The sequence below is a fragment of the Sciurus carolinensis genome, chromosome 4 (assembly GCF_902686445.1).
Source record: "Sciurus carolinensis chromosome 4, mSciCar1.2, whole genome shotgun sequence".
Lineage (NCBI taxonomy): Eukaryota > Metazoa > Chordata > Mammalia > Rodentia > Sciuridae > Sciurus > Sciurus carolinensis.
The window spans coordinates 152,656,348-152,778,243 of record NC_062216.1 but is presented as its reverse complement, the minus strand read 5'-3'; the positions used below and the strand labels follow the sequence as shown (position 1 = coordinate 152,778,243).

At 45.3% G+C, this 121,896-nt stretch overlaps 2 protein-coding genes and 1 pseudogene across 3 annotated transcripts; 1 reads left to right on the top strand and 2 right to left on the bottom strand.

Moving 5' to 3' along the window:
- Positions 1-660: 660 nt before the first annotated feature.
- On the bottom strand, positions 661-61,305 carry Elk3 (ETS transcription factor ELK3). Of its 2 annotated transcripts, XM_047550085.1 has the most exons (5): positions 60,910-61,305; positions 35,496-35,704; positions 16,873-17,667; positions 7,396-7,518; positions 661-1,193 (listed from the first exon to the last, which is right to left on the bottom strand). In XM_047550085.1, exons 2-5 carry the CDS (start codon positions 35,700-35,702, stop codon positions 1,095-1,097), a joined length of 1,224 nt encoding a protein of 407 aa, XP_047406041.1. In that variant the 5' UTR covers positions 35,703-35,704; positions 60,910-61,305; the 3' UTR covers positions 661-1,094. The 2 variants fall into 2 exon arrangements, with proteins under 2 accessions (XP_047406041.1, XP_047406042.1); XM_047550086.1 differs by lacking the exons at positions 661-1,193; positions 7,396-7,518 and adding an exon at positions 7,523-7,657.
- Positions 61,306-64,048: 2,743 nt separating this feature from the next.
- LOC124983344 (NADH dehydrogenase [ubiquinone] 1 beta subcomplex subunit 5, mitochondrial-like) lies at positions 64,049-64,727 on the top strand. The gene has a single exon (XM_047550556.1). The coding sequence runs from the start codon at positions 64,051-64,053 to the stop codon at positions 64,618-64,620; it is 570 nt and encodes a 189-aa protein (XP_047406512.1). The 5' UTR covers positions 64,049-64,050; the 3' UTR covers positions 64,621-64,727.
- Positions 64,728-111,710: 46,983 nt separating this feature from the next.
- LOC124982961 (RNA-binding protein EWS-like) lies at positions 111,711-113,610 on the bottom strand (annotated as a pseudogene).
- Positions 113,611-121,896: the final 8,286 nt, after the last annotated feature.

Here is a 121,896-nt window from a genome sequence, read left to right as displayed (position 1 = left end):
CAGTTTATCCTATGTCTCATTTCCTTAAGCAATGCCTTCAATACCTACAGTTCTATATTTGCATTACAGTACATTTTTTGATCCATCAAAAATTGTGACTATCCTCACAAAAGTGCTACAAAATTGCTTCTTTGCTGTTTGAGTTCATCACCAGTGAGCTTTCAAAACATTAGATTTTTAAATGTTAAATATGGTTCCAGGTATTTAGAGAAACCCAATTCCTATTAATACAGTAAATATGTCAGGTGGGTGTGATTTTTTTTCCATAGAAAGAACCAGGACTGATCTTTTGAAATAAGAATATACTCATCTAGAAAGTATAGCAGTTTGGATGGTATGGACTGGTAACTTTCCATTTCATATTTTTGTTAGGGAGGAGAAAAGATGAACATCTAAGGCTTCAGTTTAAAAAATGCGCTTTAGAACATTTTCTTTTATGAATGTTTATTGTCTAAATATGGCTTAGTTTATTCTTATAAAAATGTTACTTGGACATTACATTTACTGGATTTCAATTCAAAAGAGATTCTAAGGCAGTTCTTATACAATTGAAAGCAAAAGGAAAAAGTGATATGAATATGCTTTCATATTTTGCCTACTTGTGAAAAATAATGAAATTCTATTAGAGAACTGTTTGATACTAATTTTTGTCTTTCAAACATTTTCTCTTAATACTAAAAATATATAAATCATTTACATAAAACTAAATGCAAAGGAAGGCACAGCTGGTTATAGTGTGTATACAAGCACAGTTCAGCATATGCAGAATTAAAGAGAAAAAAGGTTCACATCCTTATTAGTTATATTGAAAACATTAAGAAAAGTTCTTCACTGTCAACAGTGTTCAACACTTAAGAGCTAAGAGGATATAAAAACAAAACATTAAAAGTCACTTAATGCAAACGGATTTTCATATATACTTGAATATATAAAAAAAGTTTTTAAAATGCTAACATAAATGTAGACTGTCCATGTTATGAAAAGTGCAAACCAAATTGACAGGGTTTCACAATGTCCTTCTCATGACACAGGTAAACTAGCCCATGGGGACAAATTTGATCAGTTAATGAGTCCTTAATTGCAGCCAGACGTCATCAGGATTTCTGAGAGCTTGAAGAAAGCAGTACTGGAGAAGCAGCTCTGTCCAGACTGGGGATTGGCACTGGCATATGGCTGTTAAGCAGTGTGGGGAACTGCAGGGGACAAAAACATTTTAAATAATTATTACAAATCCACTGGGAAAAACTTGGGTTCCTTACATTCCTAAACAGACCACAGTAGTTTGGTTCTCTCACCACCCCTGAGATAGAACAATTGCCAATCTATTTTATAGAGTAATTTAAAGATGACAATTGCAAAATTACCTAGAGCCAAAGAAGAATAAGACCCATAAAATGTCCTTAATTGTTCTATATGATAGGCTACTAGAAAAAAATACATAATTTAGATGTTCCAAAAGCATATTCAAATAATTTTTAAAAGATTCTAAGCTATCTAGGAATATTGATCTGCTTTAAATATTGAGAAAAAAATTTTTTTCAACCAGACTCTATAAATCAGTAATTTCTAATACTATATTTTGGAATTTGTCATCATTTTTCATGAGTACTTCAAAGATGTTTCTCAGTAACCAAAAAATGAAGATTATTTATCTTGAAAGAGTTAGAAGTATCTCTTAGAGTTGAAAAAGTATTTTCTTTTTTTAAATACTTTTTATTTTTTTCTATCTAGTTATACATGACAGCAGAATGCATTTCAGTTCATCGGACACAAATGGAGTTTATTTTTTTGTTTTAGTTGTCAGTGGACCTTTTTATGTGGTGCTGAGAATCAAACCCAGTGCCCCACACGTGCTAGGCAAGCCCTTTACCACTGAGCTCTAACCCCAGCCCCTGAAAAAGTATTTTCCCTGATAAATAATGTCAAACTTATTAGAAAGATGACTCATAAGTTAAAAAAAAAAAGTGTAAAGTTAATTTCTGTATTGCTAGCAACTAAGATGATAAATAGCAGAGTAAAAGAGTATATGTTTTAGTGACAAGTGTCAGGTCTGAAGCAAATGCATCATCTGCTCCCAAGTGAACGAGCAGAAGTAAAGGTCTCCTGTTAATACTTGACTGTCTGCACCTAGATATTTTATTGCCTAGGATGATTTGTGTCAAAATGATCTCCTATACTGTTTGTAGCTTAATTCCTGTTTAGTCCAGAGTAAGTTTAAATATTAAGCTTCAGCACTAAATATCAAATACAGAGCCTGGCACCTGTTAGAGTACAATAAATATTTGTAGAACAAGTAAGTATATTTTTGCAATTTTCAGACTATTTCAGTAACTTATTTATGTCTGTGCCTTCTTGTTTATCAAGTGCTGTCCTTTGATTTAATATCTAGGGGATACAAAGTAAGTTTTATTATCGCCATTTTACAAATGAGAACAACAGTTAAAGTTCTCATTAAAGGTCACAGCTAATAAGGAGCAACACCTAATTTTAAGCTGATTGGAATTTGTACTAAATTGCCCAACTTCTTATTGGATAGGGGTTAGGAGGTGTCTCATTACTGTTTCAGTTTCTTCAATGGATATTGGTATATTCAAGGTTCTGTTTCTTTCCTGGTGCTTTGAATTTTTAATTTTTTCCTAAAATGTTGTCCACTTCAACTGTTTTTTCAAACTCTTCACATATACTTTATACTTTTTTATTTATGCTCCTAACCACTATTCTCATTGACTTGGAGTGAACACTGGAAGAAGAGCAGGTCTTGAATTTTCATTGTTGGTATTTTTTTAATCTTGTGTTTTGGGTTTTTTGTCCATCTTGTTGATATTTTCAAAAGAATCCCCTTTGGTTTTATTAGTCTTGTCTGTTATTTTAAAAAGAGATCACTGATTTCTGCCCCTCTTTATTTCTGTACACTCAATTGTCACAGTTCTCAATTAGCCTGGCTTTACTGACATGTTTCTTAGTTCTTTTTATTGGCTCTTTATTACAGCCCCCCTTTTCCTTCACAGAATGAGTATTTAATAGAAATGGGAGTAATAAAAGCACAAATTATATTGAATATAAGAGATCCTACAGATGGTCCAGAAAGTAGCTAATGTTGGGGACACGTTTGGCAGAAGCTGACAGCAAAGCTGGAGCCCAGTACTCCATGTATGGACCCCATTTGTCCCTCTACTTTTATTCCCTTCCATTTCCTGTCCTTCAGCATCTAATCTATAGAGTAGGAATGGACAGATCAACCCTGTAGCGTCAGAAGGATGTTTGGGATGGCTGACCTGAGATAACCTGGGGCAGCTTTAAAGAACCAAAAGGAAAAGGTGCTTGATAGAAAGGCAGATCAGTTCCTGCCTGAGGACAGTGTGTTGGGGAGAGGGGCTGGGGGCGGATCACAGTCCTTCTTAAGTTGCAGCATATGCCAAACTTTTATCCTCAGCCTACTTTTCTCCATAGCCCTATCTGAACTTGACAACCATTTCCATTTTAGACGTCCCCAGCCAATGCTGCTTTTCCGAGAAAGCTGCTCTGCTCTGGTGCTCTAAGTCAGTGAGAGTAGTGGCTAGGAATACAAACTAAATTTGAATCAGGGTTCTGCCACTTAATAGTGTATGATTGGTAAACAGGGCAATGTCTCTGTGCCTTAGTTTCCTCATCTTTAAAATAGAACTACTGGTAGCATTAAATGAGAAGCCATGAAGAATGGCCCAGACTGGCACACAGGAAACCTTCAATACGTTTTAGCTATTGTTACTAAAACATTGCCAGTCTTCTTGTCACTTAGTCCTTTTGCCTCTTCCTCATTATTACTACCTACTTATTCCTCAAATCAAACTCAAGGTCTTTTCAATCTTGCCTCTGAAATGTCTTCCAAATTGATTACTATGTCCACTGTTCTACCCTAAAAGATGACTGCCCCTACAGTATTTGAAGTAGTGTAATAATTTTCTCCTATCTTCCTGTTCCTTCCACTTCCTACTGAATTCTTCCTTCACATGGATATCACGCCTGAAGGTATAACAACAGATTAAGGTGGAACTGTTCAAGACCCATGCCTCCTTTCAGACTTCATCTATCACCGAGTCTCTTCCTGAATAAACTGTCTATATCCAAACCAGGCAGATCTATTAGGTGCTAAACTATGCTTTGCCTCTCTATCAAAATCCTGTCCCTTCTCCCAGCTCAGTCAGACAGCACTGTTTCTTCCTCAGAGTTTCTCTGGTCCTTGGAAGCAAAGAACCACTCAGTCCCTCTGTCCCTGCAACACTTTGTTTACTCTCCTGTTATTCATCTCTTACAGTCCCTGCTGCAGAGCATTGCAAATATTTGCTGGGTTAGATTTGTTGAACTAAAAATTTGCGCACAGTCTCAAATGCAAATTTAACTAGCTCCACCTGGTTTCAACATGTACCTGTACCTACTGGGTGCATTTCAAATTTGATAAAAATCTGTTTAAAAAGTTGGAGTGGAACAGACAAGTAAGCTTAAAATGCAAACTATCCAATTGAAAGAGACATTTCACTTTATTTGTAAATCCAGGTCCTTGATATTCAACACTTAGCACAGTATCTTGGGCATCTATCTCTTTACTAAAACGTTTCTCAGTTAGAAAGCATACCTCTTCCAGAATGGTTAGTGCCTTTCTCCTTCTTTGAAATTCTTTAGCTATAATGATTGTACATGAATGAACAATGAATGTGCAAGAACGATCATGTGCAGAAACTCCTCAGCTGTGTCAGCTGTCACCCTCAGGATTCCAGCCTACGTTTGCAAAGATCACAACAGGAAACCTGCCAGCATCACTTAAATTTTGTGGTAGGCTGAATATTTTGTTTTCCTTTGCCAATACATTAACAGCATATGTGAAAGAAGTTTGTTATTTTAAAAGATTATTTTCATTAGTTTAGAAGGGACATAATCATAATATGAATGCTGAATATCCATCAATTGTAATGTCTGTTTTCAGAAAATCTTCCTCTTACCATGTTTTGTTGTTTACCATTTTAAAAATTGCTATGTTCAGCTACTATTTTCATTGGAAGCGTAATAGTATTTTAAAAGGTGCAAAATTGTTTTCCCTTAGTTTCATGAATCCAACCAAAAAAGAGGGCCCAACCAGACTGGACTGTATTATTTGGGGGGCGGCCGCCTTTTCAATGGCACCAAGGGGTCTATTTGGTGAAATTAAAATTGAAACTATTATGCAAGTAGCCTTTAAATGCAGTAATAAAGCCAGGTATAGTGGACCTGGGCTGTAATCCTAGTAACTCAGGGCTGAGGCAAGAGGATCACAGGTTCAAGGCCAGCCTCAGCAATTTAACAAGACTGTCTCAAAAAGGGCTGAGGATGCAGCTCAGTGGTACAGTGCCCCTGAGCCAATCATCAGTACTACTCCTCACCACACACAATGCAATTTATTCTTCAGATTTCCAAATGTAACCTAGGAACCTCCACTGGCCTCCAGTGGTTCTCAAAATATCACCCCTGGACCAAGAGCATTATTAGGAACTTGAATGATATGTTTATGTCAGACCCTATCCAAGACTTGAGGACTCAGCAATCTTTACTTCAACACACCATCCAGGTGACTGGATGCTAATTTTGAGAACCACCATGTATATACATCCCAACTCCCAGAGGTCCTGATAATGTTTCAAATCACCATGGACATGAGCAGTACTTGTTGGGAATACTGGACTAGAAAATTAGCATAGTTCCAGTCATTCCCCAAGGCTTTCCTATGATGTCACCAAGCTGTATTCCAATCGTGGCAGAATTCCCAATAAGGAGGGAAAAGAGAGGCCATTCATTGTTTACAAATACTTGCCAAACTCCACGGAAACTCTGGGTCCTGCCCCCAGGAGCTCACTGTAGCCACATAACTCCTCTCTGCTCTATTCATTCCCAGAATACTGCTGTTCTAACTTTAAGCCTTCAGACAATGAGGACTTTTATCTCCCTATCAAAAGATTAGGATGCCCAGGCTAAAGCTTTTTTAAAGTACTAGATTTCCTCACTGCTAATTTTACTTAAAATTACTAGTTTTTGCTTCCCTAAGTTAAAATGGTTAAAAAAAAATCAATGTATTGCTGTGCATGACCGAAGCTTGATTTCATGTGATAGGAATAAAAGCCAGGGTAAAGAAGAAACCCAGTTGCTTCCAGGATGTAGTCACATCATGATACCCAACCTTAACTCCAGTAGTAAGCCAAAGAAGCAAGATAGCAATTAGAATCTCTTTAGCTCACCATTCTTCCAATGAGACCCTAAATCTCATTTTGTACATCATGCTTCTGGCACAGAGAAGGTAACTTGGCATATATTGATTTGACAAGAAAATGACCAAATCAGAAGGTAAAGAGACTTGATCTTTTTGTTAACACTTATCTTTTGTTGACTCTTTATGAATTCCTTGTCATCTTTTCATTTAGACAGTCACTGATAATGACCGACATCATTTGTATACCAAGCAACATGCTAGATGCTGGGAGACACATAGGGAACAGGACACAGTTCCAGTCTTGAGGGCCCACAGTCTACTGAAGTTTGCCAGATCAACAGGCAAAATGCTGAGTGCTAAATGGCGTGGGAGCCAAAGAACTGCAGCTGGCTTGAAAGGAACCACACTGGGGGACACGGGATGCAGGGTGGATGAGACAAGGCTAGAATTAGGTAGGGGGAGTTTGCACTGTGTCTAGCCCTGCTTCATTCCTGTCCCTAGGGGATCTGTCCTACCTATACTCACACATCCAAACAATAACAACCTGGGTGGGTGAGTAACAATCTTTTGGTATCAAAGAAAAAAATTACCAATATCCATATGATAGAAAGTGATACTACTGCAAGATTCTAGCATGTAAGTGAATAATAAATAATGCTTTCCTAATCCAGAGTGTTCTGCAAGATAAAGCAATTAATTGTTTTTTAACACAATGCCCTGGATACTCTCTTTTTTTTTTTTTTTAAATCACAGAACAAGAAGAACTTGATTATGATTCAGAAGTATGCAGGTAACTTTTCTATCCCAGTAGGGGGAAACTCTTTGATATTTTTAGTTTTTAATTTATTTCAAGTAAATCAGTACATGAAAAACTGGATTGTCATTTTTTTAAAGTTTTATACTTCCCTAAAAAAATGTCCAGTTTTTGTAGTCAAAATATACAAAACACTTCAAGAACTAATTGTTGCTCTTATGGACAGCTGACATAAGCACACCATTTCTGCCTCAATAAAAATGTCTACCTCTAAAAGGGTGTGCAGTCCAGTCCCTGTAAACACCTTTGTAAACTCAACATATTTACCAAATATGAAGCAGAAACCACCATCTTAAGCCTCTGCAGGATTGAGAGAAGGACATCCCTTAGAAGTTCTATGCTTACAAGTTCATTTCCAAACACTCACCTGGAACAGCGTGTTTGGCCCTTGCAGCCTGGCAGGACTCAATGGAGCAACTGGACTAAGGCTGCTCCAGAAGTGTATGCTGGAGAGCAGTGGACTCGGGGTCAGAAGCAGTCCATTTGGTGTCTGGGAAATAGAGCACATAGATAGTCCTTGATAGCAGTCCACCTGACTCGGGTGGTCAACAGCAGCACAGTGGTTAGGTTCACTCCCATGGACCAAGAAGCAGTCCTCACCATCTTAGGAAACCTGGGCAACTTGATTTCTGTAAGGCCGTGAACAGTTTTTCTTCAATAAATTCAACCAGGCTAATTTTATTAGCAATTTATAAAGGAAAGAGGTATTGCTATTCTGGTGGAAAACTCAAAAGTTTGTAGCAACTTCTGTCCAAAAGGTCTCTTCAATTTGCTCCCCCTCCTAAATTAAAGAAAATGTAGTGTACAGGCAAAATAGGGTCCCAGGAAGGGGCTTAATTTTTTTTCGAATTATTTTTTTACAGTGGACACTCTACCTAGGTTATAAGCACACAAGTACACACAGTCATTTTAAAATTATTTCTTCACACCTTCCATTATTGACCAGCCCTTTAATAGCTTAGAATCTGCTGTTAAAATACCCCGTGACTGCTTCTTAAAAAGCTCTGAGCTGGGTTTTCCAGATTTCACTCTGGAGGTGGAATTGGTGAGAATTCATTACCCTGGCAATGGTGAGGGGCGTGCGGGGCGATTCTTGTCAGGTTGGATGTAGAGCCAATACTCTTGAGTCTCTCAGGAGAGCTACGCTGGCATCTGCTTTCACATGGGCAGCAGGAGTCCTGGCCCACAAGCCAGAAAGAGGACAAGAAACAGCCTTCCCTGGCTGGTAAATCTGCAGGGCTTTTATTCTCAGCAGTGGCAAACTCCCCAGCCCAGGGTGGTTTTGCACCTCTGGTGACTAGAAGTCCCTCTGTGGATCTGTGGTGTCAATACAGTGCTTTGTGTAAGAACCACAGCAAAGGCGCCAGCGTTTCAGACTGCATCACACTGGACGCTAACGTGTTATTTTTCCCTAGAATTGGCCTCGGCAGCTTCATTAATTATCAAGAGCATTCGGGCTTAAACCTGAATTGAAAGGTCTGCTCTGTTCAGTGGAACAGAGACAAACATCTAAAGGTCTTCAAACCATGCAGTGCTGAAAGGTAAACAAGTTTATACCAAATTATTTGACTCTGGCATTTCCTACATATTCAATGACCTACGAGGTTACTAGGATAAATACATGTTTTGAATAAGCTCCTCATTTGTTTTAGTCAAGGCAGTTTTGCAAGTATGCCAGGACCATCTGGCCTAACTGTTGAGAATTAACAGCTCAGCGTGAGCTCTGCCAGGGTTCCAATCTCAGAACCATACCAGCTAGGAAACCTCAGGCAAGCTACCTAACCTCTCTGTGCCTCAACTTCCACATCTGTAAAAAGGGGAGGGGAGAATAAAAAATACCTACATTACAAGGTTGCTGGGAAGATTAAATAAGATGATCCATCTAAACCCCTTAGTATGTGTCCAGCACACAGCAAGGTTGAGCAAGCTGTAGTGACTATAATCACACCCAGTGCTTAGTAAATGTGTCTGAATGAATAAATGAATCAGTAATTAAAAGTGGACCTTACTAAATGTATTTCATCTATGGGTGAAATTCTCAACTGTACATTGAAAAGTACTTAATGCTCTGAAACAGATGGACAAAACTGAGTTAGCTGTGCTTTCAGGCTCAAATCCACAGGCTCAGGTGACCAGAGAACTAGTATTTGCATTTTACTCCAGAGCCAGGTGCCAACCACAGTATATTACATTAACATTTAATAACCAGAGTGTTTAGGGCCTCCTGGTTTATCCATCAATGAAGGCTTCTCAAAGCCTAAAAAGACAGTCTTCAGCCTGGCAGGGTGGTACACATGACTGTAATCTCAGTGACCTGGGAGGCTGAGACAGGAGGATCACAAGATTGAGGCCAACCTCAGAAATTTAGGAGGGCCCTAAGCAATTTAATGAGACCCTGTCTCAATACTAATAATTATGATAATAATTATTATTATAATAATGAACAAGGGATGTAGCTCTCAGTGGTAAAGTGCCCCTGGGTTCAATGCCCAGTACAAAAAAAATAAAGGGGACAGTTTTTAAAAGCAAAAAACAGCTACATTTCTCTCAAGGTCAGAAATACACACCTATTACTTTCTAATCCTTTAGGTGATACTTAAGATTTAGAATCTAGATTTCCGTAGTCTAAAATGGGTACTCATAACTGTCTGGATGTAAGATATTTGCACATTGGTTTCCAAGGGAATCCACTGCCTTGTTGGATAGGTTTGAAATGCCTTCTATAATGCATGCAAATAAACACTGTGAAATGACATCACCCACTCCTCCCACGCATCCCTGTTCTCCCTGAAGACCCCGTGGCCTTAAAGAGCTATTTGGCTATATTTTTTTTTTTAAAGGAAAGTTCCTGTAAATCCTGTCCTGAGTAATCTCTGGAGCAGCGTGAGCCTTTACCATCTCTCTGCATGCTTGCGGAGCTGGGCAGGCACAGGTGACTGAGAGAAAGAGCTAAAGAAAGAAGCCACAAGCAAAACCTATGCTTTCTCTTCCTCCACCCCGAATGCTTGTTTTAACAAGTGGCCACAGGGAGCTCCTGATCCCGTAGGCTGCCAGGGACGGAAGCGCCTGGGCATTCACTTGCAAGGGGAAGGACCCTCCTGCCAGGATCTCACTTTTCGTCTCCACTCAATTTTCTACGTAACATAACTGAGTCAACTAAAAAGCCCACACGTTCGCCAAACAAGGTGAGTTGGCCTTGTCCAGACATGCCCACCTGGGCTTGTGCCAGCTGGGCCCTTGCCCACAGCCCTTTGCCTGGATCATGCCCTCCAATGCCCTCTTTTCTACTCCCTCCCTTTGCCCATCAAAATGCCATCTCCTCAAAGGAGCCTTTCCTCATCTTCCCTGGACCGGATGGGCTCTCTCCCCGTGTATCTTTAGAACACAGCGTAGCCACATTTTCCCTTGACATTTAGCATGTGCTGCCTCATCTCATGGTAATTTGCATATCTTTCTGCTCCCTCTTTCTGTAGTCTTTAAAAGGTATTTGCTCATCTTTCTTCCTCCTGTAGTGTTCAGCCCCTCAATACTTGATGGGTTGAAGCCATCTGCAACCCTGGCCATGTCCCATCCCGTCCCCTCGCTCTTCACTGCCATCTCCGCTTGCAGTGCCCATGTTCAAACTTGAGCTCATCATCTTTCTACATCCACTGCTTCTTAAGACTCTTCGTTTTCTGTCAACTGTACCATTTATCCCCTCCTCGAACACTGACTGAGAGTACAAGTATGTTTCAGGTGCCAGAAACAAGGTTGCTCTACTCATGGCCCCGTCCACTACCCCATGTCCCACTTGCCAAGATGCATAACGCCAGGGAGTCTGGAGCTTTCCTGGAATCCACACTCCCGGGTACCCCTCTTTTCCACTCCTTCTGCGTTCAGTCCTATCACTCTACAAGAAGGTATCCTACACGACTACCTAACCCAGGCCACCTGTCTCAGGTCCCCCTTCCCCATCGGTTCTGCACACTGCCACCAAATTGTTACCTTAAAATGGCATATTCATTCAAAAGTCACAGTTTCAGGGAGAAAAAAAAGGCAGCATCCTTAGCATCATTTCTGGGTTCCCCCTTAATCTGGTTTCAGATACTCCCTAACGTCCCTGTGTGAGCATCGCTTTGCCTGATATATCCTGAGCCCACTAACATACGGAGAGCCACGGAGTTCCGACCTTCCAGTCTCTCAACACTCATCCCGCAGCTTCCTGGCCACCCAGCCCCTAGTTCCCTGGGCTGCAGACCCTCTCCAAGAGTGACCTTACCCATTTCCATGGTTTTAACCGCCCCTCACATCTTGATGACTCCCTAATTTCTCTTCAGCTCCAAACTCTCCTTTGCTCCCGCTCCAGCTGGATATTTCCACCCAAATGTCCTACAGCCTCCTCAAACTCAACATGGCCCCAAATGAACTCTTGACTCTTTACCCAGGAGCTGACTGTCCCTCACCCTCTTCATACTCAACTTCCGGCTTTCTCCCACCCCCAAGTTAGGCCCCATGTGCTGTCGATAGCATTCCCTGAGTCTCTCAACCCATCTCCTCTGACCCTGTCCCACTGTGCACAGCCTCACGTCCTCGCTGCCTCTCACCTGGAGTAAGACTCTAGCACCCTAACTGGATCCGGCCTCCCCCTTCCCAGTCGGTGCCATCAGGTGATTTCTAAAACAGTGTCGGCGTGTGCCCCTCGGGCATTGGCCACTGCCTTATCTCCCGCCACTCCCCTTCCCTTTTGATTTATCCTCTCATCTTACTGAGCTGCTGCACCTCCCCCATGCACAAAGCTAGTTCACATCCGTGTGCCTTGCCCCTAGCTGCTCCCTGCCCACATGCTCTCCTCACCCTGTCTACCAGAAAAATTCCTCCTGATCCTAGTCCGGGCGTAGTCACGCCCCTCCACAAAGTCCTTCCTCCAGCGAAGTTAATGCCTTCTTCTTAGTGTTCCTTGTGCCTCGGTATGCCTCTGTGTTGCATCTGAGATGCTATATTAAGCTACTTGAGCTAAGTTATGGGTGCCTACCAGGGACTATTGATCCATGTCTTCATATGAGCGGAACTGAGCGGAGGTGCTTCTCTGCATGGTGTATTTGATTCTTGCCATGTGCTGTCTTGCATGTACGCACCTCGTTGTTATGATAGGTCCTAAGGCCATCAAAACAGACTCTTGTACTTCTGGTGTCTTTTCTATGTCTTGCAAAAAATGGACACTCAACAATTATTTGTTGATCAATTCTGATAAGGAATTTTTGATTCACTTGAAACTGTTAATTTCCTGTCGAAACAAGTCTGAATTCCTCAGTTTTCAGGGTCCCCCATAAATTTACACCTCCCTAAATTATATATTGTCCCATATTCTTTACCTGTTGGACAGTAAGCCCCTGAGAACAGGCCTGTGTCTATCTTGCTGTCCTCCGTATCCTCAGGTAGTTACAAGTGCCTAGGGATTCAGCGATTATCTCCCAAATGAATTAAATAAAAATGGTAGGCATCTGTTAACTTGATCAACTAAAGAGGATATGGATGAGCTGCTAAGCAAGAACTGTTTGCTGATGATTGGTAATTTAGGAAACTAGTAAATCATTCAGGTTGTAGGAAAACTGAAGGAGAAAAAAATGTCTATTGAGCAGGCTGTACAAACATCTCGAATCTTATATTAACACTGATGCCAAGAGAATCCATGACTGCCACCTCGGTATTAAAAAACAAAATCTCAAAGGGGACTGTGAGTCTCTAGAAACCCCTACTTGATTCAAATTAAAACATGGTTTTAAGAACTTTATCCAAACTTCCCACAGAAGTTTGTGAGGCACTGATCTTAAGAAAAAGGGGACAAATGGAGAATCTCATATAGGTCTAGAGTAGATAATAGAAAGTGGGAGGAGAAAAACAGGATAAGGCAGTAGAACCAGGAAGGATGGACAGAAGAAGCAAGGAGAGGGGCGAGGAGGCAGAGCCCAGAGCCCAGGGTGGAAAAAAGAAATTGAGATGTCTATTGATGTCTTATTAAACATAACAGATGCCAAGAGAATCCATGACTTCCACCTCGGGATTTAAAAAATCAATCAATCAATCAATCTAAGGTTGCCCTTGCAATCCAGAGCTGGAGAAGTCAAGACCCTTCTCCTGGAGGGACACCAGCCCTGCAGAGAGCTCCTTCCTGCAGGGACCTCCTCTGCCCTCTGGCTGTGGAGAGAGCTCAGGCTGAGCTGGGGAAGTGCACCAAGAACGCGTTCCCCTGGGGAGGGGAAAACCACCTTTCCCCTTTTGATTACAGTGGCAAAAGAGACAGTAAGATGAACAGGGAAGCCCAGATCCGTAGGCTAGGGAGGGGAGGCCCCTACCCAGGGACAGACTGCCCTTTTCCCTGACTGCTCCTCACCACCCACATCCATGCTGCTCCAAATTCCCACTTGCTGACTTTGGCTCACAGTTGTTTTGCCAACCAGTAACAAAGGAAGGGGGTTTTAGCATTTTGGCCCTCAGTAGGCTGTCTCCACTCCATTAGTGCTAATCCTGGGCCACTGCTAATAAAACGTCCCGGGGCACGCATCTTCAGACTCCGATGGTGAAGGCATGCCCGCTGCCCCACATATCTGAGTTCAGCATCTTAACACAGCACAAGTGAGATTAACACAGCTCTTGGCATACATGAGGGGAAATGAAATGTGCCAGCCTTGGGTTCTGAGTTAACTTCACCTTGTTAAGATATGATGTGGGAGAAACTGAACAAAAAGGCAGACGGTAAGAAGAGGGAGGGATGATACAAAAGACTGAATCAGAAGTTCCAGCTGGCACCCCTTTGGCTACCAGGGTGCCTGGCCAGGGACCAGGAGGGCTTCACATCCTGGCTCATCCCCCGTCTCAGTTTCAGGACCTGTGCCAACAGAGACATCAGCCTTGCTTTTCACCAACTCTCAACTGTGACCTCGGCAGCTGAGCTCTGAGGTCATGGCTCCATGGTACCTAGTTGGCTTTTGTGTTTAAGTTTTTCAGCCTCTGGTAATCCCATGTTTGAGGAGGCTTTGGCTACATTAATAATCTTCATTACAAACTCAAAACCAAGAGTAATCTCGACTGCACTTTGTATAGCTCCCGGCAGATGCACCAGATATTTCTGAAGCAAGCCGTGGTTCAGGGAGCAGCGGAATGAGGCTGATTCCTTATGCACACTGTGCTGAATCCCAGTTTCACATCTGTATTTGGGCCGACATGAGGCATGTGGTTCCATAAGGTCCCTGCAGAGAACTGTACCCACATGCCACAGTGAGGCCTAGGCTCCTCCACCCTTCTTCTGGCCATGTTTCTAGCTGGACATGATCAACCCTGAATGGCATCGAGTTTCTTCTCTTCAAAAGCTAACTCTTGGGAAAAGTTTACAGGAGGTTCCCATGGATCACCAAATGCCACGTGCCCACAGACTGCACCCAGCATGAGCCCCGGAAGAAAGGAGAGTTTCTGTGATGGACAGAAGGTGCTAAGGTTGGAGGTAAGCCACTGGGGAACGGACTTCAGGCCGAGGCCCAGGGGGATGAATAGGATGCCCAGCTCTGCGACGCCCTGCTGCTTCTGACTGCCCCCCGGAGGGAGAGCTAAGGGCATCGGGGCCAGTTTCTGGGATACCCCCAAGAGCAGTGTGTCGGGAGGGCTCCTCTAAGGATCCAGGACTTACACTGACTTCAAGCTGCCCTAATTATATAAAGGACCCAAGCTCATCAGTCAAAAGAAAACCCACGAACAGCCTGTCTGATCTCAGGTAACCAGGCAGAGTTCAGCTTTGGATACCACATGGCTGGCTCCTGCCCTGTCTCCCTCCCTGTCGGCCACCCACAGCCTCACCAGATGCAGAGCCTCAGGGAACTTCAAGGTGGGGTTGGGGTCCAGAGGCTCTGCCACCCGCACCCTCCTCAAAGCGGCAGGTGGCTCCTTTAGTTCTACGTGGTTTCCAACACTACCTCATGCCTCCCCTGGGATCTGGAGGCCCAGCCTCAGCCTGGGTCCTGCTTCCACTCTCCCCACCTTTGCCTCCATCCCTTGGGAAGCCCTGGCCTAATTTCTGGACTTCCTGGCACTAACTCAACCTTCCTGGCCCAGCGCTGGCTCCCAGCTGCGGCTGCCAGGGTCCTTCATGACAGTCCACCTTTCACACACTCTCCTCCCTGCTTGGGCCACAACAGTGAGTGCTGTCCCTTCAAATTGCGCTGTGTCCATTAATGTGCCTGCACCCCTGAGATCCCCCTCTCCCTCCTCTCCACAGCCAGCCCCACCATGGGGAGCTACCCCTGTGCTCACAGCACACAAGTCCAAAACTCCAGGACGAACCTCAGCTGACCTCCTCAGATGGGGCGGGCATGGTGGTAAAGGCTAAGAGAATGAGACACTGGAATCGATGGCCCGGCCTGGCTCTAGACCCTCTCAGCCTTACAGCTGCAAACACAAGGGCCAGGGAAGGAGTGGGCTGGGTGGTCCACCTGGGCTGCTTCCCCAGTTCCTTCCCTGAGCTGCCACGGGAGCAGGTAAGCAGCAGGCCCTCCCCGCCAGGGCTCTCACTTTGTTGAAGGAGGCCTGGTTTAGGAGCACGCCCTCCAACCTACCAGTGAGGCCAGGACCCCGCCTCAGGGCAGAACCAGTATTTCCAGCTCTCGTATAAGCTTGAGTTATGAGCAAAGCTGTGGGGAGCCAGGGGGAAGTGGCCAGGAGGCGCTTTCAAGCTGCTCTGCAGACTCCCATGGATGCGGGGACAGGACAGCTGGCTTCGCCCCCAGGGTCGGAAGAGCATTTCACTTCAGGGCACACACATTCACTTCCACCTCCTGGTGGGTGATGCTGGACAAGGGCGTCACCACTTCCGCTCACCTCAGCCGGGGCGGTGGCATCTAATGCCATGGGGCTGCTAGGGAAGCCGGCAGCGTGAGACAAGTGTGCAGGAGAGCGCCTGGGGAGACACCACATCCGCTGCTGCCGCCACCAGGGACGACCTGGGGACAACTACTCAGCTCACACAGGCCCCCACCAGGGGTCACAGAGCTCCACGACAGGAGCATCCACGGGTTAGCGGGAGCTAGCTCATGAAGCAGGGCCACTACCAGCTCCTCCTCATGGTAATCCATTTCACTCAGAGAAAAATCATGTAGGGTCCCACTCCTAGGAAGCCGGGATGCCAGGAACCGAATCCATGGGGATCCCGGGTTGGTGACCCCCAAAGTAGTACTTAGACTCAGCCACCAAACTGCCAGTGTTCAAGGGGAAGCAGAAATCCAGTTGGCTGATGTTTTCTTTAAAGGAAAAGGCTGCCTTCTCCCAGGTTAACTGCAACCAGGATGTCCGTGCCCCACTGTGCGCTCCTCTCCCCAGCGCTTCCAACAATCGAGTCCTGCTCAAGGTAGGCCTTGCGTTTCTTATTAGAGACCAACACGACCAGAGAGATCAACACTCACAAATGCAATGATGGTATCCGTGAACACGGACTCTCTTGTTAACAGGAAAAATGGCTACTAAGTCCCCCAGGCCCAAGGGCTCCTGAAGTAGAAATCTGTCCCCTCAATTTTCCATGGGAAATCATTCCTTACATCTGCCTTGACAGCCAGTGTGCATGTTCCACCTGTTGGACACTTTAGACTACTAAAAGCAAGAACCCAATCAGGCATCCCTCTGTCGTCAATATACTACGCCTTTTCTAGTGTGTGAACCTCAGGCTGAGGATAGAAAAGCACCTTCCCTTCCCATTTACACAGTGGCTCCCAGACCCCGGCTCTGGGATTCTCTCTTGGAGGGAGGGAAGTGGCTTTGCTTGCTCTTTCTCCTTTTGCTAAGCCGTGAGTCTGGGTGTGGCCAGGGCCTCAGGAAGAGCTCTTACCTGTGCAGTGAAGAAGGCTGGGGTGAGGGATCCCGAGGGCAGGGCTGGGCTGTTGAGCGCGATGGAGCCGAGATCGGTGCCCGAGAGCACCAGCGGGGGCGCAGAGATTTCCAAGCCTTTGGGCTTTTTGCCCTTTGGGGGAAGAGATGGAGACTTGGTCTTGGAGCCTGACGACAGGTTCAAGGGCTCCAGGGAATCCGAGTCATGGCAGGCAGCCTCCAGGAAGAGGCTTCTGTGTTCAGACGGGAGCGGTGAGTTGGGGGACAGGGATGGGGACCGAGAGGAGGAGGGCGAGGCTGATGAGATGCTGGCGGCATTTGGCAACATTAAAGAGGAGATCTTGGCTGAGACAGAGGAGGCCAGGAAGGCGGACGCCGCCGTGGCCTCGGGCGTGGAAGGCAGGGACACCACCGGCCTGGTGATGTGCTTCTCGGTTTTATTGGTCACAAACCTGATCACAGTCCTGACTTCTTCCACTGGGGGACTGTCCTCGGGCGGCTCCTCCAGCTTCTCTGTCTTGATGGCCTTGAAGGTCTCTGGGGGGTTCTGCAGGGAGTTAATGGTGAAGGACGAGTACAGGCCTGAGTGGATGTATTCGTTGCGGCTTGTGCTTTTGAGGGCGGACAAGCCGTGCTTGTGGGCCTCGCGGCCCTCGGGAGGGACCTTACAGTCACTGTCCTGCAGCAAAAGGCTCTCCCGGCTGATCTCCACCGCGTGAGGATCCATTTTCAGGATCTCTGGGAAAGAGACGAACTTGTACACAAACTTCTGCCCAATCACCTTCTTGATGATGTTCTGCGAATACAAAAGTAGACATTTAAAACCTGAGTGCACCCGAGACACGGCACAGGGGCACACTGTCGTGGCCAATGTTGTCAACGGACACACCCAGACACCCCTGATGAGCACATGTCGGCTAAGGAGGAGGACAGGAGACGTCAGAGGCCAAAGGACTGGACCGTCTTTCCCATTCTGCCAACCTCTCCAAACCACCATGTGTGGTTTCCTCGTCTTGAGAGTGAGGATGACTACTCCCAATAATACAGTAACAGTGGCTATTTAGTAGGCACTTACTATGGGACTGTTCATACCTAATCTCATATAATACAAAGAGCGATCCCAGGGGAAGGCGTTAGTATCCCCGTTTTAAAGGCTAGGAGGGCCGGGATGTGCCCATGTGGGAGTGCTTGCCTAGCACGTGTGAGACCCCAGGTTCTACTCCAGCGCTGCAAAAAGTAAATGGATGAAAAATCAGGAGATGAGCCAGGCAAGGTGGCGCACACCTGTAATCCCAGCCGCCCGGGAGGCTGAGGCCGGAGGATCGTGAGTTCAAAGGCAGCCTCAGCAACGGCGAGGCGCTAAGCAACTCAGTGAGACTCTGCCTCTAAATAAAATACAAAACAGGGCAGGGATGTGGCTCCGTGGTCAGGTGCCCCTGAGTTCAATCCCCAGTACATGCCCCCCCAAATAATTAGGAAATAAGCTTAGCCCACTTCACTGCACAGCCACCCAGCAGGGAGGTGGCAGGCAGCCTCTGCAGAGCCATGTGGCACTGTTTTACTGGAAGTCGAGAGAACGGGGTGAGATGGTAATGGAGAAAAGAGCTGTATGGAAAGGGAAGGCATCACCAAACACTGCCATGCTTCCTTAAGTCACAGAGCCATCGTTGCCCTGGAGGAAACACCAATCGCCTACTTGGACATCTGTGACATTCCCATAGTGTTCTAAGTTTCTTGTATCTGCTTTTGGCTCTTCTGTTTATGAACCCTCTAACATTAGGATGTAAACATAAAACAACAATTGCTGCAAAGTTTAGAGCCATTAGTAGCAAAGGCTGTACTGCTTGAGATTTATTAAATTGACAGGTGAATTCCCTGCAGACTTCCCAGATTTCACATTTATCTTATCAGATGCTTGCTGTGTGCCCCACCCTGTGGTTCACTCACGGGATCCTGGTGCTGGGGGTGGGGGAGACAAAGATGGCGTCCCTCCAGCACAAAGAGCTAGTGCAATTCTATGGGGAAAGGACTCTGAATGTTTTCTTATAAACTGTTCCTCCTGAAACTTGGGTACCAGTTTGAGAAAAAATAAAATCATCTGGGGAAAAAGAGCTTTAGAAGCAGCTCCTACGGACTGCCCTGCTGTGCCGGCCATCCCGTGTGTAGGCCACTGGGGTCACAGCCTTCTTGGAGGGTGTGAGGTATCACCCTTGCACCTCCAAGACATCACAAGCTCCCAGACAGGACTCATCTGCCTCAAACCACCAAGATCTACTGGTTCTAAAGCCGGAGTCTTCACATTCCCTACGAATATGGAGGACAGCATCGAACAGCCCCAAGGAGGGGTTGGGGTTGGGGCTCAGGGGCAGAGCACTTGCCTAGCACGTGTGAGGTCCTGGGTTCAATCCTCACGCATTAAAAAAAGAATAAATAAATAAATATAAAGGTATTGTATCCATCTACAACAACAACAACAACAAAACATTAAAATAAAGAAAGAAAAAAAGAAAGAAGAAGCCCCTTAGAGAGATGAGATTGGATTAAGTTTGTTTCTTTCCCAAATATGGTTTGATATAGGTCTGCTGGGGTTTTGCCTGCCCTCTTGCTACATTGTGGCATCTGATCTGCCTTTTACTCCCTTGAGTGAAAGAGAGAAAGGCGCATTTACCACTCCGCTGAGATTTTCAAGGAAGAACTCCTTGGGGCAGGTGTCTAAGAGAGGGACAGGAAATCCCACGCCCTTGCGTCCCATGACACCTGGCCCAGCACCAGCACGCAGGAGGTTTGTCCTCACCGAGGGACACACGGGACCAAATTCGAAGCTGTGTGGTCCCTGCATCCTGGTCCTGGCCTGCTACCTACCCCACTCAATCCCACAGTTCCAGCTGACCTCGTGCTCACACTCAGACTGGGACACCATCAGAGAACCGGGGAACTGAGAAGTTCCACCTGGGCCTGGCTGGCAGCTCTGTAGAGCTCAGCAGCAGCCTGGGGAGAGAACGTGCCAGGGAACACCGGCTCTCGGCAGGAAGAGATCAGACACGGGCGTCCCAGACCCCACCTGACCCAGAGTCGCTTCCTATTATAAAGTAGGCATGCAGGCCTGGAGTGGCTTCCTCTGCAAGAATTCTGGGGTATTTTTTGTTTTACTCATAATATTTTCCTCTCTAGGGAAACACTATTTTTTCCTCAGCCAGTTTGAACCCTCATCTAAATTGAGTTTTTTGAGCCTAAATAATTATACAGAAGAAAGCAAAAGAGAAACTATACATCTGAATTCTTTCTTTTGGCAAATATAATTGTTCAAAAAAAAAAAAACACTTTCATTTTCTTACAGGCTCAGAACATGTTTGCAGAGGGATTATATTCATGAGCAAACTAAGAGATAATTAAGGGCTATGATAAGAATGATTTTAAAGTCTCTCCTTGTCAAAAAATGGTAGGAAGCTGAGCGTGGTGGTGCATGCCTATAATACCAGTGACTCTGGAGGCTGAAACAGGAGGATTTGCAAGTTTGAGGCCAGCCTCAACAACTCATTGAGACTCTCAGCAACTTAGTGAGCCCCTATCTCAAACTAAAAAATAAAAGGGCTGGGGATGTAGCTCAGTGGTAAACACCCCTGGGTTCAATCCCTAGTACGGAAAAAAGTTAGAAATCCTAGTTAAAGGATATGACAAATATCCCACATGACTGCCAACTGGATAAATAAATGTGGTATATCTACGGAATATTATTCAGCCACAAAAAGGAATAGAGTATCAATGCATGTTATATGAATGAGGATTCATTATGCTAAATAAAAGAAGATACTAAATAATTATAAAGGTCATATATTACAATTCTACTTAAATGCTCAGAATAGCAAAATCCATAGTCATAAAGTAGATCATGATTACCTAGGGCTCAGAGGAATGAAGGAATGGGGGAATATGGCTTAAAGGGCATGGGGGTTTTTGTTTGGGGTGATGAAGACGTTCTAAATTGATTACGGTGATGGATGCACAATTCACAACAGTCAAAACCACTGAACTGTATACTTGAAATGAGTGGATTGTATGGCAGATGAATTATACCTCAATAAAGTTGTTTTTAAGAAAGAACACAAAGACTTTTACACATTTAAGTGGAAGGCAGTGAGCCTTCTCCAGCTGGATGGTGACCACTGCCATGAGCTCACCCTGACTCTGCAGATAAGGAGGTGAGAAGGGAAGGGAAGGGTCCACGTCAGTAGCTACTGCTCTGCAGGGAGGGCGGGGCACCAGGCAGGTTTCCAGAGCAAGTTCCTGTGGCGACGGGCGTGGAGCCGATGTAATGAGCTGGCCAGAAGGAAGAAGCATGGCCTTTGGAAATAAGCAGGGTGGGTGTTGCTTCCCAGACACCAAGGGAAAAGGGGGGTTCGATCTGGCTCCCCAAACACTTGAAAGCCTCTGCAGGGGCTGAAGGCTGAGAGTGGACCTGGGTAGGAGGACAGGAGGCTCAGACAGACTACAGAGGTCGCGCAGCCCCAGGGATGTCTGCTCCCATGACAGCAGCTGGTAAGGAAAGTCCTGCCACAGCAGTGAGGTCGCCTGTGGCTGGAGAATGAGGAAGGAGGTGGGCGGAGGTGTGTGTCCTGGCAGCTGAAACGATAGCTTCTTTTTATTTATCTTCCTGGACAGACCCTGGGAATGTAGGGGAGGTGGGGCATGTATGTTGGAAGGCCTCTGTGGTTTCCAAAAGGAAGCGTCTTTCCAAGACAGCCTGCCGAGAAAGCTCACAGCACAAGCAATAACAACAGCTAGCAGCTGCTAAGCGCGGATGATCTGCCAGGCTCTGCTCTAAGAAGCTGATGTCCAACATTTCATTTAACTCTCTGGGAGACTGGAACCTTATTATGCCCATTTGAGAGATGAGCAAACCAAGGCTGCAGGAGTATAAATTATGCATGGTTACAAGCAGCCACTTGGGGAAGACAGAGGGCACCCAGGCATCCTGATTCCTGAGCACTTGGCCAAGATGGAGGGTGATGCAAGTTAGCCCAGGACGCCAGAGCGCTTGGGTAGGGTTCTTATTATGTCAAGTGATGGAGACATTTAGAAAAAGTCTGGTTTTCACCCCTTCCATCCCAGCCTCACAAGTATTTGTTGCTTCTGGTTGCCTAGCAACCTGACAGATCTGGTGCGTGTCCAGCTAGACCAAGGGACTCTCAGTGTGGTTTGAGAGATTGGGCTGCACATCTGCCTCCTTTACGCGTGGGACCAGCCTCTTGGGAATCTCCCATGAAGTGTGCACTGGCTACCAGGGCCAAGTCTCCCCGCCCGCCGCAGGTCAGCCAAAGGCAGCAAGGGTGGGCCGGCTCGGAAAGGGCGAAGCAGCAGTCTCCACAACAGGAGTGGAAGAAAAGCAGACGGGGAATGACTGCCACCATCCTGGCAGCCACAGTGTCAACAGGCAAAGCAGGAGCCTAGAGTGCAAAGGGGTGGGGCCCCGGCACCCCAGGGAACACTTCCCAGCTCACTTCCGGTGACAGGATCTCTGTCATCTCGCCCTACCAGGGCAGAAGACAGAGTTGGCTCCCCTCAGTGCTGCCTGCTGCCCTGACAGGTGACAGGCTCACCTGCAGGAACAGGTGTGTCCACGGGTGTGCTTAAATATGCACAGACACACAAACACACAAGCATACTCGGCCTTCTCCTCCCCTTGAAGAGGAAAAAGGAGCCCGTGTAAATAATCCCAAATAGAGTCGTCCCATTCCTCAGATGCTCAAAGTCCTGCACATACAACAGCATGGTGTTTGCATATCACCTTTGCACTGCTCCTTGTATTATGAGGCATCTCTAGACAATCCCTGATACAATGTAAGTGCTGCATACGGAGCTGTTACACTGTATGGTTTAGGGAATAATAACAAGGAATAAAAGTCTGTCTATGTTCAGTACAGATGCAATTTTTTCCTCAAATATTTTCCACAATCATAGTGGATAGATAAGGAATATTTCTATTAAGTTTTGTAATTTAAAAAAAATTATATTCCGAAGACAGTAATGAAGAGATGCTTTTGGAATTGAACTTACCTCCTTAATTATGATGTTGTTAGGATAATATTAAAATAGGTTGACTAATGTTTATTGGATACAGGGCTCCTTAACTCTGTAGGAGAAATGAAAAAAGGCTGAAGCCAGAGGCTTAAAACCCCAGAACAGACGCGGCCTCTGAGGCCCACCCCCAGGCTGGTCACCGTGCCCCACCTCTGCATGCTTTTTTACTGTGTTTTAAAGCTGGAAACTCCCAGGCGTTGAGGCCATATGCACACCTACAACCTCACACCTCCCTTGAGAGCTTAATAAACTGTAATTTCATCCATCCGTCGACTCCGCAAATACCTGCTGGAAGTGCCAGTCCATCTGTGCCGGCCTGGCTCCCTGATCTTGATCTAAGGTCATGCATCTGTCTGTCTCGTGCTCTGACTTGTCACCCAGTCTCTCATTTCCTCCCCAGGGAGATTCAGACCCATGATGGTCTTCCCCTGGACATGCTCCGACGACCCTGCTGGGCCACACTGAGAGCTTTACAAGTTTGCCACCTTGTACTCAAAAGTGAAAAAAGCCAGCAGCTCACTCAGCAAGTAGGAAAAACTGTTTAGAAAACTCTTCTGAAAGCCACCTGGGCCTGTTACTCCACACTGATAGTAGAGATGGGTAACAGGGACAGTGAAAGAGACCTTTCTAATAAACACTCAGTAGACCACATCACAAGGGCTGCTGCTAGGATTAAGTTCAAACACCACTCCTGTCTCATACTAGCCATGTGCCTCAGTTTCCTCATCTGTAAAATGGGAACAAATCTATCTACCTAAAGCTGTATCAGAATGCCTAATACATCCACACGTCCTAAGTTCAGAATGTATATTTAGCTATCACTGCTATTGCCATTATTTTTACTCTTCCATTTAAGCAAAAACAAAACACACATCACCCTCTGTCAGCCCTGATGACAATATAATAGTCAATATGAACCCTCTGAGGCGGCTGTGAACATTCTACTTGCTTTATCCACAGTTCTGGGCAACATGATCCATGGCAGGGCAGGCAGTTACATGTGCTTCACATCCCTCAACCACGCTGGGGAAACATGATGCCTTATTTATTGGGTTCAGACAAGAAATAGATGCAAGGCTTACAGTACCGCATGCCTAACATGGCCAGCACTGGATATTCACCAGGAAGAAAATGTCACACAATCCAACTAATTCCAGGATTGGGGAGGAGAGGGCAGCCCACAGGGGGCAGCCGCTTTATCCAGGTGAGTCCCACTGATGCCGATGTCATCCTATAGCAGAGATGTAATACCAGGACCTGGAAGGTGGCCCAGACACTAAGCAGACACCCAGCTGATCACAACTGTTGTCCACTGCCTCTGAGGAGCAGCCTGGCTTCACGGAGTCAGCTGCGGTCAGGGACTCTGCTATGGCTTCTGGCGGAGGCCACTGGAGACCTCTAGCCCTAAATGCTGCCACTAAGGTCCCTGCACAGAGAACCAGGAGTTTGAGCTAGCAGGCCCTGGATTCACCAGGGCAGGTCCACCTCTATCATGGTAGATCCCCTCTGGGAAGGGAGCCCGCGGGTGGGAAGGACAGAGGAAAATGGCGAGCACTCCCAAGGACCCGCCTCTGGCTGCGCACACACCTTGCAAGATGCACCCTGCCGCCCTGTTCTGAAGATGAAGCAGTCAAGGGTCACTGCTCTTTCTTGGCCAGTGAGTTTAGATCCATTTTCCACCACAGAGGGTTGGGTTAGATGCAGGGAGGAAGAGCCATATAATGGAAACTTCTCGCCGTCTCAGAGAAACACAGAGTGTTCACATTTCCTCGTGTCTTTAAATATACATTAGGTGAAAAAGGATAGCCTGTGTGGGAGGACCCTGTGATTTTAATGAAATTATTTTCTTTATAGATAAATGTTTAACTGAAAAAAGAAAGAAAAAAATTAATCTTATAAATGTATATAGGATTTAAGGGACTTTCCTATTTCTTTTGGCTTGGCTGCATTTTCACATTTAAAAAGCACTACTATGTATTATGTATCACTTGGCAAATGAAGACTCGGCCCAGGATCGTACAGCTGGTAGGCAGCGGGGCTGAAGCCTGAACCCAGCTGTTCCAGAGCAGAGCCCTGAGCCGCTGCTGTTCCATCAGCACACCCTCTTCCAGAAGGCCCACAGGCTGCAGCTGAAGTGAATCCACCCTGTGCCCGGAGCTCCGCAGCTCAGACCTGGGAGCGCCTGCAAACCAGCTCCATGCTCAGGAAGCACGTGGCTGTCCTAGGCCCTGGGCTAGGCGGGGCCTGGCTGCCCTTTGTCTAAAGCTCAAGTTTGGAACATGTACACTCACACCCACCCACCCACACCCCGCTTTGAACTTCTAAGAATACAGTGCTGCCAATAAAGGGCTCTAACTCCACCTCTGAAGTGGCCACTCTGCCGCCCCCTGGGGGAGGTTTTCTGGGGGTTTCGGTTGAGATTTCTTTCTTTCCTGGCACTGGTGAGCTGCAGTGTGAACGGTCTCACCAAATTCGGTGGGCCTGAGGGTGTGGGTGGGAGGGCTCCTTGGCCTTGCTGCCTGAGCATCTGCGGTCCCCAAGGCACCGCCAATGAGAAGAGCCATCTCGCTGGCCTGACACCGGTCCTGAAGGCTCCGACTGGACACTGGTCCACCCCTTTCCCACTTCTTGGCTAGATGCTGCTTCTCACCAGACCTGAGTCCTGACTCTGCTGGCTCCTAACACGCAAGGGTGTCTGCATCAGTAAATCGTAAAAATACTCCCGTTGTCCCCGCTGGGTGAGGGGGTTGCTGGGGTGACCTTCCTCTGTGGCTGTGCTGCCCTCCTCCGGTCCTGGCAGCCCCTGTGGGAGCTTGAGGGCCCAAAGGTGGTCTGGGAGTGTGCTCTCCTCCTGGCTCTGCCACCTGTTCACTTCAAAATCGCCTCCCAGGCTGGAGACGGCACTCAGTGGTAAAGCCCCGGATTCAATCCCCAGCAGCACACACAAAAAGTAAAGAATAAAAATAAAACAAAAGAAAAATCGCCTGCCCTCTAGGGTCCTCACTCGCTCAAGAGGAAGAGGCGATAGGGAGTGCGGAGTGGTTTCCTGGGTCCTTTCCTGCTCTTGAGATGACAGATTCCTGTGACAGAAGGACAGGCGGCTGCTGGCTCCTCACCCGTTCTATCTGGTCCAGCGAGGTAGACAGAGTGGCAGCAGGAGAAGGAAGGGGACACAGAGCAGGCAGGGTGGTCACCAAGTACAGGCAACCTGGAGAGGAGCAGGCAACCTGGAGAGGAGCAGGCAACCTGGAGAGGAGCAGGCAGGAAAGGCAGAATGGATGAAGAGGCCATGCTGGGAGGCAGCTGGGAGAGGATCTGAGGCAGTGGGACTGGGGCTGGAGGGTGAAGGGTATTTGGGGTCTATTTGGGGACCACAGGGCGCTGGGGGGTGGTGCACAAGCAGCAGTGTGCCCAGTGCCAACCTGGCTTTCTTTAGGAGGCATCTCCTGGAGGCAGGGGTGATGGGGGGCCACTTGAACCAGCACCTCCCGGGCTCAGCTGGCTCGGAATCCTGCCAGCAGTCCTTCCTCTGTCTTAGTCAAAACATGTGGGGGGGCGTCTCTCCCTTCTGTGGGTCCTGGGGTAGTAAACCAGCAATGTGAGGAGCATACGATTCCAGTCTGGGCCCAGGGACCTGTAACGTGATCCTGCAGCATCATAATCCTGAGTGTGGAATTTAGGGGTAAGACTCCTAGGCCGCTGGGCACAGTGGCACAGACCTGTAATCCCAGCGGCTTGGGAGGCTGAGGCAGGAGGTTCGCAAGTTCGAGGACAGACTCAGCAAATGAGCAAGGCCCTAAGCAACTGAGTGAGACCCTATCTCAAAATAAAGCATAAAAAGGGGTTGTGGCTCAGTGGTAAAGCGCCCCTAGGTTCAATCCCCAGTAACCCCCTTCCCCACAAAAAAAGACTCCTAGGCTGAGAGCTGTCGGTGGTCAGCTGCTTCATCACGGATTCATTATAAAACTCCTGGAGACTCAGATTCCCCACTCTCATGATCCACTACTGACCATGAGGACAGGTACGTTAGGATTGAGAAAATGAGGTAATAAATGTAAAAATACCTAGCGCAGTGCCTGACCAAAAACAGAGTGCTCAACACACGTGAGCTTTCCTTCTTATGTCACCAATTTGGGGTAGGAACTGAGCACAAGCAGGAGGTGGGAAGAGGCTGCGCAGAGGAGCCGCTGGCAGATGGCGGCTGGTGGGTGGTGGGATGGGAATGTGAGGGTTCTGTCGGTTTGTCTACACAACCCCTCAATTTTCCTGCAGCTAAAAGCCTAGAAGCAGGACCGTTGGTGCTGGCAAATGCAGACTCGGTGTGGGCTTGGGCAACAGCCTGACGCAAGTGGATTTGGCAGGCTTCGGGAGCTCTGGCAGCCGAGCGCGGAGCGCAGGAGCATCCTCATCAGTGCGGTGTTGACGGTGCTCCCAAGACTCTGGTTCATCCTTGTTCCTTAGCAACTGCCCTATTTGGGGGAATGCTTAGTGCCACAGGAAGCTGGCTTGGAAGCCTGGGCAAGACAGGAAGCACCCCCAGGTGACATACAGTGTTGGTCCCCTCCCCCTGCAGCCCGGTCCCCTTCTGCCGGCTGCTATCTCCCAGGGCAAGGTGACCAGATTGGAAGACCTCCAGGAGGCAGCTCAGCCACTCCACAGGTCTCAGGCAGCTTCTGGGGCCAAATGCTGCAGAGAGGCCCTGGCTATCCCCTGGTCCCCAGACAAAAGCCCATTTGCCATCTGTTGTTCTCTGAACCATCTGAGCAACTGAAATGGGATGAAGGGAAAAAAAAAAGATACCCAACAAAACACACAGGCTCTCAACACTCGGGGCCATGGCTAGGCAAGAAAGTTCCTTCCATGCACAGGGCACCACCAATGGAGTCAGGAGATGGGTCTTCCATGGAATTCCACAGCTAACAAAGGTGTTCTAGAAAGTTCTGTGCTATGAACATTTGCTGAACTTCTGTGCTTCCTCTGCTGTGACAATATATCTTTTTATCATCACAAAATTTATTTTGGGGATTTAAGAATTCCGCCAGGGTCAGGCTTCTTGGCAGTGGACCTCAGACGTGTTATCATTAGTACTAACGTTCTCCCGTCCTGGTCGCACACCCAATGTATAATGAATTACCCGATTACGTTAAGAAGGCGAGGCGTTCTACTTCCAGGAGGATGTTGCCAATGACTTTGTCTCCACGGCTCTCCTCTAAACCTCTTCCAATTAATAAAGGGGGCCCAGCACACTGTGAGGCTAAGCCAGTGCTGCCGCGGACACAGGATTTCTCATTCTGTCACCACTTTCCTCTGCTGATAAGAAGGGAACTGACGAGCATCTAGCACCCCCGCCCCCAGGGAGGGGCATTCACCACCGACAACCAGGACAAATGGTCTGTTGGAGAGAAAAGGATGCGGGATTGTCTAAGCTTCCAGGTCTTTCTGCAGCAACCTAGAGAGCCTGTCTCTGGCTCCTCATGAACAGAAGACAGCTGCTCACCTCATGTGATGCCAGACTCCACCGTCTTCCTCTCCCCCCTGGGGTTTCTGGAGCAGGGCCCAAGGACCCTGGCGCTGCAGGTGGGGCCAACTCACCCAGTGGGGACAAACAGATTCATGATAACTGGCCAAAAAGATCAGAACAGTGGGATCTGATGTGCAATGGCCAATGCCAAGAAGAGGAAGAGCTTTTTATTTCTAAAATGTGTAATGTGATCGTGGGGCTCTCTCTTGCTTTCATCCCTCCATTGGGTCTCGGCGGAAAGCACCAACTGTAGCAGGCGGTACCCCCTGTTCCACTCCCCACTCACATTCCAACCTCCTCTCTTCCTGGGTCCCTAAATAAATACTCCGCGCTTGGAAAAGTCACACTTGTTCACACTCCCTGCCTTGGCACAGGCTGTTCCTTTGGGTATATTCCTTCCCAACTTTTCCCAGCTGGGTAAACTCATTCTCAGACCTGGAGACAGGCCAAGTGTCCTAACCTCAGGAAGCCTTCATCTGCTTTGTCTCCTATCCCAGGAGGACTGGGTATCATATCCATAGCACTTCCCATGATTTGGGGGGGAAATTTTTTTCTTTAAATATTTTTAGTTATAGAGGGATGCAATACCTTTATTTTATTTATTTATTTTTATGTGGTGCTGAGGATGGAACCCAGTCCCTCACCAGCAAGGCAAGCACTCTAGCACTGAGCCACATCCCCAGCACCAGGGGAAATTTTTGATTTGCATGTCTGTATCCCCCATCAGCTTCTGAACAACCCCAGGGGAGGGAGAGGTTTTGTCAAAGGAATCACTGAACAAAGAGCCCTGTCAACTAACTGGAGGCAGAAGCAAGCTAAAAGCAACCCAGAACTTATTTAAGGAGTGCAGAGATGCCATGAATCCCCGCAGTCCCTCCTGCCCCTTGGATCTGGCCCACAGGTGCGTGGTGGTTGTGAGGGCCACTTACAGGCATGCTCCTATCTTACCCGGAAATGAAAGATCAAAAACTGATCCTGCCCATTGTTGTTAAGCAACAAAAAGAGTTGTTAGCCTGTTAATGAATACAATCTCTGGAAGAAATTCTTATAATTACATCAGTAAGTTTACCTTCCGGAAAACTCAGTTTAAACCTGAGGGGGGAAAGAACAACCCCACCCCAAAATGCCAACCATCATGGCTACATGAACAAACCCATCTCCCAGGACTTAAAGTCACACTGAAGAAATCAGGCTGTGTGGTAGCGGTGACCGTGAAATGCCCAGGCTCCAAATAAACACTCAGTTCACTCTCCACCAGCTCAGGCTTCTGCACCTCAATGCACAGCCACAGGTGCCTCTGTGCCTGCCTGTCCCTCCAGCTGGCCAGGGGTCCTTCAGTCCCCAGCCCCAGGGGATACAGCATGCTGATCCTGGCCCGGGCATCTCCTACTCTGCAGTGCTAGCTGGGTTTGTCCAGTGGGCTTGTCAAAAGCTGCACTTGGGGAAGGTCATCTTTGGCAGCAAAACCTGCATGTGTTAGGGAGTCCACAGAGTCATAGGTGGAGGGAGGAGCCGCAGTGGCTGAGATCTAGCGCCAGCAGGGCTGGCGTTTCTTCCCATTTCAGCCATCTCTTAAGGTCTTCTGCTGCTCCAAATCAGTCGAATTCCCAGAGACTCTGATTCCCTCCAAGGTGGGACTGGTCTCCTCCACCCTGTCCTCGCCCGGGGGAACTAGAGCAGGTGCTGGCGCAGTGTGATGCACCTGCTGTTGAACTGAGTGTCACACCTGTCACTGAGTCTACCATTACACCTGCTGTTGGGCCGAGCAGCTGTTCACACCCTGGGAAAAAGTTTTCTTTTAGAATTTCCTGAATCTGAACCCTCATCTCTAAGGCTTTCCCTTTATTAGGTAATTTTGAAAATCTGAATAAAAGTCCAGTAGTGTCTAAAAAATAGGTACATGCTATAGGAAGTGTGTTGCCCCCAAAGATCCTGACTGCTGGTACCTGTGGCTGTGGCCCTATTTAGAAACAGGATCTTTGCAGATGTGACCAAGTTAAGATGCACTCGTACTGCATTAGGATGGGTCTTCATCCATTGACTGTGTCCTTACAAGGAGAGACACGGAGACACAGAAGGAGAACACCATGTGACAATAGAGGAGGAGAGAGTAAGGAGGCTACGAGCCAAGGCATGCCCAAGTCTGACGGGCACACAGAAGCAAAGAAGAGGCAAGGAAGGAGCCTCCAGACAGTCAGAGCAGCCCAGCCTGCTGCTGACACCTTGACTTTGGACATCTAGCCTCTAGAACTGTAGGAGAATTCATTTCTGGTGTCTGAATCTACCGAGAGCTTGAGGTTGTCTGTTACAGCAGCCTGAGCTGACTAATGCAGCCCAATCATCCAAAGGCAGCAAGTTTTTTTTAAATTGATGCAACTTCTATGATGTGAGTGATCTGTATCTGAGTAGGACACATAGGCACCTTTGTTTAGCATTTACTGAGCAGTTAATATGTGCCAGAGGCTGTGTAAGGTACTGGGGCAACAAGAGAGGTTCTGCGAGAAGGACACCTGTGTAAACAAGACTGTGACATAAAGCAGCAGGCTTACAGGCATGCTCTTGTGGAGCATGGACCTACTGGGTGTCTGACGCTGTGCTGAGCACCTTGCACACATCCTCTCTCTTAACCCACAAGCCAGGCAATGAGGGGAGGCGCTGAGACTGCCCCCACTTCCCCTGGGGGAACAGAGAAGGCTGGGCTCTGACCAGGGCATCAAATTCACAGCCCACAAAGGCACTAAGGGCACAGGGAGCCTTGGACAGCTCAGGTGCACAGAGGCTTGATGCAGAGGGCAGGAAGGGTCAGCTAAATTTGAAGATGCCTCTGGAGTTTCCGCAGCAGTCCTGACATAAAAACAGAGGCGACCGATAGAGAAACCACCTGTGCCCATCAGCAGGCATCAAGCACAACGGAGCTCCTGAAAGCTCTAAAGCGAACACGGCCACTGTTCCAGGACTGGGCATCCAGCTCTGCGCGCCTGTGTAGGAAGGTGGCGGAAAGCTTTTCACTTTCTTCTCTACGCTCGTCTGAATTTCGCAAATTAGTGATAGAAAATATCATCATCCACCTTGTTACCCCGGCTAAGGCTTTGTCACCCGCCAGTCACCCGAGGGCGTCCGGGTCACAGTTCTCATCACTGCCCAGGTGTCAATGCAGCTAATCCCCTGCCACCCAGGGGGTAGACTTCACTGAGGCCCAGAGAGATGGGCAAACTACCTCCACCAGAGCTGGACTCAAGCCCGGCCCGCCAGCCCTGAGCTGGGAGCACCTCGCTATAATAACCTGGGTGCTGATGCGAGTTACTGGAACCATGATTAAAGCAGCTCGGCCCAGCGCGACTCAGGAGCGCGTGCGTTGTGTCCTCTGGTGTCCTGGCACAGTGCTGTACACACTTGCACTTTTTTCTCCTCTGCCCATTTTTAATATTCTGGAATGAGCTAAAAATATAACATATAACATATAAAAATAATGATATTCTCATGCTTGTCAACTCTGGCAGGGAAACTTCCCTATTAGGACAAATCAAGGCATTGCCATTTCAGTCAAGAGTGAAAAGATGAGAGCTAGCAAAGGACAGAAGGAGAAGACAGGGAAAGAGAACTGGCTGCAGGGCTAGGGAGTCACCCCCTGTGCCCCTTGCAGGCTCTGGGAAGTGTGAGGGAGATGGAGGAGGAGGAGGGGGAAGAGGAGAGGGAGGAGGGGGATGAGAGAGAGGAGGAAGGAGGAGGAAGGGGAAGGAGGAGGAGAAAGGAGGAGGAAGGGGAAGGAGGAGAAGGGGGAACAGAGGGGGAGGAAAAGGAGGAGGGAGAGGAGGAAGAGGGAAGGAGGAGGAGGAGGGACAGGAGAAAGGGGAGTAGGGAGGAGAAGGGAGATGAGGGAAAGGAGGAAAGAGGGGGAAGGAGGAGGAGGGGGAGGGGAGGAGAAGGAGGAGAAAGGGGAGGGGAGAGGGGATGATGGAGAGGAGGAAAGAGGGGAGGAGGAGATGGAGGAGTGGAGAGGGGGAGGGGTGGTGGGGAAGGAGGAGGTGGGAAGGGGAAGGGGAGATGGGGAGGGGAGGGAAGAAAAGGGAAGGGGGGAGGAGGAGGGAGAGGAAGGGGAGGAGGAGGGAGAGGAGGGGGAGGAGGAGGGAGAGGAGGGGGAGGAGAATGACCACAACACTGACAAGCTGACAGCGTCAGCCTGAGGACATCAAGGGCGCCCACATGGCCCTGGGCTTCACATTCACAAGGACCCTGCACCATCATGTCCCTCAGGTTGGCGGGGGAACCATTTAAGACTGCCGTTACTGCAGGTGGAAAACATCAGATACTGGCAGTTTGCTCCAGTTGAGTTCACACAGATCATCAGTCTTGCTAGCAAAATTGAAAGCGTTCACCATAAAATGTAAAATAAAGCATCACTAACGTCACCTTCTTTTTTCCTATCTCGCCCTGCCCTCTTTACTTCTCCCTCCCCCCCCTTTCACTCACCTCCTTTCTTCCCTTTCATCTTCCTCCCCCTCTCCTCCCTCTGCTTCTTCTTCTTCTTTCTAAACTGCTTTAAGAGTCTGCTATGGCTGAGGTGTCCCCCATGAGTTCGTGAGTTGGAAGCTTGGTCCTCAGTGTGGTAATGTTGGGTCAGAGGAACCTTTAAGAGCTTTGGCTCAGTGTGAGGTACCAGGTAACTGGGAAGACTGCCCTCAGGGGAGGTCAGTCTTCTTGTGGGACCTCAGTCCTGTGAGAGTGGGCTGTTACAGAAGAGTGAGACTGAACCCAAGTATTTTAGGCTTCCCGTCTCATCATGTCATCTCTTTCTCTCACACGCGCTCCCACCACAGTGTCATCCTCCATGTTGGGATGCAGTCAAGGGGCCCCTCACCAGAGCAAGTACCATGCTCTCTAAAACTATGAACTAAATAAACTTTCTCTTTACAAGGCATCAGTCTCAGGTATTTTGTTACAGCAAAATGAAATGGACTAATAAAAATCTAACTTTCAATTTTACCCATCCCTTGAAAGTACTTCCTGTGGAAGAGTCAAACTGCCATGTCAGCATGCTTGTGTGGATGCATGTGGGATGTGGAAGGAAAGACATGCTGCATCCTCTTCTGGTGGCCAAGCCCACAATGACACAGTAGGACAACAGGCTTCTCCTGCTCATACCGTGAGGTCCAGATGCTGCTCAGAGGCCGCTCCAAAGTCCCATGGCCAGACCTCTGCTCTGCCCCAGCAGGAGAGGAAATAGACAAGGCTGGCAAGCAACCCCCAGTGGCCACCTGGGCCCCAAACCTTGGGCTCAACGTTCTACACAGCATCTGCTGGGATTTTTCAATACTGGAGTTCTTGACGACAAAGCAAATGTTCTTGTTGTCATTTCTAGGTTATAATAAGCCCTGGGCAGCCTGACTCCCTACCTGGAATTCACGTGTACAAAGGAAGAGAATGTCCCAGAAGGCATCACGAGCCTGCGCCTTTGGCAAGGAACCCTCGAATACCAGCTGGGCTCAGATCTGGGCCCTGCCTCGCACAGGCTGCCTGAGCGGGGGCAGGTTTTCAATCAAAGCCGCAGGTTCTCATCTGTACAAGCAGGAGGCTTCAGCAGCACAGCACGGGTCTCACGGGGTGTCGCCCGGTTTAAAGCGACAGGGGAAGGAAGTGCTCAGCACGGAGCCTTGTACACCTAACAGAAAGTACCAAATGTACTTGAAGACCACAATAAACGCTTTCTCTCCAGATGAGAAAATCTGCCACAGGGATGGGGACAGAGGAAACCTCCAGCCAGGAAATCCCTGCCGGCTGCAGAGACGCACCTCGGCCCCACGCTCAGGAAGAGGTGAAGGGAGTCCCAGGCAGAGATCTTTTCTTTGACACCTTGATTTAAAACAAAGAAAACGCCAAGCTTCTAGGCACGCGGCCAGCAGGCAAGCTGGACTGTTTTCCTTTCGGGGTGTCCCGATTCCCAGGGTACAACTTAGAACCCGGGGAAAATGCGAAGCAACACACCATCTGCCGCCTTCAGACGGTGCAATTAGCAAGAAGTGTCTTCCCTCTTAGTGGGACTCTGCATTAAGTCAGGGTTAATTAATTGCCGCATTAAAGGAAAGCACCTTTAGCATTTCAATGACATAATCATATGCAATTACGATCACATAAAGGAACACTTTATAATTAAAGATGTCTTCACTTCCTGAAATGTGTAATCCTTATGTCTTCAATTCCAAAGAGGTTGGCAGACAGAAAGCACTAAATATAGATCAGGATCTAATATTTAAATCAGTTTTTAATTCACCTTTCAATATGAACGGTAAAACCAGAACAAAAGCCTATCGTTACTATGACTGTAAGTTTTTATGTCTATGTGACTAAATACTCAGCAACAGCACACTAGCATAGAAATGGTCAACAATTACGGGCCTGAAGTGGTTCTGCCCCAGCAGCATATCAACTCCTTGTCCAGGAATGCACTAAAACTCACCCCAAGTGTCTCGGCAATTACACTAGACTGTCACTTAACCAAGCGTCCTGTTTCATCTCGGTGACTCAGAAATGAAAATGAACTTTCTTGGAATTAGGGAAGTTTCCCACCACGTTGCAAATACCACGTACCAAGCACTGTTCAAAGGACCCGACCTGGAGTGGCTCAGTCGGTCTCCATACCTGGCCTGAGATGGGCACTCGAGGGATCCCTACTTTGTAAGGGGGGACGCTGAAACAATGGAGCCTTAAAAATCAGGTGTCCATGCCCCCACCGCTCAGGAAAGGCCCTCCTGACTCAACTGTAAACCAGAAAGGAGCGACAGACTTTCTAGACTTGAACGCTCCTGTCCCTGGAGCAAGTCAGCATTAGGAAAGCCCCGCCACCTCCTGACTTCTAATTCCCGTGGCGAGCAATGTCCGTCAGCAAACTGCAGATGAAACGGAGAAAACTAAATCCACAGTGACATCCGCGGGGTTCCAGAGGAGGAAGAACGATCCTCCCAGGAGGTTTTGCTAGGAACAGGGAAGGGGACCCTCCCCAGGCAGGCTCCCACAGGGTCAAGGCTTACCTTGTCATAGTAGTATCGCAGCGCTCTGCTCAGCTTGTCGTAGTTCATATTTGTCTTGTTTTTGCGGAGTCCCCACAGCTTGGCCACTTCTTCTGCTTTGAGGAGCTTGAATTCACCATCGTTCGAGGTCCAGCAGATCAGATGCTCGTGTTTCTGGTCCAGCAGCAACTGCAACAGGAACTGCCACAGCGTGATTGCACTCTCCATACCTGCGGGGAGAGGAGCCAGGTCAGGAGCCGCCCAGCCTGCCGGGGAGGGGGCTGCAGGGTGCCCGCTCCTCCCGCAAGGCTCCCGTCTCAGCAGGCCACTCGGAACCAGGACATTCTTTTTGTTGTTCTTTTTAGTTATACACAAGAGTAGAATCTCTTTCAATATATTTCTACAAACATGGAATATTATCTCTGCATTTTTTGTAAGCGACTTTGATCCAGAAGTACATGGAAACCCTGTGATCCTGGAATTCACTACGCACATCTCAGCAAGGGCTAGTCCGGCACTGGGAAAAGGATGAATGACATGACCACTTGTGGAATCCATCCCCAAGCCTTCCTGATTGAACATCAGTGGCTATTCCCGCCCACACTGCCCAATCCTTTGTTGGTCAGTCTCTAACCAACAAATGCGGTGCACGTGCTAAGTGCATTTATACAGGGGTCTCCGGGTCCTCTGTCACGTCCCTGGGCATGACTGTCCCTTCCCACAGCATGCTGAGCTTCAAGAGGGGGAAGGGACTCAGTCAGGCTACTCCTTGCATTGCCAGCAGTAACCTGACGTAGCACAAGGCCCGAGTGTGGCAGGGGCCATCAGTAGATCCCACGGGAACCAAAGGACCAGTCATGGCCAACGGAAGCCCTTCCCAGGCACTTGTCCCACGGCAGGTGCACCCAGGGGAGAAGCACTTTCTCCCACTGGGAGAGGAGACACTACAGAAGGCTTTCCTTTGACTATGGAGTAGAGTTTGTAAGTGCTGTTCCTTCTTCCTAAGATGCTGTTCCCTTGCTTGAGAGCCTGGTGAGATCCTACTTGTCCATCCCAACCCAGCTCCTGCGGAACCTGCTAGTCTCTCTACTTTGGTCACTGGAGGATATTCGTTAACGAGCGCTGATTCTAAAACAGTAACAACAACAATAATAATTACCCATTTGTTTGATCACTGTTTGCTTAATTAAGAAGTAGGAAATGGCTGGGCCGGCCTCAAGGACTTGCTGTAGATCAGCTGTCCTGAGTGGATTCCTCAAGAGCCCTCACTTTGGATCTGGGAAGGATGGATTGAGGTTTGGACGCTGAGCCAAGGAAGCCAGGACAAGACCAGAGGGCAGAAATCTAGCTTCTGGTAAGGAAAATGCACCAGAGAGGGAGCCAAGCCTGATAGAACGAGGGATCGTCCTCTCCCACAGCAAGGAGACGGTGAAGTCCTTGGGACAGCCCAGGGGACAGCAACGGGCAGCAGAAACAAAGATGCACAACTCTGGAAGCCAGAAAATTGGCCCTGGAAGGGTTGTTTGTTCTCATTGATTTTTACGGGTGCATTATAATTATACATAATAGTGGGATTCAGGGTGACATGTTTGCACGTGCTCACAATAAATGGGGTCCCTTCCGTCCCCCAGCACGGGAGGGTTACTTACATCCATCGTCACTCCACAACCCCCCACCTGCCAGCTCTTGCGGGAGCGGCCGTCAGACCCTGACGACAGTCATCCTTCTCCCTTTGCACACAGGGATGGATGTGACAATATCCAGCCATCCCACAAGGACGCATTTCCTTACTTCCGTTTACGTGTTTCGCCAGAAGCATCTCATTGTCTCCCAGGGTGAGGGTGCAACACAGTGGAAGGAAAGCGGGTCAGGAACGCACTCCGAGTACCCAGGGGCGTTTCACTTATGGTTCTTTAAAGGGGACATTCCTTACACAAGTCAGTGTTCGCCACCATGGTCATGCTGTCCATACAACTGCCCGTCAGGCCGACCGCCAGGCTCCGCGGCACCTCGTGGGCCCAACTCCCCATGCGGGTCACCCTCCTGATGATGTGCAAGGGAGCCACAAACCGTCCATCACTGGTACTAAGAACCACTAACCATTGTGTCAAATTCCTGGTGTCGTCTTGGCCAAACACTTCAGACTGAGCTTTCAAACACATTTAGGGGATGTTCAGAGGAACTTGCCCGAAAGGGCAGAAGGTTCCAGTGAGCTTGGGGGTCTGTGGGGAAGGAGGTACTGGGTCTCTGGCTCACAAGCCAGGTGGGAAAGTGGTCAGCCACCACCTCCCTCTCTACCTTTAACTGACAAGGATCATCCTGTTCCCAATGAGACAGAGGCAACAGAAACATCTATGCAAATGTTTTACACTGTGCTTCTACCCACCAGGCCTCCTTGGAGCTCCTGAGAATAATCTTTCATGGTGTTCCAACACTGTGTATTAGAGGCCCCGAATGTCCTCAACTCTCCCCTCCTTCTTGGGGTCAAGTGGCTGTGCAGTACCACAGGACAGTGGACATGATACATTTTTCTCACCACGCTGACATCTGGACTTGCCTTCATTTGGCCAGTGGACGGCTGGGTAGATGTGCTTATTCTGAGCCATGGTCTGAAGGTGTCTCACCTACACTTTTTCTCCTGAGTTTCCATTACCGCTGTGAAGCAGCTACCCCAGAATGAGACCAGGGAGCCAGCCTGAGCTCAACTCAAAGCCTGGAGCCAAGTTCCACCAACTAAAGCTGTACCCCTGAGGCTGACTTGTGAGAAAAGTCAATGTCTCCATAAGCCAATGATTCTTGGGACAGTTTGTTACCCAGTACTGTGAGAGCAAAAGCTGACTGTTACCATACGTGGTGTATTTGTTTCTCTCTTCACTGGGGCACGTTCATAATGCTGAAGTGTGTCTAGACTCAAAAAAGCAGGCTACTGGACGTGGGGGCACTGTGACTCTGTCTACTCAGAGGCCACACGTGGGCTGAGTGGCATCCATGGATGCTAAGGCCACAACCTGAGGCAAAGACAGAAGAAGGGAAGTGGGGAAGGAAAAAGGAGATGGCAACGAGCAGAAGAGGGACAGAGAGGGGAGGGAATGGTGGGCACAAGGACCCCCTGCTTCAGGGGCTCCCTGTTTTCTACAAGAGAGGAAGTGGGCCCAGAGGAGGCAAGGAGTGGGAACCAGGAGTCACAGACAACTCTGAGGCCCAGCAGGGCCTGGGGGTGCGCAGGAGGATTATTCAGAGGAGCTGACCCAGGGATCAGGCCTCAAGTGCGCAGGGCCCATTCTGGGCCGGTTGTCATCCTGCGCTGTCTTCCTCCTCTCCTTGAGCCTGCCAGATGCAATGACTGCGGTCACTAAAGCTCCACTGCAGAAAATCCAGCCACGCATTGCTCAGCGATGAATCTCCAGTGTTCCCCTCCCCTCATAATCCTCTCTGCAAAGATGGGGCGCTCCTTCCTGCTCTCAGCAGAAGGGATTCTGGGAGGCCGCGGTGGCCCTGGGCAGCTCTGCCCCTACATGCCCCTGGCCGGAGCCACCTGTGATTAAAAATGGGTGCTAGGGGGGCAGGGCACAGCGGGCAGTGGGCCACCAGCTGCCTACCTGACTCCTGTCCCTCCCTTTGAGGGCGTGGACTGTGTTTCTTTGATGTTTAGTTTAGTTCCACTGTTTATCCTAATTATGATGAAATTGAGTTTCATAATTTACTGTTGTTTTCATACATAATCAGGCATTATGTTCTATCACACCTCTGCCAGCTGCAAATTCTGCCCTCTGGGTTGTTGGAGAAGAAAAAAGTTTCGACATTGTGACGGGAGAGGATGCCCTTCTCCTCAGCTGACCACTGTCCACGTGAGCAAATCCTTCTGAATAAAAGGATGTTTTTCCTAAATTAATTCCTCGACAGCTAGAATCCTTAATGAACTCTGATACCTTAACACACGAGTAGAATAAAGTCCCATTTATCTGGAAGCCACCATAATTCAGACGGCCCCCTGTGGCGCTGATGAATAAACCGTCCAAGAAGGCTGTTGATACTTGAGATTTCCATGTGACACATTATTATGTCAACGGAGGCCTGAAGTTAAGAGATTTCATCAGCTTAAATTAATTTAGTTCACTACCCACAATGCCCAGCTTAAAATCTGTAGAACACATGAAAGAAATGCTAGAAAGCTCTTAAAAATGTCTCCCAAATCATTTTTTTAAATTAACCTGTTTAACTTGCACATTAACGGGGTGCAGTACATTTCACCACATGCACACAGCACGCACTGATTAACGGGGTCACTGCTGTTCCCCCCCCTTATCTCTTTTTATGGGGGCAGCGTTTGAGCACCTCTTGCGTAGGTCTTCATAAAACACACGCTAGGTTGCTGGGGACCACGGTCACCTCTGGGCTGCAGAGCACCCAAATTTATTCCCTCCCTCCACCCATGTTTCAGCCTCCCTGATCCACACCCCCCGTCCAAATCAATTTTCCTTTCTAATTAGAAAATGTTTTTCTTTCCCCTTCCCCTGTCCAGACTTTACTTGGAGTGCACGAAATTTTATTCAGTGTCTTAATGCCATTCTTTACGGGACCTTGAACACTGTGCTTTCCTATTAGGGAGCCTCGGTCCACTTTTAAAGGCACACAGCTCTTACAGGAAGAGAAGCCCTCCACTTTCCCTCTTCCTCTGGCCCCACCTCCACCTTGTTTCCTGCAGGGCCTTCCCATCTCTGGATGGTCTCTCACCATTTCTGCTGGAGCTGACCAGAGATGACAGACGGGCACAGCACTTGGCTTGGACTCCCCTCTCCCCGCCACTGCCCTCTCCAAAGAGCAAAGCTGCTGCTATTGGCCCCACTGTTCCTTTTCCTTTGTGTCAGTTAGCTTTCCGTCACTATGACAAATGCCCAAGGAAAATGACTTAGAGGAGGGAAAATTAATTTTGGCCCATGATTTCAGAGTTTTGAGCCTGGTTCCGAGGCAGACACCTCATGATGGAAAGACATGGTGGAAGAAGGCTGCTCAGCTAAGGACAGCTGGGAAGCATGGAGACAAAGAGAAAGGCAGGGGGGTGCAGAGTGGCAGGCCAGGGACAAGATATGGTTACTAAGGGCATATCTGCAGTGACCTACTTCCCCGACCACGCCCCACCTAGCAAGTTTCCTCTGTTCAGCTTTCAATGGATTAATCCACTGATGAGGTAAAGCCCTACGATCCAGTCACCCCCCCAGCTGTGGTGGGGGACCTTACATAATTTCACATGAATTGTCCAGTGCTGGACACAGTACGGAAACATGGGGACCTTGACACACTGTTGGTGGGAATGCAAATGAGCACAACTGCTATGGGGGTCCTATGGAGGATCCTCAAAAAATTAAAAATAGTACTACCGTATGACCCAGCAACCCCACCACTGGGTACAAACCCAAAGGAAATGAAAGGAATGTGTCAAAAGGACACCTGCACTGCTGGTCTATTGCAGCACTGTGACAGCCAAGATTTGCAATCGCCCTAAATGCCAGTCTGCAGATGAACAGAGACAGTGTGGTATATGTACACAAGAGAGTATTATGCAATCCTAAAAAAGTGAAACCCTATCATGTGTGACATCGAGGACAGACCTGGAGCACATCCTGTCCAGTGAAATAAGCCAGGTGCAGAAGGACCCACACTGCATGACCCTGTTCATATGAGAAACCTAAACACAGTCCGTCTCACAGAGGTGACGTAGCATGGCGGGGAGCAGAAGCTGGGGAGAACAGGGGCAGGGAGGGGCGCTCAGTTTCAGTTAGACAGGAGGGACAAATTCTGGTGCTCTACTACCCAGCAGGGGGACTACAGCCAATAATAATGCATTGTATATTTCCAAATAGCTGGGAGGGGATGTTGAATGTTTTACCACAAAGAAATGGTAAATGTTTGATGTGATGCATATACTAATTATCCTGATTTGATCATCACGCAGGGATACCTGTATCAAAACATCATGTTGTACCTCATAAATATGGACAATTATGATGTCAATTAAATAATTAAAATAATAAAGTAACTTGTCAAATTTGAATCATATGCATACCACCTTTAAAAGAGCAGGGAAAAGATGAATAGATTTACAGTGCTGACAAGTTCTCCTTATTAAAATTTTTATTATAGTCTCCCTTAAAGATAAGCAACAAACTGGATATGAAGCTTCTCAAGATATGTGATTGCTTTTTTTTTTGTTTTTTTGGCATCAGGGATTGAACTCAAGAGCACTAAACCACTGAGCCACATCCCCAGGCCTTTTTGTTTTGTAATTTTGAGACAGGGTCTCACTAAGTTGTTTAGGGCCTCGCTAAGCTGCCGAAGCTGGCCTTGAACTTGCGATCCTCCTGCCTCAGTCTCCCCAACCACTGGGATTATAGGTGTGTGCCACCATGTCCAACTGTATGATTCTTATGCAATAAAACACATTCCTCCTCTGTCCCAAATTAATGACTAACTTTACATATGAGAGACGAGGTTTTGCTGAAACCCAATCGCTTCTCAACAAAAAGTAATAGCAATGACTATTCCAATGCAGATTCTTTTGGAGTCAGTGTTTATACACTGTACCCAGTTCAAGAGCAATTCCCTCTGCTGCTTTTTCTTTCTTTCTTTTCTTTCTTCCTTTTTTTGAGTTCCTACTGTATACCAATACTGGGTATTTGGGGCACATCAGTGAACAGAAAGGACAAGGACTTCTGTCCCTCTAGTGTTCACAGTCTGGTGAAAGGAGACAGGCCATGAGCAGCAAACCTGATGAACTAAACTCCATGTGTTGGAAGATAACAGTTATGGAAAAATGAAACCAGAGCCAGGTAAGGGGCTAGGAGACCAGGGCATGCCTACAGGGGGTAGCAGGGGTATCAAGGTGGTCATCAAAGGCCTCATGGAGAAGGTGAGAGAGGAAACATTCCCGTGTTAAAAATTTTTTCTTCAAAAGGTTTGTAAAAGCACGACTGCTGTACAGATATAAAAATGAACACATGTCAAAAATGGTATTTTACCCATTAACCAACAAGAGAACCAGGCAGATGTTATAATGGATTCAGGAAAGAATTTGAATAATAGAGGCATTTATAGATTAGAATTACTGAAAAATATGCAAATGGAGACAAAACTGAGGTTGGGAGGGGAGTCAATGAAACACTGCGAGACAGAACAGAATTTGCATATCTATAGACAAGAATTATTTTGCTCCCAGTTCTCTATAATTAACAAGGTTTGTAAAATAGCTTCCATAAAATCAGAATTATATCAGGGGTCTTCTCTAGAGTCTAGACAATGCATAGGTTTTTTTCTTTTTTAAACTAAAATACGATTATTTTCTATACCTGGAAGGTGAGAGAAGGAACTACTTTCACCTATTTGAAAGGCTACTTAGTGGGTAAGAACAGGTTCTGGAGCCAGACTGTATGGCTCAAATGCAAGCACTAGCCCTATCTGGCTGTGGGTCTTTGGGGAAGGTACTTAACCTCTCTGTGCCTCAGTAGCCCATGGGGATGTGCCAAGGGCAAATGGGAACGATGAAGAACTCCCTTACAATGTTGCTATAGGGATCACAGGAGTTACTGATAGTTTCTACCTGGTACACAGCAAGTGCTACTTAGATGTTAACTGCTACTACTTTTTAAGAAACAAGGGGACCTCTTCCTAGTGCCGGCTGTGACATCACCGGCCCTTCACCTGTCTTGCAAGCATCATTCAGAAACTGTATCCAGTGTGGTTCTTTGTTCACTGGGCAATGACCCCACTACAGGCACCAAACGCCCAGGAGAACTTTGATCTGCACGGTGCCTGCCGTTGGTTTATAAGGTGCCTTGGCATGCGCTTGCGTTTATTTTTTCAGACTGTCAACAGAAATGGAAACACAAACAGTTGTACATTCCTGCAGGTAACACAGATCCCTGAGCGCCTGTTCTCTGACCGCCCAAGAAGCACTGGTGAGGGTGGGGCACCAGGCCCTGGGTGGGGGTGGGCACACTCTGCTCCCATCCGTCTAGAGGGGGCCAGGGAGCCACGTGGATGAGACTGTGGGAGCAGAAAATGGTAAACATTCTGCGATGACAAGGGCCAGGGATGATGGGGACAGGGCCCAATACGCCAGCTGTCAGGGCAGCAGAGGCAGAGCAGAGGACAGAGGTGGCCCCCGGTCAGGAGCTGGCCCCTGGCCCCGAGGGGGACACTTCAGCAGCTTCTAAGTGATTGCTTTCTGCCTCCGTTCTGTGTTTAAACTTCTCTGTTTTTAAAATGCAACTAATATGAAAACAAAACAAAAAAAGCTTTTGTATCCCTTAGTCCTTTGTCTTGCTTTAAAAAAAAGAAAAACTCTTGGATTCATTCGTTAATCTGGACAGAGTATCAGAGTGCAAGATGCTATGGATGGAACCTACTGTTTGGTCCCAGTGCCCCTCGGCCCACCGGAGCGCTGCCGGTCACCTGACACTGCTCATCCTCTGGTGGCCGGCCTCCGCCGCCTCCGGCTCAGAGCCGCAGTCCTCTCCATGGAGGCGGGTCTGCCTCCAGTCGGCCACAAGGTGGCGCCAGACGTCCTAACGTGAGTGGGCCGCACAGAATCCTCAGGCGAAGTCAGGTTTTGCTTCCATTCTCAGACGTCAAAATAACCCACCTATTTGTTTTTCTATTGATGGCAACCTAGCACTTCTCTTTGCATGTTCTGGGCTTCGTTTTTCGTGTTGCACTAGCGTGGGAGCTAAAGGGGCAGAATGATCATCTTTGATTTTCTTAAACTTTTATGTTGTGAACACTAAACAAATCAACTAATTAAAAAGAAAAACTAGGAATGTGAACCCCCAGAAAGGAAGAATATTCCTGCACAAATACACAGTGTAGGTGTCCAGTAAGAATGTGTGTTTTTCTTTGTTAAAACTTGCACAGTTAGGAGCTGAAGAAATAGCTCGTGTTGGAGAACGCTTGCCTAGCATGCACAAGGACCCCAGTTCGAATCCCTGGCCCCTCAGATGGGAAGGGGGCAAAAAAAAAAAAAAAAGAAAACTTGCGCAGTTAGTAAAGTGAGAGAGTCTGAGCTCTCCCCCTGAAAATGTGTTTAGAGTATCATCTGCATGTTTCAGTCCCACTACATTATCACTGTCCAAGAAAAAGGGCAGAAACCACTTATTATATAAAACAAACCACACTGAAGCTATGGAACTGGAAGGCAATATTCTGTATTATGTGGAGTCTGCAATAACTGAGCACAGAAAAACCTTAAGGCATTAAGTCAATAAGGAAAACTCAATAAATATGCAGCCCTTATAAATTCTGATGTCTTTTTGTTATTTTTATGAGGTGAAGCTGATTTAAAATTTATTTTCAAAAAGCATTTTAATTATTGTCAATGATCACATGTAAAAAAAAAATGCATGAGACCAAGTTCATGCCAACTGAAGCTTTCCATTGATTAAAAAATGTTTGTATTCTCATCTGTTCCATAAATATTTAAGATTGTTCATTTTTAAAAAGGAAAAGAGAGGTAGATGCTGCTTGTTCTATTGACTTACCCTTTACAATTTGCATTGTCTTTTAAATAACACTTCCAACTGAGGAAAGAGAGACTTCTTAGAAGAATCACTGACAACAACTGTCATAACAAAATATATAATTAAAAAAATATTTTGTTTTAGTTGTAGGTGGACACAATACATTTATTTTATTTTATTTTTTATGTGGTGCTGAGGATTAAACCCAGGGCCTCACGCATGTTAGGCGAGCACTCTACCACTGAGCCACAACACCATTGCCCCAAATATATTATTTACTGTGTGTATGAACCACCTCTCTTTCCTTCTGAAACTGGGTTCTTTCTGGGTAAATTAGAATTAGCTGAGTTGGTTCACTGCTGACTTTCATATGGGTGAGTTTTCTCTGGAAAAGTAAATGGATGGTTACATTGATTCCTGCTGGGAAAGTATCTCTGGGCCATTCTGACTTCCTCCCACATCCTTACCTTCATGCCATTTCCCTCCCCACCCTTGCACAACCCAGCCCTATCTTATCCCACATCTTCAGAGAAGGCCCACATCAGGATGGGAAGGGGCCTATTCTCAGTCCAGGTTGCCTCACCGGGCACCTCTTTATCTCTAATTTGGCAGGTTCCCCAAACTTCTTCAGGTTCCTGGTATTGAGTTTATTCTTTCTGGGCTTGGAGAAGAAGAGATACTCCACCTACAGAGTCAATAAACAACTGGTTGTCCTCAAATCCTACACCTATTTCTCTGTGCCTCAAAGAAGCCATTTAAATGAGATGGCGTATGGGAAAAGTGAGAACAGTGCCGCAGACGACAAGTACCATCATGTCGCCTTCTTATCAGCCTCAGGGCAGCCTCCAACAAGGTTCCACAGCCGGAGCTATTTATTTTTATCCATCAGCCATTCCAACATGATACCTAACATCCAGCATGTACCCAATTAAAAGGTGTTCAATGAGCCAGTTACTTGGGATCTCAACTTCTTTACTCTTATGGTGGGACTGTACTATCTGACTCCTAAAATGAACTAAATAGCTTAATAATTTCCCCTCTCAGAACAAAGATGGACTCGCCCACATCTCCACCGGCTCTGAAGGCTGGGGCCCTGCGTGTCCCCACGTGGCTTGCGAGGTAGCCACACAGAACATGACAGGTGTTGCCTTGAATATACACACCTCCATTTAATCTCTTATTTGAAAATATCAGACAAAAATTTTATTGGGCAGTTCAAGGAACACAAGCCTGCCAGATCAAAGCAGCCAACAGGTCACCCAGACTTTGCCAGTGGACCCGCAGTCCATTACAGCCACGTGGTTAACCACACCCACCGCCCCCATTCACCATCATGCCCAGGAAACAGATTTAGAAGCACTGGGCAATGCAGGGAGAATCTCTTCAGGTGACCAACTGTATTAAAATAGCAGACCCTGTCTTGAAAGATGAGTCGGGCTGTAAAAAGCTGGGTCAGCCCTGCTCTGGGGTCTCACGTGGAAGAGCAGGCCTGTGGATCAGGCTTTTTCTTTAAACAGATGGGCTGTAACTTCCCAGCTGTTTTTGGATGAAATCCTGAACATTCACTTTCTTTGCAGTGGCTTTTGTTGTCCGTGTTGTTGGCATGAATCTTTTCTGGCCTGCAGCACATCCCCCTCCAGTTCTCGTACTTGGTAACATTCAGCTTCCTCTTCTTCTGCAGGTTGCAGGCAGGAAACTGGAAAATGGGCCACAGGAAACCTGGCCTCCCACATCTGTCCCACTTTGTAACTGCAGCTCTGGTTTCATCTGGTCTTGTGTGTCAGCTGTTTTAACCCTCAACACGACGGCCAAACTCTGCTTTCTGAAAGAACACTGATGTGCTTACCGCCCGAGAAAACTCCCTCAGAATTTGTGGCCTTCTCAAGGGAATTAACCACATGAATTCAATGGGGGGAAAAAGTCCTAAGCAGATTCTCCTAAAGTCACTTGGATCAAGAGAGCATGGAACTAGAAAAAGGATTCACTAGATGTGTTATTACACATAGTTAAATGTATCTAAAAATGTTACTTTAGAAAACATTATATATATAAATATAAAACTACTAGTTGTCCAAGGTTGCCTGATGAATTCTAATTTGCTACACTTGGATAAATAACATGAAAATAAGCTGGGATCATTCATCATTATCATCAATCTCATTATGATACTATTTTGAATTGTTTCCTATCACAACAATTAAGTGGAACTATATGAAATTATAGTTTTTAATGGCTCAAAAAGAGTTGAATACCAACAATATCATACACTTAACCTAAAAAATATAATCACACACATAAAACAGATGTGTGTGTGCATTCACAGTCACAAATCCAGAGCAGGATCTTCTTCATGTATTTGGTTCATGGATACTTTTGAGAATGTAAGACTAAGAGGGGGAAGAAAATAAGAAAATGTGTGTATACACACAAACACAATTAATTTATCAATCAAGAGCCTTGTTCTAAGGAAATGTTAGTTATATCCTCCACCACCGTCCAATACTGAGATTTTTGTAGAATTCTCAAGAATAAGGCTCAGACAAAACAAACAAACAAACAAACAAAAAAAACCCACTCACATACATGCTTTTCCTTTGTAATGCTAACATGTAATGACCATGTATGTACCAGGCATGGTGCTGAATGCTTTATACATGCCACCTAAACTTCATGCTCTTAGTTCACTATGCCATGAGAACTTAAATGTGAAAGCAGACACTGGGCCCCAGGAATGAGAAGGACAAACAGACACACATCCAGGAGCATCTGACTCCCAAGTTCAGGTTAATGATCACCACACAGACCCCTGTGGAGGATTCCCTTCCCATATGCACACCCACTGCTACTCGGAGAAGTCTCCTGCTAATTTCAAGGCCAATGCAACATTCCCACTAGGGATCAAGACAGGAAGTATCCTTGTTCCTTTCTGGGTTTGCCTCATCTGTGACTCCAATTATTCTGGCTAAGTTGTTTCAAGAAAGAACCTTTGAACTCATCCCCCGCCACTTCTTTCTAACCAATTTCCTCTGTTAAAAGATGTGTATACCGGTTTAGACAGGCCAGGTGCACCCCACATGAAATGATCGACGTTGGCTCTTGAGGACAAAGGAGGACAAGAGGTGCTATGGATTCTAGAACTCAGTTCCTCCTCAGACACAGAGAGAGTGGTCCTTTCATGGGGTGTGTGCACACAGGACAGTAGAATCAGCATGGAAGTCACAGGACACCTAAGTGAGCAAGCCTGACCCCAGAGAAGGGCCTGAAACACATGTGCATCTCCTGTCACTCTGAAATGAACCACGGCAACCACCCCACGTGTGAAGAAGGCCATGCTGGGAACCTCGCTGAATCGGCAATGGCACCTGGATGGTACCCAGTCACCAGCGGAACCTCAGCAACTTTCCTGGGAAAAGAAACACCTAGAACAAAGGCCTGTCCCAGGTTCTAAGAAAGTGGTCTCTGGGATTGCACTGAAGACCAGGATTTATCCCAAGAAACCAGGCTGCCTGGCAGCCAGTGAGACTTATTAAAATCTTGCCAACTGTCCTGAAATCTGAGCTTTAATTTAATGAGCTCCCCAATCTCCAGCACTGCTCCTCCCACCCCATAATACTCTTGACTCCTATGTTTTGGAGGCCTTTGCTTGAATGGAAAGCCTTTTGCCCAATTTTCTCTACTAGTAACATTAATAAAACTGAATCCTGTGCACTCAGGGGTAAAGCGGGAAGCCAGGACATACAAATGCTCATGGAGCCCAAGCCTTAGCGTTTGAGGGATCTGGAGCAGGGAGGCCAACTCCTCTCCTCCGGTCTTCTCGCTTGTGAAAGGTCGAGTAGGCCAGCCCCAGTCCTCTCCTTACGTGAGTGCTAGCAAACAAACAGTTTTTAAGATTAAAAGTATTTTGAAAGTTAAAATATGTAATCTAAGCTAGGGATGTAGGACTGGTGGTGGGCTGACCTAGCATGAGACCCTGGGTTCCACAAAGCAAATAAACAGGAATCCTTTTGATCTACACATTGTGGGACTGATTTTTGAAATAAGAGTGGAATACTGTCTTCAGCTCCAAGACAGCCTTCACAGAGATTTTCTTACCGTCTACGGTTATCTTACCATTGAAAAGGTATTTACTTAGATATTTTAAGATGGCTTTACAAAAATCAAAATAAAGGCAATCTCAAGACCCACTTCCACAAGAAGGAAATCATAATCTTTTAGATAAACTTGAAAGCTTTTCTGTACTAAAGAAGCTGGTAAAGCTCAAAATACACACGCAGTGCAACCAGAATACTTTTGTAGGATACAGAATGATGGTGGTTTTTCCACATTCAGCAACTGAGACATTTCCTGCCAGAGCATCCTCCAAACTCTTCTATTGTGTGGAAACTGTAAAATCTTTCTAAATCAGGACTTCCTCCTATTATGCTTCAGAGGCGTCTTTCTGGGAAGGGTAGATCCAAGGCAAAAGGTAGGAATTCCTGCAGCACCACCCAGTGGAAACATTAGAAGAAAGGAAAAGAAAAAAAAAAAAAAGATAAAGTATGTTTCAAGAAAGGAAAGTCATGTCTTTGCTCCTCTCATGGAGTGGGTCACGGCTGCTCTGCATTCCTGGTGAGCTGTGAGTGTTCTGCCTACATGTGGACACATGCCAGGCCACACCTGGGTCGGGAAGGATGGTGCCACCCTAGGGGGAGGAAGTCCCAGGTGGGGTCAGGTGTGAGCTGTGACACCATCCCTTCCTCTCAGAAGGATCCCCGAGGGACCCAGGGAACCGGGAAGTCTGCACAGCTGTGCTCAACACCCCAGTCCTGCTGCAGCAACAGGCGAGGGTTTCCTGGCAGAGGTACCCAAACATCTGTGCGCCTTCCTCTTCCCCTGGTCCAGCTGCACCTGGTCTGGGCCACCTCCAACATCTGCACAGTGACTGTAGACTACCCCAGGAGGGAGAATTACAGAATCCCCCCACTCCAGCCCCCTGGCCCAGACCTCCAGTTGCCCCCAAGCTTGCCTCCAGTATGAGAATCACTTCTGCCCCTGTCCTTCCAAGGCCACTGTGGGTCCCACTATGAACCCACAGGTTGGCTGGTTGCCACCTCTTCATTTACTGTCACCACCAAAACACATCTCTCTTCACCAAATGCCTTCTCATGCCTACATGACACATTAGGCTACAATTTCTAGGGGAATGGACGGAGCAATAGGAACCCCTGACCTTCTCCTTCCAGCTTTGCTTCACAGAAAGCCCTGGCAAGGGAGAAAAGACACGCTCCTCCCAGAAAAACCTGGAACTTTCTTGCTTCTCCATAGAACTTAAAATAATAGTTTCACTTCTTCAATCATTTCTGGATGGCCAAATCACTAGGAAATCAACCCTCCTGGAAAACTTACCTCTTTCCCTCTTCCTGGAGTAAATTTCCTGAACCCATTTTAAATTTATTTTTTAAAATGATACAGAGATAGAGAAAAGGATGTCCGTTAGTTGAACTTAACATGGTATAGAGGTGTCTGATCAGGGTTAAAAATTCATAATACGGTGTATTTCAATGCCGATAATTTACAAAGGGCTATTAGAATTATAAATGTTTCTTTTTCTGAAACTAGACATGTGCCAAAACATGATCCTGGTTCATACGGATATTCGCTGGTCTTTGGGTACTGCTACATATAGTATTCTCAGAAAAATTATGACTACTGGTATTTGTGACATAAAATACCAGTGACATCACATTTAGAGATTTTTGAGAGGCACAAAGAACCTGTGGCAGAGGTGGTTACCTATGCCAGGAACTGGGCTCTTTTGGGCCCAAGTCTGTGGTCACTTCTGTGCCATAGAAGTCTGTGCCTTTTCTTTGGTGTTCTTCTCACAGCAAAACTTGTGTGATTTAGGTACTGCAAATTCTAGGCACGAACATGTATACATAAATCTGGTATGATAATATATTCACTTTGGGAGAGATCTATAAAAAACAGAGTCTGCAGTCTTCAATGTATCATCACCTGCTCATGTGGAAGACACGTGTGGGGATCTCTGCTGCATCTGAAGTCACAAGGTGGCGACTGCCCTCCTTAGTGCTGCTCTCCCCAGATGCAGATGCTCCTCACATTTTCAGTATGAGGTCTAGCTATAGACGACAGCTCTGGTGCCAAATGCAGAGGGCTCTTCCTTCTAAATCTAAGTAACTTCTCATTAAGTCCTTTTGCACATGAAGTGAAAACACAATGGTTAAGATAAGAGAGCAGGCAAAAGACCTCTCGTGTTTCACTGAATGTCTATTTGAAACCACGCCTGACTTGTAGACAAACCACAGTGAGTGGAACACGTTTAAAATATCTTGGTGTTCTGGTGGATGCTGTTATTTCTAAGAAATCTGCTGCAAAAATACACAGTGAATGATTTCAAAACTAAAGTATCTTCTCCAGCGCTTCTTACTTATAAAATCTCCTTTTTCATGAATCACCAAGATGCACGGAATAAGTGAAGGAAAGAATGTTAAAACTATTTCCAAGTGGTTGCCAGTGGTTCCTTCACACATGTGAGATGAATACAGTCACACAAACAGCTGAGAGAAGAACGCATGAGCGTGGAACATCAGGCCCAGGGCCCAGCGACCTCACTGCCCTTACACAGGAATCTGCCATCTACTGACTTGGCCAGGCCCTTTTTGAAATGCCACATACAACTTTCTTCCCTCTTTCCTAATTGTTCAGCATGACTACATTCACAAAATAAGAGCCAGATATTGATTTAGAGGACTTCCTCTCCAGCTTGTTAAAGCAAATATTAGGTAAAGTATTCGAATCATGAGGTGCATGATGATATTCTACACCAAGGTCTTGAAGTTTCTACTTTCTTCAAGACAAATTACTAGGTCTTAATATTTAGGTCAAAAACAACACAGGAAGTGGCAAAGGCCAAAGGATACTGCTCTTGCGGTTCAGCTCTGATTTAAATCAAAGCAAGGCAATGGCCTTCATTGAGAGCTTTTGAGAACCACAGTACACTTGGGTCATTTTGTTTGATTCATGATATCCTCAAATATCATCTTTATTTTAAGAAATTTTTAACGTTTTTCCATTTACCCACCTATCAAAACTGCAGAGCTAAGGATTAACAGTAAGCCAACTAATGAAGTGAACTCAGCAGTATGTTAAGAGGCTGGCGTCTGTTTTTACCTTCACCATTAAAGATGCAGTCCATCCAGCTGTGCACAGACCAGGCATCCAGCACAGATGTGAACACACCTCTGCCTTGGAGCAGAGGTTTAGAGGCACTCTTCTAAGATGTTTTTAAATAGAAAAAGATGCCATCCAATGCCTTCTGGTCTAAATGATCGGTATCTGGGTCTTGGCTTGGAAAAGAGGTAGGGATACTGGGAGAAATCACTTTCCTACTAATGCTGGTGAATTTGGATTCCAGGGGATTTCAAGTTCAAGATTACACAAGAAAACCAAGGCAGTGCAACTCACAGTCTTCGGAATAGTGCCAAATGGCTTTAAGTCTCTTCTTTGTATGTTCATAATAGGACTTGCTGAAATTATCAGGAATCTAAACTTTCTCCTTTCCTGAAAATTATATAATAAATCCAGGTTCTCGCCTGACTTCTCACAATGAAACAATGATCCTTCCGGGTGGAGAAGCTCAGTAAACACTCATAGGCACCCACCTCTGAACTAGGGCTCAGATCTACGTGGGCAGAGTGGCTCTGCACAGAGAAGCAGCAGAGACCAAGGCCACACGCTGTCCATATTCAGACCCTTCTGCAGCCTTTATCCTCAGGCAAACACAGGCCCTCCATGAGCGCACACACACTCCTTCCATGCCAATATCTTTCACTTTTTCACACTCTCCAGCTTTTGGATGTACTTTCCTAGTGTTAGGAAACGATCCTCAAATCAACACCACCTTTTCTTGCTTAGGGTACTGTTTAACAGAGGGGTCCATGGTTCTGGGCCCGGTTTTATCACTCTGAGGATGATGCAGAATCCCTGACTCAGCCAGGAGCCTTGGAGTGAATCCCTGGGCTTATCTTGCTATTTCTGCTGTGTTGGTCACTTTCTTCTAGTTCCGTGTAGCGGGAGAAATCTGCTGCCCAGTACATTCCGGTTAATTGAGGTGTGACCACTCCTTGGCAAAACCCTGGTGAAATTAATCAGCAGAACTAGCATTCTTCCACCAAAACCAATTGGGGTATTAGTCCTTGATCTTTCCATCATCACACAAGCAGAGACTTTATTTTAAAACTGAATCAGAAACATCATTAACCTCAAACAGTGAAGGACAAAAGCTACACATTTTTTTTTTCATAAGTGAAGAAAAGAACTATGAATATTCTGGAACTCAAACCTGATCATCCAAACTCAGGAGGAGAACTTGCCTCACTGAAGCCTTCCGTAAAGGAGAAAGGGTTACTTTAGAATGATTCACCGACACGGACAGAACTTCCCACTGAGATTCTTCCAGGCTGCGCCGTCCTGTGAATTACTTGCTGCTCACCAGCCCTTCTTGGCACCACAACCCTGGCTCCAACCACAGAACTGGAGTGTGTCCCCTTAGATATCAACAAACTAACCCAATGGCCCGACATCTCCCGTTCTTCAACACGATGGAAGACAGCACAGAAGGTCTTCGGGACTGTCTATGGTTCCCCAAGAGATTTGCCTGTTGTTAATCCAGGAAGTTCACTGTCTAGGGAAGCATTAGAGTCACGCAGAGAAACCAAGTGCTTTACCATGTCTGACGGCAAAGGGAGGGTGACTGCCCAGACAAGCGTCCCCTCCACTGAGGGCCAGCTATGGCACAAAGTGCTGGGATGGACAGGAGGACAAAATGGTCACAGGCCAGAGGGTCACACAGCCTGACCGGCACCCAGGTGTGGGACTCATCAGTAGGTATCCAGGGATCCCCTGCTATATGAAGTGAATGGGTTCAGGGTTTGGACAGTGACCTCAGAAAACAGGGCCACTGTGCCACCACATGCACTTGGTTCGTGAGGGTTGGAGAGAGAACAGTAATGAAGAAAGAGGGACCACAGCCCTATCTCCAGAAATATGTATCTAAAACCGTCCTGTGGCAAGGGCTCCGAAGGCCAGGAGGGGACGAGGGAGGGAGCTGTGGACGGGGGAAACAGCAGAGGCCTCCCCCACAAAGTGATGGCTGAGCTGAGAGGGAGCTAAGGGGTGACTACTCATTGGCTAGACATGGTGAAGGGAGGGATTCTCAGGAGAGAGGAGGGCATGTAGGAAGGCCCAGAGGTCAGGGGGGCACAGTGAGCGTTTGAGGAATTGAGGACAGGCCAGGGTGGCTGGCCCAAGTCACAGCCTGCAGCTCCGGGTAAGCGTTCAGGTCTTCAAGCTACACCAAAGCCGCTGAAGGAATTTCAGGAGGGGAGGGACAGGGTCAGTGTTCCAGCTCCTAAGAAGAAGGGGTGAGAGAGAATGTGGGAGCCCTCAAGACACTGGGTGGCAGAGGGAGAGCATCCTCAAAGACCACCAGTGGGAAGGAGCCGGAACTCCATCTGGTGATCCCAACCCTACCTGGGCCCACTCAGCACCCAACCCAGAGGCAGTCACTGCTGTCTCAAGAATGAGGGTGCCCAGGGTCACTAGGAATAGTGCTGCCTGTCACAAGCAAGCACAGCGGGTGGTCCTTGGGGTCTTCCCTATTCAATAAAGGGCCAACAGGGAATCCGAGGGGACACTGCCAGGGGAGCTTCTTTCCCACTGCGAAATCAGTGTGTCCAAACTGCTGTGTGTTTCCAAGTCGGTTGTTTGGGGATTCACTTCACACTTTCACAACTTGTGGAAGTCAAGTTTTGCTCCAAAAAAGTGTTATACAAATGGACTTCTGACTTGAAAGGGTCCATCCCAGAACCTCCACTTCAGTCACATTCCCATCTAGCCCAGGAAACAGAGGCCTGGGAAGATTAAACGATACCTTCTCCTCCCAGTTAGTTTTAAGGGAATCTGTTCTTATTTACAGCATACAGATGACTTTTGGTTAAATGTGTCCTGGATATTAACATGTGGAAGAGGTTTTTCATTTCACTGTATGATGAAGAAATCCACACATTCTGGTGATTTTTTATTTTTTTAATTTTTACATTTTTGGTACTAGGGATTAAACTTAGGGGCACTTAACCACTGAGCCCCATCCCCAGTCCTTTTTTAATATTTTATGTAGAGATAGGGTCTAAGTTGCTTGGCAGCCTCACTAAGTTGCTGAGGCTGACTTTGAACTTGTGATCCTTCTGCCTCTGCCTCCTGAGCTGCTCGGATTACAGGCGTGCACCACCATGCCTAGCCTGGTGATTTATTTTGAACCACACAGATTAAAGGTTTCTGGTGTTTAAGAAGGTGTTCTGGGGTTTAAGAATTTACTTGGGGGAATCATGAAATTACCATAATGGAATAAAAAGTAGACAAGGACTATATTTAAAAATAGCTTAGGGACATATGGATACATACAATAACACTTAAGATCTGTTATTCTAATATATGTAATTATGCCTCAATTTTTTAATAAAAAGGATGAAAGCTGTCAAGAGTCATATTTTTCTTTTTTTATTCTACTGCTTGAAGCCCTAATCTCATCGGGCTTTAGAGAAGGTATCAGATATGTGTTTTAAACCCCATCACTTCCGCATTCTGCTTGGATAATTAGGAACTGTTCTTAGATATAAGAGTTTTTAAAATACTATGATGGCCTGGTGATACACACCTATTATCCCATTAACTCAGGAGGCTGAGGCAGGAGGATTGCAAGTTACAGGTCAGCAGGAACCACTTAGTAAGAACCTGCCTCAAATAAAAAGGGTTGGGGATGCAGCTCAGAGGAAGAAGGCTAGGTTCATCCCCAGTTCCAGAGGGGGCAGAGAAACTTATGATACTAGGAAATTTTGATCTTCTTTTTAGACTGGACATCTCAGTCCAAATTAGAATACACTAATAGAACTATCATCTTCATTTCTTTAAATATATACAAATAAATCTCTCAGTCAAATTATAAAATAATCCTTAGAATGATTTAGTAATTACTTACCAGGAAATGTAAATTGATAGACATCAATAAAGTAGTCAAAGAGTCCATTTCTAGTGGCAATTCAAACCAAATCACAACTTATTAAAATGACCAGTTCAAAGCTTATTTGAAAACTGCCAACATGTACAATGGAAGCCAGTTGTGAGTGCGAATCATAGATATTCACATTTCTGCAAAGAGTAGTTACTTCAAAAATGGAATGCTCTATTTGAAGCCCTTTAGGATTCGTTAAACAGAGGTTAAACATACACACAGAGAGAATTCAATTTAACAGGGTGCGTTATACATGGCAAAAACAGTTTTCACAGACTCTCTACCATGGTTTGATCACAAAGCTAAATAACCTCAATTTGAACTGGCCAGGGGCAAGAGTAACCTTGAGCTAAAAATCAATTTAAAACAACAATTTCAAAGTTTGGAAACTCTACTGATATAAAACCAAACAGTAATGAAAAAGAGTTGTCTAATGTACAAAATGCAGTCTCCATCCCTTCATAACTAGGTAGTTTCAAGGTGCACTTTGGTCTAACCTCGTTTTTCTTCTTTCATCACTTAACATTCTATTTTAATGTGTAGTGCCCTGTACTTCCTGTTACTACATCTTGATATTCTCCTGCAAATCATGACTCATTCTTAAATCATAGAGAAACTCATCAAAATCCCAAATTTCACAGCACACAGGAACTCAGTCTTTCAAGAGGGCAGCATTCTTGGGACATTACTGGAGCCACAGAGGACAAAGACACTGGACAAGACCATGTAGAAATTATGTAAATTCATCACTGAGTCAACACATTTATGAGATCAATAAATACAAGCTTTATGTGCGGTTATTTCAGCCTCAGTACTCCTTACTGAAATGTGTTACATGATATGTTAAGTGAAAATAAGTTACAAAACAGTAAGTACAGTGTGATTTCAAATAAAAAATTTTATGTGCGCACATGTTCGTGTGTACACACACACACACGTTTTTAAAGACTGGAAAATACGCAGCAAAATGTTAACAGTGGGATTATGTTAGATTTTTTTTTTTTTTCTCGTTGTGGTTTTCCATATTTTCCTAAGGTAATTTGTGCTAATATTTTTCACAACAGGAAAAAATAACTAACCTTTAGAAAATACCTTTAGGCTAGCATGGTCCCAAGTATGCTATAAATCAATCTATAAAGGCAAAGAGGAGTTATGAATATCTGAGACTTGAAAACCTTTTGCCTAAAACATACAAGAAAACCTGCCAAGAGTGGAGTCCCTCATGCAGATCACCCATGCCACTCAGGTGCAGGAGGGCGTGAGGAGTCAGTGGCCAGGGCAAAAGCAAAATGGACTGAGAACCCATTTCTTTTAAGATGTGATGAGGAACCCCAGATCTAGGAAACATGGAGATGACTCTGTCATTCCCCAGGCCTGAAAGGGAACAAAGCTAGCAATGAGTAACCAGTACCTCACTCAAGAAAGAAGACTACTCCAGGAAGCCACATCCTCAGATAAATGCTCATTAAATATTTTGAGTTTGTCAATACGTCACGTTTTACAACTTTATCGGTTTTCTGAATCAGTGATATAAATGTAATTGGGTGGCACAGAACACAGAAAATCCAATATCTGACAGCTAAGCAGGAATATTTTAATTTATATATACTGCCTGGAAGTCCTATAAAACCAATTTCAGGAAAAGATTCAAGTTCCAAAAAGTTATTACAAATATAAATTGTAATATATGATCTCAGAGTTACATTTACTGTATATTAGCAATTGTGAATTATTTAATTTCTTATATAAGAAAAAAGAGGTTTTAAATAAATGTTTAGGTAACTTTGAAATTCAAATGGGGCTAAAAAACTGCTGCTCTCCCCATCTGAGCTGATACTGTTCTAAAAAGCCTAGTACCAAGTGTGTGGAGAGGCTATGCTCATGGAGGCTCAGAAATGATCCGATTCAGCTCACAATGTGTACATAATCACAATGTCACCACGTACAAGTCATTCTACTTCACCTGAGAGGAAATTCGTGAATAGCAAAAAAAAAAAAAAAAAAAACCCAAAAACGAAAAACTAACTGACCACTTTCAAAAGCCCTAGTTGTTGAATGAATGCATGTGAGTTTTTTTTTTTTATCACGGTCATCATTTTTAAGGGAAACAAGAGTTTCTCAATCAGGGCATTACTGACATTTGGGGCGAGGAATCCTTTGCAGGGGCTTTTCTGGGCATTGCTAGATGACTGGTAGCATCCCTGGCCTCTGCCCACTAGATGCCAGTAGCACCCCCTCTGGTTATGATAACCCAAAATGTCTCCTGGGAGGCAAAATGAGTCCTGGTTGAGAAGCACAGATATAAATGAACCTTACACATGCCCAATAACAATTTGCAGGAATGAGGAGATCTAAGTGCCTCCTTTTTAATCACAGGAGAGGTCTAGGAGAAGTATGCACAACCTCCAACCTTAGGGCACTCTCCTGCAGAACGATGTGAGCTCTTGAAAGCCTTTTTTTCATCTATGATAATATATTACATATTTTTCACCTATGATAAATGTTGTCACCCTACTCACAGCTGCAATACAACAATTTATGGAGCACCTACTCTGTGCCAGGCATGGTATGAGGGACATCCTGTACTGATGGCCACTGACTCACAGCCTGGTCTGGCTGGCTGGGCTGTTTTTAGGGCAGGCTTTGCTGGGTAACAGAAACACCAACACCTTAAAAATCCTCAAGACAGGGCAATGTGTCCTTGTCAATACAGGGGTGCCATGGCTCCAATGGGGTTCCTTAAAATTCTTTGCCCTTTTTAGTAACTCTACCCATTTCTAGGCAACATGTACAGGCTTAAAAAAGAAAAAAGGCCAGAAGGCCTGTGCTATATTTGGCACAGAAAGGCCACTGCTTTTCATACTCAAGGGGTTTTGCAGGCAGGATCCTTACTGGAAACTCTAAGAACACTTATGGACACTTTCCTTAACTGACCCACATGCCCTCCTAACACAATTTGTAATTTTATAATCCTCATAAATTCAAACTCATACTGACCTTTTCCAAATAAATGTGTGCCACAGAGACAGAGAAAAAGAGAGAGATCAGAGGGTATTTTGTTGGGCAATAAGGCTCAGAAATCCATTTAAGCTCATTAATAGATGCCCGGAACATGCTGGGTTTCTCAGACTCCCCCCACCTCAGCCCCCAACAAAGACCAAGCACAGATTGGAGAGGATGGGTGTGTGTGTGTGAGCTGCTTGGGCAACAACACACACACACACACACATGCACACACATGGAAGAAAAACCTGTAAGTCTAAGATCCAAAATGGCCAAAGTGACTTCACAGTTTTTCAGACACTGCCCTGAAAAGGCTCACGGGGCAGAAAAGGCACCTCTAAGTAAATAAGGCAGTAACTTGTCTCTGTCTCCAGCGCTGGGCTCCCCAGGCTGACAGTGGCTGCACAAAACCCCTCCTGTGTGGAGCAGCGGAAACTCCTAATGAGATTAGTTGGTGTGTGTGCAGACATTACTTAGCAATGACTAAAGGGGCTCTCTCTTCCTGCAGCAGCCAGTGGAAAATTCAGGGAACTTTTTCCCCCTGCAGCAGCAGAATCCCTTTAACCCTCTCCCTAGCCAACTCCAAAAACAACTCGGCCTCCCCCTGTCTGCCCCCACCCTGGGCTGGGAGACTGGGGGGGAGTTAAAGACCCGCCAGGGGCTTTCAAAGATGCAGGGCCGGAGGGGGCTGGCGGGGAAGGGGCGGGGGACCCTCCAACACTACAAAGGAAACTGTAAAAGGCACAAATACATAAACCTGAGAAGGAGCAAACCACAGTTTCTTTGTGAGCTCCTCTAGTGAGTCATTTTCAAGATGCTGTCTGCTGCCAGTTTCAAAGCGGAAGCGCATGGCAATTAGTCTTGCCGTTTCCAGACAAGCCAGAAACTCTCCCGACACTCGTTTTTTTTTTTTTTTAAAGCCCCTTTTGCAGTTTCTGAAATAACATTTCTTGCTCCCACCCCCACCCGCAGCCTAACTGCAGCTTGTCCCCAGGATGACTGGGTTCAGAAAACAACAAAACCGAGACCTTTTATTTTTCTTTTTTAACCCTCCAAATTTTAATCCACCTTCCAAAAGAAAAGTTACAGTAACATCACAGGCCAGCACTCGGTACGACGCTAAAGGGCTGGGAGCGCCCAGATCATCTCTTGTCGGGTCCATCTCCCAGACCCGGCCCAGCAGACTCCACCGGCTTTTAAATGTCCGATTGATGGGGTGTGTGCCTGGGGCGGTGACCTGGGCGGGGGTCACCTGGCCAGCGAGAGTGGACGCAGCCCCCAGCCCCACATCTTCGCTGCCCATGTCCTCCACCTCCCTCTCCACTCGAGTCTCCCTCCCTGGATCCGAGCACTGGTGCCCTCTGCCCACCCCGAGGGGAGCCCGACCGCAGCTCCAGCTGGAAGGTCAACGACGGTCCAGCCTACAGGCACGCAGCCTCCTCCAGTCACGGTTCCTTCATTTCAAGGACCTGAAGTCTCGCCGTCCCCAACTCCGCCCGCCGCCTGCACCGGTGCCCTAGCTTGCACGCCCGGCGCCCACTCCTCTGAGCTCGCAGCGCAGCCCCAGGGCTGGGAGACACCGACGGAGGGTCCCCGCAGCCCCTGGCCGGGCGCGCAAGCTCCCGCGGTGGCAGTGGCGGCGGCGGCGCGGGCGCAGCAGCATCCCGGCTGCGCCCCCTCCCGCGGCGGGCCCCCTCCCGCGCGGACACACTCCCACCACCTACCCACCCTGGCCCGCAGCCACTCCGTGGCGCCCACCGCCCCACCCCCACCACGCCAAAGAAAAGGGTGGAAAAAACACCCCAAATGAAACTTTGCAAGTGTCCCAGCAACAGGCAGAAGCCCTGTTACCTACCCAGATGTGGGGGAGCTTTCAAGATCCTTCTCCGGGGGAATTTCTAGGAGGACCCGGGCGAAAGCCCCCGACTTTCCATGCTGACAGGCGTCTGCAGACGGTCTGTTGCTCCTGTAATGAGATCCTGATTTTTCCCCCTTTTTTTTCTTTCTCTCGCTCCTCTTTCTTTTTTTTTCCCCCTCTGGTGTGTGTGAGAGCAGGAAGTTGGAGCAGTCAGGCCGAGCCGGCTCACTTCCTTTACTGCATTATTCCCCAGGCGGTGTGCAGTCTGTGTAAACAGGCTTTTCCGCCCCGCGCCGCGCGCCCGGGCCGCGGCTGTGAGCCGGGGCTGCCCGCCGAGACCCGCGCATACTCCGCCGCCGGGCCCCGCGCGCCCGCCCGCACGCCCGCACGCCCCGCGCGCCCCCGCGCCGCGCCCCCGCCCGCCGCCCTCCCGCTTCCTGCTCGGCCACCCCAGGGGAGGAGCCTCCAGGCCCGCGGCGACTCCGAGTGGCCGCAACCCCTCCCCACGGGCCAGGGGGGGCTCGGCCAGCGACCCGGAGAAGCTACCCCGGGCGCACGGGACAGTGACTCTGGGCAGCGGCAGGAACGGGGATCCCTCCTCTCCCGAGGGATGGGGGGTCCCTGTGCTCTGGCTGCGTGGGGCAGCACTGTGAGGTCCTGTCCTGTTGGCCAGGGAGTGGAGGCCCAAAGTGGGGAGGCCGCTGGACTCGCTATTTTATGTCAGCTAGAAGAGATGGCGGGGTGCAGTAGGGCATGAGGAGTGGGGTTCAGGGTTTGTTGCTCTGGGCAAAGGGCTGCTTTTATTGTGGGCGGGACATGATTGTTTAGTATGAGAAGATGTAGGGTGTACAGAAAGGGAGGCAGTTCTTGTCTGGGGGTGGACAGTGTTCTTGTCTGGGGTTTAATTTTTTAAAAAAGGAAAAAGCAAGCCAGCCTCTAAGTGGGGGGCCCAACTTGGGGAAAAAGTTGAGGGAAGCCACAATTCTCCAGTCAGAGAACTTTCTGGCTATTCACTATCGCCTGATGCAGGCCCCAACTTTCCAGCCTGCTCCAGGTGGTGAAGAGCAGTGACCACCAGGCCCCAGTGACTGAAGCATCTGAGGAGCCTCTGTGGCCCCGGACTAGACTCCCACCTGAGGGCCCAGGCTAAGCTCTGAGAAAGCTTTTGCACTGCCCTGAGTCTATGACAAGGAAGAAGGATGCCTGTTGAAGAGCCCCTTACTCCCACCCTTGTGCTCCAACCCCAACTGCAAACCTTCCAGAACCTTCCAGTCCCGTGCCTGTGCTCCTTAGCAGTGCAGAGCCATGATTTCCAAGCACCACTGTGCAACAGCTTGACCTGGGGTCTCGTTAAAACACTGGTTGCTGGGCCTCACCCTGGGAGTCCCTGATTCTGTGTGTCTGGGGTGTTTCTCAGTCCTGGCTAACATTCGAGTCACCTGGGGAGCGCTTTGAAAATTATCCAACAAGGTACTCAACCCAGACCAATTAAACCAAATGTTCTGAGGGCAGGGCTTGAGTCCTTTCAAAAGGACCACATTCTAACATTTCCTCCACTGTATTTGTTTCTATTTTTGCAACCTCTCTGAAAAATTACTTGTTTACAGAGCTCTCACTACTAAGTGTGAGCTTCTAAAAGACAGTCCTGTATTTTTGTGGAAGTTATTACTACCCCCACCCCAAAGTGCCTATCAGAGTACCTAGCCGGTCCAGCATTTTCGCTTTGTGACTAATGCAGATAGACCCTCTTGGGTGGGACAAGGTTCCCCAGACCTCTGAAAGGCAGGAGAAAATTTTGGTGTGTGGGGGTGGGAGGTCAGGATAGAAGAGTAGAGCGGGGAAGAGAAGGTATGGGAAAGAGGACTGTTTATCAACCCCTGATTCTCCACAGCTAATTTTCCACTTTGGGGATTATCGTTTTAAATCCCTAGTTGGCTTCTCCTGTCACTCAGCAGAACTTGTACTGTGTTCCTATATGATCCAGCTGTCTGTGGACTGAGAGAATGTAAACTTATTATCCTTCTCAGAAACACACACACACACAATTAAGAACCCATGTTGCTTTATTTTAGAAAGTAAATGCCTGAAAGAAACCAGTCTGAAACAACTACTTATATGATTCCAACTATATGGTCGTCTGGGAAAGGCAAAATCCATGGAGACAGTAAAATGATCAGTGGTTGCCAGGGTTGGGATGGGAAGAGAGGAACAGGCTGGGTACAGGATTCTTAGGGCAGTAAAACTACTCCATGGGATGCCGTAATGATGGATACATGTTATTATGCATTTGTCAGAACTCACAGAATGTATATCAGGAGCAAACCCTAAGATGGATTTGGTGGATCTCAGGTGATAACGTGCCAATGTAAGTTTATCATTGGTAACAAATGGTGGGGAATGTTAGTAATGGGGGAGACTATTCATTTGTGGGGCAGTAGGTATATGGAAATCTTTGTGCTTTCTGCTGAGATTTGTTGTGAACCTAACACTGTTTAAAAAAAAAAAAAAATCAAGACTTTGGAGGTCTCAGGAAGATTGCAAGTTCAAGACCAGTCACAGCAATTTAGCAAGATCCTGTTGAGACAAAAAATTAAGAAGGGCTTGGGGATATAAGTTCAGTGATAAAGTGCCCCTAGGTTCAATCCCCAGTGCCCAAAAATAAAGAAAGAAATAATAAAAGTCTGAAATTTTAAAAGTATATGCCATAGTCAAAATATATCTTAAGTTGGTGGCTTTTATGCTTTTTATTTTATTTTTTTCCCCAATAAGCCTTTGGAACCCTAATATGTAAGGAAGCAGGGGTTTTCATCAAGCAATGTTTTCATCAAGCAATTTAATTGTGAACAAATTACGTCTGGGGCTAAAGCATTTCTGAAACACTTTGGGGGCAGCCCTAGAGCTTCCCTGCTCATAGGAAGACTTAATTTTCTCTGATTCTTTGGATAATTTGCACCATTACTCCCAGCTCTTCATATAAATGAATAATTCAGAGCCTATTCCAGTCTTTCTCGAAGCCCAAGGAATAGCTTGTGCTTCCAGGTGTCTGCAGTTTCTGTCCTCTGAATTCTAGGAGAAAACTGCTGTTCGTTCCTATGATTTCCTTCTCACAATCAAAAAGTAGACAAGAGCGTCGTAGCCATGGCGGCCATGAGTTTATTGCAGCGGGCTTCGGTCACTGCAGTGACAGTTCTGTCTGGCCGCCGCGCTGGCACTCCGCTCAGATTCGGAAGCTTCCTCACCCGTGTTTTCCCGAAGACCATCGCTCCTGTGCGACACAGTACAGGCCATGGGAAAAGACTGTTCATCATCAAACCTTCTTCATACTATGACAAGCGTTTTTTGAATTTATTGAAATTCTACATTTTGTTGACTGGGCTTCCAGTAGCAATTGGCATAACTCTGGTGAATATATTTATTGGTGAAGCTGAATTAGCAGAAATTCCAGAAGGCTATATTCCAGAACATTGGGAATATTACAAGCATCCTATATCAAGATGGATTGCTCGTACTTTCTTTGAGTGCCCTGAAAAGAATTATGAAAAAACAATGGTTGTTCTTCAGATTGAATCCGAAAAGGCTGAATTACGGTTAAAGGAGCTGGAAGTTCGAAGACTAATGCGTGCGAGAGGTGATGGACCCTGGTATCAATATCCAACTGTTGACAAGTCGCTTATTGATTATTCTCCAAAAGCAACTCCTGACAACTAATCGTTTATTTCTTTAAATACAAAGCATATTCTCCCAAGTGGAATATAAATGAGTAAATATAGTGTGTATTTTTGCTCTGTAATGAATAAAAGAGCTTCTTCCATTGCTCTTTTTCTCAGTGTTGGTTTCAGATGAAGGCTTTTGATTTGGGGATTTCAAAAACCTGGAGAAATAAGAATTTGTGAATTTCTGAAGTTGTAATAACTTTGAAAGGTTTGTTTTATTTATCTGGCAAAGAGAAGTCACAGAAGTCTCATGTTAAGGATCAGGAGCATAGTCATTTGTCTACGTTGTGTTCTGTTGTGGGCATCTGGATTGTTCAGGGCTGCTCAGGCTCTTCAGTTACACAAAAATGTTGAGCCAACTACATAGAATATTAGCCTCTTAATAAACAAATTTTCGGTGAACAAATCTTAAAGTTTGTTAGGTTTTCATGTTTTCTTTTTTAGCCATGTATCTTTCTTTTTAAAATTACCTGTGCACACACATTTGTGCATGTGTTTTAGAAATAATCTCTAAGATTCTTTAGAGTCCATTTTTTTAAACATTTGAGAAGTATTGTACAAAATAAAATGATTATTGCAAAGATTAAAAAAAAAAAAAAGTAGACAAGAAGTGTGGAAACTTGTAGTGCATGATCCACGCTCCTTTGTTGTAGAACAGTGAGGGGTTAGGATTATATGGGTTATGAGATTTCTTCAGGAGCCCTTTATAGCTGGTGGCAGAGCCTAATGTCATACATTTCTACTGGCCCAGAGAGATGCTCTCTCAGCTTTGATAAGAACAGCTGAGTTCACCAGAGATGATCCACAAAATCTGAGTGTATGAGAAGTCGGAGTTGGTATACACAGGGCATACATACTAATCCTGAGGAGGAAGAGTGTTAGAGGGTTGGTTCTCAAAAGAAAATCGAAGCCCTGGTTACAAAAGAAGGAATGTATTAGTGAGCTTATGCTGGGATAACACTGTGTGACAAACAACTCCAAGACTTAGTAGTGTGAACTGGAAAAAAATCTGAATCTCTCAGGAGAGTCCCAGGTGGTTAATTGGAACTCAATTCCGAATGAAGTCTGGTAGCCACTTGCTGGCTGGGAATCATACATGTACTCTGTGTACCTAGAGGGGCCAAAACCTGAACCTTTGGGCCCTGGAAGTTCTCGTGCCAAGATGAACATTTCCCGAAAGTCTCATTTTGCTCCCTGAACCTGATCAAGGAACTATGACCTAAAGCCATATGTAAATATCAGCCTGTCAGGAATGGGCAAGGTTACAACCCACATTTGCATGAGCAGACCAGAGTGAGAACCTGGGTGGGAAATTCCTCTGTACAAGCTAGGCCCTCTCTTTGTTCTTCAGAGCAAGCTGTGAGTTTGCAAACAGTTTTTTTTTTTTTTTTTTTTTTTTTTTTTTTTTTTCTTTAACAAAAGTCTTCTTTTTTCTCTTGAACTCTTTCTTAGTGGATTCTGGTTGACGGTAGTTTATAGTAACACGTGAGTCCAGCTTGGCTGGGCTTTGCTCCAGTCTGCAGAATAAGTGCATGTCTGCTTCATATGTCTTCTCATTGTGGGACCCAGGCTAAAGGAACGCGGTTCTCCAGGGGAATAAGGAACTCAAGAGGAGTGACACCTGTTAGCACGTGATGCTTATTAAACCCTCGGCTTAGGACTCACACACTCTCATTCTACTCACATTCCACTGGGAAAAGCAAATCATATGGCTGAGTCTAAAGTCACAGGACAGGAAGGAGGAGAGGGAGAATTCTGAAGGAAGAATTCTGAACAATACTGTCTACCACAAGAGAAAATGGATGTGGAGGGGGAATTTCAAAAACCACAGATCTTTCAGGAGCCTCATAATTTAATATCCTATGATGTAAAACAATGCATTATTTTTTTAGAAAGAGTAGATAGATGAGAAAGCATAGTTAGAGCAGGAGAAGAAAATGAGTTTTAGACTAAGACTCACTTAAAAAATATTCTAGAACCCTGCCAAATATTAATATTTGAAACTTATGAATTGATGATTTGGGGTAGAAACTCAAAAGTGACTTGCCATCGTTACTTTGGAGACTGCTTTCAATAGTAGTTGGGGCTTGGGAATGGACAGCCGGAGTCTGACGGGAAGGCAGCCCTGGCTGGTGGAAAGTGCATGTCTAAAATCAGGAATTTGGGGATCCGGTCTCACACCTGCCTTGTTGTAGCTACGTGGCCTTTACTAATTCATTCACCCTCATGGAGCCCGAATGAGCAGTTTTTACCAGTGTTTCCTGTGAATGCCAATGTTATATTAAAACGACATGCATTATGGACTGGGATTTTAAAATGTTCATGAATTTCATTCCAAGGAGCATTTAAAAGTATTTTAAAGACTTGCAGGCAGCCCCCTGTGGGAGGTCTCCTCTTAATGTCGTTAGAGGTATTTCACTGGGAACGTTCAAGAACATTGATTTGGGCCATCTTTTTTTGCCCTGAGACTGGCCACCAATAAGCTAGAGGTAGGCACAACTACCCCCAGGTTCACTGCCTGTTTCCACATGGCTCTAGATTGAACAAGGGTTTACTTTTCTCTTTTTATTTGTAATTGTAGTTTAAAAAAAAATTACCATCTTAACCAGTTTTGAGTGTATAGGTTGGTGGTGTTGGGTGTATTCGCCTCATGAATCTCATCTTCAGAACTTATTCATCTTGTAAAACTGAAACCCATTAAACGCACAGCCTGTTTCCCCACCCCCAACCTCTGGTGCTCCTCATTCTACTATGAATTTGACTGGATATTTCATTTTAAGTGGAGTCAGACAATATTTCTCTTTTTGTGACTGGTTTAATTCACTTAGCATAATGATCTCGAGGTTTAAAGCTGAATAATATTCCATGTACATGCCACATTGATGGACATTTGGGTTGTTGCTACTTCTTGGCTTTTGTGAATAATAAGCATTTACATTTTTAGCTGGTTGCAGTGGTGCCCACCCGTAATCCCAGTGACTCAGGAGGCTGAGGTAGGAGGATCGCAAATTCGAACCCAACCTCAGCAATTTAGCAAGACCCTGTCTCCAAATAAAATATAAAAAAGGGCTGGGGATGTGACTCAGTGGTTAAGCACCCCTGGGCTCAATCGCTGGTACCAGAAAAAAAAAAAAAAGAATTTACATTTTTCAAAGTTAAAAACAAATCAAAAGAAGATATTTTGTAACATGTAAGATTCAAATTTCAGTGTCCATAAAGTTTTATTGGAACACAGCCATGCTCATTCATTTACATATTGTCTAATGCTGCTTTTGTCCTATAATGGCATGGTTGAATAGTTGTGATAGAGACCATATGGTCTATAAAGCTGAAAATATTTGCTTTCTGGCTCTTTACAGAAAAAGTTTGTCAACTTCTGGCATAGACAAATGAGATTCCACACTTTTTTTTTTGGTGTGAATTTTTAACTGCATTTTCTTCCTTGTTCCAGAGAAGACCCTTTCTTGTCACGTTGGGTGAAGACTTTAATGTTTTTGAAAAAATTTTACATTCAGGAATTTCATCTTCAAAGAAAACCAAGCCCTCAGTTTTTTCCCCCTCTAATTCATCTTATTTGGTCTCCTGAAAAGATGAGAAGTAGTTGGCTCTCACAGTCTGAGCCCCAAAGATGGCCTTTCAGTACTTTCTTTTCTTCTGGTCTCTGAACAGACCTGAACCCTTATTCCTGATGATTCCCAATTCTGTTTGCACATAAGAACCACGTGTACCAATGCCTCATCCCTGGGAGTCATGCTGACCCCAGAAATCTCCCAAGTTCCATCCAGATGACCTCTCTTCTCATGAAACCCTTATAAATATCTTGCCCATCTTTTAGACTCCCTCAAGCCCTGGCTTCCTGCTGAGAGTCTTCTGAGATCTGTCTGATAGACTGCGTGACACATTTTCTCCTTATCCTTACAATATTGTGTTTGAACTTTATGGGGATAAATTGAACACTCTGTTCTTACAGGTCAAATTCTCTCCAATTGATGTTCCCCAATTAAACAATTTGTCTCTGTCTTATCGGTCAAATTCTTGGAGAGGGTATATGGTTTTTTGGTACTTTAGATATTACCCATCAACCAGTCATCAGTTATCTTGAAATTGTTGGAAAAGATTTTGCTCAAATTTTGCTGCCTGTTTTGCAATGCATAATTCAGCCTGGTCCTACCATTCACTCTGATTTGTGGCCCATGAATAATAACAATCAGCCTTTCCTTTGTTTCCACCATGCTCAGGTTAACCATGATGACCCCAACCTTCATTGCAGGTCACCTCCTGATGCATAGAATCCTGTTGAAACAAACATAAAGCCAAGTGCAAGACCATGAGAGGAGTCATCATGTCACAATATGTTGGATTCATATTTGGCCAAACTTATGTGGCATGATTGATTTTGGAAATAATAGTCTCAATTACATTTTACTGTACTTATTAGAACAATTTTATGTTAACTCCTCAAAGCTTCCTCTGACTGCATATATGAGAACAATTTCTGTTAACTATTATGATATGTTGACTTTTAGTATGTTTTAATACAAATATCCAGGGGTATATTCTTCAATTGACTACATCTGAGGGACAAATTGTTCAACTGATCCCTTTATGACTTGGATTTATTTATATGACTTACTCTTCCAGGAATCCCAAATCACCTGCCCAAAAAATGCTAAAAATTTTCGTTGGATTAGTCAGTCATCTATTAAAGGAATGATGTGCAACAAAGTAAATGATCTTGTATTGTAATAATTGAGACATGAACAATTACCAGGAGGGAGAATATTAACAAATATTTTGGAGAATTGGAACCAACTCCAAACTTCAGATCAAAGAATTGATTGAAATTCATTAAAACCCTGTACTGTCAGAGCCGTCCCCAATCCACATTGCACCATTAGAAGGGAAGAGAGAGGAATGAATGGTGACAGGGTGTCATAACTCCAAACACTGGAAGTCACTGAGACTTCCAGGACAAGTACAATTGAAAACCTGCGCTGACCAGCCAGTCACTGGTAATCGCTTCCTGCATGATACACGTTTGTAAGTCCAGCTAAGTACCAGTGGTCCTGGGCCTTTTCAGTCATGCCCTGAGTTCCTGGGCACACAACTGCTTTGAATTTTAAATGTGTAGATCAAGAAAATGGAGAATTTCATCTTTTGTTTGATCCTAGAAGGTGTTGAACAAGGCTTGGGAGAAAGCTGTAGTCTTTCTCTTAATCAGACAGGATCTGACAATAAGCAGAAGCTCAGAAAATACCACGAAGGGCAGGATATCATGCTGTCCATTAATGGTAAAGATGGGGAAGGTGTGGTTAGGGGTTTCAATACCAACACCTTAATGGTGGGAAAAGCCAAAGGATTGGAGTTCGATTGTCACATTAAAAAAAAAAATCCCTGATGCTCAAATAAGAATAGTCATCTGAGAGCAGCCTAGGAAAGTCTGGGGCCACAACAGGGATGACCACAGAGTAGGGTCTTCAGAGCTCCCAAGCACATGAGTGATGATTAAATTCCTCCTCAATGATCTATTTGTGCAGGTTGATTGGCTTTGTTTGTGCAGGCTGATAGCCAAGGGGGAATTTTGGTGTAAAATCAGAAGAGAAAGAAGTTGTTTCCTGTAAAACTTTAGGATATTCCGAACCCAAGCACTTCCTCACTTTGGGGCCCAGCACGCAGAGGAGAGGGGATTTCCCCACACTGGCATGGAACCTGGTATTCCTCAGAACTCAGAAATAACTGGAGAAGACTATGTTGGGGTGAGTAGCAGGCTCTGAGTCCCCACACAAGCAGGTAGAAGTTGATGTCATAATTGGGTCATCGTTGTCTTAGGGCACGCTGCGTACCCAAGTAGCCTGGTGTAAGCTAGAGGGAGCATAAGAGAAACACTCTTCTGTCAGCAGCTTTCAGGAGCCGTCCACTGTGGTTTGAGGTACAGGATGCTGGGTGATGACATGCTATCGAATTAGTTTAAATTAACCAACCTCTATAGGCCACTGTAAGGACTCTGGGGACAGAAGGAGCAGCCGAGGTGAAATGAAGGGCAGAGACATCCTCCTCCTGAAAAATGTCAGAAAATACTCTTCAAGAGTGAGATTGATAATATATCCAAACCTCTTTCTACCCTTTGCAATGCATGTTTCTTCAATAAATGCTATTGATACTCAAGGAGCAAAGGTAATCATTACTAGAAAATATGTACCATGCCTCCCGTTCTAAAAAGTTCCATTAAATAGATGAACTCCATTGATCTCTAATATTATGAACCCTGCTTTTCATTTTATTCAGTTGAGGAGCAGACATCAAGAATTTTTAGCTCACACTTACATAATGAACAAAGATAAGGTTGGCACTAAATTCTCAATTTTCTGATTTAAATTTTTCCTGATGTCCTTTGCTATATAATCATCAAGGACCACAAAAATATTAAGAGAAAGAGCCCAGGAAAGGGGAGTCAGGGAAACTGTATAATCAGGGTGCCAGTTCTATTATGAATTTGTCACACTGCCTTTCTCATTTAACTTTTTCACATGTAAAATTGTAAACCGAGGTCTTTAGAGAATGCCTAAGATGCTGATGTGCTGAGAAGGTCCAGAATGGTTCTCAGCATTAGGTCAGCATCTTACTCTATAAAGGCTGCTGTCATAAAATGCCATAAACTGGGTAGCTTATAAAATGCAGAAGTTTTCTTATGGTTGTGAAGACTGATCAAGGCCTTGCTGGTAGATTTGGTGTTTGGTGATGGCTGAATGTGTCCTCACATGGAAGATGTTGAGAGTGGTCTTCCTAAGGCATCTTTTGTAAGGGCACTAATGCCATCATGAGGGCTCCAATCTCATGACCTAATCACCTCCCAGAGGCCTCACTTCCTAACACCATCACCTGTGGGCTAGCATTTCCACACTGAATCTTCCGAACATAGTAGTAACTCCTGTGATATTATTCACAGCAATTCTGCTTAAAATCACATGGTCATAGTATCCTGTCTGCAGAAGACTGGGACATTTTAACCAGACACCCAGAGCACTGGGACTTAAAACTTTATCTTTTAACCTATAGTTGGAAATGTACATCAAAACTCAATACACACATATGCAATTGAAATTGCACAAAACAATAGCTTTTTTTACTTTTATTTTACATTTATCACGTGTGATATATTTGGATATTTCCTACTCTGTTTCATTTGTTTAGAAAATGTTAGTTGCAACCCCCCAATTTGATTCCATCACCCACGAATGATTTGAGACGCATCGTTTGAAAAGCTGGCAATTAAGGTTGTGATGGGACAGGCCTGGGAAGACCTGAGATCCCTAAAGCTAGACAAAGTAGAGTATATAGCTGTGTGTGTATGATTCAGGGTCCTTCTTACCATGGCCCCCACTCTCTCGTGGCCTGCCATCTCACCAAGCAAGTCCCCACCTCTGTCCTGTAGCTATCTTCTAAACTGAAGTGTTTGGACGATACCTTGAACTTGAGCTTCGTTAGTCATTGGCTTGATTTATCAGCCAGTCAGCCCACAGGTTTCTTGAGAAGCACTCAATATGTCCCTAGTGGGCTGGTATACACAACAAGATGAGCTGGGTTTGTTTAAGGGGGGTCACATGACAATGTCAAGGTATAAGCAGAGGAAGCTCAGTTTGACTGGGGGCCCATGGATAGCGTTACCTTGATGATTGTCGAGGCTTAGCTGACAGATTCAGAAGGTGGATTGATTTACACTGAGCATGCCCATTTGGCCTTGGGCCTCATCACACAAGGCCTCCTATTCATCTCTAAAATTATCTCCAAATGATCTTATTCATGCAGTTGCATAGTAGCTGTAGTTGGGGAGATTGGAAATAGAAGGCGTTCATCACACATTTTTAAGCTTATATTACCATCCTCTAACACACTGCATAAAGTGCATTAGGACTAATATTTTTATAACTCCTCTGATTATATTGTTACTAGCACAATAATATCACATTGTATTTTGTATACTAAGAGCACTGATTGATTCAACATAAGCATGTAAAATACATCTCATATCATATACTTGTCCTTTATTTTTGGTCAACTTTTACTATTTTCACAACTTTAAAATGACAGTGGTCTGAGCCTTTCTCAACTTTAAGAGGCCGCATCCTCAGAGAAGACCAGATTCTTGGTGACAGAGTTTTCTGGGAACATCAGTAATGAGTGAATTCACTCAGAAATAAGAAGAGACTATTCTCAAAGTGACTGAAATGCTTGCAGCTCCTGTCCCATCCAGTGGACCTCCAATGTAACCAGGAAGCCGACCTTACATCTGAGTTTGTTTCTCAGGCATCAACAATGCAAGTGCCATGATGGTATTATGGTGAGGGCCATTTCCTGCAGACCATGGTGAGTTTAATGAATCAACTGTTCTGCCCCATTAGAGGGTCCTCTCTGCAAACCAGAAAAGCCCATTCCCCACTTACCATGTCCCCCCTCTATATCTGTGAACAGTCAAGAAAAGATAACTTTTCTCTTTGTGGTCCTTTCCTGACCACACCCTGTTCTTTCTTTAAACATTAAACTCTTCGAGTAACTATTCCAGGAGACCTGGAAGGTGTCAGATATTCACCCCCATCACATGCAGATTTAACGTGTTTAATTTCATTTTTGAAGAGAAAACTTACAAGCTGATATAGTTTGAATAAGTGATCCCCAATGGCCCCCATGCTAAAGGCCTTATCACCAGCCTGTGGCACTATTGAGAGGTGATTGAACCTTTAAATGGTAGGGCTAGTGGGAGGAAGTTAGGTCACTGGGAGCATGCCCCTGAAGGAAATGTTGGAACCCTGGAACCTTTCTGTCTCTCTCTCTTTGTTTCCTGTTTGTCATGAAGTGAGCAGCTTCTTTCACCTTGCACTGCTGCCATGATTTATCACCTTACTACAGGCCCTAAAGCAATTGAACCAACCAAATGTGGACCAAAATCTCTGAAACTGTGAGCCAAAATAAACCTTTTATCTTATTAAATTGATTTATTTCTGGTATTTGTTACAGTTATGGAAAACTGCCTAACACACAAGGCCAAACCATCCCAACATGACATAGTACAAAACAGACACTAACTCTGATCTTGAGAAGTTTACCAAACTAAAAGGGAAGTTTAAAGGAGAAATCTACCCTATATACACATAAGCTTAAGGCAGGGTAATAAGGCAGTGAGAACCACAGATTCAACAGCCAATCTCTCTCTTCAGCCCTGTCTGTGATTTTTGAGAAAGACACTTAACTATTGTCTTGAAAATGGTACCCCTGAGGTAAGGATTTAGAAAATCTCTCATGACCAGAGCCTGTCCCTCTCTCTCTTCTACAGAAATTGTTTGAGTGCCTACTATGCGTTAGGGCCTCTGCCACAACTAAAAGGCAAGATGAATAAGATGTGATTCCTGCTTTCAGGGAATTTCTCATCTAAAGCTTCCAGTTCTAATATTTTATGCTTCAAAATATGATGATAATCAGAAAATGTTATTGGCCCAGGGATGGGGCGACCACGTAGTACATGAAAAAGACTGCCATCAATGGAGTCAATGATCCTGGCTTCAAATTCAGTTCTGTGACTTGGGCAAGTTCCCTCATCCCTTCCAATCTCCATTTCCTTGTCCATAGCAAGGGCAAAATAAGATCTACTTTGAAATGCTGAGATGCTTATAGTTAAAATACCCCACAGATGGTTAGCATTCAGTAAACCATCTTCTCAGCCTTCCATATCCATGCTCTATCCATGCAGCCAGATTGCTCTTTTAAGAAAATGTAAAATCTGTCATATTGCTTAGAACTCTCCCACGTACCCCCCCAGATGTGTAGATTCCTAGGGGTCTTCTAATACAAGGTGAGGTAGTCAGTCTCGGTCTCCCCCTGCCCTGACTCCATTCTCTCTGCTGCTCCTTCCCTCTCTTTCTTGAATACGTTTGTCCCTTCTTTGGGGTCATTGTACTCTGTTATGGTTTGAATCTAAAATGTCCCCCAAAGGCCATGTGCTAAAAGCTTGCTGGCCAGACTGTGGCACAATTGGGAGGTGGTGGAAACTTTGGGAGGTGGGACCTGGATGGAGAAGGTAGATCACTAGGTGTGTGTCCTTGAAGAGTTTATCTTGTCCCTGACCCTTCCTCACCACCTACTGCCTGGCTGCCTTGACTTCCATCAAGATGTTTTGCATCACTCAGGCCCAGAGCAATGGAGTCAGTTGAACATGGACTGAAACTTCTGAAATAGCCAGAATCAATTTTTCCTTCTTTAAGCCATTTTTCTTGGGTATTTTGTTATAGTGATGGAAAGATGACTAACACACTCTCTTCTTGAAGAGTTATTGGTTGCCTGCCACTCAGGTTTCAGCTCAGATGTCAAGGCATCAAAGAGGCCCTGTTCACCAGCCCAGTAATCTCAATCCCATTATCCTTCTTGCTTTCTAAAACCTGGTGTTATGTGTTTTCTTATTTATATATTATATATGTTTTCTTATATATTTTATTATCTGCCCTCCACAGGTCAATTCTTTGTCTCTCTTATTCACTATTTCCCCTCAAAACTGAAGCAGAGCCTGGCATATGATAGGTACTTGATAAATATTTTTGAATGTGTAGTGTTGATATAAGTTCCATTGCCAATCAGTGGTTGAAATGTATCTGAGGGTCTAGTCCTCAGGTGATGTATGAACCTTGAACCAGAAGAGGAAATTGGTTCATGCCTGAAGTATAAACAAATATGGAAGGATGTGGACAAGTTTGGGGATCTAGAGAAAATTACAGTAGAAAGAATTCCAGATTTGGAGCAAAGAGGTCTGAATTCTGGGCCTAATTTTACCAAGAGGTAGCTCTGTTTCTTAGTTTCTCCAACCTTAGTTTCTCATACATATAATTTTTAAAAGGTTAAACAAACCAGATCTTAAATGTTCCCTCACTCCTCTTCTGATTCCGGGTGTTTCAGGAGCATGGGTTATGGTGCAGACATGGCCAAGTCTAAGAATCACTCCACACACAACCAGCCCTGAAAATGACACAGAATGGCAGTAAGAAGTCCCTGTCACAAAGATCTGAACCGCCTAATGGGGGTGACTCCAAGTTCCTGAAGAATATGCATTTTGCTATGAAGCACAAAAAGAAGGGCCTGAATAAGATATGGGCCAAGAACAAGGTGGGGACAGGACTGGTGTCACTTGTGGGCTTCTGTCTGCCTGGGGAATGGTGTCCTCCTCTGCCATTTGTACAGACACCACTGAGGCAAAGAAAAAGGTGACCTCATCTCTGAAATTCCATAATTTTAAAATAGGGCCACCTCTGGGGAAACCATGAAGTATGTGTGTGAGATGCCACAGGAAATCTGCTGAGAAGGGACCAATGAGTGAGCCTCTCTGACCTGTTATCATCCACTCCACAGACAGACCTCCCACCCTCACATCACATCCTAAGCAGAGGCTGGCACACAACAGCTGCCCCAAAACCCAACTAAATGATCACACAGTCTCATCCCTTTTTAAGAGCAATGTGGCCATGTGAGCAAACCTGAACTGGTCTCCTGGGATAGGTCAGCCTGTGGGGAATGAGTTTCAGCCAGCATCTAGTAAAAACCACCAGACATGTGAGTGAAGCCATCTTGGGTCCTCCAACCCAGTCACATTGCCGGATGAACAGTTACATGAGTGATCCCCACAGGATCAGCAGAAGAACCGCTCAGCTGAGCCCTGCCCAAAGTGCTGACAAGTAGAATTGTGAGCAAAGAAAATGGTTATTGCTTTAACGCCCCCAGTGGTGATTCGTCACACAGAAATAGCTGATACAGCACCTTTTATAGCTGACATTCTAGAAACCAATTTTATTGCTCTTAAGAAATCGGACTGTATGACCTTTTCATTGAGTGTGAGGGTTTGTTGCAGGGAATGGAAGGAAGGTTAAGTGCCTCTACCTAGAGGGCATCTCCTCATGACACTGTTGTATGGACCCACTGCCACCTTCCCACTCACTGTGGGAAGTTCAGACTTTTCCTACAAAGGTGTGAAAATTATAGTCTATGAAATGAAACCGACAATAGACCAATTAAGAGGAAAAACATAATAAGTGTATTAATGTGTGTACTCACTAGAGCCACACAAAACACAAAACTCAAGGAGCCAGGTAGTCGAGGTTTAAGTACCTTTCTACATAGGAGAGAAGAAAGTGAAGATCTGTAGGTAATTTTAGGGGGGTAGTAAGTGATTTTTTGAAGTAATGAATGTACCTGGAAAACAGAAAATGTCCCAGGACAAAGTGGCTCTGGGTGATATTCACCCAGTTTCTTCCTCTATGATTTGAGTTTAATCTTCCTTGGTGAATGAAATTTCAGTAAAAAGACTGAAGACAATTATGTTCCTCTTTGGTGAACCTGGTCATTTGATGGATAAGGGAACTTCAAGGAAAGCCACTTCTTGTGCTTTGGAAGAGAAATAGGATCAAGAATAAAGGGGTTCAGAAAATGGTACCCTGAAGTGTGGCACTATGACATGCTGAACTGAAGGAACAGTCTCAAGGTCTCTCTGACCTTCCCTGACACCTACTTCTCAGTCTTCCTCTTCATAGGCAGCTGATACACTTACAGATTTAGGAACAGAACACCAGAGCCCTGTTCCCAAGGCTGGGTATAGCCGCCTTCGTTCTGAGAGTCCTTAATGGAAAGGAGATTCCACTCCATCTTCTCATTCCTTGGAAACCTACCAAGCTATAGCTACATCTGACAGACAAATCTCATTTTACTGGGTTCTATAAAAGCCATTTCATCAAATAGTGCTTTGTAGCTGTGATTGTTTTTGAGATAATATGTCTCTAGTACATCTTGAACAGGTTTTAAGTAAATCCATTAGACAGTACCACCCTAAAGAATTATTTTATCATAATATCTTCAGGAAGGGAATGCTAGAGGGAATAATAATAGTTACCTAATATTTATTAAGCTTAAACTACATCCAGGCACTGGGTACGTTTACATATAGTATCTCATTCAATCCTATAAAACAACCATGTGACACAGGTAAGATATCACCATTCCTAAAAGGGATCTCTCACACATGACCTTTGTGTCCAATTGCAAGAGCCAAAGATTTTTCACCACCTTTGACCTTTTCAACTCTGCATCATTTGAAAATACATATTTATTCATTTGTTTACACATTCATTGTACTAGGTGGCAAGACCTGTTCTAGGAGTGGGGAATATAGCAAAAACAAACCAGAAACATTTCTTGTCCCTGTGGGCCTTCCTGTGTAGTGGGACAGACAGGTGTCCAGTCCTTAAGAGCCAACAGGGTGGGAATAACGAAGGGAACTGGGGAAGCCCTCTAAAAAGGCCAGTTCCTCTTCCCCTGGTTTCTGGGAGTTGAATCCTTTTAGATGCTAGTTCCTGTTTCTCTGAGTACTCCTTTGCTTATTCCTTTTCCTTCATATGCCCTTTAAATCCTGGAATTCCCAAGGATTTGTGCTCAAAGCTCTATCTTCTCTCTTCTCTTCCTGTTGGTGAACTCAGCCAGTCCTCCAGCTTGGGCCATCAGCCTTGTCTCCACCCAGTGTGTGCATCTTGTCTTCTTTCTTCTGGCTTGATACGCTTTACCTGGGAGCCCTTCCCTGCTCCATGGCTTCAACACCTGCTGAGGATTCCCAAACTTGCTCTCTAGTCCATATTTCCAATTTCAAATAAGATATTATAATCAATATATATAGAGAGAATCACATTTTGGCCATTCAAATCTCCTGGATGATAATTTTATTTCTGTCCTTTACCCCAGCCTTTTCATCCTGATAAAATCCTCTTCACCTTCCGGGCACAGTTGATATTCCAGCTCCTCAGAAAAGTCTGCCTCACCCTCTTCAGGTGAAATTAGTACCTTCCTCCTCTGAACTCTTCTGCACATTTCCTTCTGGCTTCTCCCGTACTTAATCACTGTATTGACTAATCAAATTTTTCTGTGGTTGGCTCTGCTAGACTGAATACTCTGAGGGCAAGGACCAAGTGATATTCATCTTTGTATTCCCCATGTGTTGCACAACAGTAAATGCTCAAGTTTATTGTTCATTGAACTTGCATTAGTCAGCTTTATGTCATTATAACAAAATACCTGAGATAATCACATTATAAAGAGGAAAGGTGTATTTGGGCTCACAGTTTTGGAGTTTCTAGTCCATAATCAATTGGCCCCATTGCTTTTGGGCATGTGACAATAGGCACCACATTATGGTAGGATCATGTGGCCAAGCAAAACAACTTACCTCATGACCAGGATGCAAAAGAGAAGAAGAGGTGGAGGTTGGTGTCCCAATTCCCCTTTGAGGGTATAGCCCCAATGACCTAAAGACCTGCTGCTAGGTTCCACCTCTTAAAAGTTCTACTGTCCCCCAGCATCAGCCACCCAGTTGACCAAGACTTAACCACGTGAGCTTTTGGGGTATGCTCAAAATCCACACTGTAGCAGAACTACTGGACTCCATTTGGGTCTAGGAAACGTTTTCAGTTTCCCAGTCAAAAGGAGTGTGTTTTAATGAGACTGTGATGCTTCTTTTAGAGTTTCTATTAAAGATAACTGATTGCGTTAGTCACATGATTGTAGGCAAATAACCTCCTTGGGGGAAAAACACCTCTCACATTCTTTTTATTTAGCGACACCCCCAAGACCCATCCTGTAATGGAAATTCTCGTAGTCCGCCGTCATTCTGTGAGGTTGGTCCATCCCCAGGAAGAAAGCGATCTGTTCTTTCATGATGTGTTCATGTAGTTGTTCCACAGGTGTTAACTGGGTGCTTTCTTTTTGACAGGCATCATTCAAGACAAAGTTCCTGCCCTGAAGGAATTTAAAATTCAAGAGAAGAACATGGACAATAAGTAAAAAATAAACGTATGCACAAGAAAATATCTGACTGAATAAGAACTGTGGAAGGAAAAACAGGTTGGTAGGATAGAATGTGACTGGAGGGCTGCCATTGTAGATGGAATTTCAGGTTAGGGCTCCCTGGGGAAGCAACGTTTTGGCGGAGACCTGAGAAACAGAAGGAACCAGGCACAAGAAAGCCCAGACGAGACTCCAGGGGAAAAGGAGACACATGTAAAACATCAGAGGAGGGTGACACACATTGACTGCAATGAACACATGGGGCAAGATGACCTTGAAGAAGTAAGCAGGGACCTGGTTGAGGGTGCTTGTGGCCATGTAAGGACTTTTGATTTTATTAAAAGCAAAACAGAGATCCATTAAAGAGTTTATGCAGAGGAGAGACACAAGCTGATTTCTTTGGTAAATATAGCTCTTTAAAAAGTATGTAGGGCCAGGTTCAGTGGCACACACCTGTAATCCCAATGGCTCAGGGGGCTGAGGCAGGAGGATCGAAAGTTCAGAGCTGGACTCAGCAATCTAGCAAGCCCTCAGCAACCTAGTGAGACCCTTTCTCCAAATAAAAGATAAAAAAGGGTTGGGGATATGGCTCAGTGGTTAAGCACCCCTGGGTTTAATCCCTGGTACAAAAACCAAAACAAACAAACAAAACAATGTAGGGAGACTGGAGTGGGAGCAGAAAGACTGGTTAAAAGATTGTTATAATAGTCTGGGCAAGTGTACTGGGACTCAGAGCAGGGTGCTGACTGCAGAGAGGAGTCATGGCTGTTCTACATTCTGTCCCCTCTGGCTACCATTCCATCCATCAGTCCTGCAAGGCGAGCCCTCAGAGATGCCATTGCATGTCGGGCACCCATCAGAAATTTTGATGTCACCAATGAGAGATCCCCAGAGTTGGCCAGGAGCCAACCATCCTCTTATCTCTCACTGTCTCCTTGTCCCTTTTCTCCTGGCTCAGCCTCACAAGTAGAGCCCAGCCTGTGGGCCAGCCCTCTAGAGGTGCAGGGAGATTGGTTCAGCACAGGAGAGTCTAAAAACCAAGAGGGCTGCAGGAGGTGGGAGCTATGGGCGCTGATGGTGGTGGTCAGGCTCCTACCTGCTGCCTTAGTAGCAGGGCCCCACCCCATTTCTCTAGGTCAGTTGTCTCTGTCTTTATTTATCCTCAGACGTCTCTGAATGCTTCACTGTGGCCCTGACCTGCAATACACGCTGTTATTATTATTGTTTTCAAATCGATTAAACTGAGGTGAATGAAGTAGATTCTGTTAACAGGAATCAAATTGTGCCCTGTGGCACCTGGCCTCTGTCTCCCTCTTCACCTGCAACCACTCTCTGGCCCTTCCTGCTCCTCCAACCAGCTAACCTTCTCCCTGCTCCTTTGGTGAACCAGCCTTCTTCCTCCTGAGGGCCTTGTTGTACCCTCGCCTGCTTATCTAATCCCTCCTTCAACTCAGCTCTAATATCACTTCCTCCTAGAGGCTGTCCTGAGGCCACCTGCCAGTCTATGTTCTGTGCCCTGATTAAATGCATTCAAAGCACTAGGGACTTTTTCTACACAGGGCTCAGGATAACCATCATTACATACCTACCCAGCAGGGTAGAAAAGTTTACGATTAAGCTTTTTAAAAGATAGATTAATTTTTTTATAACTGGGCCTCATCTGCTTCCATTCCAGCTGATAATGTGGTGGTGCGGGGGGGGGACTTAAGCCTCCTTTTGAAGGGTAACAGCCTCTTCCGGTTTAAAACAATCTGTTTCCCCCCAAATAATCGGCTAAGTCAAAGCTGAAATTCCCTATCAGGGTTGCTTCCTTCCTTTTTTTTTTTTTTCAGTGCTGGGGATCGAACCCAGGACCTCATGAATGCCAGGACTTCCTTCTCTCTTCAGTGTGCTTTCCCTGCTGGTCCTTCCTCTCAATATGGTGGCTGAGTGCAGGGAAAGAACATTGGCTATAGGGTCAGGGGCCCTCAGGGCATTGGGCAGGGCTCAGGTGAACTAACCACACTTCCTCTCTACCTGAGCGTCACCTCCAATGCTGGCCTGTACAGCCTTTGCTCTGGGAGAGCCCAGCAATGCAGCCCAGACCTTGCTGACCCTGGGAACCACCTGAGGCCCCCAGAAGTCACCATTATTTCTCCCTGGATGTGAGGGACACCTCCTCCCACCAACCCGTGGCTACAAGGTTATACCTGACCTTGCTGTGGCCCCAACCGCTGCCCCACCAGCTCACAATCCTGCATTGTCAGCTGTCTTGGGAGAATGTCTTGGGGGAACTTCTTTGTCCCCTACAGTCTACACATAGGCCAGAGGAAGCAGAAGACCATCTCAGATTCCTTTCAGTGGAAACACTGACTCTGCTGTGGCTGTCCTGTGGTTTGTGGGGTGCCCTGAGAGAGAATTTCCTCTGAGTTCCAACAGAAAGGAGAGCTCAGTCTCCTCTGAGCTGAACCTCTCCTCCACCACCGGGACTCTTCACCATCCCTGTCCTGATGCTTGCTCAGGGTGGAGAGCTGGACAGCAGTTACTCCTTCCCCCAGCCTTTCTCTCCTTCTATCGCCCTCTCTGGCTCCCAGTGTTGCATGAAGCCAAGACCTAGTTTGCCTCTCCCCATATAAAGGCAATTAGCCACTGGAAATTAGCCACTGCCACCTACACACAACACACACACACACACAATCTCCCCCCTTCCTGGGGATGCCTTTTAAGATTGACCCCCGCCCCCCACCCGAGCTGAGTAATGACCTCTTCTTCCTACCTGGCACGCACCCTCTCCAAACCTACCCGTTCAGTGAGCAGGGACTATGTGGTTGTCAGGAAACAAAGGGGGAAACAAAAAAACACCTTAGCTTAATGTTTTTAAAAGTAACTTCCTATTAAGCAATTTGTATGACTCTTCGCGTCAGGTCTACCCATAGATCTCCTTTGCTCAGGATTTTATACTTTGTGACTAACACGTATATTTTGTCTCAAGATTTAAGTGGATGGTGTCAGTTGCTTATAATCATAAAATGTCAAAACTGCCAGGGACCACTTTGTCCAAGTCCTTTATTTTAGGAGACAGAACCTGCTATGGTTCTAATGTGTTCCTTAAAGTTCACCTGTTAAGACCTCAAAGCAAGTGCTGAGGTGAGACCTTTAAGGAGTGACTGGGTGGTGGGGATTGTGCCCCCACAGACGGATTAATGCCCTTAACTCAGGATTGCAGGAGTGGGCTCCAGATAAAAGGATGAGTTCATATCTCTTTCTACCCCTCTCTCTCTCCCACCCTCCCTCCCTCCCTCTCTTTTTCCCTTCCACCTTCCACTATGGGATGGTGCAGTGCGGAGGGTCCACCAGATGCTGGCACCTAGGTATTGGTTTTCCCAGCTTGCAGAACCATGAAAAATAGACTTCTATGGTTTATAAATTACCCAATCCACGGTATTCTGTTACAGCAGTACAAAATTGACTAAGTGCTTAACTGCTGAGCCATATCCCTAGTCCTTTTTGAGACAGGTCTCACTAATTTTTTAGGGTCTTGCTAAATTACTGAGGTTGGTTTCGAACTTGGAATCCTCCTGTCACTGAGATTGCAGGCATGCACCACTGAGCCTGGCTTACTAGGTATTTTTAATGAAAGGTTTAACCACACTCTCAAACCGAATAAGATCACATGTAAAGTACTGTTTACAGTTCAGTAGCCTAAAACTACTTAGCAATAACTTTGTAAAATTAATTTTCATTTATTTAAATTATAACTCTTTGCAACATACAATCCAACATGTAAAATCTTTCTGACCTGTTTTAATAGCTCTTCAAACATCTTTTCAACGATGAGTGCATCCTACCAAGGTTCCAGTAGAGGTTCAATGATAGTTCTAGGTAACTACCTACCATGACTACTTACCCTTAGCTCTCATCCTTCTGAACCAGTCTCAGACACACCTCAAACCCAGTTTACCTAAATACCCTTATCTCACAGGTTAGCTTCTTCTCTTAATTTTCTTAAAGATATCCTATCCTTTGGGCTGGGACTGTGGCTCAGTGGTAGAGCACTTGCCTAGCATGTGAGGAACTGGGTTCCATTCTCAGCACCACATAAAAAAATAAATAAAGATATCATGTCCATTAACTTCTTAAAATATTAAAAACAAAACCCCCAAATCTTTCTACCCACAATTTTTTTTATTAGTTTCCCGATTCACCCAGGCTGAGAAGTGCAGCTTGTGTGGGATCTCATTAGCCTGTCTTCTAAGCCAAATGATGTCCTTTCATAGAAAACCGGTTGCCTCAGTAGATTGATCATGTGAGATAGACTCCCCCTCCCTTCTCATTTTCTTCCCCTGACAGATAGATACATAGATATGCCCTTTTCAGAATGGAAACAGCTTAATTTTTATGATTACAAAAATTACACCTTCTCACTGTAAAACAAAACTGTGAAGAAATCCTTACACTCTCTTCTTGGCACTCAGCACAGTACCAGTAAGCACTGAATTCTCAATGAATAAATATTAATGAAGAAAATAAAAATCATATGGAATCGTACTATCCGGAAACAACTATAACTCAGGCTTCAGTGCATATGCTTTCAATGTGCGCGCGCGCACACACACACACACACACACACACACACCACATGCACATGCGCACGTGCACACACACACAATTCTTTTAAAAAGAGGATTATATACTTATTATTCTCTTTCCAAATTCTTTAAACAAGCACATTGAAACGTCCAAACAAGTCGTGGCCCGCTGAAGGAGACCCCCGTTGAGAAGCCGTGTCCTTATGGCCATGATTTATCACTGCTACTGCACTTGTAGAATTGTCTTCTGAGACTGTTGCTAATTATTTTCTCAGTAAGAACAAATATTCCTCCTTTGGTTGGTTTTATTTTGCAACAGGAATATTGGAAAAATATTGGAAAAAATATTGGAAAAATGGCTGTTAGATTCTTGATCGAAACCAAGATGTGAATATAAAATAATGTGAAAATATTTTCCTAAATAATTCACGAACTGGCTTTGAAGATGGGCTCCCACAAGGAGTCCCACCTGTTTCCGGCAGGGGCATCCCAGGAAAGGGGGCAGGTCTTCGAGGGGACTACTCAGAGAGCAGCAACTGTGCAAGTTCCAACAAAGACAATCATTTTGGCGTACAGTAATTGTTCAATGTTGGACTTTTATCGGAAACTATTTGTTATCATAAGGAATGTCATCTAACTATCAGATCATTCTGTTTTCAAGTAGAAATTTGAGGTCTTATATGATTTGGGTTTGTCGGATCAAGGATCTTTCTCCACAATTGTTACAAACTTTCTCCAGGAGTTGCTTTGAATTTACCCACCATTGCTTTATTTATCTTCTCACTGTTCTTTGATCTGGTTCTTAGTAACAATTTTTTAGAGAAGTGAGCCCCTCGTATATATGCTGTCAGGGTGTCAGTGATGACCACCCACTGATTGAAAACTGGTTGCCTCAGTAGATTGATCCATGTGAGATAGACTCCCCCTCCCTTCTCATTTTCTTCACGGTTTTGTTATCCAGTTTTTTTTTTTAGGGAAAAAAAAATTAGATGGTCTCAGACCTACATGTGTAACTTCTGACTTTTGGCCTTAAGTGCATCCTGTTTTTAGAAAAAGTCTTGTTGAGAAATTGCAAATGTCTCCAGGGGCCAGGCAGTAGCATACATAAGTGAAAAGAGCTGGCTCTTAGAAAAACAGCAGGACAACGGGGGTCAGGTAGGGTGGGGTGGGGACTGGGGTAAGTCAGAGAACACACACTCACGTAAAGGTGGCTGACTTTTGCCATGGGCAGTGCAGGCTCATTGTTATGAGAGCTAGTGATTTTTTTATTCTCATAAGATGGCAATTAGGTTTTTATCTTACCTCTCTTGATTTTTAAATATCAGGAAATAATTCAAACATACAAGAAAGACAGAGAGGACTTATGGCTAAGAGCTAGTACTCTGGAGCCAGACTATGCCATTTATTAATTAACATTGTTATTTTAGGGCCAGTTACTCAACTTCCCTGTGCCTTAGATTTCTCATCTGTAAAATGGAGATGGACATAATAGTACCTACCTCATAGGTTTGGCATGAAGATTAGGCAAGTGAATGTATATTCAGCATATGTTTGTTTGACTTGTTATGATTTAAAATGAGAAATCATTATATGGGCTAAATAAAACACAATAGCTGTACTCTAGAATAGAATCAGGAAAGAAAACTTTTGATAACTGTTATAATTTGGATATGAGCTATCTCCAAAAAGCTGCTAGGTTAATGCAAGAGGTAAGATAGATTATGACAGCCATAACCTTATCAGTTCATCTGAGTTTGAATGTACTAACTGGTTGGTAACTAAAGGCAGGTGGGGCATGGTTGGGGAAGGTGGGTCACTGGGACATGCCCTGAAAGGGTGCGTCTTCCCTGCGGCCCCTTCCTCCCCTCTCTTTGCTCCCTAGCTGTCATGAACTGAGCAGCTTTCCTCTGCCACGCCCTTCAGCTATGACGTGCTGCTTCATCTTGGTCCCAGAGCAATGGAGTCAGCCAACCATGAACTGAACCCCTGAAACCAGGAGCCAAAATAAGCTTTTCCTTCTCTGAAGTATTTTGGTCGCAGCAATGAAAACCTGACTAATACAGTAACCTAAGATAGTTGGTGTAAAATTAAATTCATCTCAGCTTATTCCAATGCGCACTAAGACTTGTAATGGTCTGTAAGGGGTCAAGCCATCCCTTAGTAACTCTTCAATTTCATCATGAACATGACTGGGCACCTAGTCACTCATCAAGCCAACAGGAAGGTGGCTTTTTCAGTTCATCTGTACAGGGCTGCACAGGCATGACTGTCTGTTAACAGATTGAAATTTTCTGTACTGGTCCATAAATAGATGCAGACTTAGCCAGCCCCATCCATGACTCAGCCACCCCAGTCTTCCTGAGAGCCCTGAGCTTGGATCCTGCATCAGCTCCCTGCTCTGGCATCTGCTCTGATTGGTTAGTTCCCACGACGTACCAAGTGTTAAATATTTTGTTTACCATTCCTGCACTTAGGGGCAACAAAGCCAAATAAGTGGCAGATTCAACCACAAAAAGATTTGGTTTCCTAAACTTGTTACCTTTCTAAGCCTTCATTTCCATCTCTGTAAAGTGGGGATAATATTAATAACTACCTTTTAAGTTGTGGCAAGTGAGAGAATCCATGTGAAATACTTAGCACAGTGCCTAAAACACCGTGACTTCTCCTTCCTGTCCCCATAAATAATAGTATGGATATTAATTTGGATATTCCGCCATGGGTGAAGGATATGTGTCTTGATTATCTTTTATCCTCAGGAAGACTTAATCTGCCTCAGATGCTTATTATTCAAGGTCTGTGAACTTATAACTATATACATTCACATTTTTTAAACATAAAAACTTCATTAAATAAATATTTAAAAATCAATAAAGTTAGTTGGGCATGGTGGTACAACCCTATAATCCCAGAGGCTTGGGAGACTGAGACAGGGGGATCACATGTTTGAAGCTTGGCCTTAGCAACTTAGCAGGACTGGAAGCAACCTAGTGAGACCCTGAGTCAAAATAAAAAGTTAAAAGGGCTGGAAATGTGGTTTGGGAGTTAAGTGCCCTTGGGTTCAATCCCTGGTACCAAAAAAAAAAAAAAAAAAAAAAAATCAATTAAATTATATTCTATTTCAGCTTCTAACTATCATTTTAAAATATGATTATTTAAGAAGGAACCTTCAAGTGAATCAAGAACAATTTGATGTCTTTCTGTCATTTGGTCAGACCATTATCTCCCTGAAGGCAGAGTCGTATTCCTCTTGGGTACTGCTGTGTTCCCAGGATCTGGCGCAGTGCCTGGTTAAGGTGTTTACTAAGTACTTACTGAATGAATGACGACAATAAAGGCTGGGGCGAAAGCAGGTGCAGAATGTTAGTGCCCAAGACTGGAGATGGGTGTGTAGCACCCAGGAGCTGACTGGAAGGTACCATGGTTCCAGGACTTCAGGGAAGGCAAAGTGGGGAAGAAAGATGGACAGTCAAGTCCAGGAGTCTCCATGGAGACAAAAGAGAACAGGACCTCTCCTTGGGTGAGAAGCCCAAGGAGCATTGGACTGGGAGCTTGGAACTAAGAAGTCTGCTGGACCTGCTGGTCTCAGTGTGTTTGGCAGGCCTGAGTCAACCTGCTGAGGGACACCTCTGCTGCACCAGATGGCAAGAAGAGCTCAGGGTTCCAAGGCATCGCTTCCCTGGTTCTTCATCCTTAACATAACTCATGACTCACCTTTTTGTTCAAGCTCCATCCAACACTCAGTCTTCGCACCTTCCTCACTCACTGGCTGCTCCCCCAACCTTTATTTTTCTGATACTGGGGACTGAACTCTGCCCTGCATCCCAAGTCCTTCAGTCCTTTTTATCTTTTATTTTGAGAAGGATCTTACTAAGTTGCAGAGGCTGGCCTTGAACTTGTGATTCTCCTGCCTCAGCCTCCTGAGTCACTGGGATTACAGGCCTGTATCACTACACCTGTCTTCCCAGATTCCCTTTTGTGGGAGCTGAGAATCTCCTGAGGCCTAGGCAGGACTTTAGGCTTAAGTCAGCTGGATACTCAAAGATGTATCTCTCCAGAAGTAGCTCCTAATTAAGAGCAGCAGGCTCTAGATGGTTGGCTTCTGGGGAAGGGGGACTATGTTTTGCATATCACTGTATTCAGGGCTGCTGGCTACTTGGATGCTCTGCACACATGTAGTGGTTACTAAAGTATTAAAATACACCAGGTGACTCAAGGGTCACAGGAGTGGGCAACCTCCAGCAGAAGTGTCCTCTTTTTTTTTTTTTTTTTTTTTTTTTGTTGTGCTGGGAATCGAACCCACAGCCTTGTGCTTGCAAGGCAAGCATTTTACCCACTGAGCTATCTCCCCAGCCCCAGAAGTGTCCTTCTTGATAAGTTAGGACCATGCCTTGCTGTTAGTACATTCAAGCTGCCCCCCACCCAGCCCCGCCGATTGTCCTTAAAATGGGACCTGATACCTATTATGAGTGAATGAATATATAAATGAAGGAATGTGTAGATGAAAACAACAGTTGTTCAAAACACAAAAATCACATGAATGAGTTCTTCATCTCCTATTTTCTGAAAATGCAGATCTGCCTTACATACAGCAGAACTTTCTGGATGCATCTTGAACAGCAATTTAAACTGGTTTTGGAATTCAAGGCGCCCTCTTAGTTGTACCTGGGCTTTTCTACAACATGCTTCAATCATCCGTCTGGGGCAGTCAGCACAAAAGCTTTCTGTTGTGAGTAACACATCCGGAGAACAAGCCATATTTTGCTCTACAAGCTTAAGTGAAGAATTGGTCCCTGGCTGAACATAATGGAAGTCATTTGTTCTGGAAATAGCAATTCAAAAAAGATACCCCCTGAAAAGCTAGAGCAGGCCACTCGGAGCTCCCTTCTCAGATGGGCTGAGAAAGATACTTGGGTTTAAGAGCTGATCTGAGCGGGGCAGGGAGGGCTTTGATTTCCCATAATGGCAGCAGCATCTAGGAAGTCTGTCTGTTAGCTGTAACTGTTTGCTCCTGAAATGTGTGATTGGCCCCATCTGAGAAGTAAGGGATGCTCCTTTCAGTGCCTGGCAGCCCCCATTAGACCCAGTTTGGAAGTGGCTTCTGCAATTCTTAGCCAGAGCCATACAGCTTTCAATCAGTGGGAAACATGGAGAGCAGCTCCTTACATTTCAGAGGTTGCCCTTGAGAAGACTTGGCCCTTCAATCCTCCCAGCAGGGAAGCTGATCACATTTTTCTACCATTTTTCCACATTTTTCTACCATTTTTTGCCACCCATCTTTGCAGGTCCCCAAAGGCAGCCATTTTGACATTGTACACAAAGACTAGGCAGGGGAGGAGCTTGCCCCCAAAGCTGCCCAAAGGGGATCACTTTTCTCATCTTGGCCTTTTTTTCTTTCAAATTCCACCATGGAATCATCTCTCCCTGTTAGAGCCATGGTTTTCTTATCCCTAAAATCAGAGCTACCAGGCCTCAGGGTGGGTAGCAGAGATTCTTAAGGAAGCCCTTCCTGAGCCCTGGGTGGTAGGTGGGGTGAGAGGAGTCCACACAGCAGGGGAAGATTAGTTAGGAGGGGAACCCAGTCCTCACTAGTTACTTGGGAGCAATGGGGTGCAACTCTCCCCCATCCTTAGGAATGAGATTCTCAGAGTGCATCTCTGGCCAAAACTAGGCAGTCAAACTAAACCCTTGCTTTAGCCGCTTTCAGCGTTTGTTCAAATCCTCCTAAAAGGGAGCCGCCCTGCCCCACAGAGGACCTCAGAGAAGCTCGTACCCTCCCCAGAAATGACAAATGGAAAAGACAGAGCAGACTCTGGCCAAGCCAGGATACAGTCTCTGGAAAGAGGTTGTTTTTGTCTCCATTGCCATAGAAAACACATCCTCTCAACTTATTAAGGAGGGAAACAGCATGATCACACCCGCTGGAGGTTACCAAGGTGAACAGAACCCGAGATTAAAATCTGCCAGCCCAGTGATGCGTGGAAGCATGGAAGGCCCAAAGAGGAAATCTAGTTTGCTATTGGTAAATTTTTTTTGGATGCTGTTTACGTTTGAACTTTTCTCTTTTTTCCTGTAGAAACTTCCGTACCCTCTTCCTGAGTCCCACAAAGGCCTGGACAATGCAGCCCCAGCACTGCGGTAGGACATGGGCGGGGCCCCACCTTCCTCTTTCCTGCAGGGATATCCTTTCCTATAGAAGAGGTAAGAATGCAAGGTTCATGTGAAAATGTTATTATATTCCTTATCTCAGTCATTTTGGGCTTTGCAGTTTGGCGACAATAAGTTCGCCTGGCCACATTTACAATAGCGGTGGCCCCAGTTCCTAGTTTTGGCTCTTGCTGTTTTCTCAGCTGAAGAGGGCAAATGGCTGTTAAAAATGCTGCTTGTTTTCCAGGATCTTATCAGGAGTTCATGTCGAAGGCCAGAAAGAGAAGGGAGGGCTCCATTTTTTTCTCTCTCTCTCCTCATTGTTTCCAACTGAATTGGCAGGAAATGGGAGTCCTCCACCTGTCCCTCTTGGGAACAAAATTGATTCGGTTCCATTTTTCAGATGTATCCGCTACCACCAGAAGTTGGGGACATTTCCGCTCACCCCCAACGAGTGTGTCCTGCATTTACACAAATGACATCTTTCAGAATTGGAAATAAATCAAACCTAAATGGAGATCTTTGGGATCGGCAACTGCTGTATGTTGTCTCACAAAATCTCATTCACCCTTTGTAGAGTGCATATTGAGACTGTGGGACCTTGACCAGTTCCAACAAATTTGTGTGTGTGTGTGTGTGTGTGTGTGTGTGTGATAGAGAGAGAAAGTGCATGCATGTGTGTTCAATGACATAGACACTCAATTAAAATCCTTCACCCAAGATTTCACACAAATCAAAACAGTTCCCACTCACAGCTACCTGAGAGCATACATTTGAGGTGGTGTGTAGGCTATGATGGAAGCTAAGTCAACGTCTCCAGAATCCCAGTGTGTCTGTGGTCAACCCGTATTTTCCACTTCACCTGATCAAGCCAGTTCAGTGCATTTGGACGAAAATCAGGGTCTAGATGCTTCATTGCATATTAAAGCAGTCCAGATGATTATGGTTTGAGGGAGGCAGCTGTTTTACTGCCTTCAGACAAAACCTAGATAAAGGAATTGTGTAAACCACAGTTCTCCATAAGCAGAGGGACCTTTCTATTCTGTGTTAATGCTCCATCTTAGAGCTTAGATTCAGAACCTGGGAAGTTACTAGACAGAGTCATGACACAATTTCTAACTACCCTCAAGAGTACAAGAATCCGAAAAAACATTTTGAAGTCTGAATGGAACCAACTCCATGGGGATCCTGGTTTCTCTAGGCCATCATGCTCAATCCAGGACCCTGCCTAGGACCAAAGAGGTGGTCCTTGTGCCTCAACTTGGTATGGCTCCACCTGTTTGCCTCTTTGTGCTTTTCTGCTTCAGAGAATATTTGCAGACCGGGAGAAACTCCTCAGCCTCCCTCCGCTCTGGGCGTCCTCAGGGGTGGTTATCGCTCCCAGATCTCCCTGAAACTCCACCCGCCAAGCTATATTTAATGAGAGCCACTCCACCCTGGTGTTCACCCTCAAGTACCCAGATGATGTTCCATATACTCGAGCCCAATAGACCTGCCAAAAGTCACCTGGATAGAGAGTCCCCTCTGCAGCAAGATCAGCAACCTGGGCAGCCTCTTGGAGTTAGATCCTTGAGAGCAGGCCATTTTAACATTCCTACAGCATGTTAGCTAATGCTTTCCCCAAACCCAGCATTTCCTTTCTCTGGTGGCTCCCCTGTCCCCACCCATTGGGTTCTTCTGTACTGACTGACTCCGAGAAAGGATGTTACAATAGAAAACATAGCCAGGAAGAGTCTTTTCCTGACTTTGAGTTTCAAAAGCTTAGTCCTTCAGGGAAATGGAAAAGACCCACAGAAGGGACAAAACATTTGGCAGAAATATCAAGAGTAAGAGCAAAATCCCTTACCAGTCACACCCTGAGCTTCAAGAATTAGGAAGAATCAAAAGGAAAGAAAAATTGGTGGAAGGTGAGATCTGAGGGGCCTCTAGGGGCATAGGCATAGTCGGCACCCACAGACCACTTGTGACTTGCTCAGAGAGCCCACGCACCACCTGTGCCAGGGGCTGCAGTGCTCCTTTGTCTACTGGCATCTGGAGGGGACTTCCTACAGCTGTTGGCATTCCTCTTGCTGGCCATTTAGCAGAAATGACAACTATCCATGACCCCAGACTTGGTATGTTATGGTTGGATTTCCTCCATATGTAGTCCACCCAAGATGCAATATCTCATGAAGCTTCTAAGCCCCCAGAAGGGTGGCAGGGCACCTGGCAGGTGCTGTGGAAGGGAAAGTCCTTTGTGTCCACAGTTGAAGGCTGAATGGAACCCACTTGAGATGTTCCCCATACAACAGTGATTAAGCCTCATCCTCCCATAATCCCTCCTGATTATATGACTCTTTGGCCTTCTGCAGGGAGCTACATTGCCCTTCCATGTTGAGAAGTCTTAGACTACTTCCCACAGAGCCTTTCCAGTGGTCCATGTTGAACTCCTAGACTCTGACCTAAACTTAACCTTGGCCCTCATCTTGGGTTCTTGCCTGGTTTTCCAGATTCTCATGTCCCTCACCAGAGAACCCTGATGTCTCCAGCTCCCAGGCCAGGGTGTGTAGTAACTTCACCTCTCCTTCACTGGGCTGTCAGTCCCAGTCTCAGTCACCCTCCTTCTCATGGACTCACCAAGTCCCATATTTAAAGTTCCTAACCTTCAAGGAATTCTCAAATTGCACCCCCCATTTTACTGAGATGAATTGTGTTACAGATTAAATGACGTCCTCAGGGGCCACACCATAAATACCAGAAGGAGAATCTTCTACCAGGGCTGGGTCAGCACATTATTTGACAGATGGAGTGACCCTTATTCAAAATGTCTCATACACCTCTTATACACATATCCTGAAGGCAATTTTATTCAATATTTTTAGTGATTTTGTACATGCAACCAAGTTTGTATAATTGAACCATCAGAAAACAAAAGCACCACCATCTCAGCCACCCACAGGACGCTGGTGGCTCTTGGGCATCGCCATCTTTCCTGAAGCTACTAATAAGCCATCCTGTGCTTGCACTGATCATCACGTTTTGATCGCAATTTGTCACTTGGGGGTGGGCGTGAAATTTCCCAACGTGGTATCATGTTGGCACTCCAAAAAACTTACGGTTTCAGAGCATTTCAGATTTTGGTTTGTTGGACTGGGGATTCTGATCCTGTAAGAGAAGCAGCTCGGGTCCATGGCTGGCTGAGATCCCTTCTCATACACGGGGAGGCTCTTTACTCTCTTTCCTCCCATGTGACTGGTGCAGTTAGACTGTCCCAGGGGACATGCTGGCCCTCCTCCTCAATGGCAGAAGATGGTGGATGGGGCACGGACTCAAAGAAGGCTCAAGAGAGTTAAGGGAACAGGAGCTGAGGCTTTCAACTGAGATGAAAGGGTGCAGAGGAACAAGATTGCACTCCAATACTCATGTTCTCTGATCTAGTCTGCACTGAAAAGACAAAAATGGGAAGCATCCAGTGGAAATGTCACATCTGGCTTCTATCCCATACTTGACCAATTGCTCATTTTCATCTTTGCCCCTTCTCCTTGCCCTTCTCTGTTTTGTAGAGACCTCGTGAGCCTTAATTAATGTTTACAAAGTGTTCTGCAGGTCTCAGATAGAAGTTACTACAACAGGACAAGAGGGATCATCATCACAGAACCCTAATTGGATGAGAAATTCTGTTCTGCTTGAAGTGCGTATTAACTATATACAGGTACAGGAATGTTGGTGTGTGTTTCAAAGGTGGCCACTACCTGGGGAAAGGAATGTACCACGAAAGGAGATTTTTTTTTTTTTCATGGTGAAATTACAAAAGTATTCAGAGTTAAAAAAAAAAAAAAAAGGAAAAAAGCAAACATCAAGGGATTATAAGTGACAATGAAAGCACACCAGTTAGCAGAAACAAAGCAGGCCCGCAACCAGGTGACAGCATGACTGATTTTTATGGAATGTTTTCAGGTCAAGTCTTTTAAAGAACTGTTGGGTCTATGAGCTTTCACTGTGGTGCCATTTCTCTGAATTGAAGACTGGCTAAAATTAATGAGGCATGAGTTATGCCTTAATTAATATGCATTAATTAATAAGGCTGGGAAGTGTTTATTAGAATACAGAGAATTCTGTGGTAAATGATGGTAGCCAGGGGGTTCAGGTTGGGGAAAGGCATATTCTAGACCATTTATTCTATAGATTGCCTGAGCAGAGACATCCAACTTTGCTATCTCACTGCCTGGCTTCTAATCCCAAGTAAACTTGGGGTAAGGTATCTAACCATTTGTGCCTCAGTTTCTTCATTTGTCAATGTAAATAATGAACATGCCAACCTTATGGGGTTGCTATAAAGAGAAAGGAGTTCATAAATAAGTGAAAAGCACTGGCAATGGAAGGTACTACTCAAGGGTTCAGTATCATTATTACTGTTATCGTCATAGTTAGCATTTTATTCTGTCTTTGGAGACTTTTTGAACAGGAAATGTTCTGGCACCTGAATGAGCCCTGCCCAAGTCCCACGGCAGGTCTAGGAACTAAGGGAACAGGACACTGAGAAGAGGTGGAAGGAAAGTGGAGCTATTACAAAGATTTTCTTGCACAGGTTTTCACCTGTTCCAAAAGCTTCTTCCCAATACTCCACCTCATTCCACCCAACCTGAAGCCATTATCAAAATAAGATTTAATGATTGACCTTGCAGCTTCTAAGCATATCCGAGCCCTGCCTTAGCCCAGTATTTTGAAGTGGTATTGGCCACAAGAATGTCATCGGGCCCTTCTGTCTCCATGGAATTTTCTGAGAAACAGATTTTAGATAAAAGGAGATGGATTGTATTGATACTTGCCAATTATTTTTAGCTCTCTTCCTTTTGGCAGATAAGATTACTTTTCTGCCCCGCCTTAGGGGATTAAATGGAGTCAAAATCAATAAAAATAAAATAATAAAATAAAAATTAAATCGTTCTGGCCAATGAAGTACTTGCTCATTCATACTAGTTGTGTGCATGAAGAGTGTCACTTGCAGGCTGACACATTTACTAGTTAAGCAACACCTAACAATGCTATCCTTCCTTCTGGCATGGAAGCCAGCGACACTGGATATGAAAACTCTTCCATCATCTTGCGTCCCTCAATGATTCTCATAAAATATAAGCAGAACCACTTCATTCCCACACCCTTTCCAATCAATCTCCAATAGATAGGCAGCATGAGTGAGAAATAAACTTTTATTGGTTAAAGTCACCATTCGGGGGGGGTCATTGGTTATCGTAGCACAAGTTGGCCCCTCCTAACTGATATGTGGTATCTCTAGAGTAAGATGCTACTTGCAAATGGAAGCGGTGAATCAGTGTAATTCTACTGTCCATGGGTAAGTCTTTATAAAATACTTTTTGTGCAACATGATTATCATATGGTCTGTTGTAAGATCCCAGCTCTTTAGTTTTGCTCAAACTTGGCTTTCTATCCCACCCACAACTTGAGTAGCAAAACCCTCTTTGCAAGTTAGACTAGGCTCTTTACCATGGACCTCAACAAGCTTATTATCACCTTCCACAGTGCTCCAACTGTTTCCTAACAAGAGCAGTTCTTCAGTTCTTTATACTATTCTTGTTCACTTAAATCATATCGTTTGAGTATAACAATTACTATCTTTTCAGAGGACAACTAAGAAACATCTTTGAGGGCTGGGGTCATAACTCAATGGTAGAGCACATACCTAGCATGTGTAAGGCACTGGGTTTGATCCTCAGCACCACATAAAAATAAAAAAATAAATAAATAAAGTATTGTGTCCCTCTATAACTAAAAGTATTTAAAAAAAGAAACATCTATGAAACTTTACAACATGATTGTTGTGCTCATTAATTGATACACAGATAAATGAAATATAAGAGAGCCATATGGGACCAATAGCAACAGCATAGGAAGGACCAAAGGTTATGATGGGTAACTGAGGTCCTTGCACTTGGGGATGAATGTTTTTCGTAGATGTGGTCTCAGGGTCCCATGCCGGACTCATCCTGTGGCATCACTATCAAAAGTGTGTAACATTGCACATCTGAGACAGACACTGCACAGTGTTTATAATGGACAACTGGAAAAATCTAGGTCAACCCCAATATGGTACAGAGTAAATCAATTATCATGAATCTTTACACTACAGTTACTAGGCAGGTGATAAAAGGGATGAAGTAGAATGACATGTGTCGACACCAATAGTTAAGTGTAATATATGGTTGTGTGAAACAAAAAGGACTTGCAAAATAGCATATGTGATATGATTCTATTGATGTTACATAAAATATTTTGCACTTATAATACTTCCAGACATATATTTACTAAGCCAAAAGCAGCAGCTCTGTCTGTGGGTAAGATTGCTGGGGTTCTAGTCGGGGAGCTCTTCCACTTGTACCATTTTGTTGGACTTCATGCAGGAAGGCATTTATTACCTCTGTGATAATAGTAATGATGGCTACTGTTCACTTGGCACTTCCTAAGTACCAAGGAATCCTGAAGTTCATGTAATAATCTTCACAATATAATGCTGTGAAGAAAGATTTTATGATCCCTATTCAATGGGTAGGAGGACTGAGGGACAGAGGTCAGATCATGTGCCCAAAGTCATAGAACTAGTAAATGTCAGAACGGGAATTTGAACCCAGGTTATTTAGCTACGGGACGCAAGCACTTAATCATTGCAGTATAATCAAAATAAATAATGATTTTTAAAAACTTATTTTTCTCTCACAACACAGCTCAACTCTCGTTCCTATGATGCTATTTCTGACCATATCATTCATTAAAAAAAACCATTTACTTAAATTTAAATATGGGCAAAAGGCTTTTTTTGGAGGAGCTATTAAAATGAATACTAGTCAAGTAGCTCACCATCGTCACCATCCAAGAGCTGGTGGACAGTCTAGCAGGGGAGAACTAAGTGACCTCCAAACCCAGAATGTGCCAAAAGATGGTGACAAAATCTGATAAGGGTTCAGAGAAAAGAGAAGTTACTTCCAGCCCTGCGTAGGTGAGTCAAGCTTTGAAGCATGGGGAGCCTTCAGAGAGGCCCATCACTCTGTTAGGCGGGAGCAAAGGGAGTCGCAGACACAGCTGCCAGGAGGGGTGGGGAAGGGCTGGGCAACCTGCCGAGGTCTTTCCTACTCTGGTAGGAAATGAGGGTCCATGAAAAATTACTGAGTAGACTAGTGATAGGAGCAGAAAAGCAACTTAATACCAATAGGAAAGACACATAAGGTTCCATTCAGGACACGAAGCACTTTTATCTATATACTAACCTGCTCAATCCTCACAACAAGTATAAGGGAGGATACGGGCACATCCCTAAGTCTACAAAGAGCTGAAATAACTGCTAGCTGGGTAGCACAGATGAATCTGATCCCAAGCAGTCTGTCTCAAAGGTCTGCCTCTTAACCCACTGAGCTACACTACCTTTTGTTGGAGCTATGTCTGGTGGCACTTTATGGGGTGATTAGCAGAGAAAAGAGCCTGGAGAGGCAGGAAAGTTGGTTAGAAGGCAATTGTAATACTCCAGGTGACCGTGCCAACCTCCCACAGCGTTTTCTCCAAAGAACTCATTTGATCCTTCATTTGACTATTAGCTTTTCACTGTGTATTTATGTTATTTGTGTTCTCTCCTAAGAGGATGAGAAAGGACCAAATGCAAGATTCTCTCTCTCTCTCTCTCTCTCTCTCTCTCTCTCACCACCCCCCACACATAGCAGGTAAAAGGGTTTGAATTAATAGTTCCTAGTGTTCTTTCTTTTTCCAGTTCCATAGGTAGTGGATCATGACGTTTATAGTAACAAATTACAATGTATGGCACTTACAATTTTATGCTTTCCACAGAGCCATTCCAATTCTGACTTTTAAACGACCTTCTACAGTAGGTAGAACAGCATTATTTTTTCAGAGGAGAAAACCCATAAAGTGAGGTTAAATGTCCTGAGCTCTCAAGTCTGGGCTTAAGCCCAGGTCTCTGATTCCAAGTCTGATGTTCTTTCTAAAGCTGGAGAAAATTCCAGATTTCCTAAGACAGTATTCTCCCACAAGCACTATCTAACCTTTGTGTTTAACATTGTTTTTGAGAAACTCAGTATTTCAGAAATTCCACCCATCTTTTCAGATTATAAGTGGGTAGGCAGGCAGGTTTGACCCTGTTTTTCAGGTGTTTAATCTTAGCACAGTTTATCAGTGTGTCAGAGTGAAGTCAACAAGAACCAGAGTGTAGACCCCCATGGGATGCTGTCACCTTCCATTTTAAGGCTGCATTATATTTTGCTGCCCTTCCGTTCATCCATAAACACTTTGATGTGGACTTGGGTATGAAGTCACACGCTCTCTGACTCACTTCTACTTCAAAGAAACTATGACTGAACTCACCCCAGGTATGTCAAAATCCTGGAAATCATTGACAATTCCCTACTGATTGCAACTGAATGGACATGATTGCATGAAAACACTGTTTGTGAACATGTCTAGCCAGTGTCAGGCATGTCCAGCCACTCAATAACTGATCATTTCTGAGCATTGCCTGAACCAGGCCTTGTCTAGGTGCCAAGGATAGAGCAATCAATAAAACAATCCAGGTTCCTGTTCTCAATCAAGATCAAGAGCAAGAAGACAGAGAATACATGAGTAAATAGACAAGAAGTTGTATCAGGTTCCGAACAGTGCTACGAAGAAGACAAAACAGGTGACATGATAGGCAGTGACTGGAGTGACTTCAGACATGGTGGTCAAGGAATGTCGCAAGGAGGCATCATTGAAGGGTCAGCCGTATAAAGAGATGCAGGAAAGTCATTTGGGCAACAGCACACTTAGCTTATTAGAGACTGAAAAAGGTAATGTGACTGGAACGTGACTCAGTGGGAGAGGGTTAAAGACAGACTTCTAGAAAGGAGGTGGCAGTCAGATCACAGAAGGTCTTTGTAGGCAGGAAAAAAGGCTGGGTTATAGTTAACTGTGATGGGAACTCAGGAGGAAGGTTAAGGCAAAACAGCTAGATGCAACCGTTGTAACAGATGACTGGTTGCTGGGTGGGGAGTGGAGTGTAGGGAGCATGTCCCAGACGGCTTGGGTGGCTACAGCATGCTGCTTTAGCATGGGTGGCTTGAACAGCAATCATTTAACTCTCACATTTCTGCAGGCTGGGAAATTCAAGATCAGGGTGCTGGCAGACTCTGTTCTTGGTGAGGGTTCTCTTCCGGGTTTGGAGCAGGCCGCCATGTTGTTGCATGTTCAACTTGACTTCTCCGTTGTGCACATGAGCTCAGAGAAAGAGACAGAAGAAAAGAGAGAGAGTACTTGAGAACTGTGGTGTCTCTTCCTTTTCTTATAAAGACACTAATTCCATCATGCAGGCCCTTATGACCTCATGGAAACTTAATTACCTCAGGAAGGCCCCACCTCCTAATACCATCTCATTGAGATTAGGGATTCAACCAATGATTTTGTTGTTGTTGTTGTTGTTGTTGCTGGGAATCACACCCAGGGCCTCACACATGCTAGGCAATCAATCTACCACTGAGCTGCATCCCTAGCCCCTCGACCTATGAATTTTGAGGGGACACAAACATTCAGTCTGTTAACAAGGCAGGTGGGAACAGGGAGAGGAGGTGCTGCAGAGGCCCAGATGAAAGACCAGGCTGGAAGTAACTCAGTGGAGAGACAGGCTGCTCCAGGTTGTCCTTTGGAGTCAGAGCCTGTAGAACAGGCCCCCTGTAAACTTTTTCACAAGTTTACTTCCCTTCCTTTCATCCTGTCCTCCCTTGCTACCTCCATGCTTTATTTGCTGAGCTTTATTGTTGGCATAAGGTATTTCTTAGGTAATCTACTTGTTTTCTTAATTTTATCCAAAGCCACAGACCTGTGCCTTGTCAGTGCCTGTGGCAGGGGAGCACCACAGAACTTTGTTGAGTACAGAATATGTAGTATGGGAAATGTCCAACCTTCCATGTCAGATGCTCCTTCTACTGGGTTCAATTTAATTTAACAAATTAAATTTAATGAGTTTTGACTGGTGGTTCTGAGCCCAGCACTATGGCTGGTTCCGGAAGTTTGGATGAAAAAGACACAGCCCCATTTCTCAACGATGCCAAGGACCAACAATGGAGAAAAATGGGCAGGGAAACAAAACGGAATATAGGAAGACTCATGAAAATCCAAGAAGTATGTAAGATAGAGGACACCTAAGGAGCTCAGGAAAGAAAGTAGCTCTCAGAAAGAGGAGAGGAGGAAGCTACCCTGAGCACTGCTGGCCTGGGTGTCAGGGAAGGAACAGTTCCCTGATGGACAAGGCAGGGAAGGGCCTTCTGGACAGGAACCACACAGGCATATATATGGAGGAGTGAAGGGCCTGGAGTATTTGAGGGACAGCAGGCTGCTCAGTATTGCTGGAGCGATGGAACAGGGAAGGGGATGAGCCTGTCACTGTCAGTGGGACCTGGACCACAAAGGCCTCCTTGATTATTATGAATGAGCCTCTACTGGATCCTGGGAGGGACAGGGAGTCACAGAAGTGTTTAAAACAGAGAGACCATCAGATTTCATCAACTCTCGGCATTTGCCAAGCATACCTTTAAAACACACACAGGTAACCTGGGAATATTTGTGAAGGTGTGAGGATAAGAGACTTTAAAAACACCCGAGTCCAAAGAAATTGCATAATTTGGAATAGGCAGAGGATGAGGAGAGAAAAAATTACAGCAGCTCAAGGAGGGATTCTCGGCCCCCTTCCAGCCCCTGGGAAAAGTCCAACAGGGGAAAAGCAGCCTTTCTGTTATGTCTGCAAGGCGTCTGAGGCAAATCCTACGCCTCCACAGAACGGGCAATTCATGCAGAATGTAAAGATGAGAGGTGCCCATTTTCCAGGAGCCGCAATGCCAATTCCAGTTGCAGTAAGAAAGTGGCAGGAGCCTGGAGGCCCAGTTGTGCCAAGGTATACATTTCCAGTGGGCACACCATTAAGGCATCCAGTAAAAAAATCCTGATTGTGCTCAGAGGACTTTCATAGGGCTTGGCAGCTTGGACACGGAGTGGAATGTGCAGTTCCCAGGCTGACTGTGTCTCAGAGGGTCTGGTGTGGGGGTGGGGTGGGGATGGCATGAACGTCTGCACCAATGTACAAAAGCAATGCTAATTCTCACTCATATTTGCATGATTTATTTATAAATATATATGAATACATATATGAATATATGTGGATTATATTTACCACATAGAAGTCAGTAAAGAGACTATTGCAAACTCATGTCACAAGAGAGAGAATGGCGTCACTGTGGGATGATTCTCCTGTGCAGAATGAACCAGGAATATCGAAGTAAATATCCACCCGAGCCTTTCGAGTGGTGCTGTTGCCTCTGACTTGTGTGTAGAAACCGTAAAGGTGCATCCCTGGCCTTTGCCATGGGTAGACAGGCAAAACCAGGCTCTGGTCATGGCTAGAAAACTAAGTGGGAATTGCTTTACTATGTGGAATGAAAACTCCTCATCACTATTGCCAACTGTTACAGACATTCTATAACTCCGAGTTGCCCAATGATCTCGTAAAAAGGCATTTTTATTTCAATGTAAGTGAAGTAAAGTTAAATGAAACTTAAAATTCTGTTTCACACTTTGCCACATTTCAAGTGCCCACTGGCCAGCTGTGAAGTGTTGTAGCTCTTTTAGAATTGGTCAATGGCTAGCTCTGACTGTTGGCTCTCCTGTTGGACAACACACTCAGAACAACTCCATCATGGTGCACTGTTCTGTGGGACAGGGTATTTTACCCACTGGCTCCTCGGTGCTTTTCCTCAGACCAAAGACCCTGATGCTGCTTTTTATATGATTGCAATGCCAGTGATAATTAAAATGAAGACCGTGATGATAACCCGCGCCCTTGAGCTCGCACCCTTTCTGGCACTGTGCCACCGTCTTCTTGTGTCCGGTGGGTTAATGCATCAAGAACTTGATTTTCCCATTGCATTTCCTTCCTGCCCAGCCCAAAAGCCAGGAGGGAGATGGCCTCAGTCCTCGTGTGAGGAGAGGTTGGTGTTGCAGAGCCAAAAGTCAAAGTCGATGAAGGCAACCTATCTGCCTGTTTTCTGTACAAAAGTTAAGCTTGTGGATGAGATTGTTCTGGGTCTCATGAAGGGGACATGGAAGGAAAAAGCAGAAGAAAGGGAGAACTAGGCAAGTCCTCCACACCAAAGAAGAGGCCAAGGTGAGAAAGACTTTGGGGTAGATTCATACAGAATGTAAATATGAGAGGAAATAAGGCCCTGTTTCCTGATCTCTGACAGTTAGGCTCCCAATGAAATTCCCAGAAGGGGATGTTTGTTGATGGCTTAGTCTGGTTTCTGTTACTATAACAAAATACCTGCAATTATGTAATTTTTAATGAAAAAAAAAAGCTTATCACTTACAAGTCTGGAGGTTAAGAAGGGCAAGAGCATGGTACCAGCATCTTATGAAGGCCTTCTGGCTGCATTAGCCCATTTGGAAAGATGAAGGGCAAGCAAGCATGTGTGACAAGAAAAACACAAGGGACTGGCCTGCTTGATAGCACATCATTCCCATGGTAACTGACCCACTCCCATGATAATGACATTCAGTCATAAATGAAGATAGAGCCCTCATGATGTAAATACAACCCATTGGGCCCACCTCCCAACACTAGAGAGGGGCTCTATTTTATTCTCCCCAAAGTAATATGTTGAAGCTCTAGCCCCTGGTTCCTTAGAATGTGACTAGTTTTGGAGGTAGGACCTTTAAAGAGAAAATTAAGTTAAAATGAAACCAATAAATAGAGTGGGCCCTAATTCAATCTGACTGATGTTCTTCTAAGAGGAAGAACTGCATAGAGAGACATCAAGGGGTGGCATGTGTAGAGGAAAAACCGTCTGAGAAGGGGGCAAACCAGCAGCCACTGCAAACCAAGGACAGAGACCTTAGGATAGACCCACCTGTCCAGGCGCAATGTTGTTTACCTATGATCCCAGCTTCTCAGGAGGCTGAGGCAGGGGGATCACAAGTTCAATTTAGCAAGACCCTGTCTCAAAATAAAAACTAAAAAGGACTGGGAATGTAGCTCAGTGGTAGCTCAATTCCCAGTAACACACCCAGAAAAAAACAAAGAGGAAGAAGAAGAAAGAAGAAGGAGAAGAAGGAGGAGGTGGGGAGAAACCAACTTCAGTAGCACCTTGATCTTGGACTTGTAACCTCTGGAACTGTGAGGAAATAAGTTTCTGTTGTTGAAGCCCCCTGGTCTTTGTTGTAGCAGCCAGAGAAGCCTGATGCACTTGCTGTTTGATCTGATCAGCTCTCCCTGGTTGATCTTTCCAGAGCCTTTGACTGGCTGCAGCCTGACTGCATACTCACACGTCAAGACGCACTTTCTACCTGGCCATGTAGTACTGGTAGGTAAGGATATCGTGTCAGGTTTAGAAGGTGTGACACATGGGAATGAGGCCTCCAGAGCTGTGAATGGGGGAAGAAAGCAACCACTGGAGTAGGTGGCCAGGGCCTGGTCCCATTGGTGAGCAAGTGACAATTCTACTGTGAGCGTACAGAGTTTTGTCTTGCTCTTCGTACAGGACTTGGCCGAGAAGCCTGGAATTTTCGTGCTCACCCACACACTCCCATAAACCGTAGCCTAAGTGAATGTCACTCCTTTAGAGGAGACCGTTGTGTGATAGCACAACCTGACCTCAGATGAACTTGAACAAGGATGAAAGAGTCAGCAGCAGTGAGTCATAGAGGAAAAGGTCCATAGTCTAGCAAGACCCCAGAGAAGAAAATGGGCTCAGGATTTCCTGCCAATCCAATGGGCTGGAAGATGGGGCAAATCTAATTTTGTTCAACAAAACCAGTTTCTGTTATGATTTGGACCTCAAAGCTCACGTGTTAGTGCAAGAAGGTTCAGAGGAGAAATAATTGGGTTGTGAGAGTCTTAACCCAATCAGTAAATTAATCCCCTGATTGGGATTAACTGAGTGGGAACTGAAGGGGTAAGGTGTGGCTGGAGGAGGTGGGCATTGGGGCATGGCTTTGGGTATATGTTTGCATCTGGCAAGTGGAGACCTCTCTCTCTGCTTTCTGATCATCATGTGAGCTGCTTCCCTCTGCCACACTGTTCCGCCATGATGTCCTGCCTCACCTTGAGCCCTAAGGAATGGAGACAACTGTCTATGGACTGAAACCTCCAAAACTGTGAGCCGCTAAATAAACCTTTCCTCCTTTACAGTTGTTCTGATTGGGTCTTTCAGTTGCAGCAGCAAAGTAGCTGACTAAAACAGACGCTATGACCCTTCTTGCACATTTAAGTTTTTGAAATAAGTGTTTTATGTGTCATTCAGGAGCAGAGTTTCAGCAGCAAATCAGTGATGGATTCAAATGGAACTGGAGAGAGATGAAGGTGACTATTTGCAAAGATGTGGGTGGGGTGAAGAGTACCCAGGAAGAGATGATGAGGAAACTCGGAGCCAGCAGCAGCAGGCATGGTGACACCCCTGAATCCAAAGGCTTCCAGGAAGAGCTGCAGCTGCAGGAGATGGTTGCATGGCAGGAACTGTGACCATTGGAGGAGTGAAGTGTTCCCCAAAAGTCTAGGAGCCTGGGGAGGCCCTGCCCCAACCCTGCTCTCCCACCTTCTGATGTCTACCATGAGGGTCTAACGACTGAACCAAGCAAAAGTCAGAAGGCGGCAAGCCTGGGTCATGCCATCCACACAAATCAGCCTCCAAGACCACAGCAGGGTGAGAAGAGTGGAGAGCAAGCAGGACATTCCAGCACTCCTTCTAAACATGCATCCTTTCATCCAGTCTTCCGGCTTCCTCTAGTCAGGTCAAATACTATCCCCATTTAATAGGTAGGGAAGCGAAGTTTTGGGGAGGAGTTTTAAGGGATTTCTCAATACATTCTAGAATATGAGCCCCATGAGGGCTGTCACCTTGTTTATCTTGTATCCCAGTTACATCCCCAGTGCCTAGAATGGCACCTGGAACACAGTAGGTGCTCACTCTGTCTTTGTTGAATGGTGAATGAGTGAACTCCTCCAAGATCACACAGGTACGCAGCGTAGTACCAGATTCAAACCCAGACTGTGTGACGGCAAAGCTCACGGGCCTAATGATTGTGCCAGTATTCCTAAACTGAGTTCTGTAGATTCCTACAGATCTTAGAGTTTGGCAAAATCATTCTGAAATTTGGTGATTTAGGGGCCAGGGATGCAGTTCAGAGGTAGAATGTTTGCCTACCATGTGTTTGACCCCCAACACTATGAAACCAAATGAAACCTTAAATTTGGTGATTTTTGTTTATACATGTCAGTGATAGTCCTGAAAAGTTGCCATTAGCCTGTTCTGGATCACGTATCATCACCCATTCCATAGACTGGGAGAGGGCAAGATTTCCAGGCCCAAGTCTGTGTTCGCATTCACCATCCCATTGGCCCAAAACAGTGCCACTGCAATCATTTCAGGCTAATGAGAAATGAACAAGAGTGGCCTTAATTCACAAGCGATGCCTGTGAAGGCCAAGTGACATCGTGAAATGCTGGATATACCAGGAAAGTGGGGGGCCACATGCAGAAGAGATGGCACCAGGGAGGTCAGCAACATAGTGTCGCTGTGGTCAGTGTTCATCCAAACACCGTTGTTCACATATTTGCTGCTATTCTGAGTCTTACTAGTTATGCAGAGGGTTTTGTTTTGTTTTTAAAATTCAGTTTGGTTTCATTGTTGCATAGGAGTTGGATGTAATTGTATGCTTACATAGTTTGGGGCAACATATAATTTAAATCAGTCTCTAAATGTTTCTATTTTTTTCCTTTTAAATATGCCCAGACTTTACTCAAGTGCAGAAAAGCTTGTACTGTGCTACAAAACATGGTATGAGCTGCAGGCAGCTGGAACCCGACGGAAACAGCCCAGACCTAATTTGGTGTATCTAGAGGGGGAAATTAAAGCTGGAAATAGTTATTGTTTATTGAACACTCATTAGTCACGGCTCTGAGTTCTTTACATATTTCATCTCAAATCCTCTTGACAACTTTGCAATGTAAATATTATTTCTCCATTTCACAGATGAGGAAGCTGAGGCTTGGGGAGGTGTGCAACTTGTCTGTTACACACAGCTAGAAAATGGAGAACGAGGATTCAAGCCCAGTCTGCTCAACTTTGACAATTATACTTTTTCGTCTTTTCTTGGCATCAAAATGATTTTTAAGATTGTAGAAGAATGGCAAAACACTTTTTGATGTGAATTCCAATTTTCAGTGTTTACTGGTTTTATTAAAATGCATAGAGATTTGAGTGGGGGAGAAAGTTCTCTGCCCTCTAGGTCCTTAATAGGTGACCAGGGTTATTCCTGTCATCTCCAATGAATGTCATGCTGTTAAGATTGACAAAAACACTTCTCAGTTCCATATGGATGCCGTCTAAAAATTCCTCTGATTTGTACTAATCTGTGGACCATTTGTTAAAATGTGACTATTCACTAGGGGAAAGCAGACAGTTCAACTTTAATTATTTTGCATTTTGAACGCCTTTGAATATAGCTCCTCTTTCCACGGAAAAGTGTTTCTGTGTGAGCAGAATATTGTCTCTGATGAATCTCCTGTAGCCTCCCAGCCATAGCTCAGATGAAAGGGACTGGAGGGTCTCAGCCTGGCCTCGTACAGAGGAGATTTGCCAAAACAATGGCAGCTCATCCAGGCTGGGAGGCAGGCAGCCTTGTGGGTCAACCTTGTGCACAGAAGCAATTAATGACACAATCCCTGAGGTGGGCAGTGTCTCAGAGTCCACAAATTCACACACACCAGCTCATATGTACTTCATATTAGGGGTGTTATTCTCAACCTAGAGATGAGAAAACTGAGTCTCCAAAAGTTAAGTGGCTTGGAAAAAATAATCTCCAGCCAGTGGCTAGTGCAATTGAATGGCATACAACAGGTGCTCTGAAAATATTTGTTGTTGATGCTGAATACAATATTTTGTGTCTGTTTGGGGGCAGGAACCAAGGTGAGGAGAGCATCTCAGTGTCTGCAAAATATTTCTCCAGAGCCAACCAAAGGCAAGGTGTTGGGGTGGGTCCAACATGACTGATGCTGTTCTTGTTGAGCATTGATCCTTCCGTTAGGAGAGAAAAATGCTGTCCTGAAATGGAATTTCAAGAGATCTTTGTTTTCCTTTCTCAGATTTAGAACCTGTGCTTTTCCATAGTAATTTAAGAAACAGGAGAGGGGGAATAGAAGTGTTTTTTTCACCCAGGCGACACATCTAAGACAAGACACACAGCACACCTGGGCAGTATTGTACATCAGATTTCCAGGAAGTTCTCAGTTTCCAGCTTTCAGGATCCAGAAGAACTCAGTAATCACAGGTGCAAATTGACAGCTAGGAGGCTGAGAGTATATGTGAGCAGCTTTTCTAATATATAAAAAAAATGTTGCTGCTTAGGGAATCTGTTGTGGTGTGCTATTTCTCCCTTGGCAATCACCTTTGCTTCCCCATCTTGTTAGACATGTTTTCACTCTTATGAATGCACTTAGAACATGAGATTTTTCAGAGCAATGGGAATTCCTCCTTCCAAGATGGAGTTGACCCTCTTTTCCTCCCCCACTGGGAATTTTCCCCAAGATAGGTTTCCGTAGAAGCACTCAGGGTCTTTTCAACACTCTGTGACTGTTTGTTTTCAACTCAGAATTCATCTCCATTGAGCCAGGAACAAAATCAAGGCGACAGAGGCTTTAAAATTCAGACAGGAAGTTCTGACCTTTTGACCCGGAAAACCAAAAGGAAGGTGAGGAGGAAGACGATAAAGAAAAATACCAGGAGGAGGTTTGTGTGCCTCTTATACACCTTCCACATTTCCCCCACAGATGTCCACATTTGCAGATGGAAGCCGTCTTTTGAAAACCTGTGGGGGAGCACCAGCGAGCTGGGAGACCCCTGTCACCCCCAACCAGGCAGCCTCCTTGTCATAAGATCCCTTTTGCACACAGACATAAGTAAGGCGAGTCCTTTCAAGACAGAGGTGAGGGATGACATGGAAGAGTTCTGCCCTTCCACACTCGGGTCTTCCCTCTTGTCTTCCTCCTCCACATTTCCATGCCTTTCCCCCTCTTCCTGTCTGGATGCTCCTACCCCCTGCATATTTCTGGCTAACTTTGACCCACTCCCTCCTGCAATTCTTGTGGCCTCCTTCCTCCTTCTGCTCTGCCCCATCAGTCATCCCTCAAATGATCAACTCCTCTTTAATTAGACCACCTCTTCCCACTTCTTTCATTTCTATAATTGATTCGAAGTAGGATTTTGAGAACCGGCATTTCTTTCTGGTGTGTGGTATCAGAGGTGGCCTTACAGGTTGTGGTTTAATAGGTCGCAGTTTTACCCATCTAGGTGAATGTCCCACTGACACCTGGGACTAAACTAGTCTAAATTACACGCATCACCTTCATCCCCAATTCCTCTCACTCCCACTGTGGCTTCTGTGGTCCTCCTTTTCTTCATCCACCTGGTTACCCCCCAACTAGATTTTTCCTCCTTCTTCTTCCCCCAGACCTATTGATACCACTGGAAGTCTTTTTTTCTTTATTTTTTTTTATTCATAGATGGACACAATACCTTGATTTTTACTTATTTATTCTTAGGTGGTGCCGAGGATCGAACCCAGGGCCCACATGTGCTAGGCAAGTGCTCCACCATGAGCCTCAAGCCCAGGCGCTGGAAGTCTTTTGAATGCTTTTCTTCACTTCTCTTCCCATTGCCCTAGTTCAGATTCTTATCATTTCTCACCTGGGACTGTTTTTATACCTCCTACCCATGCTCTAGTGCCTTCGGTTCCTCTCTCTCCCACCAGACGTGGCTCTCTAGAACACTGATCCGATTGCCACACTCCCCTTGCTTCAAAACCCTAAAGGACTCCAAGTTCCTAAGAGCAAGTCCACACCCCACAGCAAGACAGGCCAGGCTCTTCACCATTCTGCTCAGACCTACTTCTCCTGCCCCACTACATGCTAGGTTCTCAGCCACCATGCATGGAACCAAAAAATACTTTGTCTAAAGATGTTTTGTTCTGTGGTTTTAGTAGCTGGTGTTCGTCACCATGGTCCCCAATTGGAAATACACAGGTTCTTGGCCCAGGCTGTGTCGTCTGAGTTGTCAACTGAGTCCTAGACAGGTATCAGATACCAGCTAGCTGTGTGACCTCTGGCCAGCCTCTGGGATCACCTCGGTTCTTCAAGCCTAGTTTTCTTCATTAATACCACAAGGTTTCAATGACTTCAGAATTTGCCTCCAGCATTAAAAGATGATGAATAAGATGTACAGAATCCCCAAGCCATCTGTCATGGGCTGTGGTACCTTGCTGCATCATCCCAGTGTGAGCTCTGGCCTCTCCGTCGTGTCTGTCTGGAGCCATCATCTCATCCAGGATGACATCAGACCCTGGGAGAACTGACTCATTCCGCCCAGACTCAGACAAGCCTGGTTTGTACCGGAAAGCTCTTTTATTAGTAGGCAGTAGCAAGCAAACTTCCATCTGCTCTCCAGAACACCTTTTCTCTAGATTAGTGGTCTAGCCATGTTAATACATTCTCTAGATGTTCTTCTTGGCAAATTAAATTGTTATCCAGAGATTATTGGGCAAATGGATTCAAAACAAGTAGGGTCTCAGGATCCAGAGGTTATTGTTTCCAGGCTGTGATAGGGTCTGATGGATTTTCCTTTGTTCCATAAGTCTTTTAGGAGGATGGGGTTAAAAGCAACAGAAACCGACCCTGGCTGCATAGAGCAAGGAGGGAGGACTACCTGAAGGATGGCAGGTAGCTCTGTCTGAAGTGGCCTCCCCCGCTGGGCTCCATCTCACCTCCTGCTTGTTTCTTACATAGCACTTGAGCCGTCTGTCGTGGCCTTGTTTACTGGTGTGCCATCAATCTTCCTCATCAGACCACACACTCTGTGGGGCCAAAGACATTGTCATTCTGGTTTGTCGCTCTATCTCTGGAACTTAGGACAATGCCCAGATCACAGGGTGTGCTCAAAGATATTTATGGAATGAACAAATGAATAGAAAAAAAAAAAAAAGCTGAAAATTTAAGCCCAGGGAATGATGGGAGATAGGGAGGATCCGTAGCAGGAATTTCTTTTTTTAATTTTATTTATTTATTTTACTGTTTATAAACATTTGGAATTTTATTTAAGAAAAAAAAAAATCATAACCATGAACATTTGTTGCAGTTAGAGGCCCTCTTGGTTATCCAAGCTAATACTGAGCATGCTCACAGGGGTTCCCATTGTTAAATCTTAAACAACCATTTTTAAAAGGAGGAAGGAAAAAAAAACCCCAGCATAGCACACTACCATTTAATTTGTTTTAATGTTTCTTCACAAACGGTGAAAAATACTAAAGTACAGACAAGGAATAATTGTATTGTTGTGGCCAACATTATAAATATGGAATTATAAATTTAAAACATTTTCTGGTTTAAAAAACAAATCTGGTTGTAAATTATGTTTGCACGTCCTATGGTTGGCAGTCAACATCAAAGACAACAAGGGAAGATGGTAAATGTTCTGAAAGCAGAGAAAAGCACCCAAATGTAAAGTTAGGAACCAAAAGCTTTCCTTGTAAGATGCATACTTGTCTTACTGGATGAGAATGGAGGATACGGGCACCTTCCACTGTCAAGGCTGTGTAAGCAAGGTAAGGTTTGTCGACACCTAATTCAAGTTTTAGAGAAAAACAAGGCTAATCGCTGCTATAGATTGAAAACTCAAGTCTATAATATCTTCGACCCATCTGTAGGTCATCCGAGTGTTTTTTTAGGGAGCTATTAATTTTTGGTTGTCCAAAACTCTTATTTTTCTGGACTCCCAAAAGTTGTTCACAAATGTGCAAATAAAGAATGAAATTGTTTATGTATTTAATCATGTTAGACAATGAGATAAAAATAATAGGATGGTCAGGACACAAGCCCTTTCCAGGGCAAAGAAAAACCAAAATAAAAAAAAGAGTGTGTTACCACATCATCTGTGAAAATTTACCATCTTCCCTTGTTGGCTTTGATGTTGGCAGCCAACCGTAGGATGTGTAAACATAATTTACAACCATCCCTTTCCAAGTAGGTGATTACATAGAAAACTAATGCCGGGAAAGATTTACAAAGAAATCCAAAAGATGACTGACTTGAATTCTTGTTCTCTGCACTTGAGATAAACTAGCTTTTAACTCATAAATATAGATAGTAATTACAAGTTAAATAATACTCGCAGTGTCGATACATAATCTGCTGTCTCGTGATTGTTTTTCAGACTTCCTTCTAGTTTCTCATTATTATAAGAGTCTCAATATGTGCTTTAAACACTCATTACTAATGATTCAGAAAAATATAAGATATTTTTGTCCAAGCATTCATGAATGTAAGTTAAAAAATTATATTTGATTTGGATGCAAATATTTACAGATTTATAATATACCTACTTCGTCAAAATGTATTGTATAATATTTAATAAAATCAAATACATAAAATAAAGTTTTCAACACTATTTTAAAAAAAAATTAATCTGTTATTCAGTGCAGCTCTTGGGGGGCCTGTGTGTCTAGCAGGCCCATCTCTGAGCTCCTGACGGTGCTTGCCTTCATCCATTTTTCCAGGTCCTCCACGTCCACCTCTTCTTCCTCCCATCTATTCCATCAAATGTCCAGGGGTCCCCCTGGATCACCTCGTCTTCCTCAGCCAAAGCCACATTGGTCCATCCCACCACAATTCCACCGGGACGACTGTGGTCCATGAGGCCACCTCCTCCTCCCCGCATGCCACCAGGGCCACCTTTGCCACAGTCGCCACCCGTGGTGGGAAGGGTGGTGGGAGAAAGCCCTCAATCTTCAGGGCCTCACACTGGATGCATTCTGTTCCCCAGGAGAAGTTCTGGTTTCCACAACCCACTTTGGGACATTGCCAGTCCCCCAATTGGGGCTGGAGGATTCCTCCTGGGGGCGGGATTCCCTCGGGAACCCGTGGCCCTCTTTGGGGGAAGCCTCCTCTGTCTCCTCCACAGCCTCCCATGCGACTCATGGGTCTCCCAGGACCTCCTGGGCCACCTGGACCTCCATGGAGTGGTGATAGCATACCTCTGCCCTCACGGGGTGGCTTGCCACCCCACATGCTGTTCGTTGGTGGCTTCTTTCCAGCGAGAGAGACTTTTAATTTGCTTCCTTGACAATCTTTTCCATCAAACCACTCCACAGCAGCCTTGGCAGCGGGCGGGTCTTCATAAGACACTGCGGCATCACCTTTGGGTTTTCCTGTTTCCTTGTCCAAGTAGATGTGGATCATGGGTGTCCCAGTTCATCTGAACAACCCCACACTGCTTAAAGAAGTCTGCCAGATCATCAAGGGTCACATTGTCATTTAATCCTTGCACACAAACTGCACTGTTGTCAGAATCTTAGGATCTACTGGAGGGCTGGATCAAAATCTGGTCCTTCACTCATGGGTCCACCAGGCTTATTGAAGCCACCTAGCTCCCCAGTGCTGCCTATTCCACCTTGTCCTCCTCCCGCCCACCCCTGCTCATGCCTCCACAATCAAATCTCCCTCTTCTCCTGCCCTAGTTATCAGGGCCACTCCTGCCCATGAACACCCATGCTACTGGGTGGTCCTCTCAGACCTGCCTGTAGCTGCTGCTCTGTTGGCTATGTTGACTTGGAGTCTGGCCGTAGGATCCAGTCTGGGGGAGGGTAACTAGTGGGAGGCTGCTGCCCATAGCTGCTTTGTTGATCATAGCTACTCTGCTGTCCATAGCTGCTCTGTTGCCCATGGGTGTTCTGCTGAGAGTAACTATTCTGATCATGACTAGTCGGCTGTGTGGAGGAATAACTGGCAGTTACTGGTGGTAACTAGCTGCATGGGGTAGCTCCCAGGAACCTGGGGATAACTGTAGGTACTCTGTCGGTGTCCTAGGCTGGGCTGGTAATCACCCCCTGTGTGAGACTGAGGTTGACTAGTCTCAGTAGGCTTGTTACCATCCTGTGGTCTTGCAGGTGTGGTGGCTGCTGGCTGTTGCCCATAGCCAGGGTAAGCAGGCTGATTGCCACATGCAGTCTGGGCTGCATAGGAGGCCTGGGTGGTGGTGACCATAACAGTGGTGGTGTCATAAGCACCAGTGCTGTACCCTTGGACAGGCTGGCTGTATGCCTGGGGAGCACTTGGGGTAGTATAACCAGAGGGAGGCTGTCCATAGGAGTTGAATATGCGTTGTGCCCATAGGTGACCCTGGTCTGAGCCTGGGTATAGCTGACATCAGTAGGCTGTCCATAAGTTCCATAGCTTTGTTGCCCACATGCCTGGTGGTCTGTGCATATCCTTGAGTTGGCTGGGCAGTGTAAGCACTGTCGCCCTGCTGGGCTGCAGCTTGGCTGTAGGTACTGTAATCCATGGACGTCATTTTCTCTCCTTCCTCCTCATTCTCTCAACGTTCCAGTAGCAGGAACTTCTAAACCTTCTTTTTAGGCATTGCCACATCACAACTTTAACTGATTTGTCCCTGTTTGTTTCTGCTCCAGGTTCACATGCTTAGAAGAGAGAACCAGTTGGCTCAAATGAGGATCATGTGCCCACCCTGGGGACCATGATTTTGGATTGCTGTAGAGCTGAGCCTCATATGGAAGAAAGGAGAGTAGTGGATCATCAAAAAAGACTCCCAGGCACACCCCTCCTGCATCCCACCATAGTTGCTGCTTTTCCTAGAGACCTGTCATTCAGACACAGCAATTCTGCTCTATGGTAAAATCTCCATAAAGCTTTCCACCAATTGGCAGGGTGGGCTTCACCTACTTCTCACCTGCTCAAAGTAAGACAGACACACTCAGGGTCTGCAGAGGCGATCCATGTGCTCCCTGCTTAGCAAATTCTTGTACATCTTTTTATACATTTGTTTCTTATTTTCTAACTTATGAATAAAACATACATCTACTTTACATTTGAAGAATGTGTGTTTTCACTTAACCCAAATTCCTTGTTTTCTGTAAACCCACGTTTGGATTACTTTGTTGTGGCTAACACTGTTGGTTTTCTATCCAGCAGCCACTCAGGACTGCAGTTCACTTGGCCCTGGAGATGAATCCTTATGGGAACTCTTCCTCCTTTGCTTATGATCAGAGTAGAGGTGACATGTAACCTGGTCCTAGGTCATAAAAAATAATGCAGAGCCTACTTAGTGCTTCTGGAAGGATTTTCCTCACTGATTAGAGAGTTGAGGGAGAGGGATTTTGTCCTTTTTTCCTTGTTAGTGAGCTGCCAGTATCAGAAGGTACTGCATTGGAATTGTGGCAATCATCTTGCAAATATGAGGTGATAAATTTAAGGATAAAAGTCAACATTCAGAAGGTGGTTGCGTGTAAGAATATAAAGACACAGGTTTCTGATGATATTTTGAAGTGTGGAAAGCAACTCTGGATTGTCCTAAGGAAATGAGGGGAGTCCATACGGCCTGCTCTCTGTCAGGTTTACTCTGTGTTCTAGTCACAAGGGGTCCCGCTGGGGAGGGGAGGTGCCCTGTGAGGAGCAACTCCTTGATCTTAAGTCTCACTCCTTGCCTTTAGCATGCTGGAGATGCTTCTGTTGCCTGGTGATAAGTGTTCAGTGAGAGTAGTTCTGAGAGCGAATCTGGAAATTCACTGTGCTCCATTCTAAAAGCCCTTCACTACTGATGTCTGCTTCTAACAAAGTGATCATTATGAGAAAAAATACTATGACTAATCCTATAAATGTCATACATATAGTAATTAACATATAATCTAATAAAAAATATTCATGGTACAAGCTAATAGGCTGGTCTGGTGTGATTTTAGAATTTCTATACGGAAGAGAGTTAAAAATGGCAATTCAGTGGGAAGCGGAAACCAGGGGTCGAAACTGCATTTGCATGATTCTTCTGAGATTGAGAGGCCTCTACTGCCCTTGTGGTGGGATGGGGGAGGAGCTGTGGCAGCCCAGGCCTGCCTACCCCGACCTGGTCACCGTCACTGCTTCTAACTAAGCTTTGTAACAATCCCTCCTGGAAGCCAAGGTATCCATTTTGGGGGTTTATAGCATGGGTCTCCAGGACTGGAAACTTGAGAGAATAATATGACATTCGAGAGCATGGTCACTGAGACACTCCAAATCACTCGACCTAACAACACTGCATTCTCACTAACATGTAACAAAAACAAAAATTTGGGCTCAGAGGGTTTAAGAGACTGCACAAAACACACAGCTAAGGGACAGAGTCAGCTCTACAACCCTGGCCTCTTGACAATTACTCTCTCCCCTGCATTAAGTGGTTCTCAGTCTAAAGATAAGGGCTTTAAGATCTAGAACAGCGTAGCTAAGAAGGGCCATTCCTCCATTAAAAACTGTTTTTGGAGCACGTAAGTCATTTGCCACCAGAGAAGAAGGATGGAAAACAAGGGCTTGTGGAATAAATGGGTGATCAATCCCTCAGTGGATCTGGAAGGTGGCTACCAGGGTCCAACTCCATGGACTGACCTTGTATTTGTCCAGAATACTCACTGTCTGATGTTCCGTGGTTGCCTAAGTGATGGTGATCAGACTTAACCCCACCAAGGACTTTGGATCTTTGAGTAGAAAGGAGAAGAGGTAGGCATCCTTCATGTCTCCCTGTATGTGTGGTTTGGAGAATGTTTCCAAGGCCTCAGGTGGCAGCTGATCTCAGAAAAAGGGTCTTGCGTCCCAAAGGGAAGAAAGAGTGTCTTCAGCCAGAGTCTGGCAGAGGTTGTCAAGTCAAAGGCAGCCCGAGGTCTTCCAAGCCCAATGGGGAACCCAGCTTTAGAAGATTCATGGAGAGTTAGAACGGGGCTGGAATGGAGTAAGGCAAAGAAACAAAAGGAAAGCTTGTGTTGACAGACTGACGGACTGAAAGGTTTATACAGAAATGTGAAGAGAAGGCGATTCTGACTTCTCCGCTCGGGACCAGGGCGATGATGTAATCAGCGTAAGTGAGACACAGTGGTCGGGCAAGCATGCCAAGAATGTGGGCTGGAGGGGCCTGGGTTATTCCAGGTTGCCATGGTTTTCAGCCAAAAGTAATAGGGCCGGCAAGGCAAGAGGCAGCCGTGTGCCTCATGGGTGTCAATGCATACTCTGAGGCCCAGGACAAAGGAGTCTTGTTCATTCCCTTACGGTGTTGGTCAATGAATAGAGCTAGCAGCACTTAAGCACACAAGATCTGGAGTCAGACAGACTGGAATTCAAATCCTGGCTCCACCACTTACTTGCTGTGTGACAGTGAGCAAGGAACTTAACCTCTCTGTACCTCATAAATTTCATCTGTAGGCTAATCATAGTACCTAATGGTAAGATGGTTGTGAGAACTAAGTGAGACATGATCTAAAGGGTGCTTAACCTAATGCCCAGGACACACCTAAAGCACAATCTTTGCCTCTTCTTTTTTTATATTAAAGTAAATAACGGGACAAAGCAGGAAAAAAACTAATAGAAATAGGAGAGTAGTCAACACATTTCATATGTACGATAAAAAAAAAATTGTGTTGAGTGAGTGAATGAGAAAGACATAAGGACTAGGGAGTGGAGCTAGACCACCAGTCAGAGGAAGCAGAAGGAGCTTTCTTGAATAATTTCATAAAGGTAGTGTTTGATTTGTGTTAAGTCAGATTTCAGGTGAGAAATGTTGAACCTCCAAACTACTACCTGCAGGCAACTTAGTAAAGTTTTGCAATTGTTTAAATATGTAACATTAAGCTTAGGTTTGAAAAGCTGGTAAACTGGGTCTTTGTCATTTGCTTAAAAAAAAAAGAAAAGAAAAGAAAAGAAAAGAAAAGTGAATGTGTTTGGTGCATTAAAAAAAAAAAAAAACTACTATCTGCAAAAAAAAAAAAAAAAAAAAGACACCATGTAACACAGACTTCCAAATACAGGCTTGAGATCATTTTTAAAAAGCAAAATGTAACAACCACAGAAATGAAAAGATATACCCCATTTGTGTACAATGAATCAAAATGCAGTCTGTAAAACTAAAAAATAAATAAATAAAAAAAAAATAACATTTAAAATAGGAGTCCAGAAAGGGCTATGCCACTTAACTATGTGATCTAAGGCAAGTTATTGATGTTCTTCATGTCTCTTCCTTATGGATAATAAAAATGGAGGTCAAGGGACTGGGGAGATAGCTCAGTTGGTAAAGTGCTTGCTTTGTAAGCACAAGGCCCTGGGTTCAATCCCCAGCACCCAAAAGAAAAAAAAAAAAAAATGGAGATCAATAATTATACCAACTTCCTAAGGTTGAATTTTTTCATAATTGATTATGTATCAATATGTATAAAGCTCTCAGAAAAGTGGCAAGCACAGAGGGATAACTTCTTTTACACAATGTCACAAAGCAATCCCTATGTATTTTGCAAATATTACCCAATACCTTCTTACCTAGTAACAGGCACCTTTAATACTTCGTATATGTTCTTCCCATCGTCTCCCAGGCAGGAGGAGGGGGACAGGGTGAGGACACTGAGACATCATAGCAAAAGGGGGAGCATGCAGCAGAGATTCAGTGTAGGCAGATCAGAATGCAGAAAGGTGACCAGGTCATCTGAGTCTGGGCCCTTGTCACTAGTCTGTTCCCCTGGCTAAGGCACCCTGGGAGGCCCTGCCTAAGGTCTCCATCTGCAACTGGCGAGGTCCCCCTGCAGGGTATACATTCCTAGACCCCCAATGGATGCTGAAAATATAGACAGTACTAGATTATATATATATATATAATGTTTTCCATATATATGATAAACTTTCATTTATAAATCACACACAGTAAGAGATTAACAGCAATAATGATATAGAATAATTATAACAACATATTATAATAAAAGGTATGTGAATGTGGTTTCTCTCTCAAAATGTTGCGTTGTTCTTAGGCTGGGGTTGTGGCTCAGTGGTAGAGCACTTGCCTAGCATGTGCAAAGTACTGGGTTCAATTCTCAGCATAGCATACAAATAAATAAATAAAGGTTCATCAGCAACTAGTAAAAACATTTTTTAAAATGTTGAACTCTTCCCTTATTTTTTCTTGTGATGATGTAAGATGATATGATGACCATGTGATGTGACATAGAACCTAGATGATAAGATGAAGTGAGGTGAATGCTGTAGGTATTGTGATGGAGTGTTAGGTTTCTACAAAAGGGTTCCTTGAACATAAATACTATAATAGTCAGTCTGATAACAGAGACAGCTACTAAGTGGTTAACAGGCAGGTAGCATATACAGTGTGGATACTCTGGATAAAGGGGTGATTTGTATTCTGGGTGGTACAGATGGAGATGGTACAAGATTTCCTCACACTACAAAGAGTGGTGGGCAATTCAAAACTATGAATTGCTGATTTCTCTAATGTCCCAGTTAGCATTTTCAGACCATGACTGGCTGTGGGTCACTAAAACTGTGGAAAGAAAAAAACCAGATAAGGTGGGACTGCAGTGTAGTCATATAAATGTTTACTTTCATCACTTATTTCTTTTCTTTTTTTTAATTATTTTTTATTTAGCTTTTAATTTTTTACAGATGCATTTTGATTCATTGTACACAAATGGGGTACACCATTTCATTTCTATGGTTGTGCACGATGTAGATTAATACCATTTGTATAATCATACATGTACATAGGGTAATGATGTCTGTCTCATTCCACCATTTTTCATACCCCCTCCCTCTCATTTCCTTCTACATATTTTAAAGTTCCCCCATTATTCTCTCATTCCCAACCCCCCTACCCACATTATATATCATTCTCCACTTATCAGGGAAAATATTCAGCCTTTGGTTTTTTGGGTTTGGCTTATTTCACTTCACATGATATTCTCCATTTCCATCCATTTATTTGCAAATGCCATAATATTATCCTTCTTTATAGCTGAATAGTATTCCATTGTGTATGTATACCAGAATTTAAAAGGGCTTAGCCTAACCTTTGCTTATGTCCTGCTCTTCCACCTAGCAGCACACGGTGAAGATCTTCCCATTCGTCAGCCTCTGCCAACTTCAGGGGTCATGGTCGTCCTCTCTGAGGGCTTGCCTGGGCCTCAGCCGAGGCCGACCAGAGCTCAGCGGCTGCCCTCTGCTGCCCTCTTCCTGTTTCTCCAGGCCTACAGACCCCTCACAGTGGTGAGCCACACTGCCCTGACCCCGAGGAGGGCTCAGGCAGGGAAACGTAACTTCCTTTAATCGCCTATCTCCCCATTTTTGCAAAACAGTATCAACCAAAGCTGTGCGTGTTTAACAGAATTTCCAAAGGGTTAAAAATAAGAGAATTAAAATAGTATGTGTTGGAGTGTGTGTGGAAAACAACAACAACAACAAAAATCCCTTAAAATGTGTTGTTAACTCAGTTTGAATCCAAGTGGGTGTGAGAAGGTCCACCCTTCCCCCACAGGAGGTCCCTTTGCAGGCAGATCCCGGTCAACCTCCTGCCCATCACCAGGCTAGACAACAAGCTTTCCCTAGTTTCCCTTGGCTGTGTCCACACCATTACTCAGGCAAACTGGCAAACTTGAGGCAAAATTTACCCATGAGCAGTGGTTTGGCCAGTAAGGTGTCATCATTTAAAATCCAGGGGGTTTGATGTACACGTCTAGCTTTTCCTGAGTGATGAAGAGCTCTGTCAACACTGAGCAATAATTTTGGAGCTGAGCAGGTTTTGCCCCACGTACGTGGGACATCTGTCCACCAGGGAGCCTTGGCTCCACTGGTCTCTAGCATATGGCACTGGGTGGCATCACTTATTACACCTGCTGGGTCCTGTAGGAATTGTGTTCCAAATGAAAAAACAAGTTCTATGCTATCAGCTCCCCACACTCTCTGCCTCCCTATCTTGCTCCCCACCCTGAGGGCCACCACCTTCTAGTGGTTTCCTCTCCATGAGGTTTGTCTTCTCCCACCTGCCAAAGTCAGTAGGGTAAGAGCAGGCTACTTGGGGTGATGTCCAGGAAGAAGGGTGCTTGGGAAGAAGGGATATCTGAGGAATCTTACAATGTCAGTCACCTCAGGGGGGATCATTGTTGGGAACAGTGAAAGCCATTACTTGGAAGTGGAGCAGAAGAAACATGTGAGAAACCCAAGAAGCACCAGACACAGTGGCACATGCTTGAAATCCCAGCAGCTCAGGAGGCTGAGGCAGGAGAACTGCAAGTTCAATGTCAGCCTCAGCAGTTTAGCGAGGACCTAAGCAACTCAGTGAGACCCTGTCTCTAAATAAGATATGCAAAAGGGCTGGGGATATGGCTCAGGGGTTAAGCACCCCTGGGTTCAATCCCTAGTTCCAAGAAGAAAAGAAACCTGAAGAATAAGTCATTCAAGATTTATTCCTGGGACAGCTTGCAAGGAAGGCTTTGCTCATATGACAGTCAGGAATCTTAATCTCGAGGCTTCAGACCACAAATGTCTAGCCTTTCTGCTTTCTTTCTGAAGCCGTGACCCATGTCTACCAAATTCCTTTGCTTTGACTGTTAATAGGTGGATGTGTGTTCTCTGCTCCTACACAGCCTCTCCCCCGACACCTGTCCTCCCAGCCTCCATCCTCCACCCAACCAACAACTGGGTCACTGAGTGTGGCTGAGCCAACGAAGGTCTGACTCAACATCCAGGGTCCCTCAGCCTCCCTCTGCACTCCCATTAGGACCCTACAATGCTCCCTCTATCTTGCCTCCAACTTGCCTCCAACACACGCATCTTATGTCTGCCTCTCTCATCTTAGAAGATCCTTGCTCCTAGTCTCAGGAACCATCTTCCACAGTCTCTTCTGGGATTTTGCTCTTTCAATAATCCTTTCTGCCTCCTCCATCTTCAACACTGCTGGCTCACTCAAGTACTACTCAGACCCTGAACAAATCCACATCTCTCCCATCTTTGAAGAAAAGTGCCCAAGAATTTCAATGGAAATGACCACAAAATGATAACATTCAGGGTTTTCGGGAAGGAAGGAGAGAAATCAGCAAGATAAAGAAAATGAGCTGCAGGAAGGTACATTTCCATGAGCTCAGGATCTTGGCAAGAAAAAGCCAATGGGAACCAAATCCGAGGGACAAAGGATCTCAGCGAACAGGATGCCCTTTCACATCCAGTCTGAATTCCTCACGAGGCCCTTCTTGTACACAGAACTTCGCAGCTCACTGTAACCTCTCTTCCTTTTCCCGTCAAGTCCAGCGAGTTGGTCTGGGTGAGACTAGGTGGGTAAGGAGAGGCTTGGGGGGCTCCAGGTAGTGTGGCACCAAGCTAGGCTGAGTTTGCCATGCACCCCAAGAAAGAAGGGGAAGGAAAGCCCCTAATGACTGCAGCCAGTGGGCGGCTGCTGTTGCTGCCGCCGGGAGAGATGATTTGCGGGGACAGAATGCAGCCCACGCAGGTTTCTGCAGACGGGGAATGTCTGTGGACGTGGACTCAGCTCAAGGATGAGGAGCACCGGAGGAAGAAGGGATGCTATTTGCAAAAAGTTTGTGTGACAACCAAGGAAAAAAGCAGTCTTCAGACTATCAGATATAAAAAGAGGAGCCTGGTTAGGGCTCTCAGAGAAAAATTGCAACAGAAGGACTGTGTGAACAACCACAGGACTTCACGCGAAGAGCCGAGCAGGTGTCCCTCTTGAAAGGTTCTGAGGTGAGGCTGGCAGGCTTCGCCCTTCTCACAGGCCTTCCCGGGCATCTCCTCCTGGGCACTCTGGAGCTTCCCC

Coding starts and splice junctions, on each gene's coding strand:
- LOC124983344 (XM_047550556.1), top strand. CDS start 64,051: ATGGCGGCCATGAGTTTATTGCAGCGGGCTTCGGTCACTGCAGTGACA.
- Elk3 (XM_047550085.1), bottom strand. CDS start 35,702: ATGGAGAGTGCAATCACGCTGTGGCAGTTCCTGTTGCAGTTGCTGCTG. Junction 17,668..35,495: donor TGCGATACTACTATGACAAG/GTAAGCCTTGAC, acceptor TTGTATTCGCAG/AACATCATCAAGAAGGTGAT. Junction 7,519..16,872: donor CAGCCTTCTTCACTGCACAG/GTAAGAGCTCTT, acceptor TCTATTTCCCAG/ACACCAAATGGACTGCTTCT.